Source organism: Nicotiana tomentosiformis, chromosome 6 (genome assembly GCF_000390325.3).
Source record: "Nicotiana tomentosiformis chromosome 6, ASM39032v3, whole genome shotgun sequence".
NCBI lineage: Eukaryota > Viridiplantae > Streptophyta > Magnoliopsida > Solanales > Solanaceae > Nicotiana > Nicotiana tomentosiformis.
The window spans coordinates 72,750,450-72,894,628 of record NC_090817.1 but is presented as its reverse complement, the minus strand read 5'-3'; the positions used below and the strand labels follow the sequence as shown (position 1 = coordinate 72,894,628).

Sequence of the window (144,179 nt, the reverse complement as noted above, 5' to 3'; positions counted from 1 at the left end):
AAGAGATTCCAGTTTCTATTATTGATCGGCAAGTCCAAAAGTTGAGAAATAAAGAAATTGCCTCCGTGAAAGTGTTATGGCGAGACCAACAGGTTGAAGAGGACACCTGGGAGGCCGAGGAAGAAATTAAGAAGAAGTACCCTTATTTGCTTAAATAGCTATGTAATCGTTCTATGAAATTTTTTTCCTATTAATTACGTATCATTTGTACAGCTTATGCTAAGGGTGTTCCTTTTCCGGTTATATATTACTTATAAGGCCATGGTTAGTGTTGTTTTTATGTATATTGTGTCATTGAATTATGTATATGTTGTTAGGATTGGTTTCTAAGATTCTCTGACAGGTGGATAGGCCTAGTTACCCGGGAGACTCTGGTAAAAGTTTTGGAAATTGAGGGAGTTAGTCAAAAATTTGGAACTGCTTTTGTATGTTATAGAAACTGAGTCATATTGGGTGCTAATGGTGAATTTTGATCCTCATTCGAGGACTAATGATCCTAGGTGGGGGAGAATGTAAGGCCCCGTAAAATGTTACCTAAAACTCGGGATTTCGTGGTGCCGGGGTAGACCTATGATGGCATCGGGTCATTCGCCTTGGCAGGATTATATATCATACTCTCATGGGAGCGGGCCGTTCGCCTCGGCAATATAATAGATGTATCTATGATTCGTGCCGTTCGACCCTCGACAGCACACATATTATGATGGGATCGGGTCGTACGCCTCGGCATTTCTATAAAATACTCTTATGGAATCGTGCGTAATATTTGACAAGAAGCCATTGTATCTGTAAGTTTTCCTGATTTGAACTGTGACGACCTATCTAGTGAGGTCCCTTTTATACATATACTCCGGTTGAGGAGGTAACTGCTAACTGAGAGCTTGAGTTTATTGTTGAGAGGAGGATTGTACCACGTATTCATACTTGTTTATTTTGTTTGTTTACTCTGCCTCACATCTATTTACTCCCTACCATATTCGATTTATTGAACCACTAGTAAGTGTCGAAGTCGACCCCTCGTCACTACTTCTTCGGGGTTAGGCTAGATACTTACTAGGTACGCGTTGATTTGCGTACTCATGCTACACTTGCTGCACTTATTGTGCAGGTATATATATGTTTCCGGTGGTCCTCTAGGTGCAGAGGCGCGGCTATTACTTGGACCTTACAGTGAGCTGCATTCCATGTTATGATCCGCATCATACAGAGTCTCCATCAGAGTTATTTATATTCTCATGTCTAACTTGTATTCCAGACGGATGTTGTATTTTTATTGTGCTCCTTAGTAGATGCTCATGCACTTGTGACACCGGGTTTTGGGGGTTCCTATTGGTTGTTCATTATTGTAATTCACGTAAATATTATCATTTTACCCTATAAATTCTATTTTATACTATGCAATTAATGGAAATTATGATTTCGGAAATAATAAAATGAGTAATTAAGTTGATCAATCACCGTTGGCTTGCATGACAGCAAGGTTAGGCACCATCACGACCTATAGTGAATTTTGGGTCGTGACATACCCAATACTTTTCATGTGTTTTCAACATCAAATTTAAGATTTTTACGATAGAAATTAGGGAATTGGGTAGAAATTGGAAATTTTTTAAAATTGAGATTTAGACCTCAAATTGAGGTCAGATTATGAAAAAAATCACATAACCAGGCTCGGGGGTAAATTGATAATCGGTTTTTGGTCCAAATCTCAAGTTTTGACCAAGCGGGCCTAGGATTGATTTTTGTTGACTTTTTCCAAATTCATTAAAGATTGAATCTTTTTCACTCGTGAGCAGTTTCTAAAGCTTATTTTGAATTATTTGAACCATATTTTTCTATATTTGACTGGTTTAGAGGCTAAATATAAAGGAAAGGTTGTGGTTGAGTGTTGATTTGATTGCGGAAAGAGGTAAGTGGTGTGCCTAACTTTGACTTGAGGGAATTAGGACTTGATTGGTTTAATTGCTACTTGATTTATGTGTAGGACGGCGTATATACAAAGTGACAAGTGTATATGCATAGTCGCAGGTTAAGCATGCAGGTTGGGATATTTATTTATTTATTGTTTTCAATTATTTCTTGCCTTGTTTAATTCACGTTATTAATTGTTAAATTCTTTAATTGTTAATTGCACTTACTTGTTGAATTCATGCCTTTATTTGTTACATTCATGCCTTTATCCATTACATGGTGGGATGGGGTTGCACGCCATAACGGATTTGATGTGTTGTAAGTTGTTTGTGGCTGTAGAGATTGTTCTCAGTATTGTGTGTAACGACTCGATCGATCATTTTGAGCAATTTGCATATCGCTCGATAGTTTGAGGGCATGAGTAGCTCCGTATGATGTCTAATGACTTGTGTGAATCGTCGATTTTGGTTTTCAGGTTATTCGAAATCGATTTGGAAGAACGAATTTCATGATTGAAGCTTTAAGTTAGAAGAGTTGACTAAGTTTGACTTTTTAGTATTTGACCTTGGATTAGAGTTTTGATAGTTTCGTTAGACCCGGATGGTGATTTTGGACTCGAGCATCTTCCCGGATTTGCATTTGGATATTTCTAAAAGGTTTCAGCACTAATTGGAGAAAGTTCAAAATTTGAAGGTTTGGAAAGTTCATAAGTTTGACCGAGAGTTGACTTTGAGGATATCAGATTCAGATTGTGGTTCTAGGTATTGGAATATCTTTGTTATGTCATTTGAGACTTGTGTATAAAATTTGGGTTCATTCCGGTTTGATTTGATATGTTTCGGCACGAGTTTTGGAAGTTGAAAGTTCAAAGTTCATTTAAGTTTGAATTGTGGCACGATTCGTCGTTTTGATGTTGTTATGTGTGATTTGAGGCCTCGAATAAATCCGTATTATGTTATAGGACTTGTTTGTATATTCGGGCGGGGTCCTGAGTGGCTAGGATAAGTTTCGGACGGGGTCCCGAGTGGCTCGGATAAGTTTCGGACGGGGTCTCAAATAGCTCGGGTAAGTTTCAGACGGGGTTAAGATAAATTTTGGACTAAGTTGAATTTTCTGGGGCTGCTGGTTCTGGTATCCTGCACGCACGACTGGTATTGCGCAGGTGTGATAGTCGTAGAAGCGAGACCATGAGTGCAGAAGTGAACAACATTGTTGGGCAGGAGGCCGTAAATGCGGAGTTTTCTTCGCATCTGCGAAAGCGTAGATGCAGACATTCTATCACAGGAGCGAAAATTGGATGTTGGTGAGGGGTCGCAAATGCGGCAATTTTTGCGCAGAAGCGCAACTGCAGAAGCGGGAAATGATCGTAGAAGCGATAGCTGCTGAGTTTGGGCCTGTTCATAGAAGTGAAGGCTCAGTCAGAGACGTGAGTCCGCAGAAGTGGAAATTGGTTCACAAATGCGAACAATACTGGGCAGATTCTATATATTTCGAGTTTTGGTTCTTTTACCATATTTTGAGATTTGGGGCTCGGATTGAGGCGATTTTTAAAGTGATTTTCACTACATGAATTGGGGTAAGTGTTCTACACTCGATTTTGATTATATTTCATGAATCTATCTTCGTTTTTGGTAATTGGATTATGATTTTTTAAGAGAAATTGGGGGGGGGGGGGGGGGGGGGTTTATTTAAAGTTTCATAGAATGAATATTTTGGGTTTTAAAAATCGATTCGGATCGAATTTAAGTGAAACTAGTATGGTTGGACTCATAATTGAATGAATTGTCGGATTTTGTGAGTTTCATCTGGTTCTGAGGTGCGGGCCCGGATTTGACATTTTAGTTGACTTTGGGCTTTTGATTTAAGGTTCGACCTTCATCGATTGGGTTTGTTCCCTTTGGCATTATTTGATGTTCTTGACTTACTTCTGGCTAGTTTCGAGCAATTCGGAGGTCAGTACACGCAAGATGGAATTTCTGGAGCATCGTTTGGCTCGCTCGATATTGAATTTGGCTTGTTCGAGGTAAGTAACACTTCTAAACTTGGTGCCGATGGTATGGACCCCTGAATATATGTGATATGTGTTTTGTGTTGAGGTGATGCACATGCTAGGTGATGGGCGTGTGGGTGTGCACCGTGTGAATTGTGACTTGGACTATTTTTGTGGTACTGTGTAGTTACCTAATCTTATTTGTATCTATGTAATCTCTATGTGCTAGAGTAATTGAGCTGTGATCCATGTTAGAAACCATGTCTAGGCTATATGCTTATCCTGTTGGGACCCACTGAGGTCATTTCTGCTGTTGAGTTATTTGCTTACATTGCAATTACATACTCAATCATATGCATTCGTTTGCATTTCATATCTTAGTCTCTGTTACCATTTATTGATACATCACATCATCATTTAGGGTTGATTTTCATGACATTGTGAGCTCGAGAGACTGGCGAGTTTGATGACTGAGTGAGGCCGAGGGCCTGATTATTAGGATATTGATGGAAACGGGTTGTACGCCGCATCAGGTATTATTGTTTCATGATGGGATCGGGTTGCACGCCGCAGCAGAAATTATTGATTTATGCCATGATTGGCTTATTATAGCTTGAGCTGGATCTGCCCCTCCGGAGTCTGCACACCCAGAGTGAGCGCAGTTGCTATTGATTTTGGGTTGGATCTTCCTTGTACAGTATCGAGTGCGAGTGCCGAGTCACTAGGAGGATTGAGTGACTGTGAGGATTGAGTAATTGGGAGGACTGAGTGCATTGATACTCCGAGAGTATGCACATGGCTTTATCACCGCATTGCATTACAGTTGGCATACATACTTGACATACAGGCATAGAGATGTATTTCCTCATGCTGTATAGTATAGTGACACTCATGACATTCACATGCACATTGACATGTAGGCATAGAGATGTACTTCCCTCATGCCATCTAATAATGAGACTTCTTAACTGTTGTTGAAGATTTTTAGGAAAAATCAAAGTTTTCAAACTTACTCATATTTTTGGTATTTCCGGTGAAAGATTTGGGATTTACTATTATACTTGAAAAGAATGCCTATTTTTCGTAACTGTGAAAGAGTTGAGCATCATGTCATTGAGTTATTTCTTGTACCAATTTTATTATATTATTATGAATTATTGCTGGTTATTGGATTTGGACTGTGACCCTTGTCCCAGCTCGTCACTACTTTCAACCTAAGGTTAGGTTTGTTACTTATTGAGTAAATAGGGTCTATTGTACTCATACTACACTTAAGCACCTTGCGTGCAGATGTTTGATGTTGATGTTGATGTGTATTACGGGAGCTGGATTTGAAGATGTACTCACGTTCTGGTCATAGCTGCCTCTTGATCTTGGTAGATTTAGAATTTTAATCTGTTCATGTATATTTTAAACAGATGATGTATTTTATTTCATACTAGCTTTGTAAATTTCTAAAGCTCATGACGTGCACTACCACTCCTTGGGAATTATTTGGATAATAGTTCCATTGTATTACCATTCTTCTCTTAATGAATCTCATTTGAATTGGTTTATTGTTAACTGGCTTACCTAGCGGGTTAGGTTAGGTGCCATCACGGCTAGTTGGATTTTGGATCGTGACAAATTAGTATCAGAGCTCTAGGTTCATAGGTTCTACGAGTCATGATCAAATGCATAGCAGAGTCCATGAATGAGGTGCGAGATGTGATTTCTGTGTGCTAATGATGGGCCAATCTAGAGGACTTAAGGCCGGGTTTTGACTGTAGCTTGAGCACGGGGATTTCAGTTGTGTGAGCACGTGATTTTGGACTTATATGTCCGGTAGTGTCCCTATGAGTGGAATTTGTGGCTGGATGGCTAAATGATGAGTATGATGTTACTGCGTGATGTATCAAATGGTTTGAATATGACGGGAAGAGTTTTCTTGGGATGTGAAAAGGATTATTGGGTGCTTGGTTTTGTTTTGGATGTGACGTATAGTCTCGAGTATGAGTGTATTGAAGGATCTTTCTTGTTGTTTAACTGTGGAATGAATTAGATTCTCATGTCTTGTTGATGAGTTCAGACTCAGGAAGATTAAGTGATTGCGTAGTAGTAGTGGTTATGAAAGGGTATAGAGAGATGTCAGTTTGAGGCTAAGCAGGTGGGTTATAAGCTGCGGGGTAATCTACGGATGTGTGATCCTTATGATGTTATGTGGAGGCTTTCTTTTCTACCAGTGGGTTATATTTGTGCGATTTGAGTTTGGATCGGTTGTAATAGTTGACCTGACCGCCACGAGGATGAATGTGAGGTTTGCAGATGATTTGAGGTATTAGATGGTTTGTGTTACATGAGCTTATGAAGGATTTAGTTGAATCTCACTATGGTATTATGACAGTAATGGAGTATGGTTATTGTAAGATATCAGATGTTTTATTCAATGGCTTTGAGCCAAGTGGGGGAGTCTGCTATCGACGAGTTGATTGCACGATTATGTGTTGTATTGGTTTTGGTCTGAGGCATACTTTTGAATCAGTTATGACTTGCATAGGTTGAGATCGAGGATGACTCGAGTAAGGGAATTTCTGTATACAGGTTATATTACACTCTATGGGTATATAAGAATCATGGAATGATTGAGTTGTTATTCATGAAGGAAGTAGTGCGCATTGAGTAGGAATTTGCTCAGTTGCGTTAAGGCGGGGTTACTTCTTTGGCTATTGTCGTTCTAATGGGGCACAAGTCGTCCTCTCCATTTGGGCAGTGCAATCGAGATGTGAGCAGAGTAGATGACTCTCGAGAAGGTTCTAATGGGTTCAAGATTTATATGTAAAAATTGAGAATTTTTCGGATTTGTATATGGCTAGAACCTGAGATTTACATTGGATGGTGTCGATACTTGCGGTATTTCTATATCATTATGGATTATGCCTTTCAGTATCAGGAAGGTGAAGGAAATGACTTTAGACTCACAGAAGGTCTCTTCAGAGTAGGTGTCTCAGTTGTAGTACCTTTGGGATGCTTAAGAGGGAATACAATGACTTATGGGCCTTGGGGCGATGTAGTTTTATGCTAGGATCTCTTGTGGTGAGCTTTGGGTAAGGATCGTGATGTTCTGGCAAGGGGAAGTGTCAACTTGAGGGTAATTCGGAAGGAACTCGGAAAAATAGGATAGTTTAGGAGTAGGTTGGATCAGCACGGTAATGGATAGGATCGTTTCTTTGGGTACTTATGATGTGGTGAGTTTCTACAGGTATTTTATGGCAATATTCTTGGGTTTGGCAACTCGCGTGGCTTGGTTGAGTTAGAGAGATTCAGTTATGATGATTTTGTTATGCGTAAATGGGTTTCTAAGAGTTTTTGATGGTTTCTACCACGATTTGAGATGGATATTTCCTACCGGTGTTAGGAGAATGTTGTGTACTGTGATTTTCACCTGGATGATATCAAATGGAGGGTTTTCGGCTGACCAGGTATGTATTCTTCTTGTGACTCAGAGTTGATTATGAGGTTCTCGTACTTTTCATATGATGGTATGATAGATGAGGTGTGGGTTGAGATGGGGATTTGCATGTGCAAGTATACGATTCAGTTCTAAAAGGAAGATCATGAGTTTATGCAGCATAATGATTTCGGATACTGGCACTAATTGGTATTACCTAAGTAGAGTATATATTCAAAAGGCACAATATGTTTTGACTTACGGATGCTTCATTGGTATTGCGGTACTCGCTTGGTTGATTGACTGCTGATATTCAGATTTTGCTATGTGGTACGGAAGAATTATAGAAGTATTCCTCGCGGGATGATCGTGTATGAGAGATGTGTTAGACATTCGGGCAGTAGAGCTGGGATCAGATATGGTGACTCGTATGTTCTATGGATTTGGAGACCGGGAGTTCTCAGAAGCAGACCGTTTCATGGTCGTGGAGTGTGAAAATGTGGCCAAAGCTAGCCAGATGATGGTATGCATTATGGTTAGGTCATTATGGACTTTCGGAGGGTTATTTATCTATTTGTGGATGACCAGAGTTGATTTGGGGCCCATTGGTAGGCCCAATGAGGATGTGTATTCTACATCGAGTCGGATTAGTTGACTACGTACTGCTATTGTTGAGGGATGTGCTATTCGGTTAGAGTTGAGCTTATTCGTGTTCTGATATGATCTATGTGTTCCTCCTCTATGCTACGAGGGGTTATGATTTGTTGGTTATATGCACACATGGTGCGGTTCTGTTTGGGCCTTATAGTGAAATTCGAGCGAGATGTTGATTGGGGGTGTGGAATGGTTGATTGCGCCTTGGTTATGGTCGTTTCCTGTTGTGGTATACTGTATTGTTTGCTTTTTCATGGTTATGGCCATGCACTTTGTGTACTTGATGTCAAATTGCGTGTGGTTGTTGATTTGGAGCATTGTGGCTTGAGGTATTTCATATGGACCAGTGTTTGGATGGGGTCATGCATTACAGTGGAACTATGTTGAGATATGATCCTTTGTGTTAGATTAGTATGTCTTGGTTTTACTATGTATGATGGGTTTATAGCATTGCGGGTGTGGTGGTACTTATTGAGTTTGTGGTACGGTCCTTTCATTTGAGTCATTTCCTATTTTTGGGTGCATTTGAATTGTTGTGTATTGGTGCACGGATTGCAAGGTTTGTGGCTCTAGGTTGAATTGGTGTGGAATGTCAATAGGGCGGTTGTATTTGATAAGATGAGGCTGTCAGACCTAGAATGGGTGCTATCAAATTTGGTTGCGGTATATTTGGAAGGATAATGTCATTGATCGGCTTAGAAATTGGCTATAGTTCTTGTCGAAGGAGAGAGAACTCCATGGTTTGTTGATCTGATAAATGGTTACGAGTTTCTTTCATCATCGACAGTGTACGAAGGTTATAGAATGGGGTTTTGTTCGATATGAGGTTTATTACCGGTATTGGGTTGTTTTGAGCAGCTACTGTGATCAAAAGTTATTTCTATGAGTATTGGAGTTATGTGGTATATCATGTGATTGTGTCTTCGGTTATAGTTATGGCTTGATGCAGTTTGTTCAGGCTTATACGGTGTGTAGATGCGAGATTCGGGTCTTATAGGAAATTTTGGATGTTGGAAATTGGATTCTAAGGTTTATGGGCTAAAGTTGAATTAAGGATCTTCATTTAGGTAGTGTCGTCGGGCTTATATGGATTAGGGTTACGTGGGATCACCCTCGGGTATGTGCATGGTAAGGTTACACGGCAGTTTGATGGCTTTGGAATGACTCTGGGCACGTTCGAGGACGAACGTATATTTAAGTGGGGGAGAATGTAACGATCCGACCAACCGTTTTGAGAAATTTGTACTTCGCTCGGTAGTTTGAGGGCATGAGTAGCTCTGTATGATATATTATGACTTGTGTGAATCATCGGTTTTGGTTTTCAGGTTATTCGGAATTGATTTGGAAGAATGGATTGCATGATTGAAACTTTAAGTTGGAAGAATTGACCAAGTTTGACTTTTTAGTCTTTGACGTCGAATTGGTGTTTTGATGGTTACATTAGGCCCGGATGGTGATTTTGGACTCGATCGTATGCCCGGATTTGCATTTGGATATTTCTAGAAGGTTTCGGCACTAATTGGCAAAAGTTGGAAATTTAAAAATTTGGAAAGATCATAAGTTTGACCGAGAGTTGACCTTGAGGATATCAGATTCGGATTGTGGTTCCGGAAATTGGAATAGCTTCGTTATGTCATTCGAGACTTGTTTGCAAAATTTGGAATCATTCCGAGTTGATTTGATATGTTTCGGCGCGAGTTTTGAAAGTTGAAAGTTGAAAGTTCATTTATGTTTGATGTGGTACGATTCATCGTTTCATTGTTGTAATGTGTGATTTGAGGCCTCGAGTAAGTCCATATTATGTTATAGGACTTGTTGGTATATTCAGACGGGGTCCCGAGTGGCTCGGTTAAGTTTCGGACACGATTCAGATAATTTTTGGACTAAGTTGAATTTTCTGGGACTGTTGGTTCTGGTGTTCCGCACTAGAGACTGGTATTGCGCAGGTACGATGGTCGAAGAAGCGAGACCATGAGAGCATAAGTGAAGAGCACTACTGGGCAGGAGGCCGAAATGCGGAGTTTTCTTCGCATCTGCGAAGGCGCAGATGCGGACATTCTATCGCAGAAGCAAAAATGGACTGTTGGCGAGGGGTCGCAAATGCGGAAAGTTTTGCGCAGAAGCGGGAAATGATCGCATAAGCGATGGTTGCTGAGTTTGGGCATGTTCGCAGAAGTGAAGGCTGGGTCGCACACGCGAGTCCGCAGAAGCGGAAATTGGTTCGTAAATGCGAACAATGGCAGATTCTATATATTTTGAGGTTTTGGCTCCTTTACCATATTTTGAGATTTGGGGCTCGGATTGAGGCGATTTTTGAAATGATTTTCATCACATGGATTGGGGTAAATATTCTACACTCGGTTTTGATTATATTTCGTTAATCTATCTTCGTTTTTGGTAATTGGATTATGAATTTTTAAGAGAAATTGGGGGTTTTTATCTAAAGTTTCATAGAATGCATTTTTGAGTTTTGAACATCGATTCGGAGTCGGATTTGACTGAAACTAGTATGGTTGGACTCGTAATTGAATGAGTTATCGGATTTTGTGAGTTTCATCGGGTTCCAAGGCATGAGCCCCGGTTTAACATTTTGGTTGACTTTGGGCTTTTGATTTAAGATTCGACCTTTATCGATTGCGTTTGTTCCCTTCGGCATTATTTGATGTTCTTGAGTTGCTTTTGGCTAGTTTCGAGCCGTTCGGAGGTCGGTACGCGCGGGATGGAATATTTGGAGCATCCTTTGGCTTGCTCGGTATTGGATTTGGCTTGTTTGAGGTATGTAACACTTCTAAACTTGGTGTCGAGGGTATGAACCCTTGAATATACATGATATATGTTTGGTGTTGAGGTGATGCACATGCTAGGTGACGGGCGTGTGGGCGTGCACCGTGTGAATTGTGACTCAGATTATTTATGTGGTACTGTGTAGTTACCAAGTCTTATTTGTATCTACGAAATATCTACGTGCTAGAGTAATTGAGATGTGATCCTCATTTGAATCTCATTTAAATTGGTTTATTGTTAACTAGCTTACCTAGCGGGTTGGATTAGGTGCCATCACAGCTAGTTGAATTTTAGATCGTGACATTGTGATATGAGATTTTGTTATTCTGGGCCCTTTTTGTCGTTGACCTATGGGTCTGGTTATTTGACTTTGCTGTTTTATTTCTATTCCTGCTTATGTTATTATTGTTTCGTATGGGTTTATTGTGAGTGTATTGTCATAACCTCGTCATACTTCATCGAGGTTAGGCTCGACACTTACATAGTACATGGGGTCGGTTATACTCATGCTACACTTTTGCACTTTCTATGCAGATACTAGAGTTGGTCTCAATGGCGTGTAGAGGAGATCTTGCCCGAACCGGCCATCAGCAGGATACTTGTGGTAGAGCTGCTGACGTTCGCAGTCCCTGAAGTTCCCTTCCATTCTGTTTTTACTATTTACCTTATTTTAAACAGTTGTACTTTTGTTCAAACTTTATTTGTAGTACTCTAAATACTCATGTATTCGTGACTCCATATTTCTCGGATATGTTTAGTTTACGCTACATGGTATTTATCCTATCTATTTTAGACTATCACAGGTTACTATTATTAATGTTTTAATTTAAATTGTTAAAACTGGTTAAGTAATTTAATTAGTTAACATTGGCTTGACTAGCAAGTGAAATTTTTGGCGACATCACGACACCCGAGGTTGGGATTCCAGATCGTGATATGCACGAAAACCAAATCTTCTCTACATATTCATCACTGGCATTACTGAGTAGTACTCTCCCACTCTCCCATTCATTTCTCTTAGTCTTCACTCTTTTGGTTTCTTTTTCATTACACCATCACATCTCATTTTTTTCCTTTCACTTCACACAAAGACAAGCTTGAAGTAGAACCAACCAGCACCAGCAGACAGATATCTGAAATAGTTGAGTTAGAAGAAATCTCAGAAAATGAAGTGGCTAGAGAGACTACAGCTGGATCTGATTGAAGATGCCGAACTAGAAGTCGAATCTAGATCAGAATCAGAATCAGAACCAGAACCAGGAATAGAATCAGATGGAGAACCAGATCTAGAGTCAGGACTTGAATCAAATTCGGAATCAGTTAATCCTGAACCTACATTAAGGAGATCTAAAAAAGTCACAAATGCTCCAGATAGGTTAGCTTTCTCTCTCCACTATTTACTTCTGACTGATGCTGGAGAACCATAGCATTTTATTGAAGCAATACAGGTGATAAGCTCTGATAAGTAGAAGCTAGCCATGAAAGAAGAGATGAATTCTCTTCAAAAGAATAAAATATGGATACTTATAGAGTTACCAAAAGGAAAGAAGGCATTGCAAAATAAGTGGGTGTACAGGGTCAAGGAAGAGCATAATGATAAGAAAAGATACAAAGCACAATTAGTAGTAAAAGGCTTTCAGCAGAAGGAAGGGATTGACTACACCGAGATCTTCTCTCCTGTAGTCAAATTAACTATTATCAGGTTGGTGCTAAGTATCGTAACTACAGAAAATTTGCATTTGGAGCAGCTAGATGTTAAAACTGCTTTCTTGCATGGCAGCCTTGAAGAAGACATCTACATGAAGCAACCTGAAGGTTTTCAAGTTTGTTACAAACTAGTAAACCACCAAGGTAACACCACCAACTCTATGGGTATGTTAGGAAAGCCACATGTAATTACCTGATGGTGTAATTATTAGGATAGTAATTACACACCCTGATAATTACACAATATAGTTATTACAATGACCTTTTTTTTTTTTTTACCACAAGTTAATTACATTATAATTCCTACTGCCATTTTTTGTTGGACAATTATAATTGCAAAGTTAAATAATTTTTTTAAATTAGCATGTGGATAAGTTTTACTATATGAACATATATAAAAATGATGAATATAAAAAACAAATTATTATGAGGTATTTAAAATATATATTATTCTATAAAATTTATTAAATAATTATAAATTAATAGATAATATCATAAAAATCATTTGTATCTTATAAATAAATAAATAAATAATGTTATTGCATAAATTAATTAAAATTTTAATAATATATAAAATCTTTTCACCAACTCATGTGAATATAAGAAAGTTAGATGTGAGATTAGAAAGTATTTATTATCTAGTAAAATATAAAGCTAGTAAATTTTAATATGTAGCTAGTAATTGCTTTTCATTTAATTTTAGTGTGGTATGGGAGGGTTCATAAGGATTTAGTCATATCTCGATGTCTATAATAAATAATCATGTGGCTTTCATCTAAAAGCTTTATGTCAATGTATGGTGATGTCAAGTTCTCTTATCAAAGAAATGATGATGTCGAGTTATTTTACAATGATTAGATCACTCTTGCATATGTCAAAATAAATAACAATATTGGTCTTACTTGCATTATTGTACAATATCCTTAGATCTTCTCATCCATTTTTATAGGTGGGCTTCCACAAGACAAGGTGGCATGACAATCTTAGGAAAAGTAGCTGCTCCAAAACCTTTGAACTTACCCACTCAAAGGTTTATCATTTCTGGCTATTTTATCTGTTCTTTCTCTGAACTATTCTAAGATGTTTTCTAAAGTTATGTTGCTTGTCTTTGAAGTTAGAAAATAATGGTCTGAACCCAAATATCAAAATTGGGCTTTTCTTTATTTTGTTGTCGCAGGTGCGACAAAAGGGGTGCAGAAGCAGAGTTGCTCCTGCGGAAAAGGGATCGCAGAAGCGTAAGGCAATCTGAATGAGGATTCCGCATAAGCAGACAAGAATCCGCATGCGCGCACTCGCAGGTGCAGCCTTATGCTCGGAGAAGCGGACCAGAGGACTTAAGTCATTTCCGCACCTGCGATGGAATTTTCGCAGGTGCGACTGGAAGCCCGCAGAAGCGAAAATCTCTGGGCATAAAAGGGCTAAGTGCGAAGAATGATTTCATTCTCCAATTGTGGACCTAAGAGAGCTCGGATTGAGGCGAAATTTCAAGGAATTTTTGGAGAAAACTTGTGGATAACGATTCTTAACTCTTTTATGGTTATATCTCATTAATCTATAGTTGAATTCATCATTTAATTAAGGAATTTGGTTGAGAAATTTGGAAAAAAATTGAAAAGTTCTTCAAATAATTTTTTGAGTTTTGATTTGGATAATTTTGGTACGACTGAACTCGTGGTTGATTGGGTATTCGTATTTTGTGACTTTTATCCGATTTTGAGACGTGGGCCCGAGTCGACTTTTTGGGCCGAATTTTTGATTCTTTGCTAAAGTCGTGGATTTATTATTTAAATTAGAGTCTCGTAATTTTATTCATGATATGTAATTATGTTTGGCTAGATTTGGGTCATTCAGAGTCGGATAATCGAGGAAAGGGCATTCTTACTGATTGATTGAGCTTGGTTCGAGGTAAGTATCTTGTCTAACTTCGTGTGGGGTAACTACCCCTTAGGATTTGAGTCTTATATACTAATTGTAGTCCGTGTACGCGAGGTGACGAGTACGTGGTCGGACTTATTTGAGGAAAGTTGACCTTTTAGGGTTCTTAGGTCCTTGTATTCACTGATTATGCAGTTGTTATGTTATGAATACGTCTCTTAATTACTAGTTTCACCTCTACCTGCTTTAAATAGAATTAATTGCTTCATGATTCGCCCTTGATGCTTATTTGAGTCATTTGTGCCTTAACTGAAATTGTTATCTCTTCTATTGCCATGTTATCTTTTCCCTAACTGCTTATCTCTATTTGAAGTAATAATTATCTCTTTTGTAATTGTTCATCCTTAATTAAGGCTATGATTATCTTTCTGTTGCTTATCCCTAATTGAATTTGTTGTATCTCTTTCTTAATTGCCAACCTTAAAAGAAGTTAGATATCATATATTTTGCTGACTTATCCTTATTTGGAATTGTTCGCCTTGTGTTAGCTCCCTCATTGTCGAACTGTACATTATGGACCGTTACTACATAATATTTCCTTTCTTGTTGAGATATTCTTATTATGACAAGCATTCTCTATTGTGGCCACTCCTTGTGAATTAATTCCTCCGTTCCTTTGAGTTCTAGAATTTTTGAGTTGATTTATTTGCCGTACCCCAATACTGCATATTTACTTTGGGACTATGTGGCATTTACTCGGGAGATCCTCCTGTACTGCATATTTACTTTGAGACTACGATACGGTTCCTCGGGAGTTCTCCCTGCATATTTTCTTTTGAGACTACCAGGTGGTACCTCGGGAGTTATCCCTGTATATTTACTTTTGGGACTACGAGATGGTATATCTGGAGTGCCCCTTTGTTGACATCTCTTTGTTATGGGGTTGCACGAGATTTTTGCCGTGCTATTGTTACTATTGATATTTGCACATGCGGCGTGACAAGGCGGGATATATATATATATATATATATATATATAGGGGGAGGGTTGCGCATGTGGCGAGATAAGGTGGGAACATTATTATGCATGTGTGGCGAGACAAAGCGGGCATTTACTTTACTATTGCACACGTAGCGAGATAAGGTGGGCTATGTCAGGGATTGATTTGTGATGATTTGTGATGGCCTGGGAGCATTCTTGTTGTTGATATTTGTGTAGTGGTAGACTTATTTGTGTGAGCTTTATCTTGTGAAAGTTGTGAGAAAATATTCTACGTGTTGTCCATTCTTTTCCTTATGCTCACAAAGTGGTATGAACTATGTTAGGACACTTGCACAAGCATACACGTAGTTAAGCACTCTTATCGGATAATAGATTTCCTTGATATTGTTGAGTATAGATGCACACTCTTGCTTAATTGCCTTCTATGTGAGAATGACTCTATTTGGCATGCGAGTCGTCAGTGCGGTTATGAGGTGAAATGAGGGCACATGATGCCAAGTGTTAGGGTTCATATATTGAGGTTCGTGAGTTGTGATTTGTCCGAGGTTCGGTACATCGTGGATTTTATTGACAAAAACCTGGTGTGAAAGTTGTCGTATTGTTGAGTTGCTACTTGTCCTTTCTTTATCTATGATTATCGGACTTAGGCTGTGTTTCCGTTCATTTTTCTATGTCATTATTATGGTGTTCCGCTGATAGTTGTTGTTTTCCTTCCTTATTGCCATTACCGTATTAATTGCCACTTCGCGTAGTCTTTATGTAGATATCATACTCTGTTGTTTCTATACTTATACTTGTTCAGGTTATTTAGTCCAGTAGGTGTCTTGATTGTACCTCATCATTACTCCACTAAGGTTAGTCTTGATACTTTCTGGGTACACCGTGGGGGTACTTATACTATACTTCTGCATATATTTGTGCAGATCCAGGCATTTTCGAAGTCAGTTGATCATTAGTTAGTTGTGCGGATTATTGCTGTGGAGGCTCAAGGAAAACTTGCTACGATTGCAGGCTTCGGAGTCACCTTCTGATTTGTATGCATACTGTTTACTTTATTTCAAACAGTTGTATTTAGAAAATTGTAACAAACTCTGTAAAGCTTATGACTTGTACTATCGGTTTTGGGATTTGTAAATTTTATAGAGATTTCTATTTCAAAAGTTGTTAGATTTTATTTATTATTATTGTTATTTAGTAAATGTTAGGCTTACCTAGTCCCTAAGACTAGGTGCCATCACGATACCCAATGGAGGAAAAATTGGGTCGTGACAAGTTGGTATCAGAGCTCTAGGTTCATAGGTGCTACAAGTCATAAGCGAGTTTAGTAGAGTCTTCTGGATTGGTACAGAGACGTATGTACTTATCTTCGAGAGGCTATGAAACTATTAGGACAGTTTCGCTTCCTCCATTCCTATCGTGCGAGTTCATTGGTCTCGAAGTTTGAACTTTCATCATTCCATTCTCTCACAGATGGTGAGGACACGAGCTGCAGTTACTGATGACGCTGCCCTCCGGAGCAGGTGTCGCTAGGGGCAGAGGCAGAGGCCGACGAGGAGCACGTGTCGCAACTAGAGCACCTACCAGAGCAGCAGTTGAGGAGCTGCCAGTATCTCCAGTTAGGGGGAAGGTACATGAGGTGCCTGCTGTTACCCCCATACTTCAGGAGACATTAGCACAGTTCCTGAGAATGTTTGGTATATTGGCTCAGGCGGGGTTGATTCCGGTTGGAACAACTATTTTACAGACCGGGGGAGGAGCTCAGACTCCCGCCGCCCACACTCTAGAGAAACGGGTTCATATTGGTCAGGTTCCAAGTGTCATGGCGACACAGCCTGTGGTCCCAGCTCAGACCGTGGTTAGGGTAGCAGCATCTGAGGAAGAACAGCCTAGACTTGAAAGGTGCAAGAAGTACCACCCTCCTACCTTCAATGAATTGGCGACAGACGATGCCCAGGGTTTCCTGGATGAGTGTCACTGCATTCTCCGTACTATGGGTATTGTGGAGACGAGCGGTGTTGCATTTACTACGTTCCAGCTCAGGGGAACGACTTATCAGTGGTGGCGGGCATATGAGTTGGGTAGCCCAGCCGAGTCAGCTTCACTTACATGGGTTTAGTTTTTAGAGATGTTCCTAAGAGAGTTTGTACCTCAGTCCCTTCGAGATGCATGGCACGCGGAGTTTGAGCAGTTGCGCCAGGGCACTATGTCAGTGTCAGAGTATGCCGTTAGATTCAGTGATTTGGCTAGACATGCACCTCCTTTGGTCGCTACAGTTAGAGAGTGTGTCTGTACATTCATTGAGGGGCTCAGGCATGATATTCGATTCAGCACGGCTTAAGAGTTAGAATCGAATGTTTCGTTTCTGCAGGTAGTAGGGATCGCTCGCCGAGTGGAGGGCATGTGGGATCAGGAGAGAGGAGTCAGGCGAGGTCAGGAGAGAGAGGATAGGGAGGCGAGGAGGCCTTGTAGACCGGAGAGATCTACTGGTCTTTATTTTGGAGGCAGGGTACGACATGGTAGAGGTTTTGTGGGTCAGCCAATTCAGTTTGCACTTCAGGCTTCGCACAGTGTTTTAGGTGCTCATGGGTCTCAGAGTACCAGTACCGCACAGTTCCCACAGTCACGTCAGCAGAGAGGTTGCTTCGAGTGCGGAGATACCAGCCACAGGGTGAGAAATTATCCTAGACTCCGGACAGGTGTGTCACAGCGGAGTATTCAGGCGAGTAGAGGGGTCCCAATAGGGGAAGGTCCAGCCCGTTGATGTGTTTCATATAGTAGGCTTGAGTCCACTACGCCAGATGATGTCATACGTGTATGCTTTTGATTTGTTACATAGGGGCACCATTCGCATTTTGATTCGGTTCTGCTTATCGGGGTGAGTTCCCCTTTTTGTTGTCCCACCTATGGGTGAGTTCATAACCTAGTATTATGTTTATGTGTTTGCCCCTGTTGGAAGATTCTATGAGTGATAGCCATGTCTATCATTGTTTTAATTCATTGTTGAAAGTTATGAGACTAGAAGTGAATTTATGTTGTCTATTATGGCAGGTTTGATGTGATTCCTGAGTAATTTGGTTATGATTTATAATTTGATACTCTACCGGGGTGAGAGTTCAGTAAGTGTTGTGACTTTATTGGAAGAATTGAGTTAGTGGAAGATTTTAATTGGTATGATGTGTATTGGCTTGTGATTCAGAGTTGAGGGTGAGACCCTCGCGATTTCCATGTGATTTGATATGTTTGAGCTGGGCTACGTGCCTCGGTGGAAGTTATATCAGGATGAGATCCTTGTGATTTGTTCATATACTTTAATTCTTCCTTTTTAAATTGATTCGTAGTATGGTACTGATAGAGAGTTGTGCATGTCGGGCTTGTTTGATATTTCTCTTATGTAATTCTCTTTACATATTCAGTCATTTGCGTTCTGTGCTTCTTGAGTTTTAGCTTGTGGGGTGTATGCCCGATAGTGTTAATTATGACTTGTTGATCCGGGTGTATAGTTATGAGGTTTTCGTGTTGCTGCATTATTGTTAGCATTGTGGATATTTGAAACGGGTTGCTAATGGATATGAGGCTAATTGCGATACTAGTTTTGATTACGGGCAACTATTGTGATCAGAAATATTATTATGGGCCTATGTGTGGTGTGTCACATTGTGTGGTTGTACCTTGCGAGTGTAGGCATGAGTTGCCGAAGCTGGTTGAGACTGTTACCGGGTATGGATTTAGAATCGGGTCTTTTGGAGATGAATGGAAGGTAAGAATTCAGACTCTAAGGCTTATCGATGTTGGTAGAAAGGATAAATTACAGTTGAGATAGTGTCGTCAGGCTTATGTGGATTGGGGTGACGTGGGGTCACCCGCGGGTGTATGTTGGATATGTGCTTTCAGTGATTTGAAGACTTCGAGGTGATTCTTAGCACGTTCGAGGACGAATGTTTATTTAAGAGGGAAAGGATGTAATGACCCGGCCAGTCGTTTTGAGAATTTAAGTCCCGATCGGCGGCATAAGGTCCTGAGCAGCTTCGTATTATGTGTATTGTTACCGGATGATTCGGAGTGAATTGGGACACTTAGTCCCTAAAATGGAAGCTTAAGTCTTAGGATTTTGACCGTAGTTGGAACTATATGATGACGACTCTAGAATGGAGTTTCGCCGATTATGTTAGCTCCCTTGGGTATTTTGGACTTAAGGGCATGTCCGGATTGTTTTTTTGAGGTTTGTAGCTCATTTAGGCTTGAAATGACGAAAGTCGAATTTTTGAAGATTTTGACTGGTAGTGGACTTTTTGATATCGGAGTCGGAATCCTATTTTGGAAGTTAGAGTATGTCCGTAATGTTGAATATGACTTGTGTGCAAAATTTGGGGTCAATCGGACCTAGTTTGATAGGTTTCGGCATCGGTTGTAGAAATTTTAAAGTTTCAAGTTCATTAAGTTTGAATTGGAGGGTGATTCGCGTTTTTAATGTTGTTTGATGTGATTTAAGTGCTTGACTAAGTTCGTATGGTATTTTAGGTCTTGTTGGTATGTTTGATTGAGGTCCCGGGGGCCTCGGGTGAGTTTCCGATGCTTAATGGATCGAAATTTGGACTTGTGTAGTTGCTGAAGATTTCAAGCTTCTTGTGTAATCGCACCTGCGGTGGGGTGGCCGCAGGTGTGAACTCACACGTGCGGAAGGGAGCTCGCAGATGCAACCCTGGTCTGGGTAACCAGTGGTCACAGGTGAGACAAAAGGGGCGCACAAGCGGAGCTGCTCCTGCGGAGAAGGGATTGCATAAGCGGAAGGCAATCTGAGTAAGGATTCTGCAGAAGCGGACAAGAATCTGCAGGCGCGCACTCGCAGGTGCAGCCTTATGCTCGCAGAAGCGGACCTGAGGACTTAAGTCATTTCCGCACCTGCGATGGAATTTCCGCAGGTGCGGCGTCGCAGGTGCGACTGGAAGCCCGCAGAAGCGGAAATCGGTGGGCAGAAAAGGACTAAGTGCGAGGGTTGATTTCATTCTCCAATTTTGGACCTAGAGAGCTCGGATTGAGGTGAAATTTTGAGGGAGTTTTAGAGGAAGCTTGTGGGTAACGATTGTTAACTCTTTTATGGTTATATCTCATTAATCTATAGTTGAATTCATCATTTAATTAAGGAATTTGGTTGAGAAATTTGGGAAAAAGTTGGAAAGTTCTTCAAATAAAATTTTGAGTTTTGATTTGGATAATTTTGGTACGAGTGAACTCATGGTTGATTGGGTATTCGTATTTTATGACTTTTATCTGATTCCGAGACGTGGGTCTGGGTCGACTTTTTGGGCCGAATTTTTGATTCTTTGCTAAAGTCATAGATTCATTGTTTAAATTAGTTTCTCATAATTTTATTCATGATATGTAATTGTGTTTGGCTAGATTTGGGCCATTCAGAGTCGGATAATCGAGGAAAGGACATTCTTACTGATTGATTGAGCTTGGTTCGAGGTAAGTATCTTGCCTAACTTCGTGTGGGGGAAATACCCCTTAGGATTTGAATCTTCTATGCTAATTGTATTCCGTGTACGAGAGGTGACGAGTACGTGGTCGGACTTATTTGAGGAAAGTTGGCCTTTTAGGGTTCTTGGGTCCTTGTATTCACTGATTATGCAGTTGTTATGTTATGAATACGTTTCTTAATTACTAGTTTTACCTCTAACTGCTTAAATTAGAATTAATTGCTTCATGATTCGCCCTTGATGCTTATTTGAGTCATCTGTGCCTTAACTAAAATTGTTATCTCTTCTATTGCCATGTTATCTTTCCCCTAACTGCTTATCTTTATTTGAAGTTATAATTATCTCTTCTATAATTGTTCATCCTTAATTGAGGCTATGATTATCTTTCTGATCCCTAATTGAATTTATTTTATCTCTTTCTTAATTGCCAACCTTAAAATAAGTTAGATATCCTATATTTTGTTGACTTGTCCTTATTTGGAATTGTTCGCCTTGCGTTAGCTCCCTCGTTGTCAAACTGTACATTGTGGACCGTTGCTACATAATATTTCCTTTCTTGTTGAGTTGTTCTTATTATGACTAGCATTATCTATTGTGGTCACTCCTTATGAATTAATTCCTCCGTTCCATTGAGTTTTGGAATTTCTGAGTTGATTTATTTGTCGTACCCCTGTACTGCATATTTACTTTGGGACTACGAGGAGTTTACTCCGGAGATCCCCTATACTGCATATTTACTTTGAGACTACGAGGCGGTTCCTCGGGAGTTCTCCCTACATATTTACTTTTGAGACTATGAGGCGGTACCTCGGGAGTTCTCCCTGTATATTTACTTTTGGGACTACAAGACGGTATCTCGGAAGTGCCCCTTTGTTGACATCTCTTTGTTATGGGGTTGCACGAGGTTTCTGCCGTGCTATTGTTACTATTGATATTTGCAAATGCGACGTGACAAGGCGGGATATATATATATATATATATATATATATATATATATATATATATATATATGTGGGGGGGGAGGGTTGTGCATGTGGCGAGACAAGGTGGAAATATTATTATGCACGTGTGGCGAGACAAGGCGGGCATTTACTTTACTATAGCACACGTGGCGAGACAAGTTGGGCTATGTCAGGGATTAATTTGTGATGATTTGTGATGGCCAGGGGGCATTCTTGTTGTTGATATTTGTGTAGTGGTATACTTATCTGTGTGAGCTTTATCTTGTGAAAGTTGTGAGAAAATATTCTACGTGTTGTCCGTTCTTTTCCTTATTCTCACTAGGTGGTACGATGTCACGACCCAATTTCACCAAAAGGTCGTGATGGCACCCAACACTACAGCTAGGCGAGCCAACTAATAAGTTAAACATATATCAATTATTTTCAGAATAATTTTCTAAGTAATTTTATTATTTTACTAGCAATATTAAAGAAAATAGAAAAAAATATCGATTAATTTAAATTCAAGAAATAATACAAATCCAAATTCTACCAGTGTGTGTGTCAAAACCTGGTGTCATAAGTGTATGAGCAGCTAGTAGATTATACAAAAATATCAAGTACTGTCTGAAATAAAATAGACAGGATAAAGTCTCCAGGAAGAGGCATTGGTTGCTGCAGAATGACTCAGAAGGGCAGCTCACCACTAAGCCTTTGGATATCGTGGGTGCACGCCGATAGGTCCAACTATAGCACCTGTATCAGGTCCTGCACAAAAAGTATAGCAAGTGTAGTATGAGTACGTAAACAACGTGTACCCAGTAAGTATCAAGCCTAATCTCGAAGAAATAGAGACGAGATGATCGACTTTGACACTCACTAAGGGTCAACAATAATAAATAGAATAAAATAGAATTATTTAAATCAGCATGATTCACAGAGTTAACACTAATTTTATTCAATTAGCAGAAATAATAAAAGACCTTCAAATGCAATAATTTCTAATCTATTAATTAAATCCATAAGCTGCAATTAAAATAGCAACGTATAGTGTAATTATTATCACTATTAGGCACGATTTTTGCCGAGGTCGTACGGCCCATTCCAGAGTGTCGTGTACACTGTCGAGGGACATGCGACGCGATCCATAGATGCATCTATCCTGTCGAGGCGTTCGGCCTGCTCTACAAGAAAGGGGGTCATTTTCTTATGTACCTCCGGAAGGAGAGTATATTTATTATAAGATCAATTCGAGAGGATGAACAGTTTCTTTTAACAATTAATTAATTTAATCAAGAAATTAAGCATATGAGATTTTTATCTTTTAATATTTTTCCCTAACAATTCACAATATATATATCAAATAATTTTAATTAAACAAAGAATATAATTTACACAAGTAATTCATGATTTGAGTCTTAAACTACCCGGACTTTTAGCATAAATAGTAGCTACGCACGGACTCTCATCACCTCGTGCGTGCGTAGCCCCCACAATTAGCAACAATTATTAATTTAATCACCTATGAGGTAATTTTCCCCTAACAAGATTAGACAAGAGACTTACCTCAACTTGCTCCAATTTAATCCACTAGAAGGCCTTTTTCATGATTATCCAACTCTGTCTGGCTCGAGTCTAGGCTAAATAATTCGATACAATCACTAAAAAATATAGGAATCAATTCCATAAGAAAATACTACTTTTGTTTTTCATAAAATCCGAAATTAATTCAAAAATTGTCTGTGGGGCCCATGTCTCGGAATCCGGTGAAAATTACAAAATATGAACGCCCACTCAACCACGAGTCTACCCATACCAAAATTACTAAATTTCGATAACAATTCGACCCTCAAATCCTCAAATTTATCCAAGAGGGTTTTCAAACTTTTCCAACTTAATTCACCAATTAAATGATAAAAACAGTGATGGATTCGGGTAATTTAACCAATATTGAGTTAAGAACACTTACCCCGTTGTTTTCTCTGAAATTCTCCCAAAAATTGCCTAAATCCAAGCTCAAAATCGATAAAAATGGAAAAATGGAACGAAGTCTCATTTTCAGAACATAAACTCTCTGCCCAGTGATTTCTTCTACGCGATCGCGAACTTCCTCGCGCGATCGCGTAGCACAAATTTTACTGCCCAGAAAATAACCCTACGCGATCGCAAACAATGCCACGCGATCGCGATGCACACGGTTCCAACTCTACGCGATCGCGTCCCTTTTCACGCGATCGCATAGAGAAAACGTGTGGCTCAGCTTCCTCTCCAGTTTCCCCTACGCGATCGCAAACAACTCCACGCGATCGCGATGCACAGACTGGCCCAACCTACGCGATCGCGGATTCGCCCACGCGATCGCATAGAACAAATATTGTTGTTGCCTAATTAAGCCTACGCGATCGCAACCCCATTCACGTGATCGCGTAGAACAAATTCGCCTCTGCCTAAATTACTCTACACGATCACAGACGGACTTACGCGATCGCGTATAAGGAAATCAGAAAAAAATTCCAGCAGCTATCAGCAATCTCCCATAAGCCAAAATTGATCTGTTAGCCGTCCGAAACTCACTCGAGCCCCTCGGGACCTCAACCAATTATACCAACAAGTCCCAAAATATCACACGAACTTAGTCGAACCCTCAAATCACACCAAACAATGCTAAAACCACGAATCATCCTCCAATTCAAGCTTAATGAAACTTAAGATTTCCAACTTCTACATTCGGTACCGAAACCTATCAAATCAAGTCCGATTGACCTCAAATTTTGCACACAAGTCATAAATGATATAACCTAGCTATAAAAATTTTCGGAACTGGATTCTGACCCCGATATCAAAAAGTCAACCCCCCGATCAAACTTCCAAACTTAAATTCTTATTTTAGCCATTTCAGGCCTAATTTAACTACGGACTTCCCAATAAAATTTTGAATACGCTCCTAAGTCCAAAATCAGCATACGAAGCTATTGGAACCATGAAATCTCGATTCCGGGGTCGTTTTCTCAAAATTTTGACCGAAGCCAAACTTAGCATTCTAAGGCCAACTTAAGGAACCAAGTGTTTCGATTTCAACCCGAACACTCCCAAATCCCAAACCAACCATCCCCGCAAGTCATAAATCAATAAAAGCACATACGTGGATTTTTATTTAAGGGAACAGGTTTCTTAAAATTAAAATGAACGGTTGGGTCATTACATTCTCTGCCTCTTAAACAAACGTTCGTCCTCGAACGGGTTTAGAATTGTACCTGAAGTGCAGAATAAGTATGGATATCTGCTCTGCATGTTTTCCTTGACCTCCCAAGTCGCCTCAGAGACTGGTTGACCCCTCCACTAGACTTTTACTGCAGAAATTCTCTTGGACCTCAATTGGCGAACCTGTTTATCAACAATGGCAACTGGTTCTTCTTCATAGCCCAAACTATTATCTAGTTGAACTGTGCTGAAGTCTAGCACATGTGATAGGTCGGCATGATACTTCTGGAGCATAGATACATGGAAAATCGGATGAACTCCCGATAGACTGGGAGGCAATGCAAGCTCATAAGCAACTTCCCCAACTCGTCTCAACACCTCAAATGGGCCTATAAACCTTAGGCTAAACTTGCCCTTCTTCCCTAATCTCATGATTCCCTTTACCGGCGAAACCTTCAAGAGAACTTTTTCACCCATCATAAATGATAAATCACGCGCTTTCTGATCTGCGTAACTCTTATGTCTGGACTGTGCTGTACGAAGTCGCTCCTGAATCAACTTTACCTTTTTCAAGGCATCTTTCACCAAATTAGTACCATATAACTTAGACTCACCGGGATCAAACTATCCGATGGGCGAACGACATCGCCGACCATATAAAGCCTCAAATGGATCCATCTCGATGCTGGATTGGTAACTATTATTATAAGCAAACTCGGACAAAGGCAAGAAACGATCCCACTGACCTCCAAAGTCAATCACACATGCCCTGAGCATATCCTTCAAAATCTGAATTGTCCGCTCTGACTGTCCGTCGATCTGTGGATGAAAGGTTGTGTTGAGCTCTACACGGGTCCCCAATTCACTCTGTACTGCTCTCCATAAATATGAAGTAAATTGAGGGCCTCTATCTGATATGATAGAAATTGGCACACCGTGTAACCGAACTATCTCCTGAATATATATCTGGGACCTCTCTGAAGTATACGTAGTCACAACAGGAATAAAGTGTGCCAACTTGGTCAACCTGTCGATAATGACCCAAACTACATCAAACTTCCACAAGGTCCGCAGCAACCCAACTACAAAGTCCATAGTGATGCGTTCTCATTTCCACTATGGTATAGTCATCTGCTGAAGTAGGCCACCTGGCCTCTGGTGATCATATTTAACTTCCTGGCAAATTAGACACCTAGCTACATACTCAATTATGTTCTTTTTCATTCGTCGCCACCAATAATGCTGCCTCATGTCACGATACATCTTCGTAGCACCTAGATGAATAGAATACCGAGAACTGTATGCCTCCGCTCTAATAGTAACTTCCTTGGCACCACCCCACAGTACCGTTTCTCGAAGAACCATTAAGTGTGGATCATCATACTGACGAGCCTTGATCTGCTCAAATAGTGAAGACTGGGCTACAACACATGCAAGAACTCGGCTGGGCTCTAAAATATCCAGTCGCACAAGTCTGTTGGTCAAGGACTGAATATCCAAAGCTAATGGCCTCTCCTCTGCTGAAATGAAAGCCAAACTACCCATACTCTCCGCATTTCTACTCAAGGCATCTGCAACCACATTTGCTTTTCCCGGATGATATAGGATAGTAATATCATAATCTTTCAATAACTCCAGCTATCTGCGTTGCCTTAAATTTAGGTCCCTCTACTTGAACAAATGCTACAAACTGCGATGATTAGTGTAAACATCACAAGACACCCCATAAAGATAATGCTTCCAAATCTTAAGAGCGTGAACAATCATAGCTAATTCCAAATCATGTACCGGATAATTCTTCTCATGGGGCTTCAGCTGACGTGAAGCATATGCAATAACTCGCTCTTCCTGCATTAATACATAACCCAAGCGAACGCGTGAAGCGTTAAAATACATTGTATACATCCCCGAACCGGAAGGCAATACTAACACTGGTGTTGTAGTCAATATTGTCTTGAGCTTCTGAAAGCTCACCTCACAATCATCGGACCATCGGAACGGAGCACCCTTCTGGGTTAATTTGGTCAAAGGCGTTGCAATAGATGAAAAACCCTCCACGAACCGACGATAATAACCTGTTAAACCTAGGAAACTCCTGATCTCAGTCGCCGAAGTGGGATGATGCCAATTCTGAACTGCCTCAATCTTTTTGGGATCAACCTTAATACCTTCGCCGATACAGTATGCCCTAAAAATGCTACAGACTCTAGCCAAAACTCACATTTAGAGAATTTAGCATATAGTTTTTGTTCCCGCAGAGACTGAAGCACCACTCTCATATGCTGCTCGTGCTCCTCCTTACTGCGTGAGTAGATCAAGATGTCATCAATGAAGACAGTGACAAACAAATCAATATATGGCCTGAATACCATGTTCAGCAAATCCATAAACGTTGCCGGGGCGTTAGTTAAACCAAAGGACATCACCAGAAATTCATAATGACCATATCTAGTCCGGAAAGCAGTCTTCGGAACATCCGAATCCCGAATCTCCAACTGATGGTACCCCGACCTCAAGTCGATCTTAGAGAACACCCTAGCACCCAGCAACTGGTCAAATAGATCATCAATACGCAGCAACGAGTACTTGTTCTTAATAGTGAATTTGTTCAATTGTCGATAATCGATACACATCCGTATAGTACCATCCTTCTTATTTACAAATAATACCAGTGCACCCCAAGGCGATGCACTCGGTCTGACGAACCCTTTGGCTAGTAACTCCTCAAGCTGTTCTTTCAATTCTTTCGGAGCCATGCGATACGGTGGGATAGATATAGGCTGGGTATCTGGAACCAAATCAATACAGAAATCAATATCACGATCAGGTGGCATACTTGGAAGATCTGAAGAAAATACATCGGGGAACTCCCGAACTACAGGCACTGAATCAATAGTCGGAGTCTATGTAGTAGTATCCCGAACATAGGCTAGATAAGCTAAACAACCCTTCTCAACCATGTGTTGAGCCTTCATAAAAAAATAACCCGATTAAATGAACTAATAGACGAACCCTTTCACTCCAGCCTAGGCAATGCTGGAATAGCCAAGGTAACAGTCTTGGCATGACAATCTAGAATAACATGATATGGAGATAACCAGTCCATACCCAGGATGATTTCAAAGTCGGTCATCTCAAGCAATAGGAGATCTACTCTAGTTTCATAACCACAGAATATAATAATATAGGACCGGTAGATCCGATTCACAACAACAGAATCGCCCACAAGAGTGGACACATAAACGGGAGTACTCAAGGACTCACGGGAAACACCCAGAAATTGAGCAAATAGAGATGACACATAGGAATATATAGATCCTGGATCAAATAATACGGAGGCATCTTTGCCGCAAACAGAAATAATACCTGTAATCACGGCATCTGAGGCCTTTGCATCTGGTCTGGTCGGAAAAGCATGGAACCGAGCTGGAGCGCCATCTAACTGGCCTCCACCTAGATGACCTCTACCTCTAGGACGGCCCCTACCCACTTGTCCTCTACCTCTTGGTGGTCGGATGACTGGTGGAGCAACTGGTGCGGTAATCATAGGCTGCTGACCCTGCTGTACTGGTCTACCCCGAAGCCTGGGGCAAAATCTCCGTATGTGACTGGGATCCCCACACTCGTAATAACTCTTAGGTACAATGGGCTACTGACTAAGAATCTGGCCCTGGTGACCTGAATACCCACTGGAAGAACCCTGAATAGCTGGTGGGTGATAGGAACTCTCTGGTATATCACTAAAATAAGGTCGCACTAGAGCACCCCGAGGAGGTGGTGGTGCTGGATATGAGGGCATGTTGGCCTGCCCTCTCCCGAACTGACCTCTACCCCCAGACGGAGCACCTCTGAACTCTCCAGAATACCTAAACCGCTTATCTCTCATAACCTTCTCTCGGCTACGCTGACGCACACCCTCAATCCTCCGGGCTATCTCTACGACTAGCTCAAAAGAAGTACCCATCTCAACCTCTCGAGCCATAGTGGCCTGAATGCCAGTATGTAAACCCGCAACAAACCTCTGCACTCTCTCCGCCTCAGTAGGGAGTATCATAAGTGCATGGCGAGATAACTCAGAGAACCTCGCCTCATAATCGATCACTGACATTGACCCTGCTGGAGCTGCTCAAACTGAACCGTAACTCTTCCCTCTGAGATGGTAGAATATACTTGTCCAGGAAGATACGGGTGAACCTGTCCCAAGTCATGGGAGGAGAATCTACTGGTCTGCCAAGAATATAAGACTTCCACCATCTACGGGCCCTACCCTCTAGCTGAAAAGTAGCAAAGTCAACCCCATGAGACTCCAATATCCTCATGTTGTACAGTCTATCCTTGCACTGATCAATGAAATCTTGGGGATCCTCATGTCGCTCACCCCCAAAGACAGGAGGATGTAGTCTAGTCCATCTATCCAATAGTTTCTGCAGATCAAAGGTTGCAGCTGGCCTGGGCTCAGGTGTAGCTGCTACCACTGGCTGGGCTCCACCCACAGGTAGTGCACCCGAGGTCTGATATACAGCAGATGCCTGCCCTTGAGCTTGTGCGGTAGGGGTCTGTGCTCCCCGCCCGCCTGAGATGTGGCTGGATCTGCCGGAAATAAACCGGCCTGAGTCATAGTGTCCATGAACCACAGCATACGACCCATAATATCCTGAAATCCTGGTGCATACGTGAAATCCACCGGAGTTGGCTCTACCACAGGCACCTCACCATGTTCCTCAATAATGGGATTCTCTACTAGACCTACTGGCGACATAACTGAAATAGTCCTGGGACGTCCTCGCCCCCTACCACGGGCTGGAACCCTCCCTCGGCCTCTAGCCACTGGGGGAGTAGCTCTTCCCTGGTCTGGAACCTCATTAGAGCGCGTTCTCACCATCTGTGAGAGAATAAGAGAAAGATAGTTTCCTACATCAATTGCACGATGGAATATGAAGAAAGGTAATTTCCTAACACCCTATAGCCTCTCGAAGATAAGTACAGACGTCTCCGGACCGATCTGCAAGACTCTATTAGGTCTGCTCATAACTTGTGAGACCTACGTGAACCTATTGCTCTGATACCATGTTGTCACGACCCAATTTCACCTAAAGGTCGTGATGGCGCCCAACACTACAGCTAGGCAAGCCAACTATTAAGTTAAACATATATAAATTATTTTTAGAATAATTTTCTAAGTAATTTTATTATTTTACTAGCAATATTAAAGAAAATAGAAAAACATACTGATTAATTTAAATTCAAGAAATAATACAAATCCAAATTCTACCGGTGTGTGTGCCAAGATCAGGTGTCACAAGTGTATGAGCATTTAGTAGATTATACAAAATTTTCAAGTACTGTCTGAAATAAAATAGACAGGATAAAGTCTCCAGGAAGAGGCATTCGTTGCTGCAGAATAACTCAGAAGGGCAACTCACCACTAAGCCTTTGGTTATCATGGGTGCACGCCGATAGGTCCAACTATAGCACCTGTCTCAGGTCCTGCACAAAAAGTACAGCAAGTGTAGTATGAGTACGTAAACAACGTGTACCCAGTAAGTATCAAGCCTAATCTCGAAGAGGTAGAGACGAGATGGTCGACTTTGACACTCACTAAGGGTCAACAATAATAAATAGAATAAAATAGAATTATTTAAATCATCATGATTCACAGAGTTAACAATAATTTTATTCAATTAGGAGAAATAATTAAAATCCTTCAAATGCAAGAATTTTCAATCTATTAATTAAATCCACAAGCTTCAATTAAAATAGCAAGGTATCATGTAATTATTATCATTATTAGGCACGATTTTTGCCGAGGTCGTACGGCCCGTTCCAGAATATCATGTACACTGCCGAGGGACGTGCGCCGCGATCCATAGATGCATCTATCCTACCGAGGCGTTCGGCCCGCTCCACAAGAAAGGAGGACATTTTCTTATGTACCTCCGGAAGGAGAGTATATTTATTATAAGATCAATTCAAGAGGATGAACAATTTATTTTAACAATTAATTAATTTAAACATAAAATTAAGCATATGAGATTTTCATCTTTTAATATTTTTCCCTAACAATTCACAGTATATATATATATATATATTTTTAATATTTTTCCCTAACAATTCACAACATATATATCAAATAATTTTAATTAAACAAAGAATACAATTTATACAAGTAATTCATGATTTGAGTCCTAAACTACCCGGACTTTTAGCATAAATAGTATCTACGCACGGACTCTCATCACCTCGTGCGTACGTAGCCCCCACAATTAGCAACAATTATTAATTTAATCACCTATGAGGTAATTTCTCCCTCACAAGATTATACAAGAGACTTACCTCGACTTGCTCCAATTTAATCCACTAGAAGACCTTTTCCACGATTATCCAACTCTGTCTGGCTCGAATCTAGCCAAATTAATTCGATACAATCACTAAAAATTATAGCAATCAATTCCATAAAAAAATACTATATTTTTTCAATAAAAATCCGAAATTAATTCAAAGATCGTCTATGGGGCCCATGTCTCGGAATCCCGCCAAAGTTACGAAATATGAACGCTCACTCAACCACGAGTCTACCCATACCAAAATTACTAAATTTCGATAACAATTCGTCCCTCGAATCCTCAAATTTATCCAAGAGGGTTTTCAAACTTTTCCAACTTAATTCACCAATTAAATGATAAAAAACAGTGATGGATTCGGGTAATTTAACCAGTATTGAGTTAAGAACACTTACCCCATTATTTTCTCTGAACATCTCCCAAATGTCGCCTCAATCCAAGCTCCAAATCGATAAAAATGGAAAAATGGGACGTAGTCTCATTTTCAGAACCTAAACTCTGTGCCCAGTGATTTCTTCTACGCGATCGCGAACTTCCTCACGCGATCGCGTAGCACAAATTTTACTGCCTAGAAAATAACTCTACGCGATCGCAAAGAATGCCACGCGATCGCAATGCATAAGGTTCCAACTCTACGCGATCGCATCCCTCTTCACGCGATCGCATAGAGAAAATGTGTGGTCCAACTTCGTCTCCAGTTTCCCCTATGCGATAGCAAACAACTCCATGCGATCGCGATGCACAGACTGGCCCAACCTACGCGATCGCGGATTCGCCCACGTGATCGCATAGAATAAATTTTTCTGTTGCCCAATTAAGCCTACGCGATCGCAACCCCATTCACGTGATCGCGTAGAACAAAGTCGCCTCTGCCCAAATTACTCCACGCGATCTCAGACGGACTTACGCGATCGCGTATAAGGAAATCAGAAGAAAATTCCAGCAGCTATCAGCAATCTCCCATAAGCCAAAAATAATCTATTAGCCGTCCGAAACTCACCCGAGCCCCTCGGGACCTCAACCAATTATACCAACAAGTCCCAAAACATCACAAGAACTTAGTCGAACTCTCAAATCACACCAAACAATGCTAAAACCACGAATCATCCTCCAATTCAAGCTTAATGAAACTTAAGATTTCTAACTTCTACATTCGGTACCAAAACCTATCAAATCAAGTCCGATTGATCTCAAATATTGCACACAAGTCATAAATGACATACGAAGCTATGAAAATTTTTGGAACTGGATTCCGACACCGTTATCAAATAGTCAACTCCCCGGTCAAACTTCCAAACTTAAAGTCTTGTTTTAGCCATTTCAAGCCTAATTTAACTACGGACTTCCAAATAAAATTCCGAATACGCTCCTAATTCCAAAATCACCATACGGAGCTATTGGAACTGTCAAATCCCGATTCCGGGGTCATTTTCTCAAAATCTTGACCGAAGTCAAACTTAGTATTCTAAGGCCAACTTAAGGAACCAAATGTTCCGATTTCAACCCGAACACTCCCAAATCCCGAACCAACCATCCCCGCAAACCATAAATCAATAAAAGCACATACGGAGAGTTTTATTTAGGGGAACAGGTTTCTAAAAGTTAAAATGACCGGTTGGGTCATTACATATGAACTATGTTAGGATACTTGCACAAGCATACACGTAGTTAAGCACTCTTATCGGATAAGAGGTATTCTTGATATTATTGAGTATAGATGCACACCCTTGCTTATTTGCCTTCTATATGAGAATGGCTCTATTGGGCACGCGAGTCGTCAATGCGGTTATGAGGTATAATGAAGGCACAAGATGCCAAGTGTTAGGGTTCAGGTATTGAGGCCCGTGAGTTGTGATTTTTCCGAGGTTCGGTACCTCATGGAGTTTATTGACAAAAATCCGGTATGAAAGCTGTCGTATTGTTGAGTTGCTACTTGTCCTTTCTTTATTTATGATTATCGGACTTAGGCTGTGTTTCCGTTCATTCTTCTATGTCATTATTATGGTGTTCCGCTGATAGTTGTTGTTTTTCCTTCCTTATTACCCTTACCGTATTAATTCAATTCGCGTAGTCCTTATGTAGATATCATACTTTGTTATTTCTATACTTATACTTGTTCAGGTTATTTAGTCCAGTAGGTGTCTTGACTGTACCTCATCACTACTCCACTGAGGTTATATTTGATACTTGTTGGGTACCGTCGTGGTGTACTCATACTGTACTTCTGCACATTTTTGTGCAGATCCAGGCATTTTTGAAGTCAATTGATCATTAGCTAGCTGTGCAGATTGTTGTTGTGGATACTCAAGGTAAACCTGCTGATGCATTTGCAGGCTTCAGAGTCACCTTCAGATTTGTATTCACACTGTTTACTTTATTTCAAACAGTTGTATTTAGAAAATTGTAACAAACTATGTAGAACTTATGACTTGTACTACCGATTTTGGAAATTATAAATTTTATAAAGATTTCTATTTCAAATGTAGTTAGATTTTATTTATTGTTGTTGTTATTCAGTAAATGTTAGGCTTACCTAATCCCTAAGACTAGGTGCCATCACGATACCCAATGGTGGGAAATTAGGTCGTGACACCGACCCAATGTACTCAATAAGTAACAGGACTAACCTTGGGTTGAAAGCAGTGACAAGCTCAGAAGGATACAGTCAGAACCAATATAATGACAACATAGGTAAGATAATGACAATGACAGTAAATAACTCAGAGAAACTTCCATATTCAGCTCGTTCATGGTACAAAAATTTAGACATGCTTTCAAGTTCACAATTTAAGGCCAACATTGATAATAACATGTCAAATATAGCTAACATAAGGAATGGTACATCTCTATGCCTACATGTCAAATATGCATGTCAAATGTAAGGCATCATAATGATACTCCCAGGTACTCACGCTCAGAGTACTTAATCTATCTATCTCAATGCCCACCCATCACACACACAATCACTCAGCACTGTACAGGTGCCTGGTATCAATGCCCCTCACCAAAGCACATGTATATATCATTGTTCTTGCGCTCACTGCGGGTGTGTCAGACTCCGGAGGGGCGGATCCTACCCAAGCATTGATATAAAGCCTATAAGGCCTGCTGTGGCGTACAGCCTGATCCACAATAACACTCACAATCCGGCTCTCAGACCCACCTCAGTCATCAATCTCTCAAGTTTCAAGGGCTCACAAATCTCGTACCACTCAGCCCAAATAATGATAACACATGACGTAATAGTAAATGATAACAAAGACTGAGATATGATATGCAAATGGAGAATCATGACTGAGTATATAATTGCAGTTAAAGCATATAACTCAAAACAACAGAAATAATGTCAGTGAGTCTCAACAGAATAAGCACATAGCCTAAACATGATTTTTAATATGAATCACCGTTCAATTACTCTAACAAGTAAGGTTTCCACAGATAGGACAAGACTTGATAACAACACAATACAAAAGAATCAACTGGATCATGATTATCACGGTGTATGCCCACACACCCATCACCTAGCATGTACGTCACCCCAACACAAACCATATAATACGATTTCCAGGGATTTATACCCTCAGTTCCAAGTTTAGAAGTGTTACTTAACTCAAAGTGTGCAACTCAATGCTCCAACAAACCTTTACCTCGCGAATCGACTTCTGAACGACTCAAATCTAGTCACAAATAATTTAATATAATCAATACAAGCTATAGGAATAGATTACATACGATAAATCTAAGATCTTTAACCAAATTCAAAAAGTCAACCCCGGGCCTACGCCTCGAAAACCGATAAAATTTACATAACCCGAACAATCATTCAAATACGAGTCTGATCATACCAAAATCATCTAATTCCAACCACAAATCGACCCTCAAATCTCCAAATCTTACTCTCCAATACATATACCAAAAATCCCTCAAATTTTACCTCAAACACAGATAATCTAGGTGTAAAAATCAATGGCTATTCAATATTTATGGACAAAAGTGATCATAAGTCGCTTACCTCTTGAATTATAGTGAAATCTCTCTCAAAAATCACCCATAGCCGAAGGTCTAATATGAGAAAAATGCCAAACCCTTTGACAATTTTGTTCTGTCCAGCAAAACCGCACATGTGGTCCAATTCCTCGCTAATGCGGAACCGCTTTTGCGGTCACACGTCCGCATCTATGGAAATCACTTAACTCCTGTCCAAGTGCACCTGGGGGACCACTTCTGCGTTCCTGCCCTCGCTCCTGCGCTTCTGCACCTACGGAGAAGCACCGCTTCTGCGATTCCAGCCTCACCTGACCAATTTCCGCTTCTACTTGGAAAATTCCTCGCACCTGTGTGATTTCCCAATTCCACCCAGAACCTCTTCTGCGAGCCCTTGGCCGCTTTTGCGGTCTCGCACCTGCAGCCAAAACCGCGCAGGTGCGATCACACCAGAAGCTTTAAGCTTCGAAAATCCTTAAGTCCAAAACTCAATCCGATTTCGATCTGAATCAAACTCGAGACCCCCGAGACCCCATCCAAATATACCAACACATCCTAACATGATACGAACTTAGTCGAAGCCTCAAATCACATCAAACAATATTAAAATCACGAATCGCACCTCAATTCAAGCCTAATGAAACTAATAAACTTTCAACTTCTAAAATCAATGCCAAATCATATCAAACCAACTCCGATTGACCTCATATTTTGCACACAAGTCATAAATGATACAACAAACCTATTCCAATCCTCGCAACCAAAATCCGAGCTCGTATTAACAAAGTCAACTCTAGGTCAAACTTCTCAACCTTCCAAACCTTCAACTTTTCAACTTTCGTCAATTCAAGCCAAAACGACCTATGGACCTCTAAATCAATATCCGGACATATTTCTAAGTCCAAAATTACCTTACGAAGCTATCGTAACTATCAAAAACCTCATTTTGGAGTCGTCTAAACAAAATTCAAACTCCGGTCAACTCTTTCAACTTAAACTTCCTACCTTGGGACTAAGTGTCCCAATTCACTCCAAAATATCCCAAAATCAAACCAATCACTCCGGCAAGTCACATAACCACAAATGAACATAAAAAAGTGATAAATGGGGGAACAAAGCTACAATACTCAAAACGACCAGCTGGATCGTTACATAATATGAACTATTTTGGCAATACAATATCACGCAATTTATGACGTAGAGATGCAAATAGCACACGAGGCATAAATTTTGGCAATGCGAAAATTATCGCGATGCAATATCACGGTGCAATGTCGCGTTTTTGTTATTAGTAATAGATGGAGAGATGCAAATAGCAGTGGAGGTGTACGCCCTGGCAATGCAATATTGTCCATAGATCGTGAATTTGATTGAATAAAGTGATATATTTATACATAATATATAAGTAGTAGTTGAAGATATTAATATAATAAGATGTTGATCTAGCTTGTGCATAATACATAAAAGCTGGTTTACTAGAGAAAGTATATCATCAAAGTTTAAGATCTTAGGCAAGTTAATTAAGACTCTTGAACATTGTGAGTATTGTATAAACTAATGTTACTTGTGTTAAAACTAAAAGTTAGCACGGCGAGATCCTCTTGGCAGAATGTCCCATTTTTTATGATCTTAGCAAAATATCCCTTTTTTATTTGAACGCCATAGTTTAATTTTTAATGCTTGATTTCTAGTAATGCCATGGTTTTTTAGTAACCAACTTGATACCATGACTTTTCATGAAAATTCTAGTTCAAACATTGCCTTATTTTCCTACTACATACTAGAATACTTAGTAGGTTTAAGATGCATATTAATCATCTAATCCACATCACTATTTTTCAGTTGACAGAATTGTACTTTATCTTCTACAGGAAAATTATAGAACTTTATTCTGTCCTCTATAAGACCATATCGAAGTATGGTCAAAATTTTGCCATTTCGCCCAGTTTATACAGTGACCTAAACGTCAACTGAAACATTTAGAACGTCAGATATGAAGGAAGTTTTGGTAAATGCTTTACCTTGGAAAACTATTTTTGGATAATGTTTCATCGTTTTAGTTGGATATAAAAATGTGTCTATCGTAAACCAACAGAGGTGTCTATATATTACACGATATATTGCCAAATGTTCTATATTTTAATTTTTGTTATTGGCTTAGTTTTAATTAGTTATATGCTACAGTTTTTTATTTCAAATGAATCAAGAAATTAAAATGTCTGCTCTGTGAATCTAGGAAGGTTAAACTTATTAATAAAGTTAAACCTTTTAGATCCAGCAGGTAAGCACACCATGAGGTGACTCACTGTATAAGAGCATCTTGTCACTTTGCGCAAAAGATGGCCGCTCTGCCCATTCATATTTTGCAAGCGGATGGAAGATTTTGCACATAATAAAGTCTATAAATAGAAACCCACATAGTCAAATAATGTTTTCTACTTTTACTAGAAATGGTAGATACCCAAAATCAGAATAGAGATTGAAAAGTGCAGTAAAATATGCTTCCAAAGTTCTAGAAAAGTTGTCTTCTTTAACAACTGTACTGATGTGGGGTCAGACACTCTATACTCTATAGACGAAGGCTTAGATGGAAGTAAACATTTATCATATTGTTTTTTATCTTTGCTGAGATTTAAATCTTGATTTCTCATAATTTTCATTTAATTTATTAACAAATAAATTACACTCTTAGATGAGAAAAAGTAAACCTGGGTCATGGGAGGAAAAAAATATCTGATTTTACGACTCAAAAATATTTATGAAAATGACTTACACTTGTGAGAGATTTGAACCGGCAAAGAAAACGTTGAACTGAAATTGAAACTATTCCATAAAAGGAAAAGCAATGAGAAAATAAAAAGAGACCAAAAGGAGGAAACAATGAAAAGATGTTGTATCTATTAGGGTTTCTTGTTACCTTTTATAGAGTGTTCCAAGTAGATGGAATATGCTACTTATATCCATAATGTTTAGGGCAACGGGAAAGGGACTCCTCGTAGAGATAAAACTTTAGGTACAAGTTGATTACATCCTATAGCAAAGGTATATACCATATTTATTATAAATTAAAAATATTTTAAAATATTATTTTTTATAGCTACCTTTTATATTTGATAGCAAAATATGTATTTATGGTATATACGATCATTGAAGCAATACGCTATTTATGTTTCCTATCTCTTTCTTTCGGTTAACACATGATTCTCTCTATAAAAAAAGTCTTCTTTCTCTCCCTCTTTCTTCTCTCTCTCTTCGAGCAACATATCTGCTTCTAATCGTGAATTCTCTGGTCGAATCCTCTAGGGTTACTGCAATTGAATATTTGGAGGTGTGGATGAGAAGGAAGACAACGCTCGCTCGCTGTAACTAGATCAAGTAGATGGAATCTTCTCGTTTATAAACCGCTTCATGAAAGTGATTTCAAGATAGACGGTGCCTTCACCTTTTAACAAAGAGGCATAATGTTGAGCAATCGACTAATTGCAATACAGTCAACACAAGGAGTCTTTTGATATGCGCTCTGTCTATCTATGATGACATTTGGAGATCTTGTAGAATGGATTACTAGAATATAGGTTAAACGAGTGAATTCAACTTTCATGATCAGAGAAATCCTGGTGAATTTTTAAGGTGTCGGAATAATCCGAGTAGAGCATGGGTATTGTAATATGAACGACGGATACTGTATTCTGTGCGGATCCGACGAACTTTCTTCTCTTCTTAGCCGGAAAACGCCATCTCCAACGAACTTTCTTCTCTTCTTTGCTATTTAGTCATATACAATGATACAAATACATAGTATTCTGTACAAATTCTATCATACACATTGTATTTTTGTATAAATATATTTTTTTGCCTGTATTTATGTATTTCGAAGGTCTGTATTTTTTTAATACAACTGAATACACATGTATTCAGGTATATTGTATATATACTATGCATGAATACAGGATATAAACATTAAAATACACTGAATACAAATATTAAAATATAAAATACACTGAATACAAATATTAAAATAGAACAGAATATAAATAGTGAATACATTTAATTTTAAAATACGTTAAAATACACTGAATACAAATAGAAATACAGTGAATACAACCAATGAAATATACTGAATACAATAGTAACAATATGTATAGGAATAACTAAAATACTATTAATATAAATACATTTGAATACACTGAATATAAAATAGCGAATACAATAAATACAAACATTGAATCTAATGAATGCAACAGTAAAAAAATAATATTGAAACATATTAAATACAACAGTTATATACAACTGAAAAATTATTCTAATTAATTGGGTTGATAATGAGGCATGTTAGAATTGATTTTGTTGAGTTATATTAAGAGTGTATCACACTAATTGATATTATTTATGTTATTAGACAGCTGGACAGACCTATTTTTAAGGTGATTGTCGTTATTATTTTCATGAACACATAGCGTGAATACATGCGCGTACAGCTGGACTGCTCTGATTTTTAGGCGCTTTTTGTTATTGTATTCATGAATACAACAGCACGAATACATCGAATACACTACCGTAACAACTGAAAAGTAGCTATAGGAAGTAATTATGTATATGGTAGCTATAGAAAGTTAATAGCCACTAAACAATAGTGGTTTCTAAAAATTTCTCGGCACAAATTGATACGGTATGCATGAATACAGGATATAAACATTGAAATACACTGAATACAAATATTAAAATAGAACAGAATATAAATAGTGAATACACACTACTAGAAATTCGGCAAAAACCGATCAAGGTCGACCGACCAACTTTGGTCGGTCAAAAAACCGACCAAAGTTGGTCGGGTTTTCAAAATATTTTATTTTTAAATTTTTTTTTACAAAACCGACCAACTTTGGTCGGTTTTTTTGGGCATAAAAATGCGAAAAATTATTTTTGAGTCCCGCAAAATTTATTTTTCAAGAAACCAACCAACTTTGGTCGATTTTTTAATTAAAATAAATAAAAATTAATATTACAAAAAATGACCAAAATTGATCGGTTAATTCGGCCGGTCATTTAAAAAAACCGACCAACTTTGGTCGGTTATTTTCGTGCGAAAATACAATTAAAGAGTATAAATCAAATAAAAGACAGTCTTAAAACAAAATGCACCAATGGTCTAGTGGTAGAATAGTATCCTACCACAGTACAGACCCCGATTCGATTCCCAGATGATAAATCTTTTGATTACATAATTAAAATACCGACCAACTTTGGTCGGTTTGTTTTTGCAATATTTTTTTTTGAATTTAATTGACCGACCAACTTTGGTCGGTATTCCTTTTCGACCCCTAAAATATCGTCCGCACGTAAATGATCGCATTTTGGTCGGTTATTGGCCATTACCGACCAACTTTGGTCGGTTGTTACCGGATTTCTAGTAGTGATATTTAATTTTAAAATACGGTAAAATACATTGAATACAAATAGAAATATAGTGAATACAACCAATGAAATATACTGAATACAGCAGTAATAACATGTATAGGAATAACTAAAATACTATTAATACAAATACATTTGAATACACTGAATATAAAATAGCGAATACAGTAAATACAAACATTGAATCTAATGAATGCAACAGTAAAAAAATAATATTGAAACACATTAAATACAACAGTTATATACAACTGAAAAATTATTCTAATTAATTGGGTTGATAATGCGGCATGTTAGAATTGATTTTGTTGAGTTATATTAGGAGTGTATTATGCTAATTGATATTATTTCTGTTATTAGACAGGTGGACAGACCTATTTTTAAGGTGATTGTTGTTACTGTATTCATGAACACATGGCGCGAATACATGTGAATACATGCGCGTACAACTGGACTGCCCTGATTTTTAGGCAGTTTTTGCTGTTGTATTCATAAATACAACAACACGAATATATCGAATACACTACCGTAACAACTGAATAGTACCTATAGGAAGTAATTATGTATATGATAGGTATAGAAAGTTGATAGACACTAAACAATAGTAGTTTCTGAAAATTCCTATTTCATTAATATATTATACTATATGAACCTAATATGTTAGCAATGTACTCACTTTAATTTTACCTAAAATGTCCCTGTCAATATATTACCTTTTCATTATAAGTATGAACACTTTTGTCTATTCAGATGAAAATATTCTCTAATTCACGTCCTCTTCACGCGCTACAGTCGTGTTCCAAAATTAATCTCATTTCAGCAAAAGCTCCTTTCCATCCGTCTTCTTCTATCTAGTTCCACCATTACCTCTTTTTGTTGTTGCCGCATATCAATGTTAAATCTAATGGGTAGATTTTATTACTCTATTTAAATATCCTAATCTTCTCTCCTTTCTCATAATTAAAGTATCTTTGTTCTTCTGCAACAACAACTCAGTATAATCTCACTAGTGAGGTTTGAGAAGGGTAGTTTGTACGCACACCTTACCTCTACTCTGGGATAGAGAGGTTGTTTCCGATAGATCTTCGGCTCCTTCCCTCCAAGAACCCCCTACCTTGCTCTTGGGGTGACTCGAACTCACAACCTCTTGGTTGGAAGTGGAGGGTGCTCACCACTAGAGTAACTCACTCTTATCTCTGCACATGCTGAGATTTGTTGGGATCGAAATAATAAAGCGTCATGCGAAAGCCAACAAAATAAACATTAGCAATGCTAAGTCAAACGACAAAATAAAAATATATTATAAGAGAATACTATAGCTAAGTTTTGGTCAATTGGCCTACATATGTGAAAACTAATATAAAAGAAAAATATAAAAAAGTACTAAGAGAATAATCTTTCGTTAAACAAGACTCTTTAAACTATATTGTGGATGCTATTATGTTATTGTGTTAAAGATGGATTCTCAATTTATAAAAGCGCAAAATGTCTCATCCAAGAAAAGAATTAGTCAAATATGGTAGAAATCTAAAATCAATTATGGTAAATTATTTTTTCTACCTTCAACAAAAGGTAAAATTCAATATGAAAAAAAAAAATCAGGACAAAATCCTAACAATTCTCCCTTTTTGGCCTGAATTTTCTTGACTAACTCGATCTACCTTCTTCACATAATCTTCACAACTGTTGTTTGCCATGATTAAAAGTAGGTATTGGTTGAAAATTAAAGTCATGTGCGTTATAAGTGAGCACGTGTTAAAAATATTGGAGTCCTACGAGAAAAGTAAGTAGAGTTAAAAGTGGAGCCTTATATTAAAAGAGAGTAGGGTTAAAGTGGGAGTTCATGCATTAAAAGCAAGCGTGAGTTAAAATTTGGAGCATATAATGAAGCAGAGTTTAATATAAAAGCGGAAAGTAAAGGTGATACAAGACAACACGGGGATAATCACAATAAATCTCTAAGACTAAGTAGTACAAAGTTAAAAACTCTAGCTGAATACATAGAAATATCTCAAAACAATTAACAGTATAATTAAAAGAAAAGGACTTGAAGGAACTGCGACGATCGAGCAGCTCTACCTTGAATCCTCGCAATCAAAGAAGCTAACACTGCCTGGGTCCACAACCTCCAACACCTGGTTTTGCACAAAAACATGCAGAAGTATAGTATGAATACACCACATTTGGTACCCAGTAAGTATCAAGACTAACCTCGGTGGAGTAGTGACGAGGTTCAAGTCAAGACACTTATTAATCAAATAACTCGTACAAAATATCAATAGCCACCCATATCACTCTGTTCAGTCAATATATCAATAGCTACCCGTGTCGCTCCGCCCAGACAATATATCAATACTCACATGTATCACTCCGCCCTAACAATAACACAATAGCCACCTCTATCACTCCGCCCTAATAATATATCAATAGCTGCCCGTATCGCTCCGCCTAGACAATATATCAATAGTCACTCGTATAGCTCCGCCCAGACAATGTATCAATAGTTACCCATATCGCTCCGCCCTAACGATAACACAATAGCTACATCTATCGCTCCGCCCAGACAGTATATCAATACCCTACCCGTATCAGTCCGCCCAAATAATATATCAATAGCCACCCGCATAGCTCCGCACAATCAACAATAGTGAAATGCAACCCTTATGCCTCGCACAACAACAATTAATCCCCACAATATGTCCACATATGCCACAATATTACCAAAATAACAATATCAATATCACAATAAAGCATAGCCCACAACTCAACAACGACGTATTCTAGAATTTCAACAACAACAAAATGAAACGGAAAATAACTCGACAATGAAAGATATTCCATATAATAACAACTTCAACTAAAAGTATATTAATAACCTAACAGTCTAAATCGATTTTCACATATAAGCCCGGGTACACACTTTTTACCTTGTGTATACGTCTTTCACATAGTACAAATAACGTAATTAGATCAAATTCTACGGGGTAGTTTCTCCCACACAATGTTAGGAAAGATACTTACCTCAAAGAAGCTAAACCAATACTCTAAGAATCCGGTGTGAAACAACCTTCGGACGGATCGAATCTAGCCGAAATAACTTAATATCATAAATAAAAGACATAGGAAACTATACCGAATAATAAAATTTTGATCTTTAATGCAAAAAAAAAAAGTCAACCCGGAGCTTGCACCTCGGAACCCAACAAAACCCAAAAATTCCGATTACCCATTTCAATACGAGTCCAACCACACCAAAATCATCCAATTCTGACCTCAAATTGGCCTTCAAATCATCCATTTATATTTTAGAAAAGTTTTTACTAAAATTCACAATTTTTCCAATTCAAATCATCAATCAAGCAGTAAATTCGAGGTTGGAATCACAAAATATAAATAAATCCAAGTAAAAATACTTACCCAAATCCAAATTGTAAAAATTCCCTCAAAAATCGCCCAAAACCGAGATCTCTAACTCAAAATGTGATGGATAACAAAAGCCCTCAAAATAGAATACTATATAAGCACTGCCCAGGTATACACATCGCGATCGCGGAAATACCTACGTGATCGCGAAGAACAAAATGCACAGCTGCAGAACCCCTCTTCGCGAACACGACACCTCAGTCGCAAACGTGATGACCAATTCCCAGCAAACTATGCGAACGCGATTGTTCACTCGCGAATGCGGAGAACAATTACCTGATGCCCCCTCCAGCTTCCCTTCTACGCGATCATGGTATCTAGTTTGTGATCGTGAAGGACACAGCTCCCAAGCTTCGCGAACGTGTGATCCTCTTCGCAAACGCGATGTATAAAATGCCTGCAACCACATTACTCTACGCGAACACGACTTCTTAGTCGCGTTCGCGATGAAGAAAACCAGATATCAAAACCAGCAATTCAAAACATGAGGAAATGGCCCGTAGCCCATCTTAAATACATTTGAGGCCCCCGGGACCCCATCTAATCTCACCAACCAATACCATAACATAACGCGGACCTTCTCGAGGCCTCAAATCACACCAAACAAAATCAAAACTACGAATCGTACCTCAATTCAAGCCTAATGAACTTTCAACTTTTAAAACTCACGTCGAACTATATCAAATCAACTCGGAATGACCTCAAATTTTGCATGCAAGTCCCAAATGACACAACGGACCTATACCAACTCCCGAAACTACAATCCGAACCCTATATCAATAAAGTCAACTCTCGGTCAAACCTACCAACCTTCCAACTATCCAACTTTCATTAATCCAAGACAAAACAACCTAGGAATCTCCAAATTCACATCCGGATATACACCTAAGTCCAAAATCACCATCCGGGCCTAACAGAACTATCAAAACTCCGATTCGAGATCAAACATTAAAAAAATCAAACTTGGTCAATTCTTCCAACTTAAAGCTTCTAAAATGAGAATCATTCTTCCAAATCAATCCCGAACCGCTCGAAATTCGAAATCGACTATATACGCAAGTCACAATACATCATATGAAACTACTTGCGGCCTCGGACCACAAAACGGAAGTACAAGTAACCAAAATGACCGGTCAGGTCTTTAGTAAATGTATCTCCACGTGTATCTCCACGTGTAGTATTTCAGGCTGATTCTTTTTAGATAGAAATCTTCATGATCATCAAATTGGCTTGAACTTGATTTGAACACGCCTTGAACCTATCTTTAACCTCGTTAAACCATTAGCTCTGATTATACCACTTATTGGTATCGAAATAACAAGGCGTCATGTAGAATCTAACAAAATAAACATTGGTAATAATTCATCAAATGACAAAATAAAAATATATTATAAGAGAATATTATAACAAGGTTTTGGTCAATTGACTTACATATGTGAAAACTAATATAAAAGAAAAATATTAAAAACTATTGAGAGAAGAATCTCCCTTTAAACAAGACTCTTTAATGACTATATTGTGGATGCTATTATATTGTTGTATGAAGGAGGGATTCTCAAATAATAGAAGTGAAAAACTTCTATTCCAAGAAAAGGACTAGTCAAATATGGTAGAGATCTATTTTTTCCATTTAGAAAAAGTAAAATCAATTATGCTAAACTATTTTTCCTTCCTTCAAGAAAGGATAAAACTCAAATATGCAAAGAAAATTAGGACAAAATCCTAATAAAATTGGCTAAAAAACTACACTAGGTGGGGAACTTACTGGCAGGGTATTGTTTAGCGGTTATAAATAGAAATGCATAGATTTGCTCCTTAAAATGTGAGATTTATTTATCCTTTTTAGTGATTTTCACACGCCGTGTCAAAACTATTGGTTCAATTGAATCTGTTGACTATATGGTACATCCTTCACTACTAGTACTAGTTTAGACTCAACAATAACAACAATCCCAGTATAATCTCATTAGTAGAATGTGGGGAGGATAATGTATACACAGACATTACCCTTACCTTGTGAAGTTAGAGATGTTGTTTCCGATCGACCATTGGCTCAAGCCTCAAGGAAAGCAAAAACCGGCAGTAGTAAAAAGGAAATAAAGTAGTAAAGAAGCCATGAAAAAAGAAGAGTAGCAACAAGATAATAGAAAAACCGAAGCAAAAGAAGCAGTAGTTAGTAATAGAAATATAAGACAAAGAAATACTAGACTACTATTACTACCTCCTAACCTACTACCCTAATTCTCGACATCTATGTGCTCCTATCCATGGCTATATTCTCGATAAGCTAAAGGTGAGTCATATACCATAGAATTTTTTGATCTTGGGTGCACATATATTTTATATAGTTTTAAAGAGATAGCATTACTATAATGATTTAGGAAGTTTTAAAGAGATAGCATTACTATAATGATTTAGGAAGGGGAGTACGAGTGCACGTGAACCCCACTCCCTTCCACCTGCATCCACCCCTATATGGAAGGGACAAGCAAATGTGCAGATGTGAAGGTCACAGACAGAAGAAAAAACTGCTAGTTTCAGCAGACGCTACATCGGATTTCTTAACCAAAAATTTATAGTTTACAGAAAATATGTACATACAAGTACTATAACAAGTTAGCTCCCTATTCTTACAAGCAGATAGAAGTTGAGCAAGGGATTTCTTAAAGTTTACAAATATATATACATACGAGCACTATAACAAGTATTATCTATAGAGTAACAGCACTTTCCATCTTGGGGTACTCCAGGGATCCTGATTCAACTAGCAACCGACCGTATTCGCGCTGGGCTTCCTTCAGTTCCTTCCTTAGCAAAGTTACCTACATAGGTTGCATAAACAATACATGGTTCTCAAGATCTTTCATAATATACTAGAGCAAAAACTTGAAACTAGATGCTGCGGTTCAACTGGAACATCAAAACACAACAGCTAAAGCAAACTCTATTAGGTATACCTTAGCATTAAGTTCCTCATCCATCTTTTCATATTCAAAGCATCTGAAGGACAGAAAAAGCACATGAAAGGGAACTTTAGAAAAGAGCATCTGAAAAGACTAGTATGTTACAAGTAACAACTCCAGATGTTTACGAGAAGGGAGAATGCAAAATGCTGGTTATCATGAACAACACGTTTACAAGGAAGAAGGCAAAGTGCTGGCAATCATGAGCTAAGTATATTTATCTTTCTGAATTGTACTTTCCCGAAAGTACGGGTGCAATTGGAATTTGGAATTTATCATACTACTCCTTCCATTCTATTTATCTAACATTGTTTCTTTTTGTTCTGTTTCAAAAAGATTGACACCTTTTTATACTTGTTAACTCTTTTATTTTAAAATTCTCATTTTCTCTTAATGACATGCTCTTATAGGGATGAAATAACAAGTAGAAGATCACATGATCCTAAGGTAATTTTAGTATGTTATTTATCTTGTGTCAAAAGTTATTCATTCTACCTTAAACTCTGTATCCAAGCAAATACCGTCATGGTGGGAATAATTAGGATAAAAAAGAAGTCAAGTGACTCATTTTGAACTCACCGTGCGTAGAGCCTTTTGTTCTCTTTAAGGAGGAGGACCATCTCTTGATCTTCCAAGTGACTTGTGGTAGTGGTGGCAGGCTATGTTCAGTTAAACATAAAGAAGAGATTAAAACAAAAGCAGAGAATGACCTCAAATGCATGGACAAAATGGAAAAACATAATGCTAAGTTTCACAGTCAATTATTGAAGTCAAAATAAGTGGAGGAAAGTTCGTAGACACAAACCGGATTTTGAATGGACTCGGGACCAGTTAGATTGACCCTTAATCCCGCCTTTCGTTTCAGAATTTCAGGTTCTATTGAATGATCATGGTCTTTCCTTTTCGCGGTTGCTGTAAATCACAAAAGATTGTATGAGAGGTACTAATGACAAAAGGTGCTTACGGGTAATACGGACATTTACATCATTTTCTTTGGTTTTGGGGGGGTGGGGTGGGGTGGGGGTTGGTTGGTGCGGAAGGGGGGGAGACTGACAAAACTAGAATGTATAGCGCAAACTCATCGGGTTGTTAAAAGGCCAAGGGCTAGACCTATTCTGATAGCAAATAGAGGTGAAATGAAAGTTGAACAACCTCGAGGGATCAAAGAGAAATTTATGCATTAATACTGTATGCCCAGTGGATAAAATATATGAAAATGCAATCTGCGAACACATGCAAGACGGGAGACAGCAACAAGTTCCCAAACAATACATCTACTATGAATTATGACACATTCTTCTATATCTCCATGTCCCCTTAATTTGATCAAATACTAAATAATGTCTGATGGGATATATTACAATACTACTGTTTTTAAGCCATCATTCAGAAGTTAGACACCATTAACTTCAACTTGCAGATCTTCCTATAGTGGATGTATTTGGTATATCTATTATGTGCCAGGAGCACTAAAAATTAGAGAAGATTAGGGCACAATAAACAATATTTTCAAACTGTATCACGTGTTAGCTGTGCTTTTGTTTGATACGATGTTTGCAAGTTTAAGAGATTCAACTCCTGTGGCAAGTTACTGACAAGAAGACATATCCAGGTACAAACTATCATATCACATTCTTTGATGATTCCACCCACTTCTATTCGTTTCACAAATTGCTACAAAATCCTCCTTGAAATGAGAAATCATCCAAACCCCACCGAAATAAGCACATATTGACAACAGACTCTATTTGTTTTTGGTCCGTCAACATCTTGTGTGTTATTTGGGAAGAAAGGTGTCGTGTTTCCCAGTACAGAAAACTTTGGCACCAGTAACAGCAGAGGACATTTTGCTCAACGGAATGGGGTGATACGTACCATGTTTCTGTCTAGATTCTGATGAAACCTGAGAAGGTTTATGAAGCCTTTTAGTTGCATGATAACCAATTAGTCCACAGTGATAATCCCTGTCAAAATCAAATCATAAATACATAAAATCAATCAAGCAACAAATAAACATTCAATTAACAAGAATCACACAAAGAACAAGGAAAAAGGGCATCCAGAATGATAAACAATAGTAATCAATTTGAGAAGCTAAATAGACAGTTCTCATTTCCTTGCTTAAGAGAGAAATCCATGCATAGAATGTAAAATGGCCGTCCAAGACAGTTGGGATTCAGCTCATTTTCTAAACAGCAGTTTATTGGTGTATAATCCATGTGGAGAAGTTAGATAAACTGGCTGCCCAGGAATAGGAGCGATACAACTCAGTGCTAAACAGCAGTTTGTAGGCGTAGAGTTCTTTAAGTAATAGCCTACCAGTACTCCCATGTCATCTCCTTTAATCGGTTCTCGAGCTTTTGAAAGAGGGGTGTTTTCTCGAAGTCCTGTTTATTATGAGTTGGTTGAATAAAGTTTGCTTCTAGAACACCTAAAAAGGCAGGTAAATTAGTTAGAGCCTTTTCCAGCTAGTAGTGGACCAAAAGAATAAAGCACCACAAGTAGAGAAGAAATGTCCAAAGAAATGCTTCATAGGCTCCTTACCTACAATCCCTCTGCTTCTTGTGGTAGAAGAGCCTGCCACATTCCAAAATGGCTGCAAAGAAATGAATGGAAATTTTTTAAGACAAGACGTAGGCTCTAGATATCATTTACAGTAAAATCTGTTATTGCAGAAGATAACTAAGCAAAAGGATATAAACACAGTGCAAAAAAGTGTATACTTGTCCGAAGATCAGGTTTAATGCAGAATATATATTTAGCGTCAGTTCATAAAGATAAGACTTCAGAAACGGAGGAGAAAAGAGATGGAAGGAAAAATTGAGAAGGCTTACAAAAGGTATGTTTAAGGGAAGCTAAGGTATATGGAGGAATACATAACTAAAAGCGTAATGGAACTAATACTGAAACATTGTTTCAGACCCACAGCAAACAGTTTCCCTTTAGAAATCCTTTTCCCTCTATCCTCCATATCAATTAGGTTCAAATTACGAAACTATCTCATCTCATCCATTTTCCTTCTCTTCCTTTTTTTCTTTTTCTTTTTCATCAAATTATTTGAGTCCTGATAGACTCTGAAGGTATGGATATCTGGTTTATAACTATGCAAAACAATTTTGTAGTAACACAGGTGGAATATTTACCATTTTATCGTTTTATGCATATCAATGTCGGTCACTATCAGGTCCTAGAGTCAACCTCAAAAGCTGTGTCTTTTAAAAGCGCAAAGTGGCTTCTGGAGAAGTGGGGAAATTTCTGAAGGTGCTAGATGAGTCAAAGTACCATTTACAAAATCAAAACATTGGATAGAGCAACACACCAGTATCAAACGATTCCTGTGGTAGACATTGAAACCATGAATATTCACCAGTGGAGCTTCCTTTAGGAAGCCAATGGAAGTAATGATGGAACCCTGGAAAGAATAAAGAAATATAACAGTTAGGAATCTTAAAGAGGGAGAAGGGGGAAGCTGCTGAGTGTTATTAGAAAAATCTGAAGCTTTATAGCAAAAAACTGCACTATGCAGCTCTCTAAAAATACCATTTCTAATACCCTAACTACATCCTCCATTTAGTAAGTTTGACTCAACTTACCTTTTTTATCCTTTATATGAAGGGAAAAGTTATATTAATGTATTAACACAAAGTACCCCCTTTACACAGATTTATACATTTTTTCCAGAAATTATAGTATGTGTGAGTGTGTCCATATATTATGCTTGATAATCGGTCTCTTTTTAATCATAAGCAGATCAAAGGAAGAAATGGGCTTGCACTAATATACTGTTCTGACAAATAAAATAGAAGAGAAGAGCAGGCTCTGATCAATGTTATCAATCTTTACAGTACGTCTGAGAAAGAGAGAAACTAGTGCAAACCTCTTTGCATCCACCATTTTGAGGTTTGTACACGATAAATTCTGGATACTTGAGATCTCTAGCAATGTTATGATACTCTACAATCCGTCCGCGCAACCATATGCAAAAGTTTTCAGGGATTTGCAAGTACAGGACAGATAGATATGCCTGTTTAGAAGAAGAATACAACATTGTTAGAAATCAGGGATCTCCTTGAATGAAGAAACTTCAAGTGCATCTTGTTCATTAAAGAACTTACTCGGAGTGAATACTGAAGAGTGTTGGCAAGATGCAGGTCACTTACTGACGTGCTGGAGCAACTTTTACCACTTTCTGCATCACAAGAGATACGAATATCCTGCAATTATTGTAGTGGTAGTCATATTATGGTAAATAACAGTGCAAGAGATTCCAAATGGGAAAATTAAATCAGATAAAGAAATCAAACCTCAGGATCTGACTGAAAGTCAAGCTCCATTTTGCCTTCATTATTTAGCCACAAATTGTAGATTATGATCCTACTCCCATGATCACCAATGTCATCCAACTGTTGTGGGAAAAGAATAGTTGGTTATAGAAAAGGTATATCAACAGTTGGAACACAGGAAGAAGAATCAAATAGACATAATGCATCTGGCAATTAAGGATGACTTTTGCCACAAAATTTAAAGGATCTCTCAGTTATGCATCAGAGATTCTCTGCTCACATGCCCTTGCAGTCCCAGACACCCTTCCCCATTTTAACTTGAGCTCTTTTCCTCACATGTCAAACTCCAACCTTATATATTCTCCATTAGTATTCAGACAGAAAATTTCCTTTTTCTAGAATGATAACAGTATCAAGTAACCTCGTCAGGACATAATACAGACAATGTTTTATCTAATCACGATAGGTCCAGCTGTCCAGGAAACTTTAACATGGTAACAAAATCAAACCCTCCAACACCTCAAGAGAAAAAAAAAGAAAAAAGAAAAAAGAAAAAAAGAAAAAAAGGCAAAACGGCTTATTTAATCTAATACATCTGGTCAATGGATCAGGTAAGTAGTTAAAAAGTTCATTCTGATGAGGTGCTTAGAGATGAAGAATAGTCCACTGATAGAATAGTTAAGTAACTAGCCCTAGGTAACTTTCAGATGTGAAGTAGCTTAAAAAGACGAAGATTCTGAGTATCCAACCACCAGGGCATCCTGAATTTTGAAGCAGCAAATGTAGAAGATTCCACAACACTTTTCATCAATGACAAGAAAGCATGTGTTTAGATGGCAGAAACTTCAACACTACAAAAAGCAAAAGCAGTTTCATTTGGGTTTACCTCCCACTCTTTTGACTTTTAATTCTTTCATATGCCATGAGAAACGGCATCATCTTCTCAAGATCTTTTATTATACTCCCTCCGTTTCAATTTATGTGAACCTATCTCCTTTTTAGTCCATGTCAAAAAGAATGACTACTTTCCATATTTGGAAACAATTTACCTTTATACAATGATTTATAGCCACACAATATATATGTGCCTCATTTTTTTTTTGATAAGGATAAGGATGCCTCATTTTACACCACAAGTTCAAAAGTCTTCTCTTTTTTCTTAAACTCTGTGCCCAGTCAAATGGGTTCACATAAATTGAAACAGAGGGAGTACTAATTAAGGGATATCTAATTTATGCATTAGATGTTCCCCTACTCGCATGGCCTCGCATTCCACCCCACCAACCCCTCACGCTTGAGCTCTCTCTTACATGTCAAACTCCACGCTGCCAAATTTCCCTTTAGCATTCAAAAAAAAAAAGTTGGCCCTTTCTAGGATGATAACATTGGCTATTAACCTTGTCAGGATATATTATGCGTAATGTTTTATTTAATTAAGAAGAGACAAATTGATGCAGTTTTAAACTCACTTGCTTAAGAAGGGCTTCCTCCGTTGAAAATGGAGACCACTGCAACATCAACGAGAGGTTATTCACAAAATGCTGTTCAGGGCGGATTGAATTCCATTTGCCAGTTGTTGAAATGAACTCATATTCAACCTGTATCATATGAACAAAGAAGTTTAAATATTAAAAGAATTAAGGACAAGAGAGGGAGGAAGTGTTAGATGGTTAGAATCATTTGCCTCTTGAACTATGATAAATAACAATTTCTCTCCCTATACTATATTGGCTGGCAATTGACCAGCCACTAAAACATTCTTCAACTTCCAACATTCTAAAATCATTTTCCACCTCAATTTTCACCAAGGCTCAAATTACCCATAAAAAATTCTGATTTCATCCCATTTGATTCTAATATTAATCAATGTAGTTGTTCAGACTCTTATTTTAAATGCATAAACAAAGACATAAATAAAACTGAAAGCAAAGGAGATATGTCTGAGACTCAATGCAAAAGAATATGAAGGGGAATTAGTATTAACATGAAATAACAAACTGATAAACAAATGGAAAGTATAAAAACATTTATAACTTCTGGCTGGAAATTTATAGTTAGACCAATAAAAGCTTACAAATAACCAGGTCATATACACTTTCAACAAGTTTTAAGTTTACTGTTAAAGTTTTTACATCAGTATATAATAGGGAACATCAAATCAAAATATCAATAAAATAAAGATAAAAATTTAGATAAAGTTAAAAAGAAACAACTATTGGCCCCTTCTGTTTATCACACTCTACTGTCATACCAAACTTCATATTGACCCCCATCAACACCAATTCCATCTCGCTCTTTAACATTTCATCACTTATTTCTAGCAATTAATAAAAGAAAGCTGCAAAACCCAAAAGCCCAAACAGTATTATTGGATTTTAGTTGCATGTAAACAAATTGTTTTATCTTGATGATGCAAATTGCATGTAAATAAATTAATACATGAAATAGAATTAAAATAGGAAGCAAATGAATTACCTGTTTAAACCTAGTTATTTCAGTTAATCTTCGCTTTTTGCAAAATTTTCTAAACATAGTCATATTTGTACTACATAAAATTCGTCACCTAGTGTAGTTTTACAAAATTATAAGTACAAGTTCTCATTTATAAATACAATAATCCCTTTTTCATTATTTGTGACAACTATGATTTGATATTTAACAAGTTTTGGGAACTAAAATAAAGGTAAAGTAATTATAAGCGGTAAACTAGCCTTTTCTAACTCTTTTTATAAGTTCCTTCTAAACTTTGTTATTTGCTGGCCAGGAAACAGAGGGTCTATTTCTTTAAAATGATTTTCACCCAGCTCAATCAGGTGGGTTGCTCTGATGGTAAGCGCCCTCCACTTCCAACCAAGAGGTTGTGAGTTCGAGTCACCCCAAGAGCAAGGTGGGAGTTCTTGGAGAGAAGGATGCCGAGGGTCTATTTCTTTAAAATGATTTTCACCCAGCTCAATCAGGTGGGTTGCTCTGATGGTAAGCGCCCTCCACTTCCAACCAAGAGGTTGTGAGTTCGAGTCACCCCAAGAGCAAGGTGGGAGTTCTTGGAGAGAAGGATGCCGAGGGTCTATTGGAAACAACCTCTCTACCCCAGGGTAGGGGTAAGGTCTGCGTACACACTACCCTCCCCAGACCCCAGTAGTGGGATTATACTGGGTTGTTGTTGTTGTACCCAGCTCAATCAGTACTAACTGATAGCTTCATGCACATAAGCTGTAAATTCACATATCAAACTGGAATGACATTGAACAGGTGGATTACAAGAGCACACACAACTCTGTGTATGCTGGAAATAAGCATCGGATAATGCTTAAAGTTTTGAATCAGGTGCTTGTGCTTACTGACACAGATCGCACTTGGCAAGGGTAGTCTATAAGAAGTAACTTCCCAATCCATTTTAAAGGATACGGACAAGATAAAACTTGCATCAACATTCTAAAGGTAAGTTTTATATGTTCAACCAAACCACAGATACACAATTACTAATCTCACGTTTTCAAAGGCATATTGAACACTCCAAAAAGAAGGATTTTCTTTTAAAAAAGGACCGAACGGGATTGTCAGAATAAATAATTGAATGCACAATTACCACTCAGCACATACAGAAAACCAATCCTGAATATTTTTTTTATCATTCAGAAACCAAGCCTGATTAGTTGCTTGTAGATCAAATAACCAATTAGTGTTTTAAAGACGCGGGCGCGAGGCGAGGCGGGACATAAGCCTCATGGGGCTGAGTGTAAGCCCCATGAATCTTTATTTGTAATATTTTACAAATTGATATAACGGAAATTATAATTAAAAGAAGGTAAATATTACATAGAAATTACAGAAATTTCAATAAAATATAAAACAAGTGGAAATGTGTATAGAATTGCTTCATCTTAAAACCCTAAATAGAATCAACAATTGACTAAAAACTAATCAGGATTGCTTCATCTGAAAAGACTAATCAGACTTCGGAAATATATAGAGTAGAAATGTATATACTAACTTGAAAGAGCATAAGAACTTCAAAAGAAAGACAAGCAAAGAAGGAATCTACAATCAAAAGCGTCAAACCAGAGCAAGTGATGGAGGATGATGCATGTTTGCTTTGTCATTGCAAATTGATCATTTTCTCCTTTACCCGGTAGATGACGAAGAGAAAGAATAAAAATTAGGGCTAAGAAATTTCTTGACTTTAAACTTTTTTAACTTTTTAGAATTTAATAACAAGCTGACTTTGTGCTTTTTGATATTATATTAAGGACTTGTTTAGCAATTTTAATTCTAATCTGAGAGGCATCGTAGGCTTACGCCCCAAAACAAAAACTTACCCAACGCGTAAGCATATGCCCAGAAGAATGGGGCTTATGCCTCGCGATACTTTTGCCCCCAGGATCGCCCTGCTGTGTTTTTACTATGCATATGCATTATCCGAGGGTCTATTGGAAACAACCTCTCTACCCCAGGGTAGGGGTAAGGTCTGCGTACACACTACCCTCCCCAGACCCCAGTAGTGGGATTATACTGGGTTGTTGTTGTTGTACCCAGCTCAATCAGTACTAACTGATAGCTTCATGCACATAAGCTGTAAATTCACATATCAAACTGGAATGACATTGAACAGGTGGATTACAAGAGCACACACAACTCTGTGTATGCTGGAAATAAGCATCGGATAATGCTTAAAGTTTTGAATCAGGTGCTTGTGCTTACTGACACAGATCGCACTTGGCAAGGGTAGTCTATAAGAAGTAACTTCCCAATCCATTTTAAAGGATACGGACAAGATAAAACTTGCATCAACATTCTAAAGGTAAGTTTTATATGTTCAACCAAACCACAGATACACAATTACTAATCTCACGTTTTCAAAGGCATATTGAACACTCCAAAAAGAAGGATTTTCTTTTAAAAAAGGACCGAACGGGATTGTCAGAATAAATAATTGAATGCACAATTACCACTCAGCACATACAGAAAACCAATCCTGAATATTTTTTTTATCATTCAGAAACCAAGCCTGATTAGTTGCTTGTAGATCAAATAACCAATTAGTGTTTTAAAGACGCGGGCGCGAGGCGAGGCGGGACATAAGCCTCATGGGGCTGAGTGTAAGCCCCATGAATCTTTATTTGTAATATTTTACAAATTGATATAACGGAAATTATAATTAAAAGAAGGTAAATATTACATAGAAATTACAGAAATTTCAATAAAATATAAAACAAGTGGAAATGTGTATAGAATTGCTTCATCTTAAAACCCTAAATAGAATCAACAATTGACTAAAAACTAATCAGGATTGCTTCATCTGAAAAGACTAATCAGACTTCGGAAATATATAGAGTAGAAATGTATATACTAACTTGAAAGAGCATAAGAACTTCAAAAGAAAGACAAGCAAAGAAGGAATCTACAATCAAAAGCGTCAAACCAGAGCAAGTGATGGAGGATGATGCATGTTTGCTTTGTCATTGCAAATTGATCATTTTCTCCTTTACCCGGTAGATGACGAAGAGAAAGAATAAAAATTAGGGCTAAGAAATTTCTTGACTTTAAACTTTTTTAACTTTTTAGAATTTAATAACAAGCTGACTTTGTGCTTTTTGATATTATATTAAGGACTTGTTTAGCAATTTTAATTCTAATCTGAGAGGCATCGTAGGCTTACGCCCCAAAACAAAAACTTACCCAACGCGTAAGCATATGCCCAGAAGAATGGGGCTTATGCCTCGCGATACTTTTGCCCCCAGGATCGCCCTGCTGTGTTTTTACTATGCCCCGACACAGGATTCGCCCCGGGACCCACCCCAAAAATGCCTTTTAAAACACTGTAACCAATACAACTGCTTGTATATTGCGGTAAATGCTTAGAGAGGCAAATGAAAAGGCTCACCATAGGAACCACTATTCTGTCAAGGCCTGCTCGTGTCAAAAATGTATAGGAGAGAAGACCGATGCTTTGTGTCCATTGCCTGCTCAGAATAGAAGCGTAGAGAGATCAAAGGATTAATGACCAACTACAGTGAGCAAGTTGCCGGATCCAAAAGAAAAATGCTTCTTTCATTCACCATAAGAATAATTATTTGTAGTATCTTCTTTAAACTGACCATTCAGGAAATAGAAAAGAAAACAAGACGTTGGAGTTGCAGAGGTGAAACAGCCTAGAGTAGAGTAGGGTAGTATCCCCTAGCCCTTCGAGGGAAAAGAAGAAAGAGAGATCCTTTCTGCTTTTCACATGCTACTGGTCCCAAGAAGAGATCCATCCCAAAGTGAACATTCATCCTGTTTAATAAGGACATTTCTTTCCGATGTTGAATTATCCTAAACTCTTCCCCTCTTCTACTCCATAAATTGCAGACAAAAAAGAAGGTAATTGTCTTTTTTACAACTAGCAGGTCGCCCATATAATCTTCCCATTTAACATTAATTAAACAAGATACATTTTTTAATTCTTACCTTGACGGATCCTAAGTAGAACAAGAACATCATAAAGTAACCAAGTCAAAAAGAACATTTAACTTGGAATACTAGAACAGTTACCTAAAATAGTTCTAACAAAGGGAAATATTGTGTCAGGGTAGGAAGGAAGAATAGAAGAAACAGTAATCGGGCACTATTACATATGACAAATTCTAATTGATGGAGGAAGAACTTTAAGGCAGAATGAGGCCTTATTACATATACCCCTCAAAAGACAGTGTCATGTAAACCTAAAGCGAGAAACAATACCTTTAATTCCTAAAACTTATGACCAGGTCCAGTTTGGTCCTTCAAGTTAATTTGGTAAAAGAGTTGGTCCTGAAATCCTTAAATTAAATGTATTTAAAAGTGAAAAAGCGCAAAAAAGTCACAAGGCTCATCGGGCTTGAGCGAAAAGCAAGAACTGAAGCACATGCTTTGTCAAAGTGAAACGCATAATTTACAAAATAAAAAAATATCAAGCATAGTTGCTTTTAGTACTTAAATAATCAAATTGCAATAAAGATTGATAATTTAAGCATCCAATATACAACTCGGATATTAAGCCAACCCCTTAAACTTGAGATTTAAAGAATGGATCGCTTCTCGTTGAGATCACGTTGCACATCCTTATTTGAAGTGCACACTTCTCTGAGGCGCACGGGTTCACCCATGAAGTGATAACCCCTCACTTCGCATTGCTTCATCACCTTAAGCAACGAAAAGATGGCTTTTAATAACACTGCTTAAATCAGCAACAGATCCAACCAAACAAACAAATAGTTGAAAGCTAAATAGTACCCCCTAAGTTCAATTGCTTTAAGCAACGAAAAGTTGACTATTAATAACACTGCTTAAATCAGCAACAGATCCAACCAAACAAACAAGTAGTTGAAAGCTAAATAGTACCCCCTAAGTTCAACTGCTTCAAGGTATATAGGTCGGAAGCTTTATGTTTGGGATAAGTTTAAAATAGTCCATTATTGTACTCCTGATTTCACTAAAAATGAGCACTTTTGGTCGCTGCCAAATAATTAAAAAATTCTGGAAGTTAGATTTAAAGAGAATAGTGGAAAGAAACAATTATTCAGCCGGGAACATCAAGAAAATCCCGTCAAATCCCAGAAACTGCATCACCAAAAAATGCACAAGACACCAGAAATAGATTTTAAAAAATAGCAGCAATTGCACCTCCAATTTTGAGTTTCTGTTAAATTTTTTTTTTCGCAAATCCGTTAAATCTACAATTAGAGTTTGTTAAACATTTGACAGAGACCAAAAATGCTTACTTTTGGCTAACTTAAAGGACCAAAACCGCTCCGGGTGTATTTAAGGGGCTATTTTAGACCTACCGAAAAACATAAAGGACCATTTTTGTCATCTTATCCTTCTTCCTTCACTTCAACAAGTCAAAAATCAACTTTATAGTGTCGAAATACAAAACTATAAACCCCTATTATACAAAGTTGTAATCCTGTAGAGATACATCAGCATCTCTCTCCAAGTAAGTTCACATCCTGACAAAGAGAAAGACCCCATTTTGACTGCTACATAGTGTAAAATTCTCCCAGGATGAAAGAAGGAAAAAAGTAAACAGCACGTGCAATTATAATCCACTGGTATCAAACCTGTTCTTCATACAGCGGCTGAATACAACAACGTCAGCCCCGAGCCTCATCGAACTTGTCTTGAAACCATTTCCGTCTGAAAGGAGATACATTACTTACATAAAAAAACGAGAGAACGGGAAAGGAAAAACAATTATTTAATCTCCATACACTGTCCAATGGCTGATTCAGACTTCTTATCTGAAAATCCAAAACTCAGACAGCAACGCATGGCTTCGGGGTCCATTCCACCACCATTATCTAGTAGAATAATAGAAACTGTCAGTCTCATATTAATAGTTGTACAACCATAAGAACAGCAACCTTCACTATCAGAAGAACAAAAAAACCCAGAAAGAAATGGATACCTTGAATTAATAAAGCTGAACTTCCATCCTTCGGGTTTAATAATTTATCTACAATGACGAAGGTGGCCCCAGTTTGTATCTGCCAAACAAATGAAACATGGAATGCAAAAATAGAAAAGTAAGCATACTCAACTGCATGAGATGGATGAGTCACAGCTTTATCACATACATGACTGATTATATGCCCTGAGATTGTCATCTATATGTGAAAAGATAAAAAAGAGAAAACTCTTACTGAATTGAGAGGTGAACAACATATTATAGAGTTTTCGTGTAGGAGTTTAGGTTATATCAAATAAGGAAGTTTCCTACTAATTGCTTTGGTTAGGAAAATAGATCTTGGTCTAACTCAACCTCAAAAACAAGCTCATTCGATAAGGATTGCACAAGACTAGTGTCTCTTAAAGCAAAAAGCGCAAAAAACCATAGGGCTTGAAACGAAAAGTGAGGCGCATAATTTACGGAAAATTGGAAATACCCAACATAGAGTTTACCACTATAATACTCAAATTGTAATTAAAGTCACTAATTCAGCATTAAATATATAATAACAGTATTCCTTATCAAAGTAATAATAATACCGATATTGGTACAACTCTTCACTGTTGAGATTCAAAGTACCGATTGCTTTGTGCGTCATTATTTGAAGTGCACACTTCTCTGAAGCAATAACCCCTCGCTTCATATTGATTTATCGCTTTAAACGACAAAGAGATGGCTTCAAATCAATCCACATTTTTGAAAGCTTACATTTCTACTCATGTCAATTGTTAGAATGTCCCACATGGTTAAGCGAATGGATTGTTGTTGCTTTATACAATTTTGCGTAGTTTCTCAATATGAGCTAGCTTTTGGAGTTGAGTTAGACTCTAGATTCATCTTCTTTTACACAGTATCAGTGCTAGACTCATCTCTATTCTTAGTTCACCCAATGTTGGGCCCCCATATTATATTGTCCATGCTCCAAAAGTCTAGACATGGGCGTGCGGTTAGACTGTTAGAATGCCCCACATTGGCCGAGAGAATAGGCTATTATCTCCTTATATCGTCTTGGATAATCTTCACATCATAAGCTAACTTTTGGGGTTCAATTAGGCCCAATGTCCATTTTCTCTAGATCAACAAACTTTTAACACAGGACAAATGGAGTGACAATATAGTTAAAATATAGATGTTTCACTCCATCACTTACTTCAGAGGTTTTCCAATAAAAAAAATAGGTCAAAGACATCATAATTAGGAATTCTAAACAAAAATAGGGTTAAGTAGTTAAGAGCATGAAGAGAACAACAAGTGTAGCCTCCATATACCAAATATGTTAGCAATTTTCCCCAGCGCAGCAGAAAATAGGAAGCAACTTCTATCATTTCCTGCCCAAAAACGAAATAAAACATAGAAAAACTTAGAAACTTGAACAGCAATTTACCTCATCAACAGCGTTGTCAACCAGTTCAGCTATGGCTACAAAACAGAACACAAGGAAAGCAAGTGAAGTCAGCAATTATTCGACCCTTGTAAGCTGAGGCACTGACAAGAACACGTACCCCCAAATGCCCATTTATGTGAAGTGGCATTCGAGTGAAGGAACTTGGGGTGTATACGCAGGAAACTGGTCCCATCTGCCAAAAGAGACCACAAGTCAGATAACAGTAGATGGAGATATAAGTGTATACGTGACCAGGAATCTGCTGGTGAGTTGACATGAAGCCTCACATACATGTTTTAACTGGAAGGAAAAAGGAAGATAATAGGTGAAGGTATCACTTCAAATAGTTTAAAGCATGGGCAATCACTGTCTAACTCATCATGAACAGAATCCTTAAACTCACCAAAGCATATGTATTTGGACAAAGACAGAGATCGAGTATTTGAAAGAATTATACTTTTAGGGGAAGACTTGGAAAAAAGCCCGTCATTGTAGTTCCCAGCTTTCCAAAACTGGCGGCAAAGAGGTGCTGGACATACTGGCGACATAGAGTACAGGCTTCAGGCATCAATTGGAGAGTGCTCTTTATCCAATATAGTGGGTCCACTATGTCCAGTACTGTCAGAGGCTTGCCTTCACATCCACCCCTACAGGATCATTACTGAACAGGTCAATAATGTTTAACGAACTCACCTTAAGGGTTGAAGAGGAATTAAATATCTGAGAATAAGCATATACCCCAAATAAAAGTCAGGTATACGGATTTTAAAGCAAGAAGGCCTAACCTAGTATAAGATAAAGACCAGGGTATAGTAAACAAAACTATCAGAAACAGTCAGAGACAAAGACAGACAGAAGGAGTATGGGGATTCAAATTCAAAAGAGCATGTTAGACAAAATTCTTTGCACATGCATATACTATTCTTGTTCAGTAATTCCTGTAAGTTAAAACCTAAGTATACTAGACCAAGGGACTAGTCTGTGTATTTCCGGCTCCATGCCTCTAACTCACCTGAATGCAGAAATTTAAGTCATGCATACAAAACCCAAACTTGTTTACTTTTTAGTAGAGTACAGAGAGACAAGATGGAAGCTACAATTTGTACATCAAGAATTTCATACAGCTTTATGTTTGTCATTCATGAACTGAAGACTATTATGTCAACTTATAATGAGCATTATAAAGGAATTAAAGCACGAAAAAACAACAATAACCAGTTATGCCAGCCAATGGAGGAGCCGCGGAGCCAAAATTCCTGACAAGGAGATTAAAAAAAAAAGCAAAAATATTATACCTAGAAATCTCCTTTTATGGTAAGGCATTCAACCGTTTATATATATACAAAAAAAAGTGTTTCTACCCTACTTGCACACTGTAATTTACGGATAAAGGGGATTCAATTGAACCCACTCCTTACCTTTAGCTGTGCCACTGCTGCCAGCCATCAATTCAACAAGCATTAACACTAACTTTATTTACTTTCACAAAGTCCATCCAACATTAGTTAAGCCAACTAGCGAGATAAGCAAAAACTAGCTGCAAGGAAGTAAATCTCTAGTCATTCAAAAATCCAAACGGCAAATTATGGCCGACGATATATCTGATGTAAATCACAAAGAAAACTTTATCATTATCTTCTATTTTTTATGTTATTTGTCTTTACCTTACTGAAGAATAATCTATTACTCCTATTAGAGATAATCATACCCCCTCCTTTTTATTTTATATAGCATTGTTTGACTAAGCATAAAGTTTAAGAAAGAAATATTTTTGGCACATATCAAAAGTACCCTTATAACTTGTGGTCTTAAATATGTTATGCCATTTCTATTGCTATAAGAGCATGTCGTTAGGAGTAAGATGAAAAGTTTGAAGTTAAAGAATTTTCAAATATACAAAGATGTCACTCCTTTAAAACAAACTAAAAAGGAAAGACCTTCATATACTTTGTTTGCAACATACTTAAATAACACCTTAGGCGACCAATGCTTAAATTTACCTCTACCTTCTTTTTTTGCTCCCATTTTGGTAAACAACACCCTACAAAATCCAAATCCTCTTCTTAGGGCTACAAGTTTTTGCACTTTCCTCCCTTCCTACCTTAGTGACTCGAACTATCAACCTCTTGGTTGGATACAAAGCGCTCAAAGCAACCTCTCTTGGCCGGAAGTAGAGCACACTAAGGATACCTCCCTTATTCTTCTCTCATTCTTTTTCTCTTTCTCCTATCTTTCTTCTCCGTCTAGTACTTCACCAATATCATAACCATACAAATACATACATGCATGCAAATACATAGCTAAACGTTAGCAACTATAGACCTTCGAAGGCACTACACTTCTTCTCCATCACCTCCCACTCATGAGGCTTTTTTGCTAAGCTAACAAAGCAACCTATTCTTTTTTCATATAATGGTTGTGTCCAAATCAACTTATGCACTCCTGGACTATTCCATAAGATACCTACTGCTATTCCATAAGATACCTACTATCTTCCAACAATATAGGTACCGACAGGGGCGGATGCAGCCTTCGGACAACGGGGCGGATGCAGCCTTCGGACAACGGATTCATCTGAACCCAGTACTTTCTATATGCAGTATAAATATATGGATAAAAATATACTAAAATTACAATAAATAATAGATATGAACACATAACTTTAAAAATATAATGGGCTCAACGCCAAAAATAATAAATGTTGAATCCACAGAGCTAAAATATTGGATCCGCCTTTGAGTACCGAGTAACTTCTATCTATCAAGCACCTCACATGGCAACCTACTTCTCAACTAAATGTGAACTTAAACGAAGTTTAACAGTGCAAAAAACTTTAATAGAACCAACCATGAAAAAACATTTACCTTTTGGATAGCTTTCAAAGTCCAGTTCACCCCAAAAGAAAAGATTGGGCTAAAATTTATCCCTAATCTAACAAGAATGAGTGAAAAGGAAAATTTAAAGATAGGTGAAACTTCAGAGCAAATGGGCTTTATAAGACAGGTGAGCTTAACTCCAAGTATTAAAGTACAGTTATACCCTCACCTCAATTGACACTTCTACTCCAACATAGTAATTAACATCAGCACCAAACTTGACTTTTCAAGTAGCATTCATCATAAAAGGCACAATCGTGAACGGAACAGGTCCGTAGTGGCGAGTGCGGCGCGTGGCTTTCGGACTTTGCTTCATTTCCCCAAATCCACAATTCCCACAATTCAAAACATTCAATTTCTCATAGCATATACTTGATTTCTAGGAGACTGGAGAAGTACCTAACGAGGAAGGTAAGTGAAGGTAGGAAATCAAATTACATTGTTTTAAATCCTTTCATATTATTATCTCCTACTCCCTGTGTGTTTTACTTTGTTTGGCACATCTATTAAGTATTTGAAAAGCTTTTTTGACCCTTTTTTTAAATATTTTTTTGATATGCTAAATTATTAACTATTTTAACTTATAATATTTTTTATATAGTTTTAAATATACAAATTTTATTATTATAATTTAAAGAATCTACGGCGAGACCTCTGTATAATTATGCTGTATACAGCAGTTCACTATAATGGTAAAAAAAAAATTGAAACTAATTTTTCATGTTATATTATAATATGTATTTTCTATAATAGAACATCACTATAGCAGCAAAAAAAAATATCGGAACAAACAAGACCAAATTTCACAGTATATCCAAATTTACACCTAAAATTAAATAATTAACTCTTCTACTTGGAAGTATGCCTACACAATGCAGGTCTATATTGAGTGGGTCTCAACAATTCATGTAAGGATGGGTGTTCGTCGGCCGGTACGGTACGGTACGATATTTAGATATTTCGGTTTGATATTTTCGGTATTCGATTTTTTAAAATGCTATACCAATACCGTACCTAATTAAATTCAGTATGATTTAGTTTTTCTCCCTTCGATTTCGGTTTATTCGGTTCGGTAGTTTCAGTTTATTCGGTTTGAATACTAACTAGCACATAGAGTCATAGACGGTAATATTCTTAATTAAAATACTCAAAAGTACAAAACTAAAAATATTTGTTGACAAAAATTTTGTCCAAAACTAGCAAATATCAACCTAGAGAGAGAAAACGGTAGATAAATGAATAAATTTGATCATTAGAAATGTTTTCTTACTTGCTTAGAGTTAATTGATGAACTTAGAGAATAAAGAAATTGCAAAATTTTAAATTTTTTATATTTATGTTATAATCAATAATATGTGTACTGTGCAATATAATATATATTTTGATACGGTATCGCTATTTCAGTATTTTATTTTAAAATACCAAATACCATACCTAATACCAATTGTTTTTTAAAAATTAAACGAAATACCATACCGAATACCAAAATATCGAATACCAAATACCAAAATTTGCGATTTCGGTACAGTAATTCGGTATAAATTAAAACAAACGGAGTATTCCTTTTTGAATAGAGCGAGTAACGGATTTCACTTACTAATTTTTAATTTGAACTTCCAAATACTCTTTAAATTGGTGAATTCATAGACTAGTTATACATGAATTATAATATGAACATTGTTTATTGTTATGCATGAGTGAAAAATGCAGTATTGTTATGCATACATTTTAATATTAGAATTACTTTATAGACTAGTTTGATTTTTAAAAAAAACTTTAAATGTGAAATGTTAAAATTCTTATTAGAAAAGAATTCATGTCAAATAAATATATGAATATCATAAAGGATACGTACGAAAAAGTTGTCATAAGTGTGAGAATCATAGTAGAAGACACGGATGAGTTCCTCCTTACATGGGTTTGTACCAGGCTTTGTGTTAAGCATGCACATATTTACCTTTGTTGTAGATGAGCTAACCACAATATTGCCAAGACCCAAATTTTCAACTAAGAGGGTCGTGATGGTGCCTAACACTGCTTGCTAGATAAGCCAAACTTAACGGAAATAAAGGATCAAAACTAGGCATAAAACATCATGATATCATAATAAAGGATAAAGCTTAGTAATGAATAACAACACTAGAATCAACAACCGTCTAAAACCTCCTAGAACTGGTGTCACTGAGTATATGAGCTTTTACAAATTATTAAATATAACGTTTGAAATTATAAATACACTATTTGGCACGAATAAACAATAGAAGGTCTAAAAGATGGGTGACAACAAGATCTGCGGACGAGAGTCCAGCACTACCTCGAGTTTCCTTAATCAAGCAAGCTAGTCCGTCCTCTGAGTACCACTAAGTCCGGTGCCAAAATCTACACAAGAAATGCAGAAGTGTACTATGAGTACAACCGACCCAATATACTCCGTAAGTGTCAAGTCTAACCCCGACGAGATAGTGACGAGACTAAGACAAGACACACATATAAACTTACGCAGTGATATAACGAGGAAAAATAATGAGAGATATAGCAAGAAGGGCAATAAAGGAAAATAGCTAGTACGAAAGCAAAATAAATAACGAGAAAGATAACGAGCGTAATAGCTAGACGTAATAATACTAGGGATAATGAAAGAAGCAACTAAGGAATGTAATGACTATAATTTTAAAATAACACCAAACAAGCATTTCACAACAACTCAAGTCAAAGAAATAGGCAAAGCAACCATGAAACAACATAGCCAAGTTCTCAATTAGTATAGTAAAAGCAAGGAATAAGAAATAGCAATCAAATGACACGGAGTCACCCTTCGTGTTTTTACTCCCAACCTCACAAGTACGGAAACACCCTTTGTGCATAATCACTCTTCTCACAAGAACGGAAACACCCTTCATGCAATAGTAATAATATAAAGAAGCACGGAAGCACCCTTCGTTCATAACCACTCTTTTTCACAAGCACAGAAACACCCTTCATCAATTTAGCACGGAAACACCCTTCATCAATTTACTCTTCCTCACCAAGTATAGACATATAAAGTAGTACCAAGCAAGATGGGACGCACAAATAATATCATGAAGAGTGATTGAACATAACTCGCCGTATGAAAATTAGTCACCACTTTTGCACCAATAGCAAAATCAACATTTCAATAGTCTTACTATGCAATATCACAACAGGCTCAACACCGCTATTAACAGAATAAGAACAATCAAAGATTCAATTTAATTAAACATGAAAGACATAATACATAAAGCAACTAGATGTAAAAAAACTAGTTCTACATGCATGCTTAACAAATAACAAACACTAGATTTAGGAATGAAAATCTATGAAAATTCTTGAAAATAAACCAAAACTAAATAAAATTTTCTAACCTTATAAGTTGGGATGAAAATCCTCTAAAATTCTCCTCAAATCATGACATAGGTCTCAAAAATGATGAAAAGTGACTAAATCCTGATTTTCAGCCCTTTATATACATGGACGTCATGTGTTCTTCGCATTCACGATGGCCAATGATCGACTGATCATCGCGTTTGGAAAGGTCTTCTCGCGTTCGCAAAGGCTGTCAGCCCCCAAGCCTCCGTGTTCGCGACACTGTTGTCGCATTCGCGATGAAGAAAGATCCACTAGCCCTAAGTGGCCAAGCCTACATGTTTGCAAATCGGTAGCCGCATTCGAAAAAGCCAATTCCCATCAGTCCATCGTGTCCACGAGCTCACCTTCGTGTTAACGTAGAGTAAAATCTTCCCATCCCAAATAACCCTTCGCGAACGCAAGACAAGCTCCGCGTTCGCGATGCACACCACACCAGCAGCAGATCAGCTGCTGCAATTTATGCAAAAATGCTGAAAACCACCCCAAAACTCACCTGGGCCCTTTGCGCCCCACCCCTAACATCCACACAAATATATAAACCTCATTCGAACACACTCGCAAGCTCAAAGCATCTAAATAACATCTGCAATTAAGAATCTAGCTTCAAAATTCAAAGATTTCAATGTTCATAAACTCACTTTTCCAACTTTTCATAATAAGCACTGAAACGGCCTCAGATCACCCGGGACCCCAATCAGATATGCGTACAAGTTCAAAATCATGATATGAACCTACCGAAATTGTCCAAACATCAATCGTTTACTAATAATGTTGACCGTGTTCAACTCCAATAACTCTTAAGTCTTAAAATCAAATTTTCTTTGAAAGAATTACCTTTAAACTTTCCGGAAATCAAAACGGACCACACATGCAAGTCATAAATCATTAAACTAGGCTATTCAAAGTCTTAAAATACGAAATGAAAAGCTAAAATTGTCACAACCTAATATCCATCTAGTCGTGATGATAGCTAACCCAACCCATTAGGTAAGCCAAATAACAACCAGCACAATTCAAATAACAATGATAAGAGTTAAGAAGTGAAATAATTGAATTTTATACAATAACCCAAGGATTGGTAGAATAAGTCATGAGCTACTAAGACTTTAGATTTGCAAAGCTGGTATGAAACAAAATTATAACCTCTATTTGAAATATACATAAACAGAACTCAAATCTAAAACTACCAAGGACAATGGAAGCCATGTCCAGACAACGGGTACATCTTCAATACCAACTCCCGCCATGCACAACAGCATTAGCTCCAAGATCTGCACACAAATTGCAGAAGTGTAGTATGAGTACAACCGATCCTATGTACTCAATAATTAACAAATCTAACCTTAGGTTGAAAGCAGTGATGAGCTCGGACGAAGGTCAGTGTCCAACACCAATTGCCAAAAACAACTCGTATAAAATAATTAGTACAATAATGGTAAATAACTCAAGAGATATTACGCTCAGCTCGTTCACATTTATGGAAAAGTAGACATGATTTTCAAGTATAACAGTCAAAGTCCAAATCTTACCACGGAAATCATTTAGATATGAGTTTATAAAAAAGAACTGTATTTTTCAATTCACAACATCAGATAAGACTTTTTGTTTACGAGTTAACATAAGAAAATACATCTTTATACCTACATGTCAATGTACATGTCAAGTCATCAAATGTCATATTACCATTTAGCATGAGGTAAAATACATCTATATGCCTACATGTCAAGTCATCAAATGTCATATTACCGTCTAGCATAAGAAAAATACATCTCTATGCCTATATGTCAGATATACATGTCATGTAAATAGTTTCATAATGATATCATCAAGTACACTCACTTTCAGCATACTCAAGGTGCCTGACTCAAATATCCCACTTCATCACACACAATCACTCAACATTGTACGGGTGCTTGGTTCAAAAGCCCCTCACCAAAGCACGTGTATATATCACTGTGGCTATGGCCACTGCTGGCATGTCATATTCCGAAGGGGCAAATCTTGCCCAAGCGCTAATCAAAAGCCAATATGGCCTATTGCAGCGTGCAACCTGATCCAAATAATAATAAAGCCAATATGGCCTGTTGCGGTGTGCAGCCCGATCCAAATAACAATAAAGCTAATTTGGCATATTGCGGCGTGCAACCCAATCCAAATATCTCTCAACAAGGTTCTAAGGCCCACCTACGTCATCAACCTCTTAAGTCTCAAGGGCTCACAATCTCATATCACTCAACCCATACAGTACCACATGTGGAAAACAACAACAACAACGTGTGATATAACAATGAATAATGAACAGAGACTGAGATACGATATGCAAATGAAGAATTATGACCGAGTGTATAACTACAGTTAAGTCAGATATATTAAAACAATAGAAATAGCCTCATTAGGTCTCAATGAAATAAACACATAGCCTAGACATGATTTCTAACATGAATCACAGCTCAAATAATCAAACAAGTAGGAAAAACAGGAATATAACAAGGTATGATAGCAAAACAAGTATGATAATAGTCTAAAAGTCAACTCAGATCATGATTACTCCGGTGCACGCCCACACATCTGTCACCTAACATGTGCAACATCCCAATACATCTCATATAACATGGTTTCCGGGGATAATTGCCCTCAAATTCAAGTTTAGATATGGTACTTACCTCGAACAAGCCAAATCAAATACCAAGCAAGCCAAATGACAATTTAGAAACTCCATCCCGCGCGAACCGACCTCCAAACGGCCCGAAACTAGCCAAAAGCAACTCAAATCATCAAATAATGCCATAGAAAATAAACCCAAACGATAAAGGTCGAATCTTTAATCAAATACTCAAAGTCAACCAAAAAGTGAACCCAGGCCCGCACCTCGGAACCCGACAAAACTCACAAGTTCTGGCAACTCATTTGAATACGAGTCCAACCATACTAATTTCACTCAAATCAGACTCTAAATCGATTTTCACATCTCAAATATTCAATTTAGAAAAGTTTAGACAAAACCCCCCAATTTATCTTTTAGAATCATAAATCAATTGTCAAAATTGAAGATGGAATCATGGAATATAATCAAAACCGAGTCAAAAATACTTACCCCAATTCATATGGTGAAAATCCTCTCAAATATCGCCCAAAACTGAGCTCCAAATCTCAAGTTGTAATAAAATGAACCAAAATTTCGATATATAAACTTCTGCCTAGGGATTTCCGCATTTGTGGACAAGACATGCACTTGCAAGCCCGCATTTGCGACTTCAACTTACCAGACCAAGAACCGCACCTTCGCAACTGCTACTGCATCTGCGAGACCGTAGAAGCACAAAATACTACCGCAGAAGCGAACAATTAATTCCAGCCTCAATCCCGCATCTGCGATCCATTTACCGCAGATGCGACCACCGAACCTGCGACCCTTCACCCGCAGAAGCGAAACACCTGACCATGCCAGAATCTCGCAGAGGCGACCCAAACCTCGTAGAAGTTGTACCCGTATCTGAGCTCCATTATGCGCAGATGCGAAACACCAAAACCAAATCTGCCCAAAAACATGAAAATGATCTGAAACTCACACGAGCCCATCGGGACCCCATCCGAACATACTAGCAAGCCCCAAAACATAACACATGCCTACTCGAAGCCTCAAATCACACCTAATAACATCAAAATTACGAATCGCATCTCGAATCAAACTTAATGAACTTTCAACTTCTAAGGCTCGTGTCGACCCACATCAAATCAATTCGGAATGACCTCAAATTTTGCACATAAGTTCCAAATGACATAACAAACCTATTCCAACTCTCAGAACAACAATCTGAACCCGATAACATCAAAGTCAAATCCCGGCCAAACTTATGAACATTTCAAACCTTCAAATTTTCAACTTTCACCAAATAGTGCCAAAGCCTTCTAGAACATCCAAATGCAATTTCAGGCATACGCCCAAGTCCAAAATCACCATCGGACCTAACAAAACCATATAAACTTCGATCCGAGGTCAAATACACAAAAATCAAACTTGATCAACTCTTCCAACTTAAAGCTTCGAAATTGAGAATTATTCTTCCAAATCAATCCCGGACCATTCAAAAACTAAAATCAGCAATACACGTAAGTCGTAATACACCATACGAAGTTACTCATAACCTCAAACTACCGAACCGAATGCAAATGCTCAAAACGACCGGTCGGGTCGTTACCTTCTCCCCCACTTAAACATACCTTCGTTCTCGAACGTGCCAATAGTCGTTCCAAAGCCATCAAATCGACATATAACCTCCCCGTACACATACCCGTGGGTGATCCCACATCACCCAATCGATATAAGCCTAACCGCATAACCTAGCTGAAAATCCTTACTTTAGCCTTAACCCACAACCTTGGAATCAAATCTCCAATATCCAGAATCCGTTACAAGACCTGATTCTCACATCTATACACTGTATAAGTATGAACAAGATATATCACGCCATAATCATAATACAGAAATGTAAACACATGATATACCACATAACTAAGATACTCGTAGCCATAGCTTCCAGCCATAATAGCTGCTCAATAACAAACCCAGTACCGGTAACAACCTCATATCAATTAAAACTTAGTTTTGAACCATCGTACACTGCCAGTGATGAAAGAGACACGTAGATACTCCTAACCACTCATCATATCAACGAGTCGTGGAGCTCTCTCTCATGATAAGAACCATAGCCAAATTCTAAGTTGACTAGAGACGTTATTCCTCCAAACATACCTTAATCAAATATGATAGCACTCATTCGAGGTTCAATAACCTCATCTCATCAAGTACAAGTTGGTTGGACAACATGCCACACCAGCACCACCTCGATCCACATAGTTGTTTTTTCCGCAACTTAAATCCAATTTTTTCCAAACTTTATATTTTATATCCAAACATCATATATAGTCATATTATGACTTTACACTCATTTGAATTATGATTAACAAGTCTCATATTCATTATAAGTCACCTTGGGACGCACACGGTGTAACAAATTCCATGTATATTGGGAGAAAATTACAGCTACATTTGACCTGATTTTTAGCACATTTATGAATGTAACTTGTGATGACCTTTGCCAACTTTTGTTCCAAAACTTGCTTGACTTTAAAATGTAATACACGACTATCATACGACTAAAAAAATTCATAACATAACCTTCTTATCATGTTAAGCACCCTATTTTTATCCCAAGAGTAAATGTTATAATATTCCCAACTTGTCGACTTTCGACGAAACTTATTTTCTTCAGTTTGTTTAGCTTTTAAGTCTTTCAGCCCTCTTGGTACTTGTTATTCATGATCTTAAAGATTTGTAACCTCTAAGGTAACATATTTAAATTACCTTATGTACTTTAAAAATGATCTCATGTCTGAGCTTACATCAATTGTCTTACGACGTACTTTTACGTACAAAAACATGGGGTGTAACATCATTCCCCCCTTTGGAACATTCGTCCTCGAATGCTGACTGATGTGCTTATCAGTCTCATAACCTATAGCTCTTACGGATACTTTAATATTGTCCTTGCTATCTAGGCATTGTTCTGTGAATAAATTCAAAGCCCAAGGCATTCCCCCATTTAGGCCTCTTTCTCACACTACGACTTGTGGTCGGAATCCTTTCAATCTCGTAAATGTTGCTACCTTCTATCATGCAACATGTACGACTCTGACTTTGTATATGCACCTATGTGACTCTTCTCTCCTTTTTCCTCCAGCTGTTAGCCAATCTCTATGCCACACTTTGTGAACATATACAAAACTATGACAAGCTGTCCCTCAGGGCATTTATAGGTGTACTGAAGTTCTTCTCTCGGTACTTTGTCGAACGTACGACCATTACTATATCTTGTTTCATAGCCTCGATTATATATGCTTATAACTTTAATACATCTAGGTCGGTTATACTATACCATAACACTTAGTTCAGTTTATTATTACCGAGGTCTTCTACCCTACTCCAGGTTATTCTCTAGCTGCTTATCCTGTATGTATAAATCTAAGTCCCTTAGTTCTTCTTCATTACTGTTCATCTTAAGAATGACGGCCTAATCTTATCTCATACTTTGTAACTTTTATCCATCTATTGTTGATTCACCTTAATGTTGATCCATAATCAACCATTGATAACTTGAAACCTCTTACGTAATACATTGTCACTAGGACTCACGTCTCATTGGGGAACATTTGAAGTGATTTGCCTGATCCACTTAGGGATGATACTATACTTCAATAACCATATTTCATAGCATCCTAACGTGATTCATCATATGGGTTCTAATCCCGTGCAATTCATGAAATCCCTTTTCTCAAAATCATTACTCAATCAAAGTCCTACACGTCATTCTCTTATCTATCACCATTATACCCTTATTTTACTACCAGGGCAACATTTCATCTCTTCTAATTGCTCCTAGTCTTAGACTCCTCTAAGTTCATTCAGGCTGTACCGAGCTTTCTATAACTTACGGAAGCCATCATCTCTCTTGTTTTGATGGGTTTAATCCCGAGGACTTACCTATTCTCATCATATTCTCACTCACCTTTTCTTATCCTTACTCCTATCTACCTAAAACTTTGTCGCTCTACCATACTTTAGCTTGCGACCTACACATATCTATTCATACTACTCGCAACCTTCCTTTAACTTGCTAGCACCATAGATTTCCTTTCGTGCCTTCTCAGTTGCCTTTAAACGTAAGCAATTACTTTTCCTGGTCGTTATGTCACTTGTTGCATGAATAAATGGTTTATCTCATTGCCCACGAATACTAGAATTTCCTATAACTCATATGATCTCAAATATCACCTTTTGATTTTTTTTTCTTCTTCCCGTTCATTAGCCACGATATGTGCCACTTTCTAATGGAGTGCATACAATGTTGTTGTGAGACTGTTGTTACAAGACCATTTATTCTTTATATCACTATGCTTAAGTTGAAGCCTTCTTCCTTATTTTTCCTCAGCTAGTCTTTCTTTGTAGTACTTAAGGGAGACCCTTTGACTCCTGTAAAGCTGCGAGCTTATTACATTGTATACCCTAAAGAATTTTTGATGTTATTACTTGTCTATAATTATCCTTAGTTATTTACCTCCGTGCCCTTGTGCTCGTAGGGTTGCTTATGAACTGAAATTTTTGACTGTCGTCCCAGTGGCACCGTATTTTATTTTCGTAACACTTATACGGTACCTTTAACAAGCCCAACTCCTATCTGAATATTTCTCAAGGATTACGACGTCATATATGCGAGACTGAATTCCCTATGTTGGGGTTCACTATGTTTATCTTGCACAATCTGCTGATTTGTCTGTATCCTCTTGTCTAGCCATAACTAGGCTCTTCCTGAATCAGCTACTAACTACTCGTTGGTCCATTCTCATATCTATATTCTGCGTAATCTCTCTTGGGTTATGTCATTTGTCTTAACTTACCCCTCACACTGGCTCCTTATGTATCAAGTGTTCATTTGTACTTATTTATCAATAACATCTAGTGTTGGAACCCTTACTGCCTCTCCCCCGCGTCGTGCTTGCATAATATTTTGGAGTCGTATCATATCCGTAGGATCTGAATAAATGCAATTGCATTCCTTTCACCTTTCTACCATATTCTTCCTTTACTATTCCATAGTTACCTGAACCACATAACTCCGACTTAATACCATATCACACCATCTTCCCCCTTTAGGGGAGTAATAACATTTAATGCTATGAAGATTTACCTATAAATGTTTTACCTCTTCACAATTGGCGTCTTTTCACATCTTCATGGACTCTTACTTGCATTGCGGTAACCCTTTTGTACCAGGGATACCTGAATTTCTTACGCACGAAGGTGACACCCAGTGTAACTGGCACACTTAGTCCCTTAAGCTTAACTCTGCTCATAGTGCTTGCTTTAGGGAACCGTCTTCCTGAATGACCTTTAAAGATTATTCTTTTGTTATCCATTCTATAATTGCCGGAACGCGATCTCTGAAATTATCACGATGTCAACTGTTATCAAATCCTCCGGTCTCTAATTCATGTTCGATTTTATCTTGTTTACTAGACCATGCTAATTTCTGTTACTATATAGGTCTGACTTAGCCTCTGGTAATCACGTTGGAGTCACCAACTCATTTCTCGAAATGAGGATATAACCTTTTGCCTGTACTCTTTTATTGTCTCAAGGCCTGTCACCTCTTGTCTTTTCCTTCACTTGACTATAGATTCTGTCATTGTGTCATAATTTGATTTATCGTTATCACCCATTTATCATATCTCACTCATAATGCTTCATTTACTGTCTTCTTATTCTCCTATCACTTTATTCTGAAAACTTTAACAAAACGTTCTTTCACTTTTAGCTCCCCCTGCTTCATCTCACTGGTTTTTCGGGATGCCTAACATTCTCTTTTTTTTACTAGGGGCGGGAGTCATACTAAGGTAAATATTTATCCCTTCTAAGATCCGCTGCCTATCTTCTGAAATTTCTGAACATTCTAGTATTCATATATGACTGTACTATTCTAGAATTCACCATCTGGGTGTCTCACAAGGCGATCTATTACCACATTTGCACTATCCTTCGTAAATGTTAGCTAATGGTAATAGTCCATCCACAATTTTGGGTTATTCTAATCCCAGCTGGATCCTGATATCCCATCCTTCTCCTAAACTATATTTGTTAGCTCTCATAGGGCATAACTGAGATGGGTGTGGCCAATTGTATATATCTCTGTTACTGTATTTCTTTGTCCGAATTGTAAATACTGATAATCTTTACTAACTGGGTACCTCATACCCTTCTTCACCTTGCTTCTTTTACTTGTTGAAACTTATATATACCTTCTGATTCTGTTATTGCTTTATACCATATAGGTGGATAGATATCCATGCCTTAGGGTTCCTTATCAATAACTTTACACGTCTTAGTACACACATGATCTGCTGAAGGCCTCAGATTTACTCTTCATAAGTATGATGCAAAATCGAGCTTCTCTTACTCAACTCTTCCACAAACACATTCAATCACTTACCAACTGTCTTTCTGGATGTAGGTATCATTATATTATGAATAAAATAGAATTTAGGAGTTTGAATTCTTACAACTGAGCTCTACCACACGATCTAGAGTAAGAAGAAAGAGTAGCAGTCCTAAATGCCCTGTAGCCTCCTTCTTATAAGTGTGATGCACAACACACCCATAAACAAGACTCTACTAGATACGGCTTGTAGACTCCCTAGGACAGATCTGCTCTGATACCACTTTTGTCATGACCCAAATCAGAGAGTTACGACGGGCACCCGGTGTCTTACTCAACCGAGTACCAACATAACGTATTTTTCTTATCACCCCATTATAGGTAAATGGGCCAGAAGGGCTACCATTAGATAACCAGAATAAAACATAAGGGAATACTAGACATAGGATGACCCAACATGATATAGAAACTTACACATGTGACATACGAGCCTATAAGGCCGACATGATCATTTGTACACTCAAAACACAGGCCGGTAAGGCCATACAAGTATCTATATACATGACATCTGTCTACAAGCCTCTAAGAATACATAAACATAATAAAGGCCGGGATAGGGCCCCACCATACCAATCAATACATGTCCAAATTATACTGACCAAATAGGCAACTTCAAAGCAATTAGAGTGCACCAACACTTTCTGCTGAGCTGATAGCCTACTAGGAGGACTGTCAACCTGTATATCGAGACCTGCGGGCATGAAATGCAGCGTCCTCAGATAAAAGGAATGTCAGTACAAATAAAGTACCGAGTATGTAAGGCATGAAATCAGTATATAAAAGACATGAAAAAAACATGGAGTAAAGGACTCAACCTGTAAGTCTGAATAGCTCTGTGAATCATGAAACATTTATAATGTCATGCATGTGCGTATAAATGTCATATCATGCATATGTATATGCGTACATAAAATCATCAAGCCTCTGAGCGCAACCCATCATATCATCTCGGCCTCTGTGGGTGAAATTATCATCGTATACCAGCTGATCAAGTGGTGGTGCATATATAACGCCGTAACCTTTTCACATACCCCATATAAATATAATATACGCGTATATAACGTCATTTAGTCATGCGTAAATATACATGTATAAATGAATGGAATGCATAAGGAGTAAGTCAATAAGATCTCTCGAGATGTCAACAGATCAATATGCCTTAGGTTAATATCATGAAATAAACTTTATCAACTTATGTATTTTCTGAGACCCATGAACATGCGATATAATAATAGGACACATGGGGAATCAAGAACCTAGGCACCCCTAGCACTTCTAAGAATAAAGTCAATCGTGAAAGTTCTGCATTTGCTTGTTTTGATTGTATCATATGGATCATGCCAAAAGAAAAGAAGGGATAGCCTTAACATACCTTATAGAAATATGTCCAATAACAATGCTAAACTCATCTCACTGCACCATAATCTATAACAATGTCAGTGAAGCTATTGTCATGTTATGAATGACTCTCTCATTTATAAATAAAGTAACTTAATCTGTAACAAAAAAGGGCAGTATATCCCCTGATTTTACTGCTCCCTCAAGCCTACTATAGGTGAGACAACAACACAATACAATCAGCAACTCAAAAACAACTTAACTATAATTTGGGACATTTAATACAACAAAAACTCCAAATATACCATAACACACCCAATCAACAAGTTATCAAGTAGCTTGAAACTGCAACGACGAGCGACCAAACTACTACCCTACCGCATGTGGCATTTATCCACGCCCTTTATCCTTAAAAACTCCATAAATTAGCAGCACAAGAGGCCAACATGAGTGGACTACAAAATAATTCACTAAAAGTGAAATAAATATTCGAACTCACGGCTTTCGATCACCGTCCTGTGCGTTCTAACTATTAGGAAACGAATTTATCAACCTTCCTTGATATTTAAAAGCTTAATTACAGAAAGTAGGCATTTTCTTAACTATGAAGTACCTTCCAAAACTCAAACTACAAAGAAAAAGAGATGTGATATAACGATACTTACGTCGTAGGGATCGTTCTAATGTTATCGCTTCTTGATTTCGTACATGGGATGTTAATCTTCTTTGAAACCCTTGTAGAGAGCTTAAAGGTACGTTTATGATCTTATTTTGGTCGTGTTATGTGGAAAAATGAATAAAGAGACGACATAAGGGATATATATATCCACTTTTGAAAAGTTAAAAAGATGCTAGCTTGGCACCTTAACATTGGCCCTTCTTCCGACGCTTGTATCTTTTTATCCGGATGTCGTATCAACAAATGGTTAAGAGCTTGGAAACTAAATTCCAAGACCTTTAATTTGGTATATAATATGTCCCAAAATACCTCATATAACACACGAAATGTATTGCTCAAAAAGCTTTATTATAAGGCAAATCCTTAGTCGGTTTTTCCGCAACTTAAATCCGATTTTTTTCAAACTTTATATTTTGTACCCAAATATCATATATGGTCATATTATGACTTTACACTCATTTGAATCATGATTAACAAGTCTCATATTCATTATACGTCACCTTGGGATGCACAAGGTGTAACAAATTCCAAGTATATTGGGAGAAAATTGCAGCTACATTTGACCTAATTTTCAGCACATTTATGAATGTAACTTGTGATGACCTTTACCAAATTTTGTTCCAAAACTCGCTTGACTTTAAAATGTAATACATGACTATCATATGACTAAAGTAACTCATAGCATAACCTCCTTATCATGTTAAGAACCCTATTCTTATCCCAAGAGTACATGTTATAATATTTCCAACTTGTCGACTTTCAACAAAACTTATTTTCTTCAGTTTGTTTAGCTTCTAAGTCTTTCAGCCCTCTTGGTACTTGTTATTCATGATATTAAAGATTTGTAACCTCCAAGGTAACTTGATTAACTTACCTTATGTACTTTCAAAAATGACCTCATGTTTGAGCTTACATCAATTGTCTTACGATGTACTCTTACGTACGAAAACATGGGGTGTAACAGAATGACTAATACGCTGCACCTATACGATCTTCACGTGGGATATGCTCCCACAACCTTCCGCACCAGGTAGTCAAATCTGAACATCAATGGATATCGACCATGCTATTTCTATAGGGCAAGTCAAGCATCTACATTTCAATACCCAACACTTCTTCCACAACCCAACCATTCTCAGGCTGCCCAAAAATAGTGGCAGCATACTCTAAACATCTGAAATCCTCCCCTGCTCCTCCGAGCTCATGACATTCATATCAAAACCGAACCGCAACCTTGATCCTCAACTTCCAACTTCCATACCGCTCACTTCACCTATCATTCCGCTACACGAGAGTACAAGAATTTCATCATAACCCCTGAACCACCAATAAAATAAACACTTCATCGGCTAGATCCCTTTTCACTCAACTCATTTCGGAAGAATAATTGCAACACACAACCGAATTCCCATAATCACAGAAAAATGCAAACCTCAAGTTGTAGTCTAAACTGCCATAACTCTTCCGGAATCCATTTACACATAACAGAACCTTCAGAATCAAATACTTCCAAATCAATCAAATCACGGAGGCTGTCACGCCCGCACATACGACTATGAATCACCTGTATAGACTTAACACACTGAAGGAACTGATCATTTCCACAACATGCTGATTCAAACCATTACGAACTGACTCAACTTCTTCCAACTTATTCTTAACTTGCCTTTGAAATAATAGTTTTATTCAAACACATAACGTACCTCAAACAACACTCATCCCGAGTGACCCAAATCACGAGATCACATCGTTTTAATACCCATCTGCTATCTCATACCCTCCTTATGCACTCAACTAATACACCCGTGCTGAAAGACCTCTTGCGAATCCGAAGCTATTTCTTCAATTTCTCTAACACTGCACCGTAAACCCAATGATAACATAGAAATTCCCCAAGTATTTTTCACATTCTACTGCAAAACCCAGCCCTCAGCCACATAACGAACCCAAATCTTTAAATACCGCACTTTAGTCCTTGAACCCACTAGAACCATTGTTGAGAGACTACCCATTCTGACCTGGTCCCGAATATGTAGCCAAACTCTAGTGCTCTGCTAGCACATGAACACTTCCAAAGAAAAAACCAGATGAATTCTTTTCCTTGCACATCACATCCACAAGAAGCATATATTCTTAATCATCCCCAACACCTGCACATGAATCGATAAGGCGAAATGTAACACATATACGTCAAATTCCTTGTCGAAAATACCATTAATGGTTTTCTCCTCTTGGTCATAAGTAATCCACCAATGCACCGAAAATAGGAAACTACACAGGCACACAACCACGTGACCCAATTATAGATGGTGGGCTCCCACACTTAGCTTTACACTGTAATCACATAGATCTAGACCCCACAATGACTTCTTCTTTCCAGTTACCATGACCCTACACCATTACTCGACCAACTTCTCGCAAGCTATCGTTGCACCAATCATAACACAACTCGAATTATCAGCCACCACCACACACTCAACCTCCTAGGTGTCATACCGTCTTCTTCGAGCGACCCAAGCTCATATCGTAGTACATGCACCCATGCTGGGCAGAAAGTAGAACTTTCATAGGAACCTCATCTAAACCACGCAACCGCTAACATACTCACAGGAGGTAGCCCACATGTGTACCCTCATATCGACCTCCTTCAACATCATTGCTATAGTTACATCCATCATGAAATCAATTAATCTCCCTGGGTCCACACTGATCCGCCGGCCATAAGGATCTTTTCATTCATTAACATTACCCGAAGGTCCAACAATATGTTTGAAACTCGAGCCGTACTACATCCAAAACAATGATCTAATACTCACTCCTACCTTCCAATCAAGCCCTTCTCGTCACATTCCAGATTCCTAAGCACAGAAACCACCTCAGAGATCATCTCCATCAAACCATCGACACTGGAAATGCTGATTCGATCCTGATGTCACAACGCACAACCATCTCTGATAACTTCTTGTTAGGTTCCATCTCACAACACCATGCCCAGAGGCAAACAAATAAAGACCAACATGCCGATGAGCCTCAATGCATTCAATCAAGGATGGCGATACCACAATATTGATAAGAATCCCACTAAATTCGAAAATATCAAATCTCAACCGTAGGCAACAGCAACACTGGGACAAAATGACAGAACACCCCTCCACAAGGCGACAGTAATAGCCCACTTGAATACGCATAGAGAAACATCCTGCACCATATCTGCAGTACCATTACAGCTCCTCGATGCCTAATTGATAACAAGTGCTCAACATTGTATAAGAATGAGTAGAAATGAAATAAAGGCATAAGGTTCAATGGAATCAAATCGCATGACGAGGAATCAAGAAGGGAAGTACTCCTAACATCCCTGTAGCCTCTCGAAGATAAGTACATACGTCTCCGTACTGATCAACAAGACTCTACTAGACTCGCTCATGACTCCTGAAACCCAAGTGAAGCTAGCGCTATGATACCAAGCTATCTCGACCAAAAATCTACTATAGGCCGTGATGGCGTCCAACGTTGCCGTTAGGCAAGCGAACGGTGAACCATCTAAATAATTATCCATTTTTAATTTTTAAAAATTAGTAATTTCATAAAATAAATAGAATAAAATGTGGCATTCATAGGAACCTTTGCTTTTCTTTACCAAGTTTCGAATATAAATAAATCATAATGTGAAATGATAATAATAACGTGAACTACAATAATGAACATCCACTAGGAACCCCCAAAATCCGGTGTCACAAGTGCATGAGCATCTACTAGGAAGTACAATAACAATACAACATCTGTCTGGAATACAAGATAGATATGATAAAGTAAACAATTATGATGGAAACTCTGTGTGTTGTGAATCATAGCATGGAAATGCAGCTCACCATAAAGTCCCCTCAACAGCTGCACTTATGCGCCCAAATGGACACCAAATGAACCTGTCAGATCCTGCACATTTAGTGCAGAAGTACAGCATGAGTACATAAATCAATGTGTACCCAATAAGTATCTAGCCTAACCACGAAGAGGCAGTGATGAGGGGTCGACATTGACACTTACTAGTGGTCCAGTAAATCAAATATAGATAAGTAGAGAAGTATGAAACATGGTAAGTAAACAATGAGTACGGATGTAGGCAAATAATATGATCTACACCTGAAAAGTGAATGCAAAGTCCTCAAATACTGGATACCTCTCAAATGGAGTACGTAATGGTCAACACCAAATCAACGGTCACATCTCAAGTTTGGAAAACTTATGCGTACGCGGACTTCTTATCAAGTATTTCGCACGATTCTGCCGAGGCGAGCGGCCCGATCCCATAAGAGTGTTTCATAGAAATGTCGAGGCGAACGGACGATCCCATAAGAGTGTGATGCATAATCCTACCGAAGCGATCGACTTGGTCCCATAATAGTGTGATACATAGCCATGCCAAGGAGAACAACCTGATCCCATAAGAGTGATACATAATCCTGTCGAGACGAACAATCCTATCCCATAAGAATATGTTACTTTGCCAAGATGAACGACCCGATCCCATTAGAATAAGAAGCTTTAACAGGTCCATGACCCCACTCACGAATATATGTGTGAGTTTTGAAATTTTAAGGAAACCTTTTGATGAATACGCACAACGCGGAAGAAATTCGTAATGGAAGCACAATTTCTACGGCTAATCAAGTAGCTCATCAAATGACTAAAATAGTGAGTCCATTACTCTATGCGAGTCTAGTCTATGGTCATAATGCGACTCAGAGTAAGTAAACATGCAAGAATAACTCAAATAGTACAACTAAAGCATGTCATGAATCTAAGTCTACCCGGACATAATAAGAAATTCTAACATACACACGGACACTCATCACTTCATATGTGCGTAGATCCCACAACCTGTAGCATATAATAAGAATAACACCTACGGGGTAAATACCCCCTCACAAGGTTAGGCAGGAGACTTACCTCGCTCTAAAGTTCCATAACTGGCTCCAACGCCTCTCTAGCACCTCAAACAAATGCCCACCGATCAGAAAATAGTCAAACAATCATGAACACCAATAAAAATATACTTAAACACTCATAATTAATTAATTTATAAAAATTCCCAACTTCGCTAGAAAAGTCAGCAAAGTTAACCCCTGGCCCACGTGCTCGGTTTTCTAAAATCTTCAAAGAAAAACACTACCCATAACATTACGAACTCAAATATATAATTTATTCACAATTCCATGTCCAATTTCGTTGTCAAAATCCAAAAATACTGAATTTTAGGTTTTTTCCCAAATACCACAATTTCTACAAAATTTCATGTTTAAATCCTTGTAGAACCCATGTAATTAACTAAAAATATGTGGAAATTACTTACCTTGCCATAGATGATAAAAATCTCCTCTTCAAGCGCTCCAAAATTGCCCATACAAGTGAAAATGAGAGAAAAATGAACCACATCCCGTATAAAATCAAGTCTGCCCAGGCCTGCTCTTCTTCGCGATTGGTGAAAAAGCCTCGTGATCGCGAAGGCTAACTCCTCCCAGCTGCCCAACTACTCTTCGCATTCGCGACCACCTAATCGCATTCGCGATGCCCCGCTGACCCTGCTCTTTGCGTCCCCGCTTCACCCCTCGCGTTCGCGAAGGCCTTCTACCTCGCAGCCACCCAGCTCCCAGCCTTCTTCGCGTTCGCGAAGCAGGACAAGGTCCTTCTCCGCGTTCGCGTGAGCCTCCTCGCGTTAGCAAAGAGAAAAATAAGGGCCCTTCATCAGCCTTCTTCGCGATCGCGGGACTATCTTAGCGATCGCGAAGCACACCAGCACACCAACAACATCAAAACATCGAAACTTGGTCCGAAACCACCCCGAATCACACCCAAGGCCCCGTCCAATCACACCAACAAGTCCCAATACCCTGTCCAAACTTATCCAAAGGCTAGAAACGCCACGAATAATATCAAAATCATAAATCGACGATCAAAATATTTCTTTCAATTTTCAAACATTTAAACTTTGACGAACGCACCCGAACCATATCAAAACATTCCAGAATGATGTCAAACTCTACGTACAAATCATAAATCACGTTACGAACCTATTCCAAGGCTCGGTATCCCAAATGAATATCGATAATGCCAAAGTCTACTTCAAACCAAACATAGAAAATTCTAAAACCTTCAAAATGCCAGCTTTCCATAATAAGCCCGAAACTCAACCCGAACATACATCTAAGTCCGAAATCATCATACAGACCTATTGGAACCTTCAAATTCTGATTCCGAGGTAGTTTATCCAAAAGTCAAACCTTGGTCATCCCTTCCAACTTAAAGCTTTCGAATTAAGAATTTTTCTTCCAAATCAACTCCGAACTTCCCGAATTTCAATTTCGACCACACGTATAAGTCATAAAACATGAAGTGAAGCTATTGAAGACCTCAAACTGCTGAACGATGAACTAGAGATCAAAACGACCGGTTGGGTTGTTACAGGGGCCCTGTTCCGACCATAGTACATCCATCAATAAAGGCCTATAGACATATCCTGTCAGTTAATGTAGTATGTTGGGCTTGTAGGCCTTGTATTTATTTATTTTTGGTTTGTCAGTTGAACTTTTTATGACAGTCTTGCCGGCCCAACTTTATATTGATGTTCAGTTAGAGCTAGTCTCCATTTAGTTTTATATTTTGTTTCACAAATTGTCCAACAATATGGCCTTATGGCCAAAGTATCACATTGTATGTCTAGAGACCCTTAGTCTCAGGTTGGTACGCTCGGTCAAGTGAGGCACCGGGTGCCGGTCTCGCTTCCCAGGTTTGGGGCGTGACAAATTTAGTATCCGAGCAGTTCTATCCTACAGAGTCTACAAGTCGTGTCTAATAGAGCCTTGTTTATAGATGTGTTGTGCACCACATTATATAAACAGGAAGATACAAGACATTTAGGAGTCTGTTTCCCTTTTTTTCAAATCTAAATCGTGCCATAGAGTTAAGTCATAAGAGTTTGAGGCAGGACTTATGTTTGTTAATGATATAGAGATGCTTGCAATTAGAAAAATTATAGCTAGCTAGAGGGATAGTACAACAATAGGTAAGGGCACTAATAGAGAGAGACTTCTTGACGACGTGGCCCTGTTTGAGGCCCTATCAGATTGTGCACACCAGATGTGCGAATTTCCAGCTTAATACCCTAAGATGGGAATATTAAACACACCTCGTGAATAGAAAGCCATGGGAGTATCTGAAGGTAAAAGTATAAGTTTCAATAGGTAATAGAAGCTAGGTGAAGTAGGGTACGAGGTACCCAGTTAGTGAAGATTATCAGTATTTACAATTCATGCAGAGAAATATAAGAATTCTGAGTTACCTTCAAGAGTAATTTAGGTATGTACAACTGGCCACACCCATCTCAGTTATGCCCTATATGAGCTAAACAGATATAATTTAAGAGAATGATGGGATATTAGGATGTAGCTGGGTTAGAGTAACCCAAAATGTTGGATGGATTGTTAGCGTTAGATGACATTTCCAAAGGATATTGTAAACATGATAATAGTTTTCTTTTTGATACACCCAGGTGGTGCACTCTAGAATAGTACAGTCCTATATGAATTCCAGAATGTTCAGAAAATTGAGAAGATATGCATTGGCATCCTAGGATGGATAAATATTTACCTTAGTATGACTTCCGTCCCTAGTAAAGAGAGAATATTAGTTGACTCGAAGAGCCAGTGAGATTGAGCAAGGGGAGCTAAAGTGAAAGAATGTTTCGTTGAAGTTTTCAGAATAAGGTAATAGACAAAAATATTAGCAGGTGAATAAAAAAAGAGTAATTAAATCATTTGGAGTAAGATGTGATAATTGGGTGATAACAGTAAATAAAAAATATGACAGGATGATATAGTCTATAGTCAAGTGCCGGAAAAGACAAGAGAAGACACGCCTTAAGACAATAAAAGAGTATAAGCCATAAAGTCATATCCTCATTTCGAGAAAAGAGTTAATGACTCCAACGTGATTACCAGAAGGAAAATTTAGACCCTGGAGTAATAGATTTCAGTATGGGCTAGTGAACAAGATAAACTGAACATGAATTAGGGATCAGAAGATGTGATAATAGTCGACATTAAGAGAATCTTCGCGTTCCGGCAATAATAGAATGGATAACAGAAGAATAACCTTTAAAGGTCATTCAAGAAGGCGCTTCCCTAAAACAAGCAATGCGAGCAGAGTTAAGCTTAAGGGGCTAAGTGTGCCAGTTACACTAGGTGTCACGCTCGTGCACAAGAAATTTAGTTATCCTTGGTACAAAAGGTTACCGCGAGGCGAGTAAGAGTCAGTAAAGATGTGAAAAGGCGCCAAAGATGAGGAGGTAAAACATTTATAGTAGTTCAGGTAACTATCGAATGGTAAAGGAAGAATGCAGTAAAAAGGTGAATGGGGTGAGATTGCATTTATTCAGATCCTACAAATATGTTATGAATCTAGAATATTCTGCAAACACGGCATTGGGGAGAGGCAGTAAGGGTTCCCGCCTAGGATGTTATTGATTAATAAGTGTGAATGAACACTTGATACATAAGGAGCCAGTGTGAGAGGTAAGTTAAGACAAAAAAAAAATTACCCAAGAGAGGTTACACAAAATATAGATATGAGCATTGACCGATGAGTGGTTAATTGATTTAGGAAAAGCCTAGTTATGGCTAGACAAAAGGTCTAAGATAAATTAGCAGATCATGAAAGACAAATGAAGTGAAACCCAACATAGGAAATTTAGTCTCGTAGATACGAGATGGTAATCTTGGAGAAATATTCAGATAGGAGCCGGGGTAGTTAAAGGTACCGTATAAGTGTTATGAAAATAAAGAGAGTGTCAATGGGTAGACAGTCAAAATTTCAGTTTAGAAGTAACCCTACGAGCATATGGGTGCGGAGGTAAGTAACTAAGGATAATTATAGTTGAGTAAGAACATAAAAAATTCCATCGGATATAAAATGTAATAAGCTCGCAGCTTTACAAGAGTCAGAGGGTCTCCCCTAAGTACTACAACAAAAGACTAGCTAAGGAAATAAGGAAGAAGGCTTCAACCTAAGCATAGTAACTTGAAGAAGAAATGGTCTTGTACTAACAGTCTCGCTGCAACATTGTATGCACTCCGTAAGAAAGTGGCACCTATAGTGGCTAATGAACGGGATGTAAAAATCAAAAGTGATATTTGAAATCATACGAGTTACAGGAAATTTCAATATTTGTGAGCACTAAGATAAGCCAAGTATTTATGCAGCAAGTGGCAGAACGACCAGAAAAAGTAATTGCTTATGTTTAAAGACAACTGAGACGGAATGAAAGGAAATCTATGATGCTAGCAAGTTAAAGGATGGTCATGGGTAGTATAAATAGATATGTGTAGGTTTCAAGATAAAGTATGGTAGAGTGACAAGGTTTTAGGTAGATAGGAGTAAGGATAAGGAAAGGTGATTAAGAAGATGACAAGAATAGTTAGGTCCTCGGGATTAAGCCCATTAAATAAGAGAGCTGATGGTTTCTGTAAGTTATAGAAAGCTCAGTATAGCCTGAACAAACTCGAAGGAGTCTAAGACTAAGAGAATTTAGAAGAGATGAAATGCTGCCTTGGTAGTAAAATAAGGGTATAATTGTGATAGATAAGAGGATGACGTTTAGACCTTTGATTGGGTAATGATTCAAAGAAAAAGGATTTCATGAATCATATGGAATTAGAGTACCCCCCATAAGATGAACCACGTCGGGATGCTATGAAATACGTTTATGGAAGTATAATATCATCCCTAGGTGGATCAGGTAAATCACTTCAGATGTTCCCGATTAGACGCGAGCCCTAGTGACACAGTATTACGTAAGAGATTTCAAGTTATCAGTGGTAGATTATAGATCAACATTAAGGTGAATCAATAATATATGGATAAAAGTTCCAAATTATGAGAGGAGATTAGGATGTCATTCAAAGAACAACAGCAGAAGCATCGAATTTTGGAATATCCAGATAACCAATATCTAAGAACTACTGAAAAATCAAATTCCAATCCTAAAGCTGCAAAGCTGACCAGAAACTCTATCTCTACTGATACTGGGCAAAATGCCACAGGGACAAAATAAAGTACCATTGACTGGGTTCAAAGGAGCTTTGGAATGCATAAGGAAACACTTAATGTGACCCTCAATCACTCATGTCAAGAAATACCATCTCAGACATTTGTGGAATCACCTAATTCAAATGGAAAAACTACAAGCTCTATACAACTAGGGAGAGGTGAAGTAAGTTCAGAGGTACATACAAGACTAAGACTTGATGATCAAAGAGTTAATTCAATGCCAGCATAGGTTAATACAGAGGTATCTAGGAAGGCTTTGGACAACAACAAAACTGGGGAACTAGTAGCCAACGTTGAAGGTGCAATGGTAATATTACCAGACAAGGAGCAGGTCAGTACTGCTGATGCAGAGACAGATCACTGTCACACCCCTTTTTATTCACCTTAACCCTCTTTAAAAGATAAAAAGTGATTTTAAAGCTCAAAGGATTCCAATTTGAAAAATGACAAAAGATGTGTTAAAAAAGATTTCTTAGAGTCACCACTTGACATTTGATTTTGATGTGTCAAGTCACCATTTTTAAAAATAATAATTTTTTCCTTTAAAATACATTTAGACTCTTAAACAAATTCTGTACCAGAGATTCTAAGTAAGGGGGTTCATTTGACTCGGGGAGAAGGTGTTAGGCATTCCCCAAATCCCGTGAAGCTCACGTCACAGTTGCATACATGATCTAGTTGGCTTTAAAGGCTACTCTAATTGAGGTTAAATACACAAAAATAAAATAGACATAAAAAGGTTCGAGGTTGTCCCCACCTAATAAAGGAAGATAAAATAAAAATAAAAATAAAAATAATAATACTACAATCTTATATTACGCCTCCTCAATGTCGTCCCGTCTTTGGCCTCCAATTACTTGATACTACGGGGTATTTCCCGGATAAAATAATAACTAAGGGACTACGTCTAACCTCAATAAATAAATAAACAACCTAACATTTGGCTACCCAAGTGTTGACGGCCTAACATGCTCCTAGCGATCGAATTAATAAAGCAAAATAAAGAACTAAAAAGAATCATCTAAAGTTCAAATTATTAGAATCGGTCAGTTCTCTGCCATAACCATTTTTCCTTAAGAAGTTCAAATATGTTTTTGCTCTTTAAATCTGACAGACTCCCACGGCCCATTTATCATTATAACCTATGAATAAGACCTATTTTTATTATCTAAACTTTGTTTAACAATGAATAACTCCCATCTTCCCAAACTAAAGTAAATACATCAACTTAATCACATCACCCAAAAATCATATGCCAAACAAACGAAATGTAATAAAAAATTTAGGGATGGACCTCAGTTGATATTATTAAACACAGAACCCAACAAGATGGACGAGCTTAGACCGGATCCTTGCACGCCACCTCGGACGGACCTCGACTCTTTACCGATGATTGAAACGGATGACTGCTGCCACCGAAATTTCCGCCGGGAAAACTGGGTTCATCGGCAAGATGAAGTTGACAGCAGAAACTCGATTTTATGTGGTTTTCAAGGTGTTTGAAGGTTGTTTCGATGGAGGCAGTGACTGGTTTTAGAACTTATTTAAAGTGGTAAATTTACATGGTATGTTAAGAGTGGTATTGGCTCATTTTTTGAATGATAGGCATGATATGGGTGTTGTTAATTCCTGAAAAATGGAAGATCCCGAGACTCAGACGTTTGGTGAAAGGTTTTATGATGCAGGAATTAATTTCTTCTCATAATCTCTCCTCTTTTTTTCTCTGTCCGTTCCCCTCACTCTCACTCCTTAAAATCCTCTCTCCCCGTCAAAAGTGTTGCCCCCACTCAAACTCTCTCTCCCGAAAATCCTCTCCTCCCCTTAAAGTCTTGTCCCCACTTCCTCTCTCTTCGCTTTCCGTTCCCTCTCTGTGTGTGAATATGTCCCCGTTTCTTTTTGAAATTCTTGGGCAAGAAGAAAGAAAAATGGATGAAAATGTGTGGACCCCTCTGCCATGTGATTGTGTGTGCTTTTGTGCGTATGAGTGAATTGTGAGATTGTGCAAAGGAGTTTGTTATCCAATTTTGTCTTTTTGTGAGGGTTCCACATATAAAGAGTAAAAATAATTTTTCTTTCATTAATTAATTCCCCTACTTTTCCTTTTGATATAGGAAAGAAACGTGAGTGTGACTCCAAAACAGTTTCCTTCCTCTTTCTCTTTTGAAAACCAAAAATAGGAAGATTTAGACTAAACTATTGAATCATAATGCCATAAAATCCTAAAGAAAACGTGACTTTATTTGGAATTTTTATTTTTATGAGAAGTAACATGAACTAAATTAACTAAAACAAAGAATGATATTTTTGTAGTTTTCATTTTTAGGGAAAATGAAGGAAAAAGGTCAAAAATAGGCAAAGTACCAATTTTAGAACCAAAAGAAACATCTAAGCGCTTAAAATGGGTAAAATTTCGGGGAGGGTAAAAAATTACATGTCTACAACTGCCTCTCTTTGGCTAGAAACACGAAGTGTTTTTTAGACAAAGAAAAGACAAGACAAGTTCTTGACCCGACCTTTATTTAAAAGAGAATAAAACTAAAAGAAAGGAGAATGTGACCGAGCCCTGGTATCTGAGCTGTCTACATATCCTTTGTTATAAAGGAATCACGCCACGTGTATTTTAGAAGTAAGAAGAGTGTAGAAAGATACTGAGGTGGGGAGTCGAGTGAAGTGCCGTCAAGGTTCCGGTCTGCTGTTCCTGTCTTTACATCAAAATAAAACCAAATAAGATAAACTTTACAAGAAAAACTAGAAAATTCTATCTACTCTTCTATCTAGAATCTTTTCGTGGTCTTGTTATGCATATGAAAATGTTGACTCACGTTCTCAAGGCGAGCTTCTACTACTTTCAATTTGAATTGACCCTATTCTTCAGGCGGGATCCTGATGCTTCTTTCTTGAACTTGGAAATTAAAAATTGACACTATTTTTCAGGTTGTTTCTTGTTACCCGAACTTGAATGCAACATGAAACTTGACCCTATTCTTCAGGCGGGCTCCTGCTGTTTGAACTGGAAGTAGACTCGAGCTTGAAACCGATTTTTGAAGTAAATACCCTCATTCTCTAGGTAGGCTCCAGTTATCGACTTGAAACTTGAAATAAAATCTAAACGGAATGCCCTAGTTCTCTAGGTGGGCACCTGCAATTACAGCGAAACAGACAAAACAAAGAAAATATTCTGCCCCAGTTTGTATCAGAAACATTTGTGAGTGTTAGTTGAATGCCATTATCCAGGAGGGTCCTGAAAATTTAAAATTAAGTCTCATTATTGAGTAGGGTCCTTAAAATGTAAAACTAAATCCCATTATCTAGGAGGGTCCTGAAAACTTAAAACTAAATCCCATTATCCAGGAGGGTCCTAAAAACATTAAACTAAATTCCATTATCTGGAAGGGTCCTGAAAATTTAAAACTAAATCCCTTTATCCAGGAGGGTCCTGAAAACTTAAAACTAAATCCCATTATCCAGGAGGGTTCTGAAAGCTTAAAATTAAATCCCATTATCCAGGAGGGTCCTGAAAGCTTAAAACTAAATCCCATTAGCCATGAGGGTCCTAAAAACTAAAAATTAAATCCCATTATCCAGGAGGGTCCTGAAAACTAAAAACTAAATTCCATTATCCAGGAGTGTCCTGAAAACTTGAAAACTAAATCCCATTATCCAGGAGGGTCCTGAAAACTTAAAACAAAATCCCATTATCTAGGAAGGTCCTGAAAGCTTAAAACTAAATTCCATTATCCAGGAGGGTCCTGAAAGCCTAAAACTAAATCCCATTATCCATGAGGGTCCTGAAAATTTAAAACTAAATCCCATTATCCAGGAGGGTCCTAAAAACTTTAAATCCCATTATCCAGGAGGGTCCTGAAAACTTTAAATCCCATTATCCAGGAGGGTCTTGAAAACTTAAAACTAAATCTCATTATCCAGGAGGGTCCTGAAAGCTTAAAACTAGATCCCATTATCCATGAGGGTCCTGAAAGCCTAAAACTAAATCCCATTATCTAGGAGGGTCTTGAAAACTTAAAACTAAATCTCATTATCCAGGAGGGTCATGAAAACTTAAAACTAAATCCATTATCCATGAGGGTCCTGAAAACTAAAAACTAAATCCCATTATCCAGGAGGGTCCTGAAAATTTAAAACTAAATCACATTATCCAGGAGGGTCCTGAAAACTTAAAAACTAAATCCCATTATCCAGGAGGGTCCTGAAAACTAAAAACAAAATTCCATTATCCTGGAAGGTCCTGAAAGCTTAAAACTAAATCACATTATCTAGGAGGGTCCTGAAAGCCTAAAACTAAATCTCATTATCCAGGAGGATCCTAAAAATTTAAAACTAAATCCCATTATCTAGGAGGGTCCTGAAAACTTAAAACTAAATCCCATTATCCAGGAGGGTCCTGAAAGCTTAAAATTAAATCTCATTATCCAGGAGGGTCCTAAAAGCTTAAAACTAACTCCTATTATCTAGGAGGGTCCTGAAAGCTTAAAACTAAATCCCATTATCCAGGAGGGTCATGAAAGCTTAAAACTAAATCCCATTATCCAGGAGGGTCCTGAAAACTTAAAACTAAATTACATTATTCAGGAAGGTCCTGAAGAATAAAAAATGAACTTACTTGAAACATGTTTTCCTTATGGAGGATCTCTATAGAACGAACAAAATTTCTTGCCCCTATTTCAAACAAAGAAAATCTTGTTAGTTTGACAATGTGGTGGTTAGTTTGTGGCATCATTGCTGAAGGTATCTGCTTCTGCCACTGCCATGCTTCATTCTGATTAGTTGCTTTGGGCTAACAAGGAATTGTTTGACGTTCTAATTGAACTTCAACCACAAAAACCTATGAATGACCCGAATCCTTTACACTCAGTTGTTGCATTGTGTTTTCATTCTGATAATTGCTGAATCTTTGTATTTTCTCAAAATTTAAGAATAACTTGATTCCTTGAACTTCAGCTATTACCATATTGCTCATTCTGAATCATGTCACTGGTGATGTGCTTGGCCGAGCTTTGCCTTGTGCAATCAAGAAGTCGGTAGTAGACTTTGAAGTTCTTTCTTGCTTGCTTTAACAAGACTCACTTGAAAGAGACACAAAGAAACATAACCAAAAGATCAAAGTGAAGTGTTTTTTGGCAAAAAGGAACAAAAGGAAAGGTTTGAACAAATATGACTATTTGGAGAAGAGGGAAAAGAGATTTATCTGAGTGAAGATGCCGGCTCCAATGATCATGACATGCATTTCGGATTGATCAGCCTAATCCGTCCAACGAATCACACTTCAATTTGCGTCATGCTTTCATACTTCGAAGACGAGTTTTCAATGATCAAATTTCTCTGTAAAGTCATAAACCTCATTCGACTTGTAGTGCCCCGAAAGATTTTCACCAACAAGCCTCTCTCATTTTTTCATCTCACAACTCACTGTCGCCTTACGGTGCCCGCGAGGGTTTTCACCAATAAGACTCTCTCATTTTATTCATTTTTGTTCCCATGAAAAAAGTGCCTCTCATGATGTAAGAAACTCATACCTCTATCTCACGCTTGACTTGGCATCCTCAAAGATTGATCGGAAGGTCTTTCTTTGGACCGTAATGTGGGATTTTGGTCAAGGTTAGGAAGAAAGGATGACATGAAAGCTCAAAATAATTTAAGATGAAAGGGTTTAAAATTACAACTTTTGGAATAAGATCTTTTTCCAAAACTAAAACTTCTGCCCCGGTTTCTTTTAGTTTGGAGAATTTTTGATTTTTATTTTGATGGGACCGAACCTCAGAGTAAGGCTGCCTACGTATCCTTAAAAGGAATCAGGTCAAATGTAGTTCCAACCTTCCTTCTTTTTTTCCCTTTCTTCTTCTTCTTCTTCTTCTTCTTCTTCTTCTTCTTCTTCTTCTTCTTCTTCTTCTTCTTCTTCTTCTTCTTCTTTTTCTTCTTATTTTCTTTTCTTCCTTTTTTTTCTTTTCTTTTCTATTTTCTAACTCTACTTCTGATTCCAAAAGAGGGTTATGAAAGAAAATAAAATAAGGCTCAAACGTGGTAACAAAGGATAAAAGTATTTGGATAGAAGAATAAAATGCCTTCGCCATACCAAACTTTGAAAATTTTAAGTACAAAACATGTGATTAAAGATGAGCTAAGAAATCATACATAGTATCTTTTGACTGCATCAGAATTGATAGCCATTTCCATAACTTTTTCTTCTATGTCTGTTAAATACAAAGCACCATTGGGCAACACTATTGTCACGGTGAACGACCCCTTATTGTTGTATGCTCTTGACATTCTTTTCTAATACAATTGACCATGACACACTACTGCCAATATTCTCTCATCAATCAAACTCAGCTGCTCTATCCGGGTTTTAACCTACTCATCATCATCAATTTCAACTTCAGCGACAATTTAAAGGGACGAGGTCTCAACCTCTTTTTTCCCCTCAAATACTGCTTCTTTATCATATTCAACTTCTTGGTTCATTATTTCAAGACTAGACTGGCTTTTAAGATTTGGCTAAAAATTCCTCATGCATGTCATGTCATTGGAACCAACATAAAAAGAACTACACAAAAGAAAAAAGAAAATGAAACACACATTAGGAATAACGGAAAACAAAAAACTGCATTTCATCGAGAATAAATGGATAAAAGGGTTTGAATATCAAAATAAGCAAAAGTAAAATATGGGTTACAACCCTGAACTAACCCAGATAATAGAAGGAAAAACAAAGCAAACTACCAAAACACCTTCCTAGTGGGGAGAGGAGTAGCTTCCCAATTGCTAAGTTTCGCATTCGGTCCAACATGCTGCACATCTGTGTTGCTAGAACCTTCCCCAATTTCAACCATATCAACCTCAGCAAATAGACTTTGCGAGCTCTTGATCAGCTCTTCACCACCTTCAATTACTGGTTTCGGGACTGATTATATTGAAAGTTTTGTAACCCCCGACTTGATAAAAGACTTAGAGATGTGCGGGACAGGCTTGGTAGAATTCCCAGACTTCCCATCCTTACGAACCATTTCAATCATGTGTATCTCTGCATGGGCTGGAAAAGGATTCTGGTTGATGTTTGGCGCATTCGAGCTTTGTACTACAATTTGATTTGTATCAATGAGATCTTGGATTGCTCTTTTCAAATGCCAACACTTCTCTATGTCGTGCCCCGAGGCATCAAAACAATATGCGCACCTCAGAGAATAATCAAGGTTCTTTGGGGTGGATTTGGTATCTTTGCCTCAATTTGCCTTAGCACGTCCAATTTCCTCAACCTTTGAAACAAACTGGCTTTGGACTCTCCCAGATGGGTGAAGGTTTCTTTCCATTGATGACTCTCTCTTTTATACTCCAGCCTTGGTTGAATTTTCGGACCAGTAGGGTTTTGGTAGGGTTGTAGGGGTGAATAAGGGTTTTGTGGAGCTGGCGCACACCACTGCGGGTAAGGATGAGGTTGGGCATATGATTGTGCATGATGAACATGGTATGGGGGAGGTCGAATTACGTATTGAGGATCTGGTGGTGGGAAATAATGTTGGAGTGGATTATATGGGGCTTGGGTGTAGGTTTGTGGTTGGGGACGAGGCTGAGTGTACTAGTGAGGTAGACCCCTTGGACCACGTCGTGCTCGCGAAACAACCATAGCAACATCATCCATTCTCTTCTTACCCAACAAGCTTCCTGTGCCATTCTGAATTGCTTGTGTGTTTGCTTTCAAGGTGGAATAGCTCATGATCTTGCTCGACTTGAGTCCATATTCCACCATTTTCCCATCTTTAACACATCGTTAAAAGGCTTACCTATAGCTGAGATCAAGTGGCCAAAGTATGTAGGCTCTTGTGCTTGAAGAAAGTACTTGACCATCTCGTCTTCTTCCATCGGAGGATTGACCCGGGAAGCTTGTTCCCTCCATCTGAGCCCGTATCCCCTAAAGCTTTCATTAGGCTTCTTTTCTATATTGGTAAAGGACAGGCGATCTGGGACAATATCTATATTATACTGAAAGTGTCGGGCAAAGGCCTGAGCCATATCATCCCATGTATACCACCTGCTAGCATCTTGACAGGTGTACCATTCCAAGGCTTCCCCACTCAAACTCTGACTGAAATAGGCCATCAAAAGCTTGTCCTTCCCACCAGCGCCTCTCATCTTACTACAATAACCTCTCAAATGGGCCACGAGATCTCTATGTCCGTCATACAAATCAAACTTTGGCATTTTGAACCCGACGGGCAATTGAACGTCAAGGAACAAGCACAAGTTCTTGTAAGATACATTTACTTGGTTTCATATCCCTTGCATGTTCCTTACAGATTGCTCTAAACTCTTCACCTTCCTGAATATCTCATCTTTCTCCACATACTTAGCGGGCTTCTCGGTTTCAACAAGAGGCTCAAAGTGAGGGGTATAACAATAGGGATCCGGGACCTTGAAAGTTGGTTCTGGAGCATAGTATTGGGCATCGGGAAATTTGAACACGGGTTCACTAGAAGATCGATGGATGGTAGCTTGCGGAGGAGCTACAAGAACATGAGTGGATGTTAGAGTGTGATATGAGGTTGTTTTGGCTGGTGGAGCATGGGAAGGCTGGGAAGAGGTGCCAGGGTAGTTGTGATAAGGGGTAAAGGCTGGAGCATATTATGGGGAAAATTCAACAGTGGTAGGAATCTGGCCTTGTGATAGTGGTGGGATGGTGGCAGGGTTTTCAGTGTAGTTAGTGGAAAATGAGGGTGGAGGATGCCCACTAATCCAAGCTTGATACATATCTGTTGTTTCAACCTTTTAACATCTTCATTCAACTCAGATTCTGACTCCACAATCTCGTTTGATGGATCAACAACACATGTGTCCAATTCTTTGCTAGTCATGACTGCCTTGCTCTTTGACCTAGTGTTGTATGGATGACTCGCCAGAGTGACACAAACTAACCACCTTCCTGTTTTATAATAATAAAGATAATGAAGAGGAGCAAAACAAAGCCAACAGGTTAGTGTTAGGGCATTTATCAGATCACATTACGTGCAATGCACCTAGCAACAATTAACGGTTCTAGAATGACTTTGACGGTCGCAAGTTCATATGACATCATCCCGATTTGCTTGTTCCAACCTTCATTTTTTTTATTTTCTTTTAACGCTCCCTGGTTTACACCATTTTCTTTCCTCTCTTTTCTTTCTGCTTACCATTCTTTTCTTTCCGCTCATTTCTCATATCCCAAAACTTCATATTTTTTTTCCTTTAATTTTAAAAATAATTCGATCGAACCCGATGTAGGTTGCCTATGTATCATGTTCCACATGAATCAGACCAAGCGTAGTTCTGGAGGATTGGATATGGGAGAAAGCTTTGAAAAATACAACTAATTGGAAAAACTATACTATTTTTTTGTCTTCTTTTTTAAAAAATGATAAAAAAATGTAATTTTTTTTTTGTAATTTTTCTTTCTTTTTAGAAAATGGGGCAATAAAACTAAAACTGATAAAACCCTCAATATTCTCTCTTACTACATTTTTCACTCTTCTTTCCCAAATATCAGTCCGCTAAATGACCTTTCTACCATCAAAGATGCGACATTTAGCACATAGGATGATTGAATGTCCTTGTGGGCCAACGGGCCCATTTGACACAATTTGGACAAATTTCCTACAAAGGAACATGGTACCTAGGACCGGGCCCTACTACGTCATAATGATATGATGCACATAATCGTGGCCTAAAGACTAACCTATATTTGGGTTCACTAACAAGGCAATCCGGGGGAGCGTATGGTCGATGGTGGCTGTTCAAGCTTTCCACCCACTCCATACGTCCGACACCCCCCCCCCCTTCTCTTAAAATAAGGGTGACTTAACAAAGCGTTCGTGTATGCGACGCGTACTACGAGACTTGTTGTAGAAAGAATTGACCCAGGGTTATGCAAGTGATGACAGTTATTAAGCAGTAACACATAAAAGGAAAAACTGTAAACAAATAAACAATTAGAAAATAATAAAACAAAATAAACAAAATACAAATCAAACAAAGCAATTAAAGAACATAAAACCTCAACCGAATATTCTAAAAATCCAACAAGATCAAGTATCAGTTTGAATCCTTCAGCTCCCCAGCAGAGTCGCCAAAGCTGTCACACCCTTTTTTATTCACCGTAACCCTCTTTAAAAGGTAAAAAGTGATTTTAAAGCTCAAAGGGTTCCCATTTGAAAAATGACAAAAGATGTGTTAAAAAGGATTTCTCAGAGTCGCCACTTGACATTTGATTTTGATGTGTCAAGTCACCGTTTTAAAAAAATATAATTTTTCCCTTTAAAACACATTTAGACTCTAAAACAAATTCTGCACTAGAGATTCTAAGTAAGGGGGTTCATTTGACTCGGGAAGAAGGTGTTAGGCATTTCCCAAATCCCGTGAAGGTCACGGTTGCATACATGATCTAGTTGGCTTTAAAGGCTACTCTAATTGAGGTTAAATACACACAAAAATAAAATAGACATAAAAAGGTTCGAGGTTGTCCCCACATAAAAAAGGAAAATAAAATAAAAATAACAATAAAAATACTACAATCCTATATTACGCCTTCTCAATGTCGTCCCATCTTTGGCCTCCAATTACATGATACTACGGGTTATTCCCCGGATAAAATAACAACTAAGGGACAACCTCTAACCTCGAAAAATAAATAAACGACCTAACATTTGCCTACCCAACTGTTGACGGCCTAACATGCTCCTAGCGATCGAATTGATAAAGCAAAATAAAGAACTAACAAGAATCATCTAAAGCTCAAATTATTAGAATCGGTCAGTTCTCTAGCATAACCATTTTTCCTTAAGAAGTTCAAATCTATTTTTGCTCTTTAAATCTGACAGACTCCCACGACCCATTTATCATTGTAACCTATGAATTAGACCTAATTTCTTTAACTAAACTTTGTTTAATAATGCATAACCCACATCTACCCAAACTAAAGTAAATACATCAACTTAATCACATCACCCAAAAATCATATGCCAAACAAACGAAATATAATAGAAAACTTAGGGATGGACCTCAGTTGATATTATTAAACACAGAACCCGACAAGATGGATGAGCTTAGACTGGATCCTTGCACGTCACCTCGGACGGACCTCGACTCTCTACCGATGACTGAAACGGATGACTGCTGCCATCGGAATTTCCGCCGGGAAAACTGGGTTCATCGGCAAGATGGAGTTGACAGTAGACACTCGATTTTATGTGGTTTTCATGGTGTTTGAAGGTAGTTTCGATGAAGGTAGTGACTGATTTTAGAACTTGTTTAATGTAGTAAATTTATATGGCATGTTAAGAGTGGTATTGTCTGGTTTTTTGATTAATAGGCAGGATATAGGTGTTGTTAATTCATGAAAAATGAAAGATCCCCAGACTCAAACGTTTGGTAAAAGGTTTTATGGTGCAGGAATTAATTACTTCTCCTGATCTCTCCTTTTTTTTTCTGTCCGTTCCCCTAACTCTCACTCCTTAAAATCCTCTCTCCTCGTCAAAAGATTTGCCCCCACTCAAAGTCTCTCTCCCGAAAATCCTCTCTTCCCCTCAAAGTCTTGTACCCACTCCCTCTCTCTCTCCTTTCCATTCCCTCTCTGTGTGTGAATATGTCCTTGTTTCTTTTTGAAATTCTTGGGCAAGAAGAAACAAAAATGGATAAAAATGTGTGGACCCCTCTGCCATGTGATTGTGTGTGCTTTTGTGCGTATGAGTGAATTGTGAGATTGTGCAAACGAGTTTGTTATCCCATTTTATCTTTTTGTGAGGGGTCCACATATAAAGAGTAGAAATAATTTTTCTTTCATTAATTAATTCTCCTACTTTCCCTTTTGATATAGGAAAGAAACACGAGTGTGATTCCAAAACAATTTCCTTCCTCTTTCTCTTTTGAAAACCAAAAATAGGAAGATTTAGACTAAACTATTGAATCATAATGCCATAAAATCCTAAAGAAAATGTGACTTTATTTGGGATTTTCATTTTTATGAGAAGTAACATGAACTAAATTAACTAAAACAAAGAAAGATATTTTTGTAGTTTTCATTTTTAGGGAAAATGAAGGAAAAGGTTCAAAAATAGGCAACGTACCAATTTTAGAACTAAAAGAAACATCTATGTGCTAAAAATGTGTAATCTTTCGGGGACGGTCAGAAATTACATGTCTACAATCACCATATACTTAGGCCAGGCTCTCAAAATGTAGATGGGAAGGATCCAACAATTGTGTATAAGCAAGTAGGGTCAGCCATAATTCCTAGGGAGTCAGCCGCAATTGATACACTGCCTATAGCAATTGCATCAGCCATTGGATCTCTAATGCAGATTCAAATCAATATACCACTGCAATCTCCTACTCAGATTATGCATGACATTATTGCACACAAGGATTTGCCTTTGGAAATTTATAAACCCTTGGGCACTAATGAACTACTAGAAGATAAAGGTGATGATGAATCTACAACTGTGAATTTCAAGTCTGTGGAAAGGGAAGGAGATTTGTCACCTAGGACTGCAGCTAAACATGGTATGAAAGGAAGGAAGCAAACTCATCACAAGGAACAACAACCTTCTACAAGAATACTGCCCAAGAGGGAAGCCTCTACCACTAGATAATGATTAAGACACTCATATGGAACATAAGGTCTGTTAAGACTCGGCAGGCCTTTCAGAGAGTTATTAACATGCAAAGGGAACATGGTTTTTTCGTTATAACACTCATGGATCCTTTCCAAAATCAGAGGCTTATTCAGAACTATAGGAGGAGACTAGGCATGGAAGTAGCAATATCTAATATCAATGGCAAGATATGGCTATTTCTTGATGTTGTGGTCCAGTGGGATGTGGTGATTGACACTGACTAATAACTTACTATCATGGTTTATCATCAAGATATTGATAAGCACATCATGATGACCTTTGTATATGCAAAGTGTTCATCCCTGGATAGATTAGAATTGTGGGATAATCTATACTACCTTGCTAGAGATATGGAATTACCTTGGGTAGTTGCAGGGACTTTAATGTGATTCTTAATGAAGAAGAGAAGATTAGTGGACTGCTAGTTTATCTTCCAGAATATGAAGATTTTGCCTTTTGTATAAACTCCTGTGACATGGGGTACAAAGGAAGTCCATTCACTTGGTGGAATGGGAGACCAAACTCAGAATGCATATTCAAAAGGTTGGACAAATTTTTTGTCAATGTGCCATTCCAGACTTTATTCCCTAATACAAAAGTGGAGCACCACATCAGAACAGGTTCTGACCATGCACCACTACTGATGAGTTGTGGTAAGCAGACCACTCAAATTGCCAAACCTTTCAAATTTCTGAATTTCTGAATAAAACATGCCTCTTTTATGGAGGTAGACAAAATTGGGTGGCTGATTTCACAGGTGACCCCTTCTTGATGTTCAAACATAAACTAAAAAGAGTTAAGATTACTCTTTCAAAATGGAGCAAGCTCACTTATGGGGATATCTTTAAACAACGGCTTTAAGAGAAGATGTGGTCAGAGTAAAGAAAATTCTATTTGAAGAAAAACCAACAATAGATAATAGAATTGTACTTCAAAAAGCACAATCTGAGTTAAAGAGATATCTGAGCATAGAGGAGTAGTATTGGAAACAAAAAGCATGAATGTCTTAGTTTTCATAAGGAGACAGAAATACTAGATTTTTTAACAACCATGTCAATGGTAAAAGGCAGAAGCTCCAACTGAATAGAATCCAGAATCATGATGGTGCTTGGATAGAGTCACAAGATCAACTGGTTGATGCAACACTAGAATTTTTCCAGAAGCATTTTACATAAGAAGATGACCCTACAAGCTCTGAGCTCCTAAGCAATGTACCTCCAATGGTGTCTAGTGATCAAAACTTAGAGCTTTGTAGAATTCCTAAAATTAAGGAGGTAAAGAAAACAATATTTGCATTGAGTGGTGATAGTGCAGGTCGTCCAGATGGTTTCACAAGAATTTTCTTTCAAGAATGTAGGGATATAATAGGGGAAGATATACATGAGATGCTGAAATTGTTTTATGGAGGAAGTCCTTTGCCTAAGTCTATAACGCACACAAACCTTGTCTTGCTGCCAAAAAACCCATAGGTTCAAACATTCATTGATCTCAGACCTACAAGCTTAAGCAATTTTATAAATAAAGTGATATCTAGAGTTGTTCATGATAGGCTGAAAAAAATACTGCCTTCTTTGATCTCTTCCAACCAGTCAGGATTTGTTAAGGGAAGAAGTATATTTGAAAATATTTTATTAACTCATGAGATTGCTACTGACATAAGGTTAAGGGGAAAACCAGCCAACGTAGTTATCAAATTTGACATGGAAAAGGCATATGATAGGGTCTCTTGGAAGTATTTAATGCATGTTCTGAGGAAAATAGAATTTGCATAATGCTTCATCAACATGGTGTGGAATCTACTATCTAAAAACCGATATTCTGTTCTGATTAATGGTCAAGCTTCAGGTTTCTTTCACTCAATAAGAGGTTTCAAGTAAGGGGATCCTCTCTCCCCAACCCTGTTCATACTCTATGCAGAGGTACTGTCTAGGTCTTTAAATAAGCTATTTAAAGACCAGAGATTCAAGGGCTTTGGCATGCCTAAGTGGACTGATCCATTGAATCATTTAGCCTACGCAGACGACACTATAATATTTGCTTCAGCTGATCCATACTCTTTAGAGAAGATTATAGAAGTCTTGTACAAGTACGAGCACATTTCTGGCCAAATGATCAATAAGACAAAGAGTTCCTTTTATTTGCACTCTACTGTGTCTGCAAGATTGTTCAACTCTGTAGATGCTATTACTGGATTCTCAAGGGGTGAGTTTCCATTCACTTATCTTGGCAGTCCAATAATCTGCACAAGAAGAAGGAAGGATTATTATAATGACTTGATTAAAAATATGAAGGCAAAGCTACACTCTTGGAAAGGGAAGTTACTGTCTTATGGGGGAAAATTACATTAATCACTAGTGTCCTACAAAGCATGACTACACATATCCTTTCTGTCCTTGATCCACCTTACAATATACTTGAACACCTTCATAAAACCTTTGCTAGGTTCTTCTGGAGTAACAAGGATGAAGGTAGAAGTAGACATTGGACAAAATGGCAAAATCTTTGCATACCAAAGGAAGAAGGGGGAGTAGGTTTTAGATCTCTGCATGATGTCTCTAGAGCTTTATTTGCCAAGTTGTGGGGAAAGTTTAGGACATCAAAGTCCTTATGGTCTAATTTTATGTGGAACAAATACTGTAAAAAGGAGCTACCAATAGTGGTCAAATTTATAGGGGGGTCTCATGTACGAAGGAGAATGTTAGAGGCCAGGGAAGAGGTGGATCATGAAATATTATGGGAAATGAAAAGGGGATCAACTAACGTTTGGCATGAGAATTGGACTGGACTAAGAGCTTTGTACCATGTTGTTCTAAGAGACTACCCAATCAATGAAGATATACAAGAAGTAACTGACTTGAGAGTGGATGATGCCTGGGATGAGAAACTCCTGGATCAGCCTTTTCCTATAGATATTGCTCAACATATCAGACATGAAGTTCTATTCGACACTACTGACGATGGCTGGGATTTTCCTAGATGGATGCCTACACCTTCAGGAAATGTTTCTATTAGTAGTGCCTACAATCTCCATATTATAGTAAGATGTGGACTCAAGGTTTACCATTTAAAATCTCCTTCTTTCTACGGAGATTGTGAAAAGGGAAGATTCCCACAGATGACTTGTGGAGGAGAGGTGGGTATATGATAGTGTCCAAGTGCTGGTACTGCTCACAACCACAAGAAGACTCATTCCAGTATTTGTTCTTAACGGGTGAAACTGCAAACAAGGTATGGAAGACTTTCCTTCAAGCAGTAGGGTTGGTAGTAAATCTGATTCAGGTTCATCAAGTAATAAGAGCATGGTGAAATGCACAATGTTGTCCTAAACTAAAGCAGTTCCAGCGGTTGTCCTAAATTATTTCAAGTTATTCCAGCGGTGATCACATGGGAACTTTGAAAGAGGAGAAATACAATGAAATATGGAGGTACAATATCGTGCAATAAGGTGCTTCATAAGGTGAACAAGACACTACATTACCTAGAAAGAGTGAGGTATCCGTGGCTGTCAAGCATCTTCCTTTTATGGCCAGAACTGATAAGATTCTTGGAGGGTTACATGCCATACATTGTGTCCAAGAAAGTGACATGGCATCTTTCTTATGAAAGGTGGTTCAAGTGCAACACAGATGGTGCATCAAGAGCTAACCCTAGACCAAGCTCATATGTCTTTTGTGTGCGAGATCATGTGGGTGATTTGATTATTGCTAAGGCAAGTGAAATAGGAGAGGCAACCAATATAGTGGCAGAAGCAAAAAGGCTATTTGTGAGGGGTTAGAATACTGTATTGAAAGGCAATTATATCCACTGATTATGGAGACTGATTCCTTAGTGATGAGGAAGATTATTGATAGGGAATGGGCAACTCCATGGTGTATAAGTGCCGAAGTGAGGAAGCTCAAGCAGATAAAGAACAACTACAATGTTCTCTTTCAGCATGTACTAAGGGAAGGGAACACTGTTGCAGATTTTCTTGCTAACCTAGCTTTCTCTTTCGCAGGTACACTCATATTTCATTCATTTCATGACTTGCCAATTGCAGCAAAAAAACTGATCAACATGGACAAATCATAAATTTCTAACCTTCGGATTAGGATTGCAAAGAGAAGAGAACCTGATTAATGATCAAAACATATAATACTTTACCTCTCATTGCTTCATATTTCTGCATTCTTAACAGGCAAGACAAGCATTCTAAGCCAAGCAGGCAAGACAGCCACAACACTCCTCACTTTAGCACCACCAAATGCAACATGCGATCAACATTTCAATAACAGTCACCCACTAGTTTCTCACAACTCTAGCTTCTTCAACAACATGTCATCATAACCAGGCAGTTGCTGCAACCAATGACTAACAACTTCCTTTTACTCACATTATTATTTGCATTGTTTGGTTCCTTTGCATTTGAAATACCACAGGCACTTCTTTGTAGGGTGTAGCTGATTGGTTGGTTATAGCTGCCTTTGACCAAACCCATAACAATGCTTTTCAGCTACTGCTTCTTCATTGCTACTGGGCTTACATACCCCAGGCACTTCTTTGTAGGGTGTAGCTAATTGGTTAGATATAGATGCCTTTGAACAAACGAATAACAATGTATTTGAGATACTTCTTCTTCATTGCTACTGGGCTTACATACACCTCACAACTTTCAATATAACAAGCAGGCTACACTCACATATATTTGCTTTTGCTGCTATGTTTAGGGTAGTATTGTATGGTTGTGTGCTATCTCATTACTTCCCAGTGGTATTAGCATGGCTTCATTCTCATTCTGGGGGTAGTTTGACGACAAAAAACAACAATATACCAACCTAGCAGCAGCCAAAGCCCTCTTAACTCACTTATAGATCAAGCTTCTTCAATGCTCCGAGAACACACAAGAACCTGGGAGCACAAACTCCCTTCCTAACTTGTTTGCTACATTTTGCAGGTTCCAAAGATAGGTTCAACTAACTCAGGCAATGGCATGGACTGATCTTCTACAAATACATCAACAGAGCATCAATTCACAACACACTCAATCTGTACTTTTTTTGCACACCAACTGTTGTTGCTTCCAGAGATAAGTACAGACTATTGAGGCATCTTCTATTGCAATTAGTGCAGAGAATTACAGCAACATGAACCACCAGTGATTTTAGTAACTGCAGTACCAGTGCCTGGTTCCAGTCTAGTATTGTTTAGTTTCTGCAGCAAAATATTACTTTGATTGACCTGAAATGGAAAAAGCTTCGACTGAAGAGGCTTACTATAGTGGGTTCCTTAGCACTGTATCTTTTCTGTATGGAGATGTATCAACTCTCAGTGGTATTAGTATTTCATAATGCTCAATCTGAGGTTGCTGCATCACAAAATGGGAAGATACAATTCAACTACACTCACTGTTGATTTCTATTGTTCCAGTGCTGCCGCCACAACACACTCATCCTTGAAGCTGTGGAGTTCTGCTTCATTATCATGTTCCAAAGACAGGCTCAGCTAACTGAGCCAATGGCAAGGAGTGATCTTCTACATATAAATCAATAGAACATTTCACAACAAGCTCAAGTTATACTGTTACTGCACATCAACAATTGTTGTAAGCTTAGATTGTTGAGGCACCTACAGTTTCAATTGGTGCAGGGAATTACAACACTGGAAACCCCTAGTACTTGTTGGTTTTTGTAGCACCAAAACATAAGTTATTTGATTCAAAACATCAAGCTGAACTATTTTGTGGATATCAACTACTACTGGTGAGATTTTGATCCTTACATTTTCAAGGACTGCTTGGGTTGTCATTACATAAATTGAGCAACTTCTATTAAGGATACTGACTATACTGGAATCCTTGGACTATATCTCTTCTATATGGAGATATTTCAACACTCAACGGTATTAGCATTAGATAATGCTCAATCTGGTTGTTGCATCACCATATGGGAAGATACAATTCAAGTTCCACAGCTATCTCCAGTGCTATAGTGGTGCTGCGACGACATCAAACTCACATGTGATCTACTAACAATGGTTGCACAGGACAACTTAGTCCAGTACAACAACTGTCTGGAGCTGTGACATTTCCAGTCGTAGTCTCATCAATACTACTCATTCTGGCAAAGAAGTATCAAATGATTTTGTCCTGTATCAACACTACTGCTGAAATTCTATAGACCCAAAATGAAGATGTCTGAACTGCTTTGCTGTACATCTTGTGTATTTATACATACCTACTCCTTTGGATGGCAACAAATGGCGCCTGGTAAGAGCATTGTAGGTGCTACAAGGAATTATTTACAACTGGTGTGTGAATTCATTATTGTCGGCAACAATTGGATGTTACAAATTTGTAGCTTAGTATTTTTCATTTATGTTTATGCTACTGCTACATTGTATTTGGTAGCAATAACCATTGGCTTTCTTTGTTTCATTATTTTTCTTTTACTTGAACATTGTGTAATTTTGCCCAAGTTTGGGGCTTCTTATATATTATATATATCAGCTACTAGGGGAATAACTTAGTAGTATATTTGCTTTAAAAAAACTAATTCAAAGGAGAAACCAACTCTAGAACTTCAATCAGGATCCCGGAGACATCAGTCAGTCACAGAGCGGGCCTGGTCGCGATCTCATCATGAAGGACTTCTAAATTGGCCATGACCTTGGGAGCAAAAGAAAACACCGTGGCGAAGAACATAGCTTTGGTCATATCTTCACATTCCTAGCATTTCCTGGTGGTGTAGTCAGCTATTTCCTTGATCCTAAACTTGGTAACATTTTGGTCCCGGAGCAACTGCATGATTTGCTGTTCTCGGGCTTCTAATACTTGCACGGTCCCATCTTTCTGATTTTGCAAGTTTATCACCTCCCCTTCCAACTTATTAAGCAATTCATAACAGTGCTCCCTTTCTGTTTTGAAATCTTTAACTTGTTGGCCCATTTCGTTTTCAAGAATGACCAACTCTTTCCTTAAACCTGCGACCTCTTCATCGTAGTTTTGCGTTGCTTGGAGGGCTAAACTCATGTGTTCCTCCAGTTATTCCCCCAATCAGACAATTCTTGCCCGAGTCTTTGCTAATTTTTCAGCCTTTGTCAAATCAGCTGCGTAATCATACATTTTTTGCCTCAGGTTGACAATGATTCTTTGATCTCTTTCACTCCTCACTAGCATCTCTGATGCTATTTTCATTTCCCGGAGCTAGGCTCGGAGGGCTTCATTTTCTCGAGCTGATATTTTCTTTTCTCCCTCATCCTCGACATCTTGCAAGTCATTTTAAAATTTAATGGCTTTCACTTGATCTTTCAATTTTCTGATGTGGCTCGATATTATTCCTCTTTGGCTACCAGGCCCACTATTCTTTTGCCCCGTCCGTCAACAGTTGCCTTTGGCGGGTCTTTCTGGCTCTTAATTTACCCAAACTCTTTTATCGTAGCATGTCATATAACTAGACTCCACTTCCCCTGATGATAAATCCCGCACCTGGGTGTGTGGATCCAGAAACCTACAATTATGCCAAATTTGGCGAATCGTTTCTTCAGGAAAAGAAGCCCCTGGGCGCAACCCAACAACCTGTGTACTCAAGTCTTCATCATGGGGGACCGTTCGTTACCTTCTCAACTGGCATGGAACCCGATGTGGAGCATAACGTTGAACACTCCAAAGACCCATCAACAACAAAAGGCACACATCGGCAGACATTTATATAACTACATTGACCTAGAGCCAACTGAAAGTCCACTGAATTTGATTTGTAGTTATCGAGCAAAGATACACGAACCAAGCCTCAGTACTTCTCGCAACTCATAACCACTTATACTCCTCAATGCAACTGAGTCCCATTAAACCGTGTTTCATGTATCGAGTGCGATGGAAAAGATGCTCCACAAGACAAATTTGCAGCAACATATTATAACCTTCAAAGAATTTCACACCAGCTTTGCAAGCTGTCAAGGTTCGATAAATATCTGCGAGGATGATCAGCACGAGAGTGCCATTGGCCTTCTTGGTCAAAAAGTCAGCAATTCCAGTGAGGCTCAACTCTATATGTCCATCCTCCCTTGGGAATAATAGAGTGCCTAAAAATGTAACTATAAAATCCAAAACTCTGCGTGACTCCCATTTATTTTTCTTCCATTGGTGACACAAACTAATGTCTTGAGCCTAAAATTAATTAGGGTCCCGTTACCGACTATACAACAAATGGAAGGTACAGTAACCTTCGGCCAAATTTTCATCCTTAACTTGTTGGTTGATGCTCAGAAGGTCCAAAAGTTTATGAGGGGTAACAACTCTCGGGGCCACCGAATACCGGTACCTAAGACCTCCGTCAGATCCGGCATAGCCTACAAATGGAAGGAACCACACCTACGATGGATTATTTCCGTAGGTGCGGCTGGTGTTCTGCAGGTGCGAAAAGTCGGCTGGGTAGATTGTTTAAAATCGGGGTTTTGCTCATTTCACTCATTTTCTCTCTTGGTTTGGGCGATTTTGGTAGAGCTACAAGGGGAGATTTTCATCATCTATGTCAAAGTAAGTTATTCTCTCCTATTATAAGTTAAATACATGGATTCTATATGGATTTAAACATGAAAATTAGTAGAAATTATGTAAGTTTGGTAGAAAACCTAGAATTTGGTATTTTGGGAATTTGACCACGAAATTCGACATGAAAATTGAAATAAATTATATATTTGAGTTCGTGGTGTTATGGATAAATTTTATCTTCGAAAAGTTTCGGAATCCGGGCGTGTGGGATCGAGGGTTACTTTGTTGGCTTTTAAGCGAAGCTGGGAATTATTATAAATTGTTAAAATTTACGTATTGGGGTATATTTTGATCGGTTTACACGTTGTTTGACTAGTTTTAAAGAGACAAGCATCGGGTTGAGGTACTTGAGTAGCGTTGGAGCCGGTTATAAAACTTCGTAGCGAGGTAAATCTCCTGTCTAACTCTGTGAGGGGGAAACTACCCCTAGGTGATGTATTTGATATGTGCTACTTGTTGCGGGGGATACGTACGCACGAGGTGATGAGAGTCCGTACGTAGCTAAATTCATGTTATTGTCCGGGTAGACTTAGGTTCATACCATGCTATAGCTGTACTATTTGAGTTGTCATTTGCCTATTAAATTCCTTTATTTTACATTACGACTTGAGACTAGGGTTGCGTAGGGTGATAGACTGACAGAGGGAACTAAACAAACAGGAACTGATCCTCAAACCTCGAGGGAACCAGTCCATGAACATGTTCCTCAACAACAAAACATTGAAGGAACATTTAGGGAAAACTAGTTGTTCGTGAAACATTACAAGTATCAAAGTTCTCATCCATTGAGAACATAATCACTGATCCAAGCACTAGAATCAAAACCAGATCTTCTTTGAAGAAACTTTGTGCTTTTGATGCTTTTTTATCTCTTATTGAACCTAAAACTATTGCTGAGGCTTTGCAGGATGTAGACTGGGTGAATGCAATACAAGATGAACCCAACCAATTTGAGAGAAGTCAAGTTTGACATCTTGTACCAAGACCCAAGGACATATCAGTAATTGGCACAAAATGAGTCTTTAGAAACAAACTTGACGAAGATGGAACAGTTACAAGGAACAAAGGCAAGATTGGTGGTTCAAGGATATAGTCAAGAGGAAGACATAGACTATAATGAGACTTTTGCTCCAGTTGCAAAATTGGAAGCAATTAGACTCCTTATAGCCTTTGTTGCTTACATGGAATTCACTCTCCATTAGATGAATGTTAAGAGTGCCTTGCTCAATGGCTATCTAAAGGAAGAAGTGTTTGTCAAGATGTTGATACCCAATTTTGCCCTCATATTTTTTGTAAATGTCATTCTTGCGCCATCATCAATTTACAAAGAGTCATAAAAATGTTTTCTATAATTTTTCATAATTTTTAAAGCTTTAAAATTTATTTTCTTGCATTTAAATTACTTGAATGTGCATTAATTATCCCTTAAATTATTTTGTGATGATTTAATCATCAAAATCTATTATTTGCATCCACATATATTTTTCATAATATTTTTACTTTATTTTATATAATTATATTTGTATTTGTAGGCTATTTATATAATTTTGCAATAATAGCCTATATGCTATGCATAATTACATTTTTTCACACTATTTGTGCCAAATAATATCTTTATATTTTTATAATGTTAAGATATTATTTTCAAACACTTTACTGCATAAATAATATTTTTATTGTGTGCGAATTACTTTTTATAAATTATTTTTTTATAAATTGCGTGTATTTAAATTATGGCCCAACTTTAAAATGAATAGGCAGCCCAAATACCCTAAAAACTCTTGGACCAATTCCCTTTGGCCCAGACCAAATAACCCTTTAGCAAACCCGGTTGGTACCCGTTTAAACGACCCGCCCCCGCTTCTCTTCTAATCCTAGCCGTTGATCTCAAATGATCAACGACCTACAACTATTTTTCCATTTTTACTTACCCGACCCAACCCTAATACTCACATTTCACTCTGCCTAGCCGCCCTTAAATGCTCTCCTCTCCTCTCACACTAAACCCTAGCCTCCACACCCAAATCCTAGCCTGTACCTAAGAGAATATGGAGATCTTCCATATTTCCTTTCCTTTTTCTGTACTCACAGCGTTTCTTTCCCGTTTTCTTGACATTACTCGTTTGGTACTAAATTATTTATGGAAGCTCATCAACAGGTGTTCGTTTGACTCTAATTCTATATTATTGCTATGTTCTTGACTTGATACATTAACTACCAGGTTATATGGGTTCGATTTACCAAGATCCTCGACCAATCTTTGATTTTCGTCGAACTAAGGTTTGAAATTTCAATTTTTTCTTCTTTACCGATTATATTACTAATTGCATGTGATATTCTTTCCTTATTTTGTGATTGACTAATTATTTTCCATGTTTGATTGTTCGATTTCCTCCACTATATACCCCCTCCCCATTTCCCCTTTTGGCAGACTTTTAATCACCTTAAGAACTATTACTCCTTCACTCTATATTGTTCTGAACTTTGGCTCTTGGCCGGCTGAAAGACAAGGCCACCAGAATTCAACTAATTAACATTTATTGGTGCGAGTACTGTCCGAGGTTCATCTGAAACCCTTGGGAACTCTGACGCACTAAGACTTTGTGTTCTACTGCTCTTTGTTGACGTTTGGAGTACTGTTGAGATTGTTTTTCTTGTTTATCTGTTTATCAATTGATAATTGGTAAGTTCCTTGGCCTTCACAGTTTCATTCTCTTTCGTTTGTGTTCATATTCTGTATACTCATGCCACTGAAATGTTTGTGAATAAATATGTTCCTATGTTATCTCTGTTTGTAACCGTATTGGCCCTGAAATTGTTTTGTGACTCTGAAATTTTCTAGCATTTGAACTTGCCTAAAATTCCCAACTCTGAGATATGCGTATTACATGTGTTTAATATGAATGATTTTTGGCTCTCTTAAGCCCGTTTAGCCTAGTGTGTTTGTACCTGAATGCTTATATCTACTGCCTGGCATGAGTTTACTTACCTGCCTTGTTCTGAACTCTTGTGATTAAACCAATTTATGCCTGGAATGTGTTCCAATCCCTATGGAATCATTCATATGTAGCTTGTTATCTTTTTTAATGATCATGTAATTTTTTGATGTCATCACTACTTGAATCTCTAAAAAATAGCATGCCATGTTTCTTGTAATTCCATTGTGTGATCTGCTCGACTCTATGTTGTTAAGTGCTGCCCAGGGCTTTTTAGTGTCAATTTCAATGTTCAGCCTCTTCCTATATATGATCAATTAGCACTAGGCTTGATAATTACCTATCCTACTAACTTAAGGTTGATACTTTCATCCATCATGAATCTTAATGTCTGTTTGTCTTGTTAGCTTAAGGTTGACATATTATTTACCTGCTATGAGTTCTTAGAAACTTGCGGTGCAGTTAGTATCATCTTGTTAAATCTCATGATCAACTAAGTAGGTTTGCCAAATTATGCAAGGCTTTCCTATTAGAATCTTCATAGGAAGATTGTATTCCACCTTTTTCATTTGTATGGTTCTGCTTGGGCTATCGTACGCAATTCTTTGAGTTGGTTCTGTTTTGAAACAATATTTGCAGTAGTTTGGTGGTACCTTATCTTGCCCTTGTTAATCTTGTTTTTCTAGAATTACTTGCCCGTATGTGTTTTTGGTGCATGTTAACTTAGCATGGCCCTGTATATTGGCTGCAACTGCAGTTCTTTCAGTTGTAAAAATTAAGTGTTTAAATTACTCCAATGCATAGTTCTAATGCCCATATGGCTAATCTGGTATCCATTAGCTTAACTATTGGGATTGTTTCGGCCTGGTATATTGGGCATGCCTTTAGTATTTGGGGGGTCTGGAGCACGTTGTCTGCACCTGGAGTTTGGGCTCGCTGTCCGCATGAAGTTCTAAGCATATTTGAAGGCCAAGATGTGTTATTGGGTTGCTCTTTATTTGTACTTGAGCATGTAATGATTCAATGTGGTCTGTAATAATTTGTATAATAAATTATGGGGAGATTAATGAAAGGAGGGGCTGGGGCATTCTAATATTTGCATGAAAGGGTTGAAAATATGCCTATAGGGTCTCTGTGTTATATTTGCTATTTCATTCAGCATGCCTTGTTTTTTGTTTTGTTTGGTACGTTGCACACTAATAGAAAGCATGCCTATAGTATGTATAACATGTGCTTTGTTAACATAGATACCATGTCTATAAGACTTCAAATAATCAATTGGTCAATTACCTCTATTACTTTTGTGTATTGTCTATCTAGATGTCATGACTATAGGATTCTAATCTTTAATCGACTATTTCCGTTGTTTTCATTACGCTGCCCCGCCTAGATGATATGTCTATAGGAATAAAGTGTAATAAAATCAAGACTAATTGTCAGTTGTTAGAAATCTTGCATATATGATGTTATTGCATGCATAAGAACTTGTTTATGAGACCAACGTTGTTAGTACTAGACTCTCAAAGCTGTCTCACTGCCTAATTATGTAACCGTTAGAAACCATGCCTATAGGACATTAACGCCTGCCTAAGGAGCGCGCTTATAAAATCAGCATTAGTAATCTGGTAACTCGTATCGCTTTATTGCCTCACCAACAATTAGAAATCATGTCTATAAGACTTGCGATATTTTAAACTGCCTATACGCTGCTGATATAATACTGGAATCCAGAATCACCTAGAAACCATGCCTATAGGACTTTAAATTTGGATTCTGAAATTATATATTGCTTGAACTGCCCGCGTGCATTTGTTGTTTATGTGTAGAGGATAACTTGGGCCTTTAATTGCCTTTACGTGAAGTCCTATCTGTTTTGAATGTTGCCTAGTTTTATCATTTTGAGCAACCTAAACTAAATCTAGAACCGCCCAATAGTAGGTTCAAAGCCTCCTGGACCATAGGTATGGGACGGGTAGTGCACGCATAAGGTACGATTTAGAATTGAATTAGAGCGCCTTTAAGTAACAACCTCAACATAGTAATTGGGTAGCAGGAGATGATAGTCTGTGACCGATGAATAATATGAGCAACCCCTACCTTAAGGGAGTTGCAAAATATTATTTATGTTGCACGGGGTGATTCTTTAGGATAAAACACTAAGGACCCCCTTTCTTTATGTACTTGTTATCTACACTTAGTCATTTAACATAGATCAATGTGGTCGTATCATTGTAGTCATTAAGATTTGTACCGATTCTCATGTGTTATAATAAGACTCTTTGACTTCTAAATTTTTCTTTGTTTATTTGATCACCTAGCCTAATTACATAATCCACATAGTTTAAAGTTTGGCTGGGACCCACAGTTGTGGACCTCAAAGAGTTCCTAACACCTTCTCTATGAGGCGATCTTTGATGCCGTTGACTAGTCAAACAGAGTTATTTGCAAATAGGTGCCCTAACACACCTTAAAATCGTTAAGTGGCGACTCTTCTCTTTTAATACCTCCTTTAAAAGAGTTGTCATACGTCAAAACCCACTTTCGCGATAAAACGGGACAAGACACAAGCAACCTCCGAGCTTTGAAAGCAAGGAATGTCCTGATCATGTCTACAAGATTGATAAGGTACTTTATGGGCTCAAGCAGGCTCCAAGAGCATGGTATGAAAGATTGTCAAAATTCTTGCTTGAGCATGGCTACAAGAGAGGTAAAATTGATAATACTTTGTTCTTGAAAGAAAAAGGTAAATATCTCTTGGTAGTTCAGATATATGTTGATGATATAATCTTTGGAGCAACTACTGATAAGTTAAGTAAAGAATTTGTTAAACTAATGGAGAGTGAATTTGAAATGAGTATGATGAGTGAGCTTAATATCTTCTTAGGCTTATAAATTAAACAAAATTCAAATAGAACTATGATCCATCAGCAGAATTATGTGAAAAATTTGCTTAAAAGGTTTAAAATGGAAGACTCCAAAGAAATTGACACTCCTATAGCAACAACCAAGAAATTGGATACAGATGAACCTGGTTCATCTGTCGATCAGAAGATGTATAGGGTAATGATTGGCTCTTTGTTATATATCACTGCTAGTAGACCTGACATTATTTTCAGTATAGCACTTTGTGCTAGATTTCAGGCAAATCCAAAGGAGTCTCACTTGACTGTCGTCAAGAGGATCTTGAGATACCGAAAAGGCACCACTGACCTTTGTCTATGGTATCCAAAAGGTAGTAATTTCAACTTAGTGGGATATGCTGATGTTGATTATACAGGTTTTCTTGTGGATAGAAAGAGCACCTCAGGTATGGCACATTTTCTTGGCTCATGTCTGGTGTCTTGGGCCACCAAAAAGAAAAATTTTGTGGCCTTGTCTACTGCTGAAGTTGAGTATGTGGCTGCTGCCTCATGTTGTACTCAATTGTTATGGATCAAACAGCAATTAATGGAATTTGGAATTGATGTAGGTTGTATCCCCATCTTTTGTGAGAACACCAATGCAATTAGCATGACCAAGAACTCAGGGGTTCATCACAAAAGAACTAAGCACATAGATGTTAGGCACTACTTTTTGAGGGACAACTATGAAAGGGTTTGATCACTATGGAATTTTGTGCTACCGACAAGCAAATAACTAGCATTTTCACAAAAGCTCTAAGTAGAGATTACTTTGAAAGGAACAAGTTAGAATTAGGGATGAAGAAGATCACCTAAAAGGAACCAATTCTAATTCAATAATTGGTTAGATAATTTGTGAATTTTGTACATAATTAGATTAGATTTTTCTCAGTCTCATACTTTTAGTAGTATACTCTTATGCCATGTGCTAAAATGTCTCATTAATCTCTAATGATATTATTTTTATTTTCTTGAAAAATTTAGACTTACACAATGGGATTCTTAGTGAAGAACCTGGTTCATCAAGATTATATGGTATGTACTCTCCACTCTGCATATTTTGAAATGATTGTATTTGGATCATGATCAATAGGAGATTCCCATTTAATCCTAACTTCTCTCAAGCTTATCTGTTACAAAAAGAACCAATTTTATCCAAAGAGAGTCCCCAACACCATAATTGCCTAGATTTTAGGGAAGTCTCCAATGTCTTTTCAAACTGACTCCTAGTTTTATTAGACTCCTGAGCTTCTGAAAAGATGGCATTACCCAATTAAACTCTCCCTCTTTAAATTGATTTGTCCTTACCCATATTATCACTTCTAAACTCTCCTGCCATCAAACAATTCTCTCTATCTTCTCCCATCTTTTATACACACACATCCAAACACATCAATGGATAACCTTTCTGAAAATCCTTCATAACCACCTAAAGAATCATCAACTACACTATCTATCACACCTTCAACCATACCCACCTCTAAGAAAGGAAGGTTCAAGATGCTTGCTTGCAAAGTAGTCCTTGGAGGAGAACAAATCAAGAAAATTAATGCGCAATTAAGGGCATATCAGGCAGAAGAACCCCAAAAATCTGAAGAATCATTTAAGTATGCAACTAAGCAGTAGAAACTATTTCATCTGAGACAGAGCAGGTAACGTCTGATCCTAAGATTGCATCTAAAATAATTTCTGGGTTACTGAGAATCTGGAGAACAAATTCTTTATAGTTGGAACTATTTCTAGGGTTGAAATCACTGAATCTGGAAATATTGGTGGTAAAGATAAAAAGAAATAAGAAAAAAGAGAGTGAGGGTGCTCAAGGTGATGTGAGGGGAAAGGGAAAAGAAGGAGTGGTTAAATCATCACCTACTCCGACTGAGTTGACTGATGAGACTGGGGCTATGGTGTTGTGGCATGAGGATGCTACTGAGGAGGAAGAAAGCTAGAGAGAAGAAGGGGGTAGTAGGTCTGGTGATGCAAGTGCAGCTGAGGGGTTGGTTAAATTGAGGAACAAGCATCTGTGCAGGAACCCTTCAAAGACCTACTGAAACGAGTGTCTGTCAGCTACAATCTAAAAAAGAAGAAGAGTTCAGGAGTTAAAATCCTTGGAAATACTAGGGCAAACAAGAAGATAAAGGATGCCTCTTCTATCCATGTAAAGACTCCTCCTACAAGAGAAAGAGCTACAAAGAGTTAGAAGAAGCAGAATGAGGCTGAACTTGAAAGAGACATAGAAACGAGTAAAAGAAGATTTGCTGCAAAGGGAAAGAAAAAAGAGGGTGAGCCTGTTGAGGCAGTTGAAATTGAGGAGATGGACCTAGTTCTTCATGATCAAGACAAGATAGAGGAAGTGGAGGTTGTGACTCCAAAGAAAAGGAAAAGAAAGACTTCCAAAAAGAACCATGTCTGCCAAAAATTCTAGAAAAATGCAAATAGTAGAGGAAGAGGAAAGTGAAGAAGAAGAGGAAACTAATGAAGAGCAGGACAAGACGGTTAAGTTTGGGAAAAGAACCATCTTAAAGGGTAGACTCCTCAGGGACTTGGAGAAGGAAGGCATGGTGATGCTATTGGAATAACTAGAACTGTAAGGTTGGAAGGACATGGTCCTTCAGATAGAAGGAAGGCTTGCCAGAACTGAGATTGTGGAGTTCATGGCATGTGAGATAAAACATGGCAGGGTCACCAGTGTGGTGAAAGGGGTGACTGTGAGCTTTGATGACAAGGAATTGGGAGAGATTCTGGGAGTACCTTCTGAAGGGTGCAATGATTACAAAAAGCTAAAATGACCAAGCCTAGAAAACCTTCCCACCTCACTTGCCATTACAAGGAAGTTTGCTGATAATGAGGAAGAGCTTCAGCCCAAGGCTGTGTACAAAAGTGAGATAAAGCCTGCCCCCAAAAGTGTTGTTAGAATTTGTTAACAAGGTCGTGTTGCCCAAGCAGGAAAGAAGACATATTTCCACCTTCATGGACCTAGTCCTTATGGAATGCCTAGATAGTGGGAGGCAGATCAATTGTCCTGGGTTTATCATCCAGCTTCTTGATAGGGTTACTGGCACCAAAACTAATGCCATACCCTATGGTTTTATTCTCACGGTTGTACTTGCTCACTTCAAGGTACCCCTAAAGAAATGAGATATTAGTACAAGAAAAGATCACTTTGGGGCCAACATCTTGACTGCATGTGACTATGAAGTCCACACTGCTCCCAAAGAACCTGGTTCATCCAAGAAGGTACCTGTGAACAGCAAAGTGAGAGCCTTGGTGTATGAGAGTGGGGCTAATGCTGCTGAGATTGAGAGGCCGAAGAAGAGGTTAGCTGAAGTAGAAAATGAGAGGGATGCTCTCAGGGCTGAGCTTGCAAAGGATAAGGAGAAGAATGAAGGCATTCTTCATAATATATTAAAGCTGCTTCAGGCCAGAAACCAAGAACTTGGTCCTTCCCAGCCTTAAACCCTCCCTAGCAGAGTTAGAAAATAGTGACCCGAATGGGATGTTTTTTCTTCTTTTTTTGTCTTTTTGCTCATGGTGCAGTACTATTATTTTCTTCTATGCTTTGTGGATGACTATTATCAATGCTAATCAACTGATTTTGCTCTAATTGTTTGTTGATATTTCTTAGATGGCTAATATCCTTAGATTGATAAAGGGAAAACTGACTTCATGATTTCATTTGAAGTAGCCCCAGTGGTCATGAGTAAGATCTACTAAAATGGGGAAGATAGGTTGTTGTACTTTTTACTTTGGACTGTGATGTTTATAACTTAATGAACCCGGTCCTTGATGATTTTTGACTTTAAAATTGAAAGTTCTCTAACATTGTGTTGATGTTGAGCTGAGTTGAAACATGTCTCATACTTATAAAAAGCACAGAGTTTGTCATCATCAAAAGGGGGGAATTTGTTGGCCTAAGTAAGTTTGTTTTGATGATTGACAAAGGAACTCAAGTATGAACCAGGTCCATCCCCTGTGTACACAGACACAAGCAGATTCGAGTATAAGGGATGCACGTGAAGGAGATACGCTTAACTTTTTATATCTGATATCTCCTAATCGAAAAGGTTGCATAATTAATAAGGAGAAGGACTCATTACTCAAAGAGAATATTATCCAAGATATGGGAGGAGTTAGAAGTTGAGGATAACTAGAACTCTTCCACCAAGGAAGAGTAAAGAATTAGACTTCTAGTTATTTCTTATTCTACTGACTCTATATATTTCAGGATGTTCTCATTTTACAGGTACGCACACACGCTGAAGTTAAATGTGAGTTGAGAACAAAATAGCAAGGCATTTTGCAAGCAATTCCTTTGAGATTCAAGTGTACGAACCTGAAGCTACATGAACTAGATAGAAGAACCAGTTCCAAGTGTCTGTCTTTTATTCTAGTTCATTTATAGTAGAACTTTTGAGTTGTACCTTTCAACTTTCTTTAGAAGCATTTGTACTAGGTACTTTGAGTGTAGTGTTCAAGTTATAGTTAACTTGAAATTGTTGCAATAGTCTGAGGCTGATTGCCACAAAGGGTTAGAGGTAATCCTTAGGTTTACAAGAGTTTTGTAAATGCTATTTTGGCTTAGTGATTTAGTGAAGTGTTGGGAAAAATCCTACTGGATAGTAGGTCGTGTTTTTTTCACTTTTTGAGCTGGGTGTTTTCCAAGTAAAAATACTTGTGTTCTTTACTTTCTACATACGTTATTCCGCAACAGAAGTATAAGAAACACATAGAAGAACCAAGTCCTTCTATAATCTGTGCACGCGAAAAGTTAGACACCACACAAATCACCCCCTCTTGTGTGGCATTAAAGTATAAAACATCAGACATTGTTGTTTACCCTTAAAGAAAAGAATTCACTAACAGAAATATTCATATTCTATATGGTTAAGAAAAAACATTTATTTTTAGGAGCACGTTTCTTCCACTTCTAGAAAACTGTCAAAAAACGTTTAGAAAAACCGATCGAAATCGGTCTTAATCGAACAAAAAACCGACCGATTTCAGTTCGTCAAAAAAACAATGGTCGCTAATGCGAGACAACCGCAGACGGTCGATATTTTTGACCGAAGTTGGTCGGTAATTTTCAATGCTTTATGACCAAATAATCTAACACAAAATAAATTACCGATCGACTTTGGTCGGTAGTCTTGAAAATAATTTTTAATTATTTTTAAATTAGCGACCGATATCGGTCGGAATCTTAATTATTCATATTTGTTAAAATTGTTCATTTTTGACCGATATAGGTTGGTATTATTAAAATATTTAAAATTTAAAATAAAAAATTCCGATCGAATTTGGTCGGTATTATTAAAATATTTAAAATTTAAAATAAAAATTCCGACTGAAGTGGGTCGGTAATTTTAAATTTTTGGGAAACTCAATTGAACTTTTCCGACCGACTTCGGTCGGTAGGCGGTCGGTTTTCTAGGTAAGTTTTTTGTTGAATACATCTGTTTTACAACTGCACTACCTGTTAACAACCAATCACCTATAATGGCAGCATTACATTGCAGTCATTCAACTAATAACAACAACAATAACAACTATTAAAACTATATTAACAATATTTATAGAGTTTCTAAATATCCAACAACAAAACGTTACACAAGTTAAAAGTCAAACATCATTCAATGAGTATTTTGTACTATATCATCTCCATCTCCACTATTAGAAGCTTTATTGTCAGCATGGTTTGGAGGATCGCGACGAGAAGGATTAGCATCTGGGGAAGACTCACGAGACCAGGGAATAGGGAAAGCACCACTAGCAAGAAGATTGGCCAGCTGACCTTGAAGGACATTAAATTATTCGTCCCTCTTTTCCAGCTGACCTTGAAGTGTATCAAATTGTTTATCTCTCTTTTCTTCTCTAGCCTTTGCCTCTTCAAGCTCTGCTGACAGCTTTCCGATCGTCTTCTCCATAGCCAAGAGAGTCGACCTATCAAGTGCCTCGCCCTGGGCGGAAGTCCCTATACCTTGTAATCCATCCCTGTAGCGCCAAAATGATCTCTCTGGAAGGCCGTATGCTATCCCCTTTTTAGGACCACCGACAATATCCAACCATATCTTCTGCGCTTCTTCGTCTGAAATGGAAGGTCGCTCCTTCCTCATTCAGTGGCAAGCTCTGAGTGTACTCCTCCACAATAGTCTTGTAGAGACCCTTTATTTAGAAGATAGAAAATTATTAACTATATAATATTATAAACATTAATTTGAAGTTATAGTAACTCTGAAACTTACATATGTTGTCTCTGCCCGGTCCTCGACCCATCTAGTTGGATCTGTCAGTGCCTTCTTCTTCCGGATGTGAGTCTCCGAGAAGAACTCATCATGAATCATCTTGCTCCCATAATTCTTTCTTACAAATATAATAAAATATGCTAACTAAATTAAAATATATAAATAAAGTTCGATAAAAAAGATTTAAATATTTTAAAGAATTACCAGTAGTCTCCTCGCAGTCCCCATGCTCTTTGCACCAACACAGTGCAAGGAGCCACCCTTCTCAGATGCTTGAGCCTTCTTTCCCTGTTCACTCCTCTTCTCAAATTTATTAGTGGTCCACTGCCTCAGCAGATCGTCCCATAAATGTGGTAGAACCCATGAAGGCTTCTTGCTCTTCTTCTGAGCAGAACAGAAAGATTCAGATAGTCTCTTACAGCATTTGAACTCAAAATATGCGAGAATGGCACTGTTATGCCGGTCCTCCCAGGCACACTTAGTCTGCAAATAAAGTGTGTAACGTTAGATGAGAATATTGTTAATATAATGCTTAAATAGATAAGAATTGTATTAAAACCTTAAATTGGTTGAAAATTTGCTCCACGAGCTCCGGTGGAAATTCACTCCCAAGTGGCATAAGGTGCATCATACAACCGGCCAAGAGCTTCAGTGATTATCATTGTAGTCTGATGACTAGGTTTGAACCTGCAAGATAGAAATTACATTAAATAAACAAGACTAGCTATTATAATTCAGCAAAAACAAAGAAGAAATAAATAAATCTTACCCATTGCCCTCAGGCCTGATGATCATCCTATGAAAACGATCATACCGCACTTCCTCTAGATCATCATCCTCCGATGAATATGAAGAGTGCGTAGATAGGGAGTCATCTGGATCAACGCTACTATCCCAAAGGCAAAGTCTATAAATGCTAGGATAGGAACTCTGTGGAGAGGAATACGGGGTCACTGATGAAGATAGATGCGATCTAGAACCCAGCTGCGATCTGGGTGGCTGAAATCTAGATGTGTGCGAGCCAGCTGGTGGTGAAGCAAATGGAGCAGATGACAGGTGTATCACAATATGACCCTATGACTGCTAACTATAGAGGAAGCGGGGTATAGCCCTGTGGTGGAGAATGGGAAGAAAACTGCTAGGAGGGCGAATGGTAGGTAGTCTGATGAGTAGATGGATGTGGTGGAAAAGTTATGTGCCCAGAATATTGCTGTCGGTCATCAGCAACAGAGGAATGCAAGTGTGGAGTGGAATGAAGCGAGGGTGTAGCATTATCCTCATGATCAATAAGCCCCTTATCCTTCCTAGACCTACCTCTACCCCTACTGGTCATCTGCATAAATTAACCTCAATTATGTTGTACTACGAGTGTACATTTGTACCTTTTCTAGGTGTTGGGTCAAACCACTTGCATCAGAAAAGTATGATCTTCTTATTTGGCCAACCTGTATATGATAATTCTAGAATATCTTTGATCATACCATAATAATCATTTTCCCCATCCTAGTTGCCTTCACCACCTTTGACACACCCCCCACAGTTATTGCTTTTTTTTTATATACTTGGAGCATTCCTCGATGCGAAATTTGTAACCATTCACAAAATACTTAGACATGGTTGTAACCGTAGGTGCAGGTCCCCAAGATATATCTTTCACAAATTGATTAACATTGTTGTTTAGATTATTGACCTACATGTAGTGTTAAATAAATTACAAGTAAGCAAGTATATTCACAAGTGACCAAGTATGTATATTCACATGTGAGAAAGTATGTAATATGCACTTACACACTCTTTAAACCATGCCTCAAATGTAGAATATACAGCATCATGGCCAAAATGACTCACGAAGTCACAGAGAGACACATTGAAAATTTTGTTAGTTGAATAAACCAAATTAAAGAGTAGTCCATGTAAATTAATCTTACATCAAGACTTACTTAAGAAAGGGTTGAACTTCCAGACAATTTAGCAACACATGATTTGAAGTTGATTTGTACTCCATACTACTTAGGCCCCTTTTTGATCGATCTTTAGAAACCTCAGCCTGGTTGATTGAATATGGACATTGGTGGATATAATGGATCATTCTCAATCAAGACATTGTGCCGATTGGGACTATTTCTAGCACATGGCACATGACTGTCGAAGTAGTAAGAACAAAAATGGGCAGTTTCCTTTGCAAGATAGGTTTCACATATGGATCCTTCAATCCTATTCCTCTGTTTAACAAATCGTTTACACTTCCCGATAGTCCTGCACATTGTTGTATTAGACGATAATGTTAAATAAAATTACAAGAATAAATCAAGGTTTGATCATTACCTCTCGAATGCATACATCCATCTGCATTGAACAAGCCCTCCAAGTCGCGCCTCGTGTACAAGGTAAATTGGAAGGTATTCCATCACATCAAAGAAACCACATGGAAAAATCCTTTCCAGCTTATTACTGATTATTGGAATATTTGATTCATTTGAAATAGGTTTTCTTCCATTAATATGGTAGAACATAAGTCTTTGAAGAACAAACTTATCTCTGTGATGGGTTTCCAGATATTTTCAGGTAAACCACAAAATGCAATGATATAACAGTCATGACTTTTCATAGGAGTCAGCTTTGAAATAGGTTTCCATGATGATATAACAGTCATGACTTTTCATAGGAGTCAGCTTTCCTTCAACCATATTGGCACATTTTCTCAGGTTTGAAGCATACCCCTCAGGCATCTTTAGGTTTGTAACCAACTCACAAATCTATCGTCTTTGTTCCAAAGTGAATGCGTAGTTGGCCTTGGGCTTGAACACCTTACCATTGTTCGCAGACTGCAAATGTAATTCAAGTTGCCTGCAATATTCTTGTAAGTCCAGTCTAGCCTTTAGATTATCTTTTGTCTTATTTTAATCATCCATCACTGTGTTGAACAAATTGTCAAAAATAGTTCTTCTCAATATGCATGACATCAAGATTGTGTCGGAGAAGACTGTCCTTCCAATATGGAAACTCCCAAAATATGCTCTGATTTTTCCAGTTATGAGTAATACCATATCCAGGAAATCTAGAAGGTGAGGCCTCGATAACTTTAGTGAAGTTCTGAACCCTCTCCCAAAGTTCTTCACCGCATAAAATTGGAGGTGGCAAATCATGTTCAACTGTATTCTTTTTGAATGCATTCTTCATCCTTCTGAACTCATGATCAACTAGCAAGAACTGACGATGACAATCAAACCATGACTGTTTTTGGCAATGACGTAAAGTGAACTCTTTACAATTTTCCATGCAGTAAGGACATGCTAACTTTCCAGCAGTCATCTACCCAGACAACATTTCATACGCAGGAAAATCATTAATGGTCCACATTAAATTAGCACGCAAGTTAAAATTTTGCTTAGTTAATATGTCATATGTCTCAACTCCATTATAACACAACTGTTTTAGCTCATCAATCAGAGATTGCAAATATACATCAATCAAACTCCTTGGATTGCAGGGATCGAGAATAACATAATTTAAAAAAATATATGGACTAGTCATACATATTTCAGGCGGAAGATTATGCAGCGTAATAAAGACTGGCCAATATGAATATGGTGTTGTAGAAACAGAAAATAACGTGAAACCATCATCACACAAACCCAACCGAACATTCCTCGGTTCACTAGCATAATCCGGATACGTCCTATCAAAATGCTTTCAAGCTTCCCCATTTGAAGGATGACACATAACATCGGGCGGCCTTCTATTTTCATAGTGTTATCTCTTATGAGGAGCAGAACTCATCGATGCGTACAACCTCTTTAATCTAGGAATAAGAGGTAAATAATGCATCGACTTCACAGTAACCTTCTTGCCGCTGGAAACCCGCTTAAAATGAGGTTTTTCACAAAATTTATAACTTTCTAAATTTGCATCACCCTTATAATACAACATGCAACCATCTTCACAACAATCGATTCTCATAGATGAGAGTCCTAACTTAGAAACCAATCTTTTAGCCTTATAGAAATCTTCAGGTATGTTGAAAGTTGGGTTAACTAGTTCACTCATAAGGCCAAAGAAAGAATCCATTCCCGCTTGAAAAATATTGGTATATGATTTGATACTTAATAGTCTAACCGTAACAGACAATTGAGAGTGCATACCCCATTCACTTAATGGATGACTAGCGGCATCTAATTGTTCATAAAAATATTTTGCCTCTTCGTTAGGATCTTGTTCAACACTTTCATGGGGTTCAAACTCGAAGTGCATCCCGAAAGCATCCACAACCATTTCATGGTATCTGGGATGTTGAACGTTATTCCCCACCGACCTACTACTTTCACCAACAACTATGTTATGAAATACACTATCACTACCATCAGCATCTCCATGATTAGTCCACACAAAATAATTATCCATAAACCCCTCTTTATAAAGATGAGTCTTAACATCCTCCGATTCGAAAAAATGCAAACACTTGCACTTCACACAAGCACACCTAATAAAGAGGGGTCAATGAATTTATTAGAAATGGTTCGAGTGACATTGCATGCCTAATAAATTCATTGACCCCTTCTATAAATTCTTCCCTAAAAACCCGACGATTAGGATAATTCTTATTATACATCTAACTACGATATTCCATCTACACAAAGAACAAATAAATTGAATGTTATATTAACATATTGTTCTAACCCTATCGTTAATCATAATTAGACTCGCTAGAACAATGAATTATTTAAGCCATTCAATTAGACTAATTCAATTAGACTAACTCAATTAGATTAATTGATATTGTAGTTAAATTATTTTATACATTAAATAATTTACATGCATTAATTTGAGTTCTATTAAGAACCATAAGTTCATAATTTAAGGTAGTTCATAATTTATACCTTAAATTAATTTATACATTAAATAATTTAAATGCATTAATTTGAGTTCAATTAAGAACCATAATTTCATAATTAAAGGTAGTTCATAATTTATACGTTAAACAATTTCCGACCGAATCCATCGGTGATTTCCGACTAAAGTAATCGGAACGTTCAAAAGGTCAGATGGCCAAATTATTTTCAAATTACCAACCAAAGTGGTTGGAATTGTACCGATCAAATCAGTCGTAATAATATAAATAAAAATAAATATTTATTTAAAATAAAATAATAAAAATATATAATTTCCGACCGAATCAGTGGGAAATTAATAATTAAAAAATAAAATTTATTTCATTTCCGACAGAATCCGTCGAAAACTGTTAAATATTAATTAATTTTTGCTTAATTTCGGACCGATTCGGTCAGAAATCTGGGTTTTTTAGAAAACTCTGGGCAGTTGTCCGATTGTTTCCATCGGAAATCAGTCGGAAATTTCTGTAAAACTGGGCAGAATTTTGCTCAATTTTGAGCTACACCACCTGTCAAGCAATTACAATACAATAACGCCAACAACCAATCAATAAATATAACATCTAAAGTAACAGATCCAACTATTAACTCAATCTAAACCAACAAATCCACTAAACCTAACAACTTTGGGCATAAAAATATCCAAATAGTAGTCCACATTCAAGTTTAAAAACAAAACATAAAGTTGTCTCTCACAATCAAGTTTATCAATCAACTAAAACACTACACCTAAACTACTACACATCAGATTCAGTTTGTTTATCCTCATCATGAGATAGATCATGCCCATGTTTTCTCATAAATTTCTGCATCTTAATAAATGTTCCGAATTGGGAATCCAATTGTTGCTTATATCTTCCATTTGTTCTTGATTTTGAGAAGAAGAAGAATTGGCTAAGAGTGGGTTTGGATGACCTGTAGGTCGACGTACTCCAAGTCCGTAGACTCTACCTTTGTTTACTCCACTCGCTGCCTCTGTCCACAATGAAGCCATATCATCAGGTGTTAGTCGAGTTGAAGGAGGCTGAGTTTGTTGCCATTCTTTCACCCTTTTATGATAATATTCCTGAAATAAAAATATAATTATTATGTAAACAAACTAATATTAATAAACCATAAATAATTATGAAGTTAGTATTTTACATATGTTTCCGACGCATGCGTCTCCACCCAGTGTTCTCTTGTACCATCCTTCTTCTTTTTCTTATGCGTCTCCTCAAAGACCTCAGCGTGACTCATATCTCACCCTCTTTCCTTTTCCTTCATAACAAAAAGTATGAGTTAGACATTACAATATTAAAATTCTATATGTAAAACTAAGAAAAATGTTATAAGTAATTACCTCTTAGTTTATGGGCCGCAAAACTAATCGAACCTCCTGTGTGCAACGAGTCAACTTTACTGGAGGCACGATTTGCCTTTGCTTGTTCACTCTTCTTCTTCCATTCTTCGATATTCCATTTCTCAAGAAGTTTATCTCAAATATCTTCTCTTAACCACCCAGGCATTTTACCAGCATTCCGAGAAGCGAACATAGTATCTTTAATCCGCTTAGCAGCATTCTTCTCGAAAATATTATTTACTTCATTTTGATGCCGAGGATTCCATGTACACTTTGTCTGCAAATAATTTAAATGCATTAATTTTTGTTCTATACCTTAATTCTAAATCTAATGTAGTTCAAACCAAAAACCCTAAAAAATTATAATTTTAGGTGTTCAAATCTAAATCTAAATTTAATGTAGTTCAAAAACTCTATTTAGTCCCATAAATCCTAAATAGACAAAATCCCTAAAAATTACATAAAATTATATTCCAAAAATTAAAAATTAAAAAGATAATAAGGTAGATTACTAACCTTGAACAACAATGGCAGTGGTGGTGCCATTGAGGAAGAGAATGGCAGTAGTATTGGAGGCGGCGCGAAACAAGCTAGGCAGTGGTGCGCGGAACAGTGGTGGCAGTGACTGGGGGCGCAGGCATGAGAGAGAAGAGGCGGGGCTTCGATTTTAGGGGGGTGACTTGATTTTGGGTGGGATTATGCCTAAAATCTGTGGGGAAAGGAGATGGAAGAGAGATAGAAGAGAGAGAGAGTGAAAAGATGAAAATGGGGAAGAAACACACATGTATTGTTTTAATATATATACATATATATATATATATATATATATATATATATATATATATATATATACATGTCACAACCTAATTCTCTTACGGGCCATGATGGCGCCCAACGTCGCCGCTAGGCAAGCCAACAGTGAACTAACCACGTGATTTCTCTTTTTAATAAATTTCCAAGTAATTACATTTTTACTTAATTAAAAGATTAAGAAGTAGAAAATTAAAATAAATAAAACGAAAGCAGCTGAGTGCAATCATAACCATAGTAATAATCCAAAACCACAAAGTCTGCTATTGTGTGCCAAGACCCGGTGTCACAAGTGTATGAGCACTAATAGATTATACAAAACTCTAGCTACTGTCTGAAATGAAAATAGACAGAAATGAATGCAAATGAGAAACTCTAGGTGCTGCATAGCGGCTCAGGAAGCAGCTCACCACTAGGCTTTCGGGTAATGGGGATACGCGCCGGTGTGATCGCCAGATGCACCTGCCTCAGATTCTACACCCTCAGTGTAGAAGTGTAGCATGAGTATATAAACAACATGTACCCAGTAAGTATCAAGTCTAACCTCAAAGAACTAGTGACGGGGGGTCGACATCGACACTTACTATGGGCTAACAATAAAAATACAGAAGCTTTAAATAAGCAGGGGCTATGTATATAACTACAGCAATTCAATAACAACCAGGAAGTAAATAGTTCCTTTACACATGCTATATCTCAATAACTTTCCGTCTGATATTATTTTAACCTCTCAAGCCATGAAATGTTATCAATAAATAATTAAAATCCAAGTATTATCACGCACGATTATGTCGAGCACGTACGACCCGATCCAAAATAACATGTACACTGCCGAGGGTCGAGCGGGATGAACCATAGATGCATCTATCTACCGCCGAGGCATTCGCCCCGCTCCACAAGAAGAGAGGATGCTTTATAACCATTTGACTTAAACGTTATTACAAGGCTAATACACAATGTAGTAAACTTTCCATTAACGGTCAAGTAATTTGCTCAAAATTCAGGCAAGTGAAATTCGGTCCTTCACAATTCCTCTAACAAGTCCTAATATAATTTAGGCACTTTAATTAACAAGTAGGGTGCAAACATTACAAGTAATTCATGATTTGGGTCCTAACTACCCGGACATAAGCATAAATAGTAGCTACGCACGGACTCTCGTCACCTCGTGCGTACGTAGCCCTCACAATTAGAAGCAAATAGCAATTTAAATCACCTATGATGTAAATTACCTCTTACAAGATTAGGCAAGAGACTTATCTTGTCTCAAAGCTCGCTTTCCGGCATAAAATTCACCCTAACGCCTCAACTCGATGCCGAACAATCCAAACTAGTCAAATGTTGTATTAACTAATCAATATACGCTCAAAAGTAAATGATTTAGCTATTAGAGTAATTACCCAACCCAAATGGGAAGATTCTTAAAATTCACCCCCGGATCCACGTGCCCGGATTCCGAAAAATTTCGAAGAAACTTGTTACCCATAACCTGATGAACTCAAGTATCTAATTTTCACTAAATCCCATAACCATTTTCGTGGGTAAATCCCATATTTATCAAAACCTAGGGTTATTCATCTAAACCCATAATTTTCACGAATTTTCATGTTAAAATCTACCCATAATCTATGTATTTAATTTACATTGGATAGAAATTACTTACCTCCAATAGCTAGGTGGAACTCTCTCTCTCTCTCTCTCTCTCTCTCTCTCTCTAGGAAGCCCCAAAATCACCCCAAGAAGTGAAATAAATGAACCAAAAATGACCTAAGTCCGAAATAAATGGACCTCACTACTTCCAGGACTTTCGTATCTGCAATCCCTGGGCCGCATCTATGGAAGGTTCATCGCAGATGCAGTTCTCTCTTGGCTGGCCTAAGTCAGCAGCTGCGAAAGAATGGCTCCCTTCTGCGAGCCAGCTCCTTCTGCCATCCTCGCTTCTGCGGTCCCCTGAACGCTTCTGCGGTTGCACATCTGCGCCCATGTGTTCGCATCTGTAATTTCTGGGCTACCTATGTTGGGCCGCTTCTGTGGGTGCTGGCTCGCTTCTGCGAGCTCGCACCTGTGGCTGGCCCTCCGCAGGTGCGATTGCACCAGAAGTTGGGTGCTCCAGCTATCCAACTAAGGCCAAATGACTTCCACGCATCGTCTGTATGGCATCCAGGGCCCCCGAGGCCCCGCCCAAACGTACCAATAAGTTTGAAATCATAAAACGGACTCGCTCGCGCCCTCGGAACTCAGATAACAACATTAAAATAAAGAATCATACGCCAAAACCAATAGAATCAACTTATGAACTTCAAGTTCTTCCAACTTACTCCGAACACGCCGAATCATACTTAAACTACTTGGAATGACTCCAAAATTTAGCGTGCAAGTCTTAAATCACCATACGAAACTATTCTCAGGCTCAGAATCCCAATTGGACCTCGATAACACCAAATCCTACTTCTAACCAAATTTAAGGGACTTTAAAACCTTCAATGTGCCACCTTCAAATATTAAGCGCTGAAATGCTCTCGGGTCATCCAAAACTCGATCCGAACATACGCCTAAGTCCAAAATCATCATACGAACCTATTGGAACCATCAAATCCCAGTTTCGAGATTGTTCACTCAAAATGTTAACTTAAGTCAAACTTAGCCCTCTTTAGCCAACCTTTAGGAACCAAGTGTTCCGATTTCAACTCGAACCCTTCCAAATCCCGAACTAACCATCCCCGCAAGTCATAAAATAATAAAAGCACATACGGGGAGACTTGTTTAGGGGAACATGGATCTAGAAAGAAAAATGACAGGTCGAGTCGTTACATTCTCCAACTCTTAAACAAACGTTCGTCCTCGAATGGGTCTAGAACCATACCTGGAGTGCTGAATAAGTGTGGATATCTACTCCGCATGCCCTCTCGGCTTCCCAAGTCGCCTCCTCGACTGGTTGGCCCCTCCACTGAACTTTTACCATAGAAATTTTCTTAGACCTCAACTGGCTAACCTGCATGTCAACAATGGCAAGTGGCTCCTCCTCATAACCCAGGCTCTTATCTAACTGAACCATGCTGAAGTCTAACACATGCGACCTGTCGGTATGATACCTCTGGAGCATAGACATGTGGAAACCCGGATGAACTCCCAATAGACTGGGAGGCAAAGAAAGCTCATAAGAAACCTCCCTAACTCGTCTTAACACCTCAAATGGGCCTATAAACCTTGGGCTCAACTTGCCCTTCTTTCCAAACCTCATGATGCCTTTCATCGACGAGACCTACAAGAGAACCTTCTCGCCCACCATAAATGATAAACCACACGCCTTATGATCCGAGTAACTCTTTTGTCTGGATTGTGCTGTGCGACGTCTCTCCTGAATCAACTTTACCTTTTCCAAGGCATCCTTCACTAAATCAGTACCATATAACTTAGCCTCATCGGGCTCAAACCATCCGATGGGCTAACGACATCGCGGACCATATAAAGCCTCAAATGGAGACATCTCGATGTTGGACTGATAGCTGTTGTTGTAAGAAAACTTGGCCAAAGGAAAGAATCGATCCCACTGCCCTCCGAAGTCAATCACGCATGCTCTGAGCATGTACTCCAAGATCTGAACTGTCCGCTCTGACTGACCATCGGTCTGTAGATGAAAGGATGTTCTGAGCTCCACCCGGGTCCCCAACTCACTGTGTACTGCCCTCCATAAATGCGAAGTAAACTGAGGGCCTCTCTCTGATATGATGGAAAAAGGCACACCATGCAACCGAACAATCTCCTGAATGTAAATCTGAGCCAACCTCTCTGAAGAATACGTGGTAACAACTGGAATGAAGTGTACCGACTTGGTCAACCTGTCGACAATGACCCAAACTACATCAAACTTCCGCAAGGTCTGCGGCATCCTAACTACAAAGTCTATAGTAATGCGATCCCATTTCCACTCAGGTATAGCCATCTGCTAGAGTAGGCCACCAGTCATCTGATGCTCATACTTAACCTGTTGGCAATTTAGACACCTCGCTACCTATTTACCTATGTACTTTTTCATCCGCCGCCACCAATAATGCTGCCTCAAGTCGCGATACATCTTCGTAGCATCTAGATGAATAGAATACCGAGAACTGTGTGCCTCCTCTAGGATCTTCACCCTCAAGACATCAACATTTGGAACACATAGGCGACCCTGGAGTCTCAGAACACCATCCTCACCGATAGTAACCTCCTTGGCACCACCCTGTAGTACCGTCTCTCTGAGAACCAACAAGTGCGGATCATCAGACTGACAAGCCTTGATCTGCTCGAATAGTGAAGACTGGGTGACAACGCATGAAAGAACTCTACCAGGCTCTGAAATATCCAACTTCATAAGTCTATTAGCCAAGGAGTGAATGTCCAACGCTAGTGGCCTCTCCTCTGCTAAAATGAATGCCAAACTACCCATACTTTCCGCCTTTCTACTTAAGGCATCTGCAACTACATTCGCCTTGCCCGGATGATAAAGGAAGGTAATATCATAATCTTTTAGTAACTCAAGCCATATGTGCTGCCTCAAATTAAGATCCCCCTGCTTGAACATATACTGCAAGCTGCGATGATCGGTGTAAACCTCACAGGACACCCCATAAAGATAATGCCTCCAGTTCTTAAGAGCATGAATAATCGCAGCCAACTCCAAATCGTGTATAGGGTAATTCTTCACGTGGGGCTTCAGCTGACGTGAATCATATGCATTGACTCGCCCCTCCTACATCAATACCCAACTCAAACCAACGCGTGAAGAGTCACAATACATAGTATACATCCATGAATCGGAAGGCAACACTAACACTGGTGCCGAAGTCAATGCGGTCTTGAGGTTCTAAAAGCTCACCTCATAACCATCGGACTATTGGAACGGAGCACCCTTCTGGGTCAATCTAGTCAAGGGTGTCGTAATAGATGAGAAGACCTCCACAAACTGACGATAATAACCTACTAACCCCAGGAAGCCCCTGATCTCAGTCGCCATGGTAGGACGAGGCCAACTCTGGACTAACTCGATCTTTTTGTGATCTACCTTAACACCATCGCCTGATACTACATGTCCCAAGAATGCCACATAATCTAACCAGAACTCACACTTGGAGAACTTAGCATATAGCTTCTGTTCCCGCAAGGTCTGAAGCACCACTCTCAAATGCTGCTTGTGCTCCTCCATACTCCGCGAGTAGATCAAAATATCATCAATGAAGACAATGACAACAAATCAATAAATAGCCTGAACACCCGATTCATAAAATCCATAAACGCCGCCGGGGCGTTAGTCAAACTGAAGGACATCACTAGAAACTCGTAATGGCCATATCTAGTCCGAAAAGCCGTCTTCGCAACATCAGAATCCCGAATCTTCAGCTGATGGTACCCCGATCTAAAGTCGATCTTAGAGAACACCCTAGCACCCTGCAACTGGTCAAACAAATCATTAATACGCGGCAACGGGTACTTGTTCTTAATGGTAACTTTGTTCAACTGGTGGTAATCAATGCACATCCGCATAGTCCCATCTTTCTTCTTCACAAATAACACGGGTGCACCCCAAGGCGACACACTCGGCCTAACAAACCTCTTTACTATTAACTCCTCGAGTTGTTCCTACAACTCCTTAAACTCTTTCGGCACCATGAGTTATGTTGGGATAGAGATAGGCTGGGTACCTAGAGCCAAATCAATACAGAAATCAATATCACGATCTGGTGGCATGCCTGGGAGATCAGAAGGAAACACATCGGAAAACACTCGGACCACGGGCATTGAATCAATCGCCGGAGCCTCTATGGTAGTATCCCGAACATAAGCTAGATAAGCCAAACAACCCTTCTCTACCATGTGTCGAGCCTTCAAAAAAGAGATAACCCGACTAGATGTACTGACAGACGAAGCCTTTTACTCCAATCTAGGCAACAGTGGCATCGCCAAGGTAACAGTCTTGGCATGGCAATCAAGGATGGTATGATATGGAGACAACCAATCTATGCCTAGGATGACCTCAAAGTCGGTCATATCGAGCAACAGAAGATCCGCTCGGGTCTCATAACCACAGAAAGTGACAATATAGGACCGATAGATCCTATCCACGACAACTGAATTGCATACTAGTGTGGACACATAAACGGGAGTACCCAAGGACTCACGAGGAACTCCTAGGAAATGAGTAAACAGAGATGAAATATATAAATATGTAGACCCTGGGTCAAATAGTACTGAAGCATCCCTACCGCAGACAGAAATAATACATGTGATCATGGTATCTAAGGCCACTAGATCTGGTCTGGCCGAAAAAGCATAGAACCTAGCTGGAGTGCCACCTGACTAGCCTCCACCTCTAGGACGGCCCCTACCCACCTGCCCTCCGCCTCCGGGCGATCGGACAACTGGTGGGATAGCTGGTTCTGGAATCATAGGTTGCTGACCCTGCTGTACTGCCTTGCCCCGAAGTCTGGGGTAGAGCCTCCGCACATGACTGAGATCCCCGCACTCGAAACAAACTCTCGGTACGGTGGATTGTTGACCTGAAGTCTGATCCTAATGGTCTGAATGCCCACTGGAGGATCCCTGAATAGCTGGTGGGCGGTAGGAACTCTCTGGCATGGCGCTAAAATAAGATCGCACTGGAGCACCCCAAGGAGGCGATGATGCTGGATATATGGGCCTTCTAGTCTGACTCCTCACAAACTGACCTCTACCCCCATCCGGGGCACCTCTGAACTCTCCAGAATATCGAAATCTCTTATCCCTCGTAGCTTTCTCCCGACTACGCTAACGTACATCCTCGATCCTCTAAGCTATCTCTACAACTAGCTCATAAAAAGTCCCCATCTCAACCTCTAGAGCCATAGTGGCTTGAATACCAGAGTGCAAACCTGCAACAAACCTCTGCACTCTCTCTGTGTCGGTACGAAGTATCATAAGTACATGGCGAGACAACTCAGAGAATCTCGCCTCATAGTCGGTCACTGACATTTGGACCTGTTGGAGCTGCTTGAACTGAAACCACAACTCTTCCCTCTTAGAGGGCGGAATATACCTATCCAGAAAAATACGAGTGAACCGGTCCCAAGTCATGGGAGAAGAATCTGCTGGTATGCCGAGAAGATATGATTGCCATCACCTACAGGCCCTGCCCTCCAACTGGAAAGTAGTAAAATCTAACCCATGGGAGTCCAATATCCTCATGTTATGCAGTTTGTCCCTACACCGATCAATAAAGTCCTGAGGGTCCTCATGTCGCTCACCTCCAAAGATAGGAGGATGAAGCCTGGTCTATCTGTCCAATAGCATTTGCAGATCGTTGGCCGCAGCTAGTCTGGGCTCAGGTATAGCTGCCGCAACTGGCTGAGCTCCGCCCATGGGTAGTGGGCTCGGGGTCTAATATACGGCAGCTGCATGCCCTGGAGCCTGAGTGGTAGGGGTCTGTGCTCCCCCTCCCGCCTGAGATGTGGCTGGGTATGCTGGAAATAAACCAGCTTGAGTCATAGTATCCATGAACCGCTAGTGTGTGCCAAGACCTGGTGTCACAAGTATTTGAGAACTAATAGATTATACAAAACTCTAGCTACTGTCTGAGATGAAAATACACAAAAATGAATGCAGAAAAGAGACTCTAGGTGTTGCGGAGCAGCTCAGGAAGCAGCACACCACTAGGCCTCCAGGTAACGGGAATGCGCGCCGGTGTGATCGCCACATGCACCTACCTGAGATCCTGCACGGTCAGTGCAGAAGTGTAGCATGAGTACATAAATAACACGTACCCAGTAAGTATCAAGTCTAACCTTGAAGAACTAGTGACGAGGGGTCGACATCGACACTTACTACAGGCTAACAATAAAAAATACAAAACCTCTAAATAAGCAGGGGCTATGTATATAACTACAACAATTAAATAACAACCAGGAAGTAAATAATTCCTTTATACATGCTAAATCTCAATAACTTTATGTCTGATATTATTTTAACCTCTCAAGCCATGAAATGTTATCAATAAATAATTAAAATCCAAGTATTATCACGCACGATTATGTCGAGGACGTACGACCCGATCCAGAATAACATGTACACTGCCGAGGGTCGAGCGGGATGAACCATAGATGCATCTATCTACCGCCGAGGCATTTGGCCCGCCCTACAAGAAGAGAGGATGCTTTATAACCATTTGACTTAAACGTTATTACAAGGCTAATACACAATGTAGTAAACTTTCCATTAACGGTCAAGTAATTCGCTCAAACTTCAGGCAAGTGAAATTTGGTCCTTCATAATTCCTCTAACAAGTCCTAATATAATTTAGGCACTTTAATTAACAAGTAGGGTGCAAACATTACAAGTAATTCATGATTTGGGTCCTAAACTACCCGGACATAAGCATAAATAGTAGCAACACACGGACTCTCGTCACCTCGTGCGTACGTAGCCCTCACAATTAGAAGAAAATAGCAATTTAAATCACCTATGGGGTAAATTACCTTTTACAAGATTAGGCAAGAGACTTATCTTGTCTCAAAGCTCGCTTTCCGGCTTAAAATTCACCCTAACGCCTCAACTCGATGCCAAACAATCCAAACTAGTCAAATGTTATATTAACTAATCAATATACGCTCAAAAGTAAATGATTTAGCTATTAGAGTAATTACCCAACCCAAATTGGAAGATTCTTAAAATTTACCCCCGGACCCACATGCCCGGATTCCGGAAATTTTCGTAGAAACTTGTTACTCATAACCTCACGAACTCAAATATATAATTTTCACTCAATCCCATAACCATTTTCGTGGATAAATCCCATTTGTTTTTATCAAAACCTAGGGTTATTCATCTAAACCCATAATTTTCACGAATTTGCATGTTAAAATCTACTCATAATCTATGTATATTACTTATATTGGATAGAAATTACTTACCTCCAATAGCTAGGTGGAACTCTCTCTCTATGAAGCTCCAAAATCGCCCCAAGAACTGAAATAAATGAACCAAAACTGACCTAAGTCCGAAATAAATGGACCTCACTACCTCCTGGACTTTCACATCTACGGTCTCTGGGACGCATTTGCGGAAGGTTCATCGTAGATGCGGTCCTCTCTTGGCTGGCCTAAGTCTGCATCTGTGAAAAAATGGCTCGCTTATGCGAGCCCGCTCTTGTTGACCACTTATGCGGTCGCGCATTTGCGCCCACGCGTCTGCATCTGCGATATCTTGGCTACCTACCTATGCGGGGCCGCGTGTGCAGCTGCTGGCTCACTTCTGCGAGCTCGCACTTGCAGCTGGCCCTCCGCAAGTGCGATTGCACTAAAAGTTGGGTGCTTCAGCTATCCAACTAAGGCCAAATGACTTACGCGCATCGTCTGAATGGCATCTGGGGGCCCCGAGGCCCCGCCCAAACGTACCAACAAGTTTGAAATCATAAAACGGACTCGCTCGCACCCTCGGAACACAAATAGCAACATTAAAACTAAGAATCATACGCCAAAACCAATAGAATCAACTTATGAACTTCAAGTTCTTCCAACTTACTCCGAACGCGCCGAATCATACTTAAACTACTCGGAATTAGTCCAAAATTTTGCGTGCAAGTCTTAAATCACGTTGCATCTGTGACCACTGGACAAGTCCCCCAGCCATGCATCTGCGCCAAATTGATTGCTTCTGCGGGTTCACACATGCGATCAATCTTGCGCAGGTGCGATTACACCAGAACTGGTGTCTTCAGTCATTCTCACAAGTCCAAATTTGATTTGTTAACCATCCGAAATCCACCCGGGGCTCCCAAGACCTCAACCAAACTTACCAACAAGTCCTAAAATATCATACAAACTTAGTCAGGCCTTTAAATCACATCAAACAACGCTAAAAACACGAATTGCGCATCGATTCAAGCCTAATGAACTTTAAAACTTCAAACTTCTACATCCGACGCCGAAACCTATCAATTCGAGTTCGATTGATCTCAAATTTTGCACGCAAGTCCTAATTGACATTACAGACTTGCTCCAACTTTCGGAATCAGAAATTGACCCCGATATCAAAAAGTCCACTCCCGGTCAAACTTTACAAAAATCATTCAATTTTCCAACTTTCGTCAATTGATGCTAAAATGACCTACGGACCTCCAATTCAATATCCGAACACGCTCCTAAGACCAGAATTACCCTACGGAGCTATTGGAACCGTCAAAACTCCATTTCATAGTCGTCTTCTTACAAATTAAACTACGATCAATTTCTACGACTTAAACTTCCATTTTAGTGACTATGTGTCCCATTTCACTCCAAAACCAAAACAAATCCTCTCGGCAAGTTACACAACCACAAAATGAAGTAGAGGAAGAAATAAATAGGGGTTCGGGGCTAATACTCTCGAAACGACCGGACAGGTCGTTACATCCCCCCTCTTAAAACAAACGTTCGCCCTTGAACGAGTATAGAGATATACCTAAAGTGGAGAAAAGATGAGGATAACAGCTGCGCATATCCTGCTCGGTCTCCCAAGTCGCCTCCTCGATCGGATGACCCCTACACTGAACCTTTACTGAAGCGATGTTCTTCGACCTCAACTTTCGAACCTGCCTGTCCAAAATGGCCACTGGCTCCTCAACATAAGATATATCCTTGTCCAACTGGACTGAGCTGAAGTCTAACATATGAGATGGGTCGCCATGATACTTACGAAACATGGAAACATGGAATACTGGATGAACTATAGAGAAAATAGGTGGCAGTGCAAGTCTGTAAACCACCTCTCCAACCTTCTCAAGAATCTCAAAAGGTCCTATATACCTAGGGCTCAACTTGCCCTTCTTTCTGAACCCCATAGCACCCTTCATGGGCGAAACCCGGAGTAAAACCCGCTCACCAACCATGAATGCAATGTCGCGAACCTTCCGATATGCATAAATCTTCTGCCTAGACTGGGCTGTACGAAGTCGATCCTGAATCAATTTAACTTTCTTCAAGGAATCCTGAACCAAGTCTATACCCAATAGCGTAACCTCGCCAGGCTCGAACCAACCCACTGGAGACCGACACCGTCTACCATACAAAGTCTCATACGGTGCCATCTGAATGCTCGACTGATAACTGTTATTGTAGGCAAACTCTGCAAGTGGCAAGAACGGATCCCAAGCATGCCCAAAATCCATCACATACGCACGAAGCATATCCTCCAATATCTGAATAGTGCGCTCGGACTGTCTGTCCGTCTGAGGGTGAAATGTTGTACTCAATTTCACACGATTACCCAACTCACGCTATACGGCTCTCCATAACCGTGATGTGAACTGCGTACCCCGGTCAGAGATGATAGATATCGGTATAACATGAAGCCTGACAATCTCGCGAATGTAAACCTGAGCCAGTTGCTCCGAAGACTAAGTAGTAACTACATGAATGAAATGAGCTGACTTGATCAATCTATCCACAATCACCCAAACTGCATCGAACTTCCTCTGAGTCAGTGGGATCCCAACAACGAAATCTATAGTGATCTGCTCCCATTTCCACTCTAGAATTTCTAACTTCTGAAGCAATCCACCCGGTCGCTGATGCTCATACTTCACCTGCTGACAATTTAGGCACCGAGCAACATACTTCACTGTGTCTTTCTTCATCCACCTCCGCCAATAGTGCTGCCTCAAGTCCCGATACATCTTCATGGCACCTGGGTGAATGGAGTACCACGAACTGTGAGCCTCCTAGAGAATCAACTCATGCAAACCATCTATATTAGGCACACATAGCCTGCCCTGCATCTGTAGTACACCGTCATCTCCAATAGTGACCTCCTTGGAATCATCGTATTGAACTGTGTCCTTAAGGACTAGCAGATTGGGATCATCATACCCTAGCTCCCTGATACGATCATAGAGAGAAGACTGAGAAACCACACACGCCAATACTCCGTTCGGCTTGGAAACTTCCAATCTAACGAACTGGTTGGCCAAGGCCTGAACATCCAAGGCTAAAGGCCTCTATGCTATTGGTAGATATGCTAAACTGCCCAAACTCTCCGCCTTGCGACTCAAGGCATCGGCCACCACATTGGCCTTCCTGGGATGATAAAGAATGGTGATGTCATAATCCTTAAGCAACTCCAACCATCTCCGTTGCCGCAAGTTAAGATCCTTCTGTTTAAACAGATGTTGTAGACTCCAGTGATCGGTAAAAACCTCGCAAGGAACACCATACAAATAGTGCCGCCAGATCTTCAAGGCATGAACAATAGATGCTAACTCAAGGTCGTGGACAAGATAATTCTTCTCATGCACCTTCAAGTGTCTAGACGCGTAGGCAATCACCCTACCGTCCTGCATCAACACCGCGCCGAGACCAATGCACGACGCATCACAATACACCGTATAGGACCCCGATCCAGTAGGCAACACTAACACTGGGCCTGTAGTCAAAGCAGTCTTGAGCTTTTGAAAGCCCTTTTCACAATCCTCGGTCCACCTGAACGGAGCACCCTTTTGGGTCAATCGGGTCATAGGTGATGCAATAGACGAGAAACCCTCTACAAATCGACGGTAATACCCCGCCAAGAAAAGAAAACTCCGGATCTCCGTAGCTAAAGACGGTCTGGGCCAACTCTGCACTGCTTCAATCTTTTTTGGGTCTACCTTGATCCCCTCACTCGATACTACATGACCCAAAAATTCCATAGAATCTAGCCAGAATTCATACTTCGAAAATTTTGCAAACAACTTCTTTTCTCTCAAGGTCTAAAGCATAGTCCTCAGGTGTTGCTCATGATCCTCCCGACTCCGGGAGTACACCAGAATGTCGTCAATAAACACAATGATGAAGGAGTCAAGATAGGGCTGAAATACATTGTTCATTAAGTGCATGAATGTTGTTGGGGCGTTGGTCAACCCAAAAGATATCACAAGGAACTCGTAATGACCATACCGAGTCCTGAAGCAGTCTTCGGGATATTCAGCTCCCGAATCATCAACTGATGATAGCCTGAACGCAAGTCGATCTTAGTGAACACTCTAACACCCTGAAGCTGATCAAATAGGTCATCAATACGTGGCAATGGATACCTATTCTTCACTTTAACCTTGTTCAACTGACGATAATCGATACACATTCGCATAGAACCATCATTCCTCTTCACAAACAAGACAGGAGCACCCCAAGGCGATACACTGGGCAGAATGAATCCCTTATCGAGCAACTCTTGCAACTTTTTCTTTAATTCTTTCAACTCTGCTGGGGCCATACGATAAGGTAAGATAGAAATGGGCTGAGTGCCTGGTAACAAATCGATGCCAAAGTCAATATCTTTGTCGGGCGGCATGCCCGGAAGATCCGACGGGAATACATCTAAATAATCCCTCACTACCGGAACTGACTCGACGGTAGGAGTATCGACACTAACATCTCTCACATAGGCCATATACGCATCACACCCCTTCTCAACCATTCGCTGAGCTTTAAGAAATGAGACAACCCTGCTAGGAACATGAAACGAGGTACCTCTACACTCTAGCCGTGCTAGACCTGGCATAGCCAACGTAACCATCTTGGAATAACAATCAAGGATAGCGTGATAGGGTGACAACTAGTCCATGCCCAAAATAACATCGAAATCCATCATACTGAGCAATAATAAATCGGCTCTGGTCACAAAACCACTAAGAACATTCAAACACGACCGATACACACGGTCAACAACAATAGAATCACCCACAGGTGTATATACATAAATAGGTGAACTCATAGAATCGCGGGATATACCCAAATATGGGGAAAAATAAGATGACACATAGGAATAAGTGAAGCCTGGATCAAATAAGACTGATACATCTCTATGACAGGCCGGAATAATACCTGTGATAATAGAATCTGATGCAACTACCTCTGTCCTAGCAGGAAGGGAATAATATCTAGACTGGCCTCCCCCTCTAGGGCGACCTCTACCTGTCAGACCTCCACCTCTAGCTGGTTGTGCAGGTGGGGTAGTAGTTGGTGCTATAATCATAGCCTGAGGACCCGGTGGATCACACAGTGCCTAAGCAATCTGTGAAGGTGCACCCTCCTGAATCTGGGGCAATCCCTCACCAAATGGCGAGTGTCGTCACACTCAAATAAGATCTTGGAGGACGTGGATGCTATGACTGACTCGGGCCTGATCGACTGGACTGACCACTAGAAGCACCCTGTGCAGGAGGCACACTAGACACTTGCGGTGCATAATAAGGATCATGGGGCCTAGTAGTGGCAGAAGCACCGCTAGCAGCTGGAAGTGCTGAATGAACAGGGCGACCTATATAACCCCTGCCATGACGAGCTGCCACTGGGGTACGAGTACCACTGTAAGTGCCAGAATCTCAAGACCTCTTGGCCTCTCTCTCTCCTCTCTATCCCGAGTCAGTATACCCTCCAACCTACTAGCAATCCCTACTACCTGCTGATACGCAATGTCCATCTCCAACTCTCAGGCCTTGCTCAATCCGATATTGGGGTTGAGCCCCTCAATGAACCTACGAACCCGCTCTCGAACAGTAGAAACCAAGGCTGGTGCATGCCTAGCCAACTCACTGAATCGGACCGCATACTCTGAGACGGTCAAAGCACCGTGGCGCAATTACTCAAACTCAATGCGCCAAGCATCTCTGAGACTCTAAGGAACATACTCCCTCAGAAACATATCTGAGAACTGAGTCCAAGTGAGTGAAGCTGCCTTAGCATGACTGTCCAACTCGCATGCGCGACACCACTAATAGGCCGCCCCTCTCAACTGAAACGTAGTGAAAGAAACCCCACTAGTCTCCGCAACACCCATAGTACGGAGGATACGGTGGTACTCCTCAAGAAAACCCTGGGCATCCTCTGATGCCAATCAACTAAAAGTAGGAGGGTGATACTTCTTGTACCTCTCGAGCCTGAGCTGCTCCGCCTCAAAAGCTACTGCCCTAACCTCGGGCTGAACTGGAGCTACCGGTTGTATTGGTATGATCTCTATATCCTGGTCTACCTGAACCCTCTGCTCTGGGGTACCAGAGATGGAAGTTTGTACTTTTTCCCCATCCTGAGATGTGGCAGGAGCAAGTGGTATCAATCCTGCCTAAGCCAAGGTACTGAACATGCTCAGGAACTAGGCTAGAGTCTCTTGGAGATCTGATGCAGTAACAGGCATCTCAGGTGCCTACCCTCTAACTGGAGCTACTGGTGGCTCCTCTGTAGCATCTCGTACGGGTGCTCTG

The 144,179-nt window shown here is 38.7% G+C and overlaps 1 protein-coding gene and 3 long non-coding RNA genes across 12 annotated transcripts; 1 reads left to right on the top strand and 3 right to left on the bottom strand.

Moving 5' to 3' along the window:
• Nucleotides 1–46,647: 46,647 nt before the first annotated feature.
• Nucleotides 46,648–64,407, bottom strand: LOC104102936 (protein MICRORCHIDIA 6-like). 9 transcript variants are annotated; one of them, XM_009610784.3, is made up of 22 exons: nucleotides 64,088–64,189; nucleotides 62,642–62,760; nucleotides 62,439–62,479; nucleotides 61,627–61,870; nucleotides 61,342–61,416; nucleotides 61,224–61,258; nucleotides 59,798–59,876; nucleotides 59,601–59,690; nucleotides 59,451–59,526; nucleotides 57,257–57,335; nucleotides 52,845–52,973; nucleotides 51,397–51,495; nucleotides 51,208–51,306; nucleotides 50,970–51,116; nucleotides 50,412–50,504; nucleotides 49,637–49,688; nucleotides 49,412–49,523; nucleotides 48,968–49,056; nucleotides 47,898–48,004; nucleotides 47,672–47,751; nucleotides 47,087–47,129; nucleotides 46,648–46,951 (listed from the first exon to the last, which is right to left on the bottom strand). In XM_009610784.3, exons 4-22 carry the CDS (start codon nucleotides 61,769–61,771, stop codon nucleotides 46,841–46,843), a joined length of 1,740 nt encoding a protein of 579 aa, XP_009609079.1. In that variant the 5' UTR covers nucleotides 61,772–61,870; nucleotides 62,439–62,479; nucleotides 62,642–62,760; nucleotides 64,088–64,189; the 3' UTR covers nucleotides 46,648–46,840. The 9 variants fall into 9 exon arrangements, with proteins under 9 accessions (XP_009609079.1, XP_009609080.1, XP_009609078.1 ...); XM_009610785.4 differs by lacking the exons at nucleotides 62,439–62,479; nucleotides 64,088–64,189 and adding an exon at nucleotides 64,269–64,407; XM_009610783.3 differs by lacking the exon at nucleotides 62,439–62,479.
• Nucleotides 64,408–64,653: 246 nt separating this feature from the next.
• Nucleotides 64,654–106,514, top strand: LOC117278414 (uncharacterized). The gene is made up of 2 exons (XR_004508790.2): nucleotides 64,654–65,041; nucleotides 106,247–106,514. It is a non-coding gene; the product is annotated as an uncharacterized lncRNA (long non-coding RNA).
• LOC138893338 (uncharacterized) lies at nucleotides 68,499–77,939 on the bottom strand. Its single transcript, XR_011408657.1, has 3 exons — nucleotides 77,909–77,939; nucleotides 77,136–77,227; nucleotides 68,499–68,757 (listed from the first exon to the last, which is right to left on the bottom strand). It is a non-coding gene; the product is annotated as an uncharacterized lncRNA (long non-coding RNA).
• Nucleotides 82,179–90,576, bottom strand: LOC138893337 (uncharacterized). The gene is made up of 2 exons (XR_011408656.1): nucleotides 89,952–90,576; nucleotides 82,179–82,489 (listed from the first exon to the last, which is right to left on the bottom strand). It is a non-coding gene; the product is annotated as an uncharacterized lncRNA (long non-coding RNA).
• Nucleotides 106,515–144,179: the final 37,665 nt, after the last annotated feature.

Bases quoted from the DNA above. Each gene is read 5' to 3' on its own strand.
- LOC104102936 (XM_009610785.4), bottom strand. From the start codon at position 61,771: ATGTCGCCAGTATGTCCAGCACCTCTTTGCCGCCAGTTTTGGAAAGCT. The intron at 59,691-59,797 runs GTATCCATTTCT...TTATTCTACTAG, and splicing joins TTCAGCTTTATTAATTCAAG to ATAATGGTGGTGGAATGGAC. The intron at 49,057-49,411 runs GTAGGCTATTAC...TGATTTTGACAG, and splicing joins GAGATGACATGGGAGTACTG to GGATTATCACTGTGGACTAA.